The sequence below is a fragment of the Bubalus kerabau genome, chromosome 2 (assembly GCF_029407905.1).
Source record: "Bubalus kerabau isolate K-KA32 ecotype Philippines breed swamp buffalo chromosome 2, PCC_UOA_SB_1v2, whole genome shotgun sequence".
Classification (NCBI taxonomy): domain Eukaryota; kingdom Metazoa; phylum Chordata; class Mammalia; order Artiodactyla; family Bovidae; genus Bubalus; species Bubalus kerabau.
The window spans coordinates 49,464,428-49,605,696 of NC_073625.1; the positions used below are offsets into that span (position 1 = coordinate 49,464,428).

Below are 141,269 nucleotides of genomic sequence, written 5' to 3' on the forward strand. Positions count from 1 at the left end.
CCCTGTTAAATCACATCTTAGTCCTAATCTGATCTCTTTAAGAATTTTGACATCTTGCGAGAACATTAAAGAATTCTATTTATTTTTTTCTCCTTTCCTCATACTTTGTGTGCTCCCAGCAAAATGGAAGCCAGTTACCCCCTGCTCCCATTTCCCTCTCTGAAAATAAACCATCAGATACCTAAGCTCTGGGGTACTGACTGAGACCAGCTACAGAATTAACTGCTGTTGTTCAGTCGCTCAGTCGTGTCTGATTCTTTGCAACCCCATGGACCGCAGCACGCCAGGCTTCCCTGTCCTTCATCATCTCCCGGAGCTTGCTCAAACTCATGTCTATTGAGTCAGTGATGGCATCCAACCATCTCGTCCTCTGTCGTCCCGTTCTCCTCCCGCCTTCAATCTTTTGCAGCATCAGGGTCCTTTCCAAAAAGTCAGCTCTTCACATCAGGTGGCCAAAGTATTAGAGCTTCGGCTTCAGTAGCAAAATGGAAACGCGTGGCTCCTTGCTCAAAAATTATTACAAATTTCAAGGTAGTGATGGCAGGGCAGTAAACCCAGCATGGTCTCTTCGAACACAGGGCCCTGAGCGACTGCACAGGCCACGTGCCCATGAAGCTGGCCCAGGCACTACCAGTATGTCCTTGTCTCAGATACAGAAACCGACAACCCAACTCATGCAGATCAACTGCAGCAGGATCTGAAGTCCTCTTAAACTGCAAAGGCACAGGAATTAGGAGATGGATGCTAAGACGGAATAAAATAAAAGTGTTGCTTTCTATGGAATGGACCATTGGCCCTTCTTGCATACGAGCTTGAGAAGTGCTTCCGTACCTGGAATAATTGTTCTGTGTCTAAGATGCATCCTTGGTGGACATTGTAAATTACATACCTTAATTCCTGCCGTTTTAATTTTTTCCTTTTGAAGCCACCCTGTTCCTTCTTCACGGCTCTAAGCTTCCACCTTATTTTCCTCCTTCCTTGAGATCCTCCCCATGTAGCCAAATCTATTTTGGAGGATGTTTGTGTGCTAGGCACTTCAACTCCCAGCCCCGAGCAGGTCCTCTCTCTAAGCCATCAAGGTAAGGCTTTGGGGCTCTCAACAAAGATGGGCTGCAGCTGCTCTGAGAAGACATAAGCCACCATTTGTCAGCTGCAAAGAAACCAACCTTTCAGCTCAGGATACTGAGGCCTAATGTCATCCAGAGCTAAAAAGGCTTATTTTTAGAAAGCAACAAACGGTGGTTTGTTTATAGAGCTGGCACAAAAGAGCCACATCAATAGCAAACAGCATGCTTGCTGAGGACTGTGAAAGCTGGGGATGGAGCGGAGAGAGGCTGCGAGGGGAATGTTTGACCCAAAAGTCCTTGGAAGGAGGCCTTGAAGGATATGGGCTCAACACTGGGGTTGGTCCAAGGTCAAAGGCGTCAAGTGCAGTAGTCTGTACCTGGTCCCTGCCACCCACAGACAGCCACCCACAGAGGCATTGGACCTCCCTGTCTTTCATTTTTCAAGTTTCAAGAGGAAAATGCTGGACTCAAAATTCCACTTTGGCTCTAAAAGCCCACACTCTAAATTAGACGTAGGATTTCAGGAAACTGGGCTAAATCTCTACTGGTTCCTTGACATTCCTTAATGCTTTTGCTTGTGTGTGTGTGTGTGTGTGTGTGTGTGTGTGTGTGTGTGCTTAGTTGCTCTGTCCTGTCTGACTCTTTGTGACCCCATGGACTGTAGTCTGCCAGGCTCCTCTGTTTATGGAATGTCTCCAGGCAAGAATGCTGGAATGGGTAGCCCTTCCCTTCTGCAGGGGATCTTCCCGATCCAGGGATTGAACCTGAGTCTCCTGTACCACAGGCAGATTCTTTACCATTTGAGCCACCAGGGAAGCCCAATGTTTTCTTAAATACATATTTTAATTTCTTTCTTTTTTTTTTTTTGCATGTTGTTTCTATGTTGTTCATATTTTTCTCTTTGTAGATGAAGAATATAGTATGAACAAATGTTTTTCTGGGGGGCTGTTTGGTTCTTGGAGTATTGTGAATGATTAAATTCAGCCAAATCTGGACATCAGCTCGTCCAATCCTAAAAGGCCTCACACTATGTAATCTTGCTTTTTTAAAATTAGTTTTTACTGTGATAAAAATACGTATAACATAAAAGGTAGCATCGTCACCATTTAAAAAAATTCATTTATTTCTAATTGCAGTATTGTGTTGGTTTCTACCAAACATCTTCACCATTTTCAAATGAAGGTACAGTTCCTGCAACCCCACAAGGGAAAGTCTAGGAACTGACAAGGGCGCCCTCTGTAGGTGAGACTCTTAATTTATGTCTTAGGAATGAACCCTGACCTGTGAAATTCATAAATCATTTTTTTTTATTGTGGTAAAACACATCTAACCTAAAATTTACCATTTTAACCATTTTTAAGTGTACAATTTAATGGCATTTGGTACATTAACATTGTTGTGCAACTATTACTTCATCTGTCTCCCTAACATTCTTCATCTTCAAAAGCTAGAGCTCTTTCCCCATTAAACAAGACCTCTCCTTTCTCCGCTCTCCCCAGGCCCTGACAATCAACATTCTACCTCTGTCTCTATGGATCTAACTACTCTAGGTCCCTCATACAATTGTGATCATATAGCATTTGTCCTTTTGTGTCCGAATTCTTTCACTTAACATGAGGTCTTCAAGGTTCATCCACGTTGTAGTATGTATAGAATTTCCTTCCTTTTTAAGGCTGGATAGTATTCCAGTGTAGGTGTACACCACACTTTATTTATCTTTTTATCTTTTGATAGATACTTGGGTTGTATCTGCCTCTTGATATTGTGAACAACATGGCTATGGACATGGTATACAAAAAGAAAGGAAGAAAGAAAAATTGAATTTAAATGATCATTCCCCAAAAAGTAAAGTAGTACTAATCGCTCAGTTGTGTTGACTGGGGAAACTTAAAGCTACCAAAAAGAAAAAAAACTGAAGTCCATTGATGGGAATTCTGAATCCTCAAAAGTGAGTACCAATTAAGGGTATAGAGCAGAGAGTCCCAAACTTTCTCAACTCGTGGTGGCCTTAGGGTCTCAGAGACTTTTTCCCAGGGCCCTAGGCTAAAAAAAAAAAAAAAATCAAGTTACCAAATTGTTACAAATTTATGAAATAGTTAGACCCAAACAACTTAGCAAGTATTTATGTTCTAACAATTAAGTACCTATGTGAGGGGAAATGCACAGCATTTAAAAGAAAATATTTTTTCTTTTATTCTTAAATAACATCAATTATTTACTAAGGAGATGTGTGCACCTATTAGGCATACTGCTATCTTTCTAAACTTGAAATCACATTAGACACTTCTACCCTTATTTTCTGTTTCATGTAGATTTTTCTTGGCTCTTACTTCTTATTACAATAACCACTGAAATCCCAGCTTTGCAAAACTGCTGATATCTTTGACAGAAAAGTAACACAGAGAAAGAAAAAGAAAAAAGAAACAGAGCACAATCGAATGCTCAAACCATGAAATATCTTGAGTTCACACTTTGCAACGGCTGTCAGGAATTGATGCATTTCCCTCCACTTATAAAACTTGTCCAATCTGTGAGTTTCTTGTGGTGCTCTGGGAAGCTGGGTTCCCGATTTAAGAACTGCAAATCTAGACAATTTGAATACTCCAGAGACCTTACTTTGCCAACAAGAACTGCATAAACTGTGTCTGGATGACTCTCCAACAACCTCACTTATACGACTCTGGCCCTGCCTCCCTTGCAGACACACGGCCCCCTTTGCTACTTCCTGATCCCTCTGATTACGATGCTGTCTCAGCGCCTTTGCCATGGCTTCTACCTGGAACGGTCCCACCGCCTCCCCAAACTGCCACAGCGCTCCTCTCCAACTAGTTCAGAACTGGCCACCACTCCCAGTGTACACCATTCAACTTGACCTGCCTGGCATTCCATTGGTCTTCTTGCACTTTCAAGGCTGATCTTCCCCAAACAAACCTCTTTGGAAATATGATTACATGTGAAATTAGTGATCCAGGACTACTTCAATAGCAACAAAGTAAAATTGCAGTGTTGACGTAGTTAAAATGTTCAGATCAGATCAGATCAGTCGCTCAGTCATGTCCGACTCTTTGCGACCCCATGAATCGCAGCATGCCAGGCCTCCCTGTCCATCACCAACTCCTGGAGTTCACTGAGATTCACGTCCATCGAGTCAGTGATGCCATCCAGCCATCTCATCCTCTGTCGTCCCCTTCTCCTCTTGCTCCCAATCCCTCCCAGCATCAGAGTCTTTTCCAATGAGTCAACTCTTCGCACGAGGTGGCCAAAGTACTGGAGTTTCAGCTTTAGCATCATTCCTTCCAAAGAAATCCCAGGGCTGATCTCCTTCAGAATGGACTGGTTGGATCTCCTTGCAGTCCAAGGGACTCTCAAGAGTCTTCTCCAACACCACAGTTCAAAAGCATCAATTCTTCGGCACTCAGCCTTCTTCACAGTCCAACTCTCACATCCATACATGACCACTGGAAAAACCATAGCCTTGACTAGACGGACCGTTGTTGGCAAAGTAATGTCTCTGCTTTTGAATATGCTATCTAGGTTGGTCATAACTTTCCTTCCAAGGAGTAAGCGTCTTTTAATTTCATGGCTGCAGTCACCATCTGTAGTGACTTTGGAGCCCAGAAAAATAAAGTCAATAAAATAAAAATAAAAAAAATAAAATCAATACTCAGAGAGGAGACCTAAAGGAGGAGAAGACAACAGTGCCACTCAGCTGCTGAGACCTCTAATTCCAGATTGTTCCTGGATGGGTGAAGAAATCCTTCCCCGTCTGGAGGAAGGAACTGCAGTCTTACTGCCCAGGCTGAGAGGAATTTTTGTGCGCGCTTTGCAATGCACCACACCATCATTTTCCCATTCATCTTTAGGGCCATCTTTTTTTTTTCCCCCCTTTTTGCTCATTAAACTTTGTTTTCAAGGGTCTCAAAATTATGTGCCAAAGTTTTGGTCGAGTTGTTTCCATTAAAAAGTGTTTATTTTAAAAGCTAATAATTTAAAATTGCCCCCCTCCTGGCTAAGTGGTAAAGAATCTGCCTGCCAATGCAGGAGACGTGAGTTCAGTCCTGGGATTGGGAAGAACCCCTGGAAGAGGACATGGCAACTCACCCCAGTAGTCTTGCCTGGAAAATCCCAGGGACAGAGGAGACTGCAGGCTATAGTCCATGGGATGGCAAAAAGAGTCGGATACAACTTAGCGACTAAACAACAACAGTAACAACCTCTACCTCCCCACCCCCAGCTCACCAAACCTCTTTCCCTTCTGAAGGTTTTTAATGAAACATTGTTATCATTAACCAGTCTTTTACTATTACACTTATATGGCCAATTGAGGCAAACAGTTTCAAGATCATTCTTTTACCATCCACTAAAATGGGGGTGCAGGCATTCGGGATAATATTACTTTAGCCTCCTGAACTTTCTAGGCGGACTCGGTGACCTTGCCAACTCCAACAGCCTGCTGCTTTGATGACACCCACAGCAACTGGCTGGCCCATGTCACGAACAGTAAAACGACCCTAAGGAGGATCAGAGAATCTCTCAACACACATATTAGTCTTGCAGGATTTCCAGAATATGGACCCACCTTCTAGCTTCTTCTCAGAACAGCAGTCAAAACTCCACTGTTCCACAAATCTGCAAGCAATGTGAGCTGTGCGAGAACTGCACACAGATGCATGGTGTCACTGGTTTGTCCTGAACCGTTCAGGATGGTCAGGAAGTCAGCTACTTCCACTGGTAGGTCATATTTACTGCCACCATAAGAATGCTTGGAGAAGGAAATGGCAACCCACTCCAGAATTCTTGCTGGAGAATCCCAGGGATGGAGGAGCCTGGTGGGCTGCCGTCTATGGGGGCACACAGAGTCAGACACGACTGAAGTGACTTAGCAGTAGCAGTAGCATAAGAATGGCGCCATGGCAAACATCTTTGATAGTCACCTTCTCAACACTGAAGCCCACGGACTCCCCAGGAAGAGCTTCCCTCATGGTACATTCCAAGGGACTGGATTTCATTTGTATCACTGCCTGGAGCCAAGTAACCACCATGCTAGGGGTTGAGAACAGCAGTCTCCACGGGGATAGTACCAGTTCCATCAATTTTATAGATGTCCTGGAAGGGCAGACAGAAGGGCTTGTCAGTCGGATAAGTTGGTAGCTGGATACAATCCAGAGCTTCAGGTGGTATGGTTCTGCTGGCACGGCCATCTTTATGGATGACTTTCCATGGCTCCAGAATGTCACCATTCCAACCAGAGCTGGCACAAATGCTACTGTGTCAGGCTTATAGCCAGTTTTCCTAATGTAGGTGCTGACTTCCTTAACAGTGTCTTCATATCTCTTTCTGGCTGTAGGAACCCTTTTGTTAACACCAACAGTTACTTGTTTCACACCCAGTGTGTAAGCCAGAAGGACACGCTCATAGGTCTGAAGACACTAGCTTCAAATTCACCATCAGCAACAATCAGGACAGCATGGTCTGGCTGAGATGTGCCTGCAGTCATCTTTTTGATAAAGTCTCTGTGTCCTAGGATATCAGTGATGGTCACGTCATACTTGCTGATCTTGCATTGCCCCAGGGAGATGTTGATGGTGGTCACATTCATCTTTCACTTTATCCAAGACACAGGCACCCTTGAAGGAGCCCTTTTCCATCTCAGCAGACTCTTTCTCAAATGTTTATGGTTCCTTTGTCAGCCCCCCACATTTGTAGATCAGATGGGCATGAATGTCAGACTTACCTGAGCTACATGTCCAATGATGACAGAGTTGATATGAGTCTTTTCCTTTGCCACTTGGCTTAGATTCAGTGGTGGGTTTCACGACACCTGTGTTCTGGTGGAAAACCTATTGTTAGCGAGGAGTGCCATCTTTACCATTTATCAAGCTCCTATATATGCATAGGTCTTGGTTTTCTTTTGAATACATTTTTAATCTTGGACTAATTCTAGATTTGCAGAAAATATGAAGAGAGGAATTTGGTACAGCCTCACCCAGTTTCATTTAGTGGCCATATTTTTCATCCATATTTTGGTACTCGTGTTCAAACTAAGAGACCAACTGTGGTACACTGCTATTAACTAAACTCCAGACTTCATTCGTTATTTCACTAACTTCTCCGCTAGTGTCCCTTTTTCTGTCCCAGAATCCAGTCCAGGCCATCAAAGTGTGTTTAGTTGCCATGTCTCTGCAATTGCATCTGATCTTTGACAGTTTCCTAGTCTTTCCTTGTTTTTCAAGATCTTGACAGTTTTAAAGAGTATGGGTGATGTATATTTTTAGACTGTCCCTCCACTTAGATTTGTATGACATCTTTAATATGATTGGGGTCATGGATTTGGGGAAGGATCCTCTAAATGTAAAATACCCTTCCCATCACATCAGGGTGCATGGTAGCAACATCACTTACTGCCAGTGATGTTAATCTCGATCACTTAATTAAGGTAGTGGTTGTCATGTTTCTCCACTATGAAGCAACCATTTTTCCTTTGCCATACTCTAATCTTTGGAAGCTGGTCACCAAGCCTACACTGGAGGATGGGGGAGGAGTGTGTGAACTAAGTTCCACTTCTTGGATCAAGGAATATCTACATATATTATTGGGATTACTTTTGTAGGAAGTATTTGTAAGGAAGCTTACCTTATAAGGAAGATCTTCTCTCCCATTTAAATCATTTTTTTATCAGTATAGACTTATAAATATTAATTTATACCTGAGATTATAATCCAATTGTTTGGATTATTTTTTCACTCATATTGTTAATTATTTTGTCACAAATTGTTCCAGTGGGAACTATCTCAGGTTGGTTCCTAGGTCCCTTTGACATATAATTGCCCCCCTACTCCCTCACCCCCCACTTAAAGCATTTCTTACTTTATGGTACTACAAGATGCTCTGGGCTCATTTTATATGTGCCCTGTCACAGCCATTTCTCCAAGGAGTCCTGGTTCCTTTTATTTGAAAATGGTATTAGAAATCAAGATGTAGGTATTGGGTGTGCTCAATGCTATTGGGGTATCATTGCTTATAAGTTCTGTCAGTGAAAAGAGCTGGGAAATATATGCATGTGTACAAATCCAGGTACAACAAATATCTATACTTATTTCTGTATCAATGTATCTCTTTATATTAGATTAAATACGAGGCCGCCAATGTCTCCAGCCTTTATCCAGTCCGACAGGTTCATTCTGGCCTTGCTGTGCTGTGTTTAGTCATTCAGTCGTGTAGAACTCTTTGTGAGCCCATGGACTGTAGCCTGCCAGGCTCCTCTGTCCATAGGATCCTCCAGGCAAGAAGACTGGAGTGGGTTGCCATGCCCTTCTCCAGTCTTCCCAACCCCAGGAGTTGAACCCAGGTCCCCTGCATTGCAGGTGGCTTCTTTACCATCTGATCCACCAGAGAAGACCATGAATACTAGAGTGGGTAGCCTATCCCTTCTCCAGGGGATCTTCTTGACCCAGGAACTGAACCTGGGTCTCCGGCACTGCAGGAAGATTCTTTACCAGCTGGGCTACCAGGGAAGCCCTAATTTTAGCCTTACCTTTTTGCTTATAAGTATCTACCCTCTTTAGCAGTGAGAAACCTGATCCCCATTATCTCCCATCCATTTGCTTATTGATTCAACTCCAGGATACATGAAAAGCAGTTTCAGAGTTGTTAACCTATATTTCCATGATACAGGTCTTATTTGAGTTTGTATTCTGTTCCCTAAGGTTATTTGATTCCAGCTTGTGCTTCTTCCAGCCCAGCATTTCTCATGATGTACTCTGCATATAAGTTAAATAAGCAGGGTGACAATATACAGCCTTGACATACTCCTTTTCCTGTTTGGAACCAGTCTGTTGTTCCATGTCCAGTTCTAACTGTTGCTTCCTGACCTGCATATAGGTTTCTCAAGAGGCAGGTCAGGTGGTCTGGGATTCCCATCTCGTTCAGAATTTTCCACAGTTTATTGTGATCCACACAGTCAAAGGCTTTGGCATAGTCAATAAAGCAGAAATAGATGTTTTTCTGGAACTCGCTTGCTTTTTCCATGGTCCAGCGGATGTTGGCAATTTGATCTCTGGTTCCTCTGCCTTTTCTAAAACCAGCTTGAACATCTGCAAGATTGCCAGCAGAAATATCAATAACCTCAGATATGCAGATGACACCACCCTTATGGCAGAAGGTGAAGAGGAACTAAAAAGCCTCTTGATGAAAATGAAAGAGGAGAGTGAAAAAGTTGGCTTAAAGCTCAACATTCTGAAAACTAAGATCATGGCATCTGGTCCCATCACTTCATGGGAAATCGATGGGGAAACAGTGGAAACAGTGTCAGACTATTTTTTTTGGCTCCAAAATCACTGCAGATGGTGACTGCAGCCATGAAATTAAAAGAAGCTTACTGCTTGGAAGGAAAGTTATGGCCAACCTAGATAGTGTATTAAAAAGCAGAGACATTACATTGCCAACAAAGGTCCATCTAGTCAAGGCTATGGTTTTTCCAGTGGTCACGTATGGATGTGAGAGTTGGACTGTGAAGAAAGCTGAACTTTCTTCAAAGAATTGATGCTTTTGAACTGTGGTGTTGGAGAAGACTCTTGCGAGTCCCTTGGACTGCAAGGAGATCCAATCAGTCCATCCTAAAGGAGATCAGTCCTGGGTGTTCATTGGAAGAACTGATGCTGAAGCTGAAACTCCAATATTTTGGCCACCTCATGAGAAGAGTTGACTCATTGGAAAAGACTCTGATGCTGGGAGGGGTTGGGGGCAGGAGGAGAAGGGGACGACAGCGGATGAGATGGCTGGATGGCATCATCGACTCGATGGACATGAGTTTGGGTCAACTCCGGGAGTTGGTGATGGACAGGGAGGCCTGATGTGCTGCGATTCACAGGGTCGCAAAGAGTCGGACACGACTGAGCGACTGAACTGAACTGAAGGTTATTTGACTTTTTTTTTTTCACCATTACCATTCTAATTTGATTATTATAACTTTAAGATATGTCTTTATCCAAAAAAGAAGTCTTTTTGAGTTAGCTACTCACAGACATTTATTTTTCTATACAAATTTATTGTGGATTTTTTTAGTTTCTTGATTTTGACTGGAATGGCAATAGTTTCTTTTATAGCTTCATTTAGAAAGACTTAACAAATATGCACCATGAAGACATTCTTCCATGAATATTTTACTGTCTAGTTAGTAAGATCTTCTTTTACAATTTTCTCCTTAAAGATGTTGTGCAGTCACTTTAACTCTGAGATTACTTTTAGTTTTGAAAGTGTTTCGAATAGTTGTTTCTCAATATGTTTGTAATTATATTTAAATATTTACTATTTAAAATTTATGTTTGTATAATGTTTTATTCCTGTGTTTTGTTGTTTTGCATCCTTTATTTTTCCATCCTCACTGATCTTGCCACAGGTATGTTTACTTAATCTAAAAACCAAAGCAATCAGCTTTTGGTTTGTGAATATTCTCTATTGTTTTTCTCATTCTACTTGTAATTGATTTGGCTCCTTATCTTTGCTTCCTTTTCCTTCTAACTTCTTTTGGTTATTCTATTGCACTTTTTCCAATTTCTTGATTTGAATATGTATTATCAGTTCATTTGTTTTCAGTCTTTCTTGCTTTCTGATACATATGCTTCAAGCTATGAATTTTCCTCTAAGACTTGTGTCCCACAGATGTAAAGTGCCCATTTTTATTGTATTCCAAGTCTTTCATAAATTCCCTAGTGCTTCCCAAGGATTATTTAGAATTTTTTTCCCTCTCATAGACTTATGAGATTTTAAAAAGCCTATCTTTTTATTATCAAGGTCAAATTTTACTGCCTGATGGTCAGAGAACATGGTCTGTATGATATTAATTTGGAGGGAATGAATTTGCACCTTCTTTGTGGCCTAGGAGATTGCCCATTTTTATGACAATTCCATTATATTTAAGAAGAAAATGTATTCTGTTTATGTGTATAAAGTTCTCATACCATCCATCAATTTGAATACATTGACATTCAGATTTTTTATATTTTTTCATATTTCTGTCCAGTAACTAAGAGCTTAAACTAGTTTTCACAATAGCTTTGAAATTTATCATTAACATGTTAATCTCTAAACTGGGTATGGATTTTGCTCCATTTTGCTGTTCAAAGAACAGGGCCATCGACTCAATAACCTAGTATTTTTGAAGAGTCTGGTCTGAGATCTGGTCATCAACACAATATATGTTAATTGAGGATATGACTCTTGTGGGACTTGTCCTAGCAGAATCGGTGCAGGGGCTTCCCTCGAGGCTCAGATGGTAAAGCGTCTACCTACAATGTGGGAGACCTAGGTTTGATCCCTGGATCAGGAAGATCCCCTGGAGAAGGAAATGGAAACCCACTCCAGTACTTTTGCCTTTAAAATTCTATGGATGGAGGAGCCTGGTAGGCTACAGTCAGTGGGGTTGCAGAGAATCAGATACAACTGAGCGACTTCACTTTTTTTCACCCTCAAATGGATTGGAAGTATATTTTTAAACATGAGGGCATCCCCCCTGCCTCAAATATAAAATACAATATATGGCACAATGGCTGGAATTCACAAGCAGATTCACGCAGAATGTTCAGAATACCCCCACCCCAGCCCCCACTCAATGCCACAGTGACTAAAACACACCTACAAGAAATTCATCTGGGGAGTTGTGATCTCCAAATGTCCTCTTTTAATGTATAAACCATTTGTGGATTGGCTGCAAGTTGATATTATTCTCTAACACCTTATGGTTGTTGTCGTTTAGTCTGTCATCTGTGTCCGACTCTTTGAGACCCCATGGACTGTAGCCCACCAGGCTCCTCTGTCCATGGGATTCTCCAGGCAAGAATACTGGAGTGGGTTGACATTTCCTTCTCTCGGGGATCTTCCCAACCCAGGGATGAAACTCACATCTCCTGCATTGGCTGGTGTATTCTTTACCACTGAGCTAGCCACCTGGGAAGCCCATGTTATGGTGAATTTACCAAATTCACCTCTTCCGATGACCAGCTAGAAACAGCTTTTGTAAGGAAACAGGTTAAGGAGAAAGGGTAGGGAAGAAGGGGGACTTAGCATACAGAGTGAGGCACAAAAATAAGTACTTCCAGGGATATAAATTCTGGAAAGTTGTGGCTGTTGGGGCTTTGGGAAGATGGGAGCAGCAAGAAGCTGCCGTGTGCATCTGTGAGGAGGTGGCTGAGCAGAGAGTGGACCTGGGGAAATTTAAGAAGACAAATGTCATCTATGTCATGATTTTTATCACTGGACCTCACACTTATGGCTAGTTTATTCCATATTGGACAAGAGGGGAACATTTTCTGCTCTTCTTCAATTTAGTCTCAGAGAAGAAAAAAGGACAAATTTGATGCTTATGTTTTCTTATCTTTCTTCAGTAAGAAATTCACAATGACTTAACCTGGATCATACTAGTGTGATGTATCTACTGCTCAAATATTAATAATTTGTTTAATAATTATATGGTCTTGCAACATCTAATAGCATCTTCGGTTCTTCATTAAATTCTGTTGTGATTGAACTTATCAGGTGAGTCACGTTCTCAGTGACACTGTAAATCTCTTAAGGGTAAGGCTGCTGTGTAATACTTTTCTGAATCTATTATGGCTGGCTGTCTAGTGCAATGTACATAGCAAATATTATGTAGGTTTACTTGCCTCTTCTAGCCTATGGACACTGCGTCTTTCACTGGAGTTCAAGTAACTGTCTTTGAAAGAATGCTTCATTATTCTCACTGAAAAACAGATAATGCAATATTCTTGATCTCAGGTAACTGCCATACTAAAGAGACTAAAATTTGTATCAGGAAAGAAAGGAATTCCATACCTCTCTGTGTAATGTGATTGCATTCACAAGCTATTAACCGATGAAATGATGCAGGGTAAACTGTTAAGACAACTTCATCTTATGAATACAAGGTATCCTTCTGACATCCTGAGAGTTTGTGATAAACGTGCTTTCATACGAATTTGACAGGGTCTTTGATAGAGCATCTCCCTTTACCCCTTTCTAGAACTTGAGTTTCATTCTGTAATATTGAAATAGCAGTAAATAAACACACTCATTAACCAGATGTGAATAAGAAATACGGCCAGAGGAGATGAACTGGTGGGCGAGTAGAGGCTGGACTCTGGCTAATTCAGCACAGTCCAGGTGCCAGTTCATAAGCTTGTGGACTGGAAAACCTGCCTGCTGAGGCTTCTTGACAGCATACCTAGTCAACCTATCTTTTCAAATAGATTGACATCAAACCCAGGTCTCTATTCATTTATATAGACATTTAACTAATTGACAAATATTTATTGAGCCCTATGAGCTGCCAAGCCCTGTTCTCGGCAGTGAAAATGAAGCACTGAATTTTCTTTTGTGTCATTATAGAACGCACATTTTAGTAAAGGAGCCTGACAAACAAATAAGTATCTAATATTACTAGTAGGTGGGGAGAAGGGGGTGACAGAGGCTGAGATGGTTGGATGGCATTATTGACTCAATGGACGTGAGTAAACTCCAGGAGATAGTGAAGGACAGGGAAGCCTGGCGTGCTGCAGTCCATGGGGTCGCCAAGACTTGGACATGCCTGAGCGACTGAACAACAACAGCAGGTGATAAAGGTGACAAAGGAAAACAGAGGAGGGTACGATGCTAGGGAGTGAGAGGTGGAGAGGAGGAGCCCACAGGCAGTCAGAAGATGGGCCACATGAGGCCTGGGCAGAGTTTCAGAGGCGGGAACAGCAAGCACAAGGGCGCTGAAGTGGGTGCCCGCTGAGAATGTCCTAGGAACAGTGGTGCTTATTTTCAGTAGACTGGAGGGTTCTTGGGGGCAAATAAAGTCCTTTCTCTCCATGCAGGCTTGTTACATAGAAAGGATGTCACCATCCAGAGGCTCATTGGTGAGCCTCATATCTGAACAAGTTGGGTTAGTGACCAGTGATTCACTGCACCAGGCTGACTTTGTCTGATGCATCCACCTGTTCTTCTGAGCCATACCCCATCTGGTATGTCTCTGGCTAAGGCTGGGATGGGCAACAACAACTTCTCTTTCTTGGTTTTTAAACTGAGGTTAGGAAACACTGGGTGAATGGTCCAGGACCCGTCAGCTGGGTAGTACTGGCAAGTTCTCCCACTCGCTCCCTTTTTGTAGACAGTTGATGCAGGTCAGGAAGCAACAGTTAGAACTGGACATAGAACAACAGACTGGTTCCAAATAGGAAAAGGAGTACGTCAAGGCTGTATATTGTCACCCTGCTTATTTACCTTATATGCAGAGTACATCATGAGAAACGCTGGGCTGGAAGAAACACAAGCTGGAATCAAGATTGCCAGGAGAAATATCAATAACCTCAGATACGCAGATGACACCACCCTTACGGCAGAAAGTGAAGAGGAACTCAAAAGCCTCTTGATGAAAGTGAAAGAGGAGAGTGAAAAAGTTGGCTTAAAGCTCAACATTCAGAAAACTAACATCATGGCATCTGGTCCCATCACTCCATAGATGGGGAAACAGTGGAAACAGTGTCAGACTTTATTTTGGGGGGGGCTCCAAAACCACTGCAAATGGTGATTGCAGTCATGAAATTAAAAGACGCCTTACTCCTTGGAAGGAAAGTTATGACCAACCTAGATAGCATATTGAAAAGCAGAGATATTACTTTGCCAACAAAGGTCCATCTAGTCAAGGCTATGGTTTTTCCAGTGGTCATGTATGGATGTGAGAGTTGGACTGTGAAGAAAGCTGAGAATGATGTTTTTGAACTGTGGTGTTGGAGAAGACTCTTGAGAGTCCCTTGGACTGCAAAGAGATCCAACCAGTCCATCCTAAAGGAGATGAGTCCTGGGTGTTCGTTGGAAGGACTGATGCTGAAGCTGAAACTCCAATACTTTGGCCACCTCATGCAAAGAGTTGACTCATTGGAAAAGACCCTGATGCTGGGAGGGATTGGGGGCAGGAAGAGAAGGGGACGACAGAGGATGAGATGGCTGGATGGCATCACCGACTTGATGGACATGAGTTTGAGTGAACTCCGGGAGTTGGTGATGGACAGGGAGGCCTGGTGTGCTGTGATTCATGGGGTGCAAAGAGTCGGACACAACTGAGCAACTGAACTGAACTGATAACATGCCCAAGGCCACACAGGCAGAAACTGAATAGTTTTTGACTGTTTCCTACATCTCTCTCCTGCTCCCTCCTCTCTCCCTCCTGTCTCTTTGGTCAGGTCCACTCTGGTTGAAAACAAATTTGGTGGCTGGCAATACACCACAGAAAAGAACCCGTGTTGACGATTAGTCAAAATTAAGTCTGTCTTAGAGAACAAACTCATGGTTCCTGGCTGGGGTGGGTGGAGGGAAAGTTGGGGGAAAAGGATGGTTAGGGAGCTTGGGATGGACATGTACACACTGCTATATTTAAAATGGATAACCAACAAGGAACCACTGTATAGCACAGGGAACTCTGCTCAGTGTTATGTGGCAGCCCAAATGGGAGCCCAGATGGGAGCGGAGTTTGAGGGAAATGGATACATGTATATGCATGGCTGAATCCCTTTACTGTCCACCTGAAACTATCACAACATTGTTATCTATTATACTCCAATATTAAATAAAAAGTTTTTTAAAAAATAATTAAGTCTGTCTTTACTAACAAGAGTATTACCCTTTACAGCCGGAATTTTGGGCATATCCCTGTCTCTTAATATTGCTGCAAGAACTCATAACTGGTCAGGCCACTTGCTCTGACCTGCCTACAAGGTAAGCATTTCCACAAGCACAATAGTCTTGCTTGTGCTTGACTCACATTCAATCCCATAGACGTTTCCTATTAGAGATTCTGGAACTTCAACAGGTCACAAAAAACCCCACATCCTTAGACATTCAATACAGATCTGCTTACAGAACACAGGAGAGTATTTCCTCAAATTAGAGGGCGAGCTAACTGATGATTCCAGGAATCACCAAATTACTCATCTCATGACCTGGCTCATGATTTATTTGAACACAGAACCACGTATTGATGAAGGGGTATTAGGAACGCACCGGCCTGTTTTTACTTATTGATGCCTCCATTTTATTTCAGAATATTTCATGTGGCTCTCAAGTCAACGAGTAACATCTTACAAAGACACACAGTCCTTTTCCCCCCGTCAAAGCAGTTTTGCACACGGCATCATTTTCTCCGCTCGGCAACAGCTGACCTCGCTGTTTCCATTTTAATGACCCGGGGCTTAGATGTGGCGGCCGCTGCGCTGTCCACTAGGGGTTTTCACAGACATGACTTCATTTGATCCTCTCCTCCCACCCTGCAGGGCCGAAAGGTGACATTCCACCAGGCAAGCCTGTCTTTGTCCGAGAGGTGAGATAAACTAAGGGTCGGGGTTAGGGGCATCCTCAAGACTTCGGACCGGCTGCCTGACCAAGGACCTCCCCGCAATAAGCCCGCCTGGCAGTTAAGTTTAGTCGCTCAGTCTTATCCGACTCCTTTGGACCCCATGGACTGCAGCACGTCAGGCTTCCCTGTCTTTCACCATCTCCTGGAGCTTGCTTAAACTCATGTCCACTGAGTCGGTGATGCCATCCAACCATCTCTTCCTCTGTCGTCCCCTTCTCCTCCCGCCTTCAATCTATTAGCCAGGGGCATCCACCCTCCCGACCCACCAGGAAGACTTCAACTTAAGCAAAGCATCGAATCCCGCCGCGTGTTAATCAAGTACCAGAGGCCACAGCAGAGCGTCCTCAGGGCAAGAACGATCTCACTGTGCTGCGACCACGGGTCTGGGCTCGCGCCCTTCGGGAAAGGAGGATCTGGGGGTTCTTCCTGCTAAGAACCCTCGAGAAGGGCCGCCGAAGGCCCTCTCCTCGCCGCGGCCGAGCGGGGGAGGGGGAGCGTGTTGCGGAGAGTGTCACCTCGCTCCCGAGCCGCCAGCGACCCAGCTGCGACCGTAGCACCATACGGGAACCCAAGACTCGGAAACCGTTTACCTCTACTACCGGATTTCCGCCGGACCGCGCTGCTCACAAGCCCCGCCCCTTCCGTCGGCTTTTCCCTCGAGGCCCCGCCCCTTCCGCAGCCCCGCCCCTGTTCCCCCCACGTGTGAGCCCTGAGAGGCTGGCTGGGTCACTGCGCGTTTGCTTCCTCCAGGTCTCCGGGTGCGTGGATCCCGGCGCGCCGCCCGCTTGGTCATGGGGGTCCCCAAGAGGAAGGCCTCGGGCGGCCAGGACGGCGCGGCTGCCCGGGCGAGCACAGCCAAGCGGGCCCGCACTGAAGAGCTCACGGGCGTGCGCTTCAAGGCTCAGCTGAGGGACCCGCAGGGCGCGGGGCCGGGTGAGTGCAGGGGGGAAGAGAGCGTGAGCTTGAGAGGCGATCTCCCAGCTTCTTCTGTCTGCGTGGGGCCTCCGTGTGCAGACGCAGCAGCTCCTTTCTGCAGCGAGGGTCAGAGCTCAGCCTCCCGATTTGCAGTCGGGAAACCGAGACCTGGGTGCCGGGGAGTCCAGGGCCACGATTTGCTTGGTGGTGACAGTTTCCCTGCGAGTACATGCTTCCCCTGCCCGGGCAGCATCTGTCAGCAAGCTCTAAAATTCTTTTTATTGCAATTGTTAGGAAAGTGGATAAATGTACTCCTCATTAATCACAGCAGATTTTTTTTTTTTTCACAGCAGATATTTATAAAGTCCTGACCGTGAGTCGGAGGCTTCCCTCATAGCTCAATCGGTAAAGAATCTGCCTGCAATGCAGGAGACCCAGGTTCGATTTCTGGGTCTGGAAGATCCGCTGGAGAAGGGCATGGCAACCCACTCCAGTATTCTCCATGGAGAATACCATGGACAGAGGGCTATGGTCCATGGGATTGCAAGAGTCGGTTCGGGGCTGTTCAGTGAGCCTGTTTGCAGTTACTGCCATAGCTGTCAGCTCTGTTTTGCGTAGCTTTGATTCTCCACCACTCACACTGACCCGAGAACACGTAATAAGCTATCACATGAAGCCACTGCAGGGCCTGTCAGTTGACCAAGATTAGTGACTGACAGGAGGTAGATTCTATAATTTCACTTTTTGAAAAGTGTGATCACCCTGCACAACTTCTTGTAATCCATTAGAAAGTATTTAGATTATGAGGACAAAGCACAATCGAATTAGGCTAATATGTGGAAACACTGGCATTGTGTCAAAATGAAACAGTGACAGTGTTTCTCTCAAGTGAAAAATTATTAAGTTCATGGCCAGTATATCCTCAGTTTCTAGTTTGTCTTCCACAGATTTTTTTTATAAAGGTTTGATATCTGCAACTGCTAGCTAGTACTAGGAAGATGATACCTGCTTTAGCATAGAATTACACATTTCATTCATTCATTTGTTCATTAGTTTTTGGGGAAGGAAATGGCAACCCACTCCAGTATTCTTGCCTGAAAACTCCCATGGACAGAGGAGCCTGGTGGGCTACAGTCCAAAGGGTCGCAGAGTTGGACATGACTGAGTGACTAAGCACATACATTTCATTCATTCATTTGTTCATTATTTACAAGGGGCTGTTATTTGCTGGGGTAGAGATCAAATGGTAAGAATCAGATGGGCCCTGCCATTTTTAGATTGAATGTGTAAGTGAGAACATACAGTATTTGTCTTTCCCTAACTTGTTTCATTTACTACCTTCAGGGTTCATATAGAATGTTGCAAAAGGTGAAGTTTCCTACTTTCTTTTTTAAATTTTTTAAATTTTGGCTGCACTGAGTGGCATGTGGGATCTTAGGATTGAACCTGTACCTCTTGCAGTGGAAGCTTGGAGTCTTAACCACTGGACCACCAGAAAAGTCCCCAGTGTCCTTCTTTTTTAAAGGCTGAATAATATTCCATTGTGTGTATTTCTTTCCTTTGTTTTTTTTTTTTTTTTGATGTGGACCAGTTTAAAACATATTTATTTTGCTTTAGTTATCTATTTGTTCGCTCATTTACTTATGTATGGCTGCACCGTACAGCATGTGCCACCTGAGTTCCCCAGCCAAGGATCGAACCCATGCCCCCTGCAGTGGAAGCACAGAGTCTTAACCGGTAGACCACCAGGGTAGTCCCTGATGTGGACCCTTTTTAAAGTCTTTATTGAATTTGTTGCAATATTGTTTCTGTTTTCTGTTTTGTGTTTTTTTGGCCAGGAGGCCTCTGGGATCTTTGCTCCTTGGGGTTGAGACCTGCCCCCCTGCATTGGAAGGCGAAGTTTTAATCACTGGAAGTCCCTTTTATGTGTATTTCTGTGTATAGATATACCACATTTTCTTTATCCATTATTCCCCCTTCAGTTGATGGGTGGTGGGGATGGAGAGCAGGGTTACATTGATAAAAGATGCCCAGGAGCATCGAATAGTAACCCATCAGGAGGATTCCTGCATCAGGAAGGGTTCTGCTCTCAGCCAGTGCCTTTGAAAGATGCTCCCCATGACTTAAGGACATGTCCTCTCGATCTTCCTGTCTCCACCCTGCTCCTCTGTTCCATCTTGTCATGGGCCGCTTCCAGTCACCTGGCTATTTCCTGCCAGCAATCTGCCTCTGTCACCGTAGCACCGGGGATTGTTTCTAAAGAGACCGTCCTTATTAACATCTGACCCTGCCTCTCGTTTCAGCCCTGGAGGCATTTGTTTCCGCTGCTAAGAAGCTCCCCCGAGAAGACGTGTACGATGTTGTGGAGGGGTACATCAAGATTTCTGTGGAGTGTGCCGAGATGTTCCAGCTCCTGAGTGGGGAGAAGCGCCCTGAAAGTGAAGTATGCTCTTCCTTGCCTGGCCTGATGGGGGGAAGCAAAAGTCAGTGCTACTGTTGTGTTAGGGCTGCCCTGGTGGTTCAGTGGTAAAGAGCCCACCCACCAAGCAGGAGACCCAAGTTCGATCCCTGGGTGGGCAAGATCCCCTGGAGAAGGAAATGGCAACCCACTCCAGTATTCTAGCCTGGAAAATCCCATGGACAGAAGAGCCTGGTGGGCTACAGTGCATGCGGTTGCAAAAGAGTTGGACACAACCGAGCGACTAAATAACAACTATTACATTAAGCTTGATGAAACGAAATGTGATATAAATCTCCAAAATTACCAGTAGAAAGTTACCAGCTTTCTACTGAAAATGATGCTTTGTGCCTGGGCTATAGAGATACATTCATTTTTGCATTGTAACCTTTGAAAGCCTTTAGAGGAAAGTGCTAACTTGTTACTGTTGAATAATAGCAGAAGGAAGGCTCATAGATTCTTGTCTAAACACACTTGGTTTCTGAATGGTTTGCTTTAACGGAAGGGGAATAGGTAAAGACTCTGTGTCCCAGGTAGAGATGTATATTGAGTTGTCTGTTGTTTTCTGCTTCCAAAGAGGCTCAGAATTTGAGGCGTTTATGAACCTGTTGAAGTCTCAGGATTATTGCTGTAAGGCTGTAGACCTGAATATCCCCAAAGCAGTGAGGTGGAATCATTACTAGAAATTTCTCTTTTAATTTCATTTGGTTTAATTGTAAGCAAGCTGTTCTCTATTTAGCTAGACTCTTGGAGCAAGGCTAATTCCAGACTCAGGGCCTGGCAGATCTCTGTGTCTGATTCGGGATCTGGCAGATTGAAAGATTTAAACCTGCAGGTGACTGTGGCTAAGACAAATGTCTGTAGAGGCGGAAAAGAAAAGGAGATGATTTGTAAGCACCTCGATTCTGTCTTTGCAGATGCTTTTAGTATTTCAAGTTTTCGAGGCCATATTATTGCGGACAGCCAGTGACCTTTCCCATTTTCACGTGGTGGGGACCAACATCGTGAAGAAGCTAATGAATAACCACATGAAGCTCATCTGTGAGTCCCTGTATGCCTCGGGTTACAGGTAAGTTGGCCACCTGTACGTGGCAGGACTAGCCTTGGACTTGGTCAGCGTTCAGCTCTCCACAAGGGCACTTGGCCTTTCCTCTACCCGCCGGCAGAGCTGAGCTATTTCCGAGGCTATGGCAGTGCCCCTCCTCCTCCTGTTGACTGTCCCCTCGCTGTCACCAACTCCTCTGCTGCTTCGGGTCCCTCTGCTCCCACCCTGCCACTCCCCCTGTGGTCTAGGGAACACCCCAGACCTCCTTAATGCTGCCTGTCCTTTTAACCGTCATCTCCTAGGTCCTCGCAAACTCCTTCCCTCTCCACCTTCATAGCCTTGCGGAGGTGTCATCTCAGGGAGGCCCTATCTGACCATCCCATTATGGCACAGCTGAATGTGTGCCATAATATCCATAGCCATCTCCTGACCCACTGTCTCCCTCCACTGGGATGCAGGGTGCATGAGGGTGGGGCCTTGACGGTCTCTTAAATTGCTGTTTTCCCAGCACTTAAATAGGGTGTGGTAGGTGCTCAGTCACTGCGGATTCTGGGTGACCTACCACAGGGTAGAAAGGCCGCCAGGCACTTGCATCTAGAGATGTCCCCTGTGCAGAAGTCTTCCCCTGGCCTGCACTGGGTGGGAGTGGGGTCCAGCTCCATGATGATTTACTGGAGAGAGACATTTCCATCTTCTCTGTACCTTCATCTTGAGTTCTTGGATTGTCCTCAGACTCAGTTTTTTAGCTTACTTTGAAGATTTTGTTAGGGTATTTTTTTTCTTAAAGAAAGGGCATGTCTCCGTGTTTCCTTCCTCCTGGTTTCTGGTGTGGGGCCAGCAGACCGCACAGAGAGGTTGCAGCTGGCTCAAGGTGAGGGGGCCTTTGTGGTCCTGCCGTCACGACACCAGGTCCCGCTTGTCCTGAACAGGATGGCTCGAGCCTGCCTGAACCTGATGGCCGCCATGGTGACCCAGGGTCCCGAGGCTGCCAGGGACGTCTGCAGCCATTTCGATTTGAATAAGAAGACCTTGTACATCCTGGTGACCAAGAGGGATCCAAAGGTGAGGAGTGTCTCATGTGTTTCCCCCTGCCCCAAGTGTTTCCTTTCCTTCTGGGGGGCTGCGGTGGTTCCTGGGTCTTCCTCTCTCTGGCCTCGGTCCTCACGTAGATGGAGCGGGAGGCTTCCATGTGGAAGGTGTGTGCCTCGGCAGCCACTTTGAGCCCGTGAGGAAGGGCGGCCTCGCCCCAGCCAGTGGTGGGGGCCTGGCCGCCTGAGCGACAGGGACGTCTGAGGCCAGCTCCTCTGGGGCTCAGTGGGGCCTCTCTGGCCTGTGAGGATGGTGCAGCTGGTGGGCGTCTCCCGGAGCGGTGGCGGTGGTCTCCGCAGGCCTCATGGGCTGGTGCTTGTGGTGGGCCTCCCATGCTTGTTCCGTCCACTGTATGGAAAAGCCCTTGAGAAGCCATGCCAGTGAGGTCATCAGAAACGACATTTATAGCTTAAAAAAAAAAAATTATTATTTATTCTTTGCTTTATTTTGTGACTGTGCTGGGTCTTCGTTGCTCTGCGCGCTTTTCTCTAGTTGTGGCACGCAGGGGCTGCTCTCCAGCTGCGGTGTGAGGGCTTCCCCTCCCGTGGCCTCTCCTCCTGTGGAGCACAGGCCCTAGGCACACGGATTTCAGTCGCTGTGGCTCTCTGGGTGCAGCTCCTGGGCTCTAGAGCACAGGTTCAATAGTTAGTGGCACAGGCTCAGTTGCTCTGTGACTTGTGGGAATCTTCCTGGATCAAGGATTGAACCTGTGTCTCCTGCGTTTGGCAGGCGGATTCTTTACCACAGAGCCACCAGGGAAGCCTGACATATGTGGCTTTTTAATATATTCCTTGTGCCTCCCAGTTAGAAGTCTTAACAATGGGTAGGGGCTGGATTGTGCCAAAGAGAATCGAAGTGTGAATGGTTGATTGTGAGAGTTGTCTAAAGAAGAAAGGTTTTCTAGGAGTTCCAGAAGTTTCCCTTGGGTTCAAAAGGATCTTGAGGGAAAAGCACGAGTTTCAGAACACGTGAGCCAGAGCATGGGCACCCTTCCAACCCCTGTGCCAGCTGTGGGTGGTCGAGGTGCCCCTTCCCCTTTGCAGGGTCTGCCCTCCCCACTGAGCTTCCCATGTGGCGCTAGTGGTAAAGGATCCGCCTGCCAAGGCAGGAGACGTGGGTTCAATCCCTGGGTTGGGAAGATCCAATGGAGAAGGGCATGGTAGCCCACTCCAGTGTTCTTGCCTGGAGAATCCCCATGGACAGAGGAGCCTGGCAGGTTACAGTCCATGGAGTCTCAAAGAGTCGGACACGACTGAAGTGACTTAACACACACCCTCACTGCTGGCTCCGTCCCCCACGCCCCATTCCTTGGCATTGGCATCAGGTGACAGAAGCCCACCTCTGTCTGCCCGGGTGGAGGAGCCACGCTAGAACAAGTGACTTGTGCAGCCAGGCGTGACCTCCTTCTCCGGCTCTTCCTAGGAAATAAAGAGTTTATATGCTGCCAGGTAATAACTAGACTGAAGGTGAATCACAGTAACAATAGCGTTGAAGGTTTTTCTGGTATAATGAATCAGGTTTTCTCTGAGGAAAAACTTCCAGGTCTTCGTGTTTCATGGATATACTATAATTGGTGTATCCGAAGTTCCACTTAATGAGTGACGGCTCCTGGCATCTGAACGTGTGTCTGACAAAAAGAAGGTGTGTGCTGTCTGCCCCCGAGGGCAGACCTGGCTCTCTGGTCTTCCCTGGCCGTCAGCCTGGCAGTAATTACCTGTCAGAATCCCTTCCCTTTCCCTCCCTCAGCCTTGGCCTCAACCCACCCTTCCATCTTAAGTAAAGTGCACGTCAGTGGACTGGCCCTCCGGACCGCACAGTGTGGGAAAGCCCAGTCCTTGTCCGGGTCCGGCTGCTTCAGCTCAGGGCCTCCACAAGTCATTTTACCTCTTGATCTGGAAAACGGGAGTTAACTGTAGAAATGAAAGTATTTTTGCTTTGCTTAATCATCCGTATCAAGTGTCTTACATACTTTGTGCGTGCGGTGCTAAGTCACTTCTGTCCTGTCCAACTCTTTGCGACCCCACAGACTCTAGCCCACCAGGCTCCTCTGTCCGTGGGGTTCTCTAGGCAAGAACACTGGAGTGGGTTGCCATGCCCGCCTGCAGGGGATCTTCCCAACCCAGGGATCGAACACACGTCTCTCATGTCTTGCAGGTGGGGTTCTTTACCACTAACGCCACCCACGCCACCCTCTGCATTGGAAGTGTGGAGTCTTAGTCACTGGACTACCAGGGAAGTCCGAAACTTTGTATATTGTAGGAAATAGTTTCTAGACAGTAAAAAAATTTTTTTCATATGGGAAATGTCAGGAACATTCAAAAATAGACATCAGCACAGTGACTTCCTATGTCCCTGTCATCCAACTTCAGATGCTGTCATCCTTTCCTGCCTTTAAGTTTTGGGGCAGACAGTCAATTACAGCATGTGTGTGTATGTGTGTGTGTGTGTGTGTGTGTGTGTATGCTAAGTCGCTTCAATCAGACAAAGAGTCATGTCCAACTCTTTGCAGCCCTGTTGACTATAACCCGCCAGGTTCACTGTCGTGAGATTCGGTTGCCATGTCCTCCTCCAGGGGATCTTCCTGACCCGGGATCGAACCAGCTCTCTTGCTTCTCCTGCATTGGCAGGCGGGTCCTTTACCACTAGCGCCACCTGGGACGCCCCTGTTACAGCACATCGCACATATATTTCGACTATAAATATTCAGTATCTCGAACAGAAAGCAGCATTTTAGAAAACAAAACTGTGGTGCCATCATCACACTTAACACTGTTAATAACCATCGTCTAATGCCCAGTTCAGTCTCAGCTTTTCCCGCACTGTCTCAGAAACATCTGTACCCTCTGTGGTTCAAATCAGGATCCACACAGGGCTACAGGGGGTGTTCTGCTGATACTTTTCTTAAATCTCTGCAGATCTTTGAATTTTCTGCTTTTCTCCCACTTTTTTTTTTTTTTTAAGCCATTTAGTTGTTGAAGAAGCTAAGGGAGATATTTCTTTTCAATGTTTTTAACATTTTGGAGGGAGTTATTCAAGCCTCGTGAAGAAAGAGGATTATGAATATTTTTTCTCATCCAAAGAAAGCATTGTTAAAAGTCCTGTGCCAAAGAGCTGTTTTACCAAATATGTTTTGGTCTATTTCAGACAGTGTTTTGCAGAACACGCCGTCGAGTTCAGGATGTTTTCTCCCTGGGATAACAGCCCCGTGAAGTCAGAGTGTAGGAATGAGGGCAGGCGTGTGTGGCCTTCTTGCCTTTGATGGAGTTTGCTGGAGACGCAGGGTGGCGGCTGGGGGCAGCGAGGGGCTGTGGTCAGGGGGATGAGGCCTGGCAGCTGCTGCTGGAGAATGAATAGCCAAGGCTGTGTCTCAGGGGTCTTGTTTTCCACCGTGTTAGGAATCTGAACTTTGGGGTTCTCTGGGACATAAAAGATGGATGCCAGCGGGTGAGAACTAACTTCCGTTTCAGTTCAAAATCCATCGCTGGCAGCACCCATGAGAGGGTCTCTGCTGTGCTCACACGGGATAGAAAGACCTAGAATGGCAGTTCGGGACCCGCACTCCAGAGCCCTGATTCCCAGGACTTTAGTGGACAGAGAACCCCAAACATTGGGAGCCTTTCCAACTCATGGGGGAAGGATGAAACCTAATTTCATTTTACCAGGCAAGTTTTAGCATTTTGCCAGGATTCTTTTGAAGTTTAAGGCGTGTGTAGACCAGGATAAGTGAACTGTGCTTGAATCAGGTGGCACGTAGGTTTGAACGGTGAGGCGTCCAGATGGCTTAGAAGCCGTGGTCGCCTGAAGCAGGTACTGAGGACAGGGGTAGTATCCGGGTCACCTCTGCGTCCTCCCAGCCTGAGGCTTTGACACCTTGAGTGTCACTGGTGTTGTGTTAACGTCGAGTTGGTGAATGAAGGCCCCACTGCTGACGCTGATGGAGTCAGAGTGTAGCTTATTTTCAGGACTTGAAGGGATCATTGTACCCAAACCACGTACTGTGAAGAGGCCCACAGGTTGGTCCCCAGAACGAGAGGGTAGTTTGGGGCTCTCAGTGTATTTGGAATAAAGCAGCCCAGGTCTAAAGTATGTGCTGTGCTGTGGACGGAGATAAGCTCAGTAAATGCGAGGACCTTGCAAGGCCTCCACTCGGATGTTACAGAGCAGGGTTGAATGCACATTCTTTTCTCCAGAAGAAATAGCCAATAAAACAAGACAGTTAATTTCATACTCACAGAGGCCTAAACAGTGCCGCGTATGGGGCTTGCACCTTGAGAAAAAGTGGCATGGAGCTGCCAGGGGAGCGCTGAGAGGGAGGAGCCTTTCTGTAGGCAGACGCGAGGTCGAGCAGGAAGCGGTGTGTGTGTGCAGGTATTTCTTACCATCCCAGTCCTAGTACTTTCTCACTTAGTAGTGGTGTAACCTCAAGGGAGGGGCTCCCCTGGTGGCTCAGCTGCTGAAGAGTCTGCCCGCCATGCGGGAGACCTGGGTGTCATCCCCGGGTCGGGAAGATCCCTGGAGAAGGGAGGGGCAACCCGCTTCAGTGTTCTTCCTGGAGAGTCCCAGGGACAGAGGAGCCTGGCGGGCTGCAGTCCATGGGGCCACAGAGAGTCAGACCCGACTAAGCAACACACACGGAAGCTTAAGTGAGGTTTTTAAAACCCCAGTTTCCCCATCTATAAGATAGGTGTACTGGGTGTCTCTACCTCAGATTCTTATTGTAACTGAGAAAACCGATATGCACCTGGCAGGGAGCCTGGCAGTCATGAGCGCTGAGGAAACGTTACTGATACCATGCTCCTCACCGTCACCATCGCCATTCCTCATCCACATCCTCATCCGGGCCGTCACCACCCGCACGCTCCTCACCCCCCTCACCTCCTCACCGCCTCACCCTGCTCACGTTCCTCACCTCCTCACGCTCCTCACCCTCCTCACCTCCTCACCCTCCTCACCTCCTCACCTCCTCACTCTGCTCACGCTCCTCACCTCACCCTGCTCACGCTCCTTACCGCCCTCACCCCCCTCACCTCCTCACCCTCTTCACGCTCCTCACCCCCCTCACCTCCTCACCACCCTCGGGCTCCTCACCCCCCTCACCTCCTCACCCTGCTCACGTTCCTCACCCCCCTAACCTCACCTCCCTCACCTCCTCACCACCTCACAATCTTCACCCTCCTCACGCTCCTCTCCTTCTTCACTCTCTTCACTGCCCTCACCTTCCTCACCCTCCTCACCCCCCTTACCCCTCTCACCCTCTTCACCCTCCTCACACCCTCACCACCCTCACCCTCCTCACCCCCATCACCCTCCTCCCCTCCTCACCCTCCTCATCCGCCTCACCATCCTCACCCTCTTCACACCCTCCCCCTCCTCCCCACCCTCCCCCTCCTCAACCCCATCACCCTCCCCCCCTCCTCATCCCCCTCACCCTCCTCACCACCCTCCCCCTCCTCACCACCCTCACCCCCCTCCCCCTCCTCACCCTCCTCACCCCCCTCACCCCCCAACCCCCCTCACCCTCCTCACCCCCCTCACCCCCTCACCCCCTCACCCTCCTCACACCCTTATCACCCTCACCACCCTCACCCTCCTCACCCCCTCACCTCCCTCACCCCCCTCACCCCCTCACCCCCTCACCCCCCTCACCACCCTCACCCCCCTCACCCCCCCACCCCCCTCACCCTCCTCACCCCCCTCACCCCCTCACCCTCCTCACACCCTCATCACCCTCACCACCCTCCTCACCCCCATCACCCTCCTCCTCCTCCTCACCCCCCTCACCTCCCTCACCCCCCTCACCACCCTCACCCTGCTCACCCCCTCACCCTCCTCACCCCCCTCACCCCCCTCACCCTCCTCACCCTCCTCACCCTCTCACCCCGCTCACCCCCTCACCTGCTCACCCCCTCACCCCCCTCACCCTGCTCAGCCCCCTCACCCTGCTCACCCCCCTCACCCCCTCACCCCCTCATCCCCCTCACCCCCTCATCCCCCTCACCCCCTCACCCCCTCACCCTGCTCACCCCCCTCACCCTGCTCACCCCCCTCACCCCCTCACCCCCCCCTCACCCTGCTCACCCCCCTCACCCCCTCACCCCCTCACCCCCCTCACCCTGCTCACTCCCCTCACCCCCTCACCCCCTCACCCCCTCACCCCCTCACCCCCTCACCCCCCTCACCCTTCTCACCCTCCTCACCCCCTTACCCCCTCACCCCCCTCACCCCCTCACCCCCCTCACCCCCTCACCCCGCTCACCCCCTCACCCCCTCACCCCCCCACCCCCCCACTCCCCCACCATCACTACTGCCACCACTAAGTGAATGGGACTCCCTGGAAGGTGGAGACTCCTCGGTCTCTTCAGGCATTGAAGGTAGTAGTTCTCCATGATGTTAACTTACCTCTTATCTTCAAATTAAAGTTAGTTTGTAATAACTGAACTCGGGAAATGCTGTCGGGGTGAGCAGTGGAGGCTCTGGGCCCCTGTGCTCGTGCAGGTCCAGCTGACACGTGCTGTATGTGGCCATATGCCCTGGATTCTTTGGGTGTAAAACAGGAATGTGAGATACAGGCTTGTCTTAAAGCTACTGAGAGGAGAGACTGGTGAAGTGCCCCTCGTGGCCGCTCCTGAGGGGCTGGCCGTCGGTCATGGCCTTTGGGCCCTCGTTGAGGATGCTGTCCTGGGTCCAGCTGACGCCCCCGGGGGACAGTGCAGACTGCAGTCCTGGGAAGGCCATGCTGCGTGTGTAATGTGGCCTCATCTGTGTGTCTGCTGTGAATGTCTAACATCTAATAAAAACCAGACATCACCTCATGGGTGTCTCATCAAAAGCAGCACCAGCCTTTCCATCATCTATGGATTTTCGAAAACAGAGACCTATTATCTCACGACGTGAGAGCGGATGGTGTGTAGACAGGCCAAACATCTTCTGCTGTATACCAGAGCTGTCTCTAAACTAAAAATGTGTGTGTCTTACAGGCGGGGAAGGGGAGACCTATGCTTTGGTATTTAGAGAGGGCTTGAAAGAAGAGTAGGAGCTTGAGAGGGAAAGAGCAAAAGAAAAACCCTTGGTTTCCATAAAGAGATGACCAGTGGTTCCAGATGTCGACCCTCTGACAGTACCAGCCTGAAGGACCCTGTGATAGGGGGATGAGCGGGACATGGGGGGGCAGCCTCGTGTTCCTGTTTCCTTTGGGGTGTGTGTGTGAGTCTGTCGTGCGTGTGAACACCTGTGTGACACGATCTCCTTCGCCCCCAGGGAGTACATGACGTCCGGCTGGCCTACATTCAGTTCGCGCTTTCCTTTCTGATCGCCGGCGATGACAGCACGATCACGCAAGTGCTGGACTTGAAAGGTAGGAGGGCCTCATTGTCTTGGGGCCCAGCCTCCCTGTGATTGTTCTGAGCGTTTAGCAGGTTAACAAAAGTCAGCCGCCTCTGTGGCTGCTTTGCACACAGGAGTGAGGGGTGTGTGCGGAGAGACTTTGGTTACCGTGGCTTGAAAGCCGCTGGTCAGTGCAGACAGAGGGGTCTCTGTTGCACTAGCTGGGTGCTGAGTGAGCCTAATGGAGGAGAAATGCAAACTTCAGTTCAGTTCAGTCGCTCAGTGGTGTCTGACTCTTTGCGACCCCATGGACTGCAGCATGCGAACAAGGGAGGCTTTACAGCTCCAGAAAGGACGCAGATTCATAGCCCTGGCTACCAAGCTTCTCTTAGTAGTTGTGTATTTTTTTAATGCCTGGTGTGAGCAGGATATCAGAAATCGAGCTTCAGAGAATTCCGGCAGGTGCCGGTCTCCCTAGAGTGAGGCTTGGCATGGTTTCATCCATTAGGGCCACCAGCTTTTTTCTCAAGACCGTGGATGGCAGCACAGAGAGGGTCGTCATCCAGTGAGACCCCCGGGGTCAAGCCCTGTCTGTGGGTGAGGAGTGCCTGCCATCTCAGATGGGGCCCTGAGACTCGTGGGAGGAGAACAGCATGGGGCCTGCAACCGTTTCCCCCCCTCCCCCAGGCATGGGAGACCTGGGTCCCCTCCAGGGCAGGCTGCCGAGACCACTCACGAGCAGGTGTGGGTGCGGGTCCCTGGAGGTGGTCAGCCTGGGGCCGGGTGGCCGCCCAGACTGCAGCCCCATGGAGGACACACCTCCTTCCCGTGGTGTCGTGCCCAGGTCCTGCTTGTGGCCAGCCTGCGTGGGATGCCCTCTGCCTCCAGGGTCGGGCATTTCTTCAGAATCTTCCCCCGCGTCTTCTCAGTGTCTGGCTTTTATTAAGCGGAGGACACTGATTTTGGTGTCATCCGTCTACACTGCTAAAGGGGCAAGGATGCACTTCTGTTAAAGTTTCCGCAGGGCGGCTGGGCTGGGCCAGCCATTCCACGTCCAGCCGTTTATCCTAAGGGAATAATTAAGGAGTTGAGTAGAGGTTTTGTTAGGAGACATCTTTTTCTATTAGCTGAAAATCGGACTCCTTACTACCCACCAGCAAGGGACTGAGCAAATTGAGCACTGGTCATAAGGAGGAATGCAGCTATCAAAAAGGATATAGAAATATACTTACTGATACCAGATTTTTTAAGGGTATAGGATTGGGTGTAACTCCGTTATAAAACTGGTAAAATATGATCCCATTTTACTAAAAGTTTAACAGAATATGGACATACCAGAAGGTTAACAGTCAACTGGGAACCCAGACATTACTCAATATGAACTTTTGGGTAGTGGTGTTATGGTTGATTTTAAGTTTCTATCTGGTATTTTCTGGTTGTTTTTTTTTTTAAGAATAATGAATTTGCCTTTGAAGAAACTATATGTGCTCATGAAGAACGTATAGAGCAAGAGAAACTGTAATGGGCTTGTTGCTTTTTGCTGGTGTCACCGTATGTCAGTAATGCCAGAGCATCAAGCTACGGAAGGCCGAGTCCTTGGGGAGAGAAAGCAAATAAATCCGTCCAGTTCTACGCCAGTCAGTAAAGTGACACCTGTCATTTTATTTTTTTTAATAAATTTATTTATTTTAATTGGAGGTTAATTACTTTACAATATTGTATTGGTTTTGCCATACATCACCATGAATCCGCCACAGGAATACACGTGTTCCCCATCCTGAACCCCCCTCCCTCCACCCTCCCCGTACCATCCCTCTGGGTCGTCCCAGTGCACCAGCTCCAAGCAACCAGTATCCTGCATCAAACTTGGACTGGCGATTTGTTTCATATATGATATTACACATGTTTCAATGCCATTCTCCCAAATCATCCCACCCTCTCCCTCTCCCACAGAGTCCAAAAGACTGTTCTATACATCTGTGTCTCTTGAAACTGTCATTTTAAATACATCTCTGAACTGGTCTAAGCGAAGAGTGAGACTTTGGAAAACTAATCATACTATACATGCTCTTTCAAACCGTTAGTATTAACTTTACTGAAGTCAATGTGAAAAAAGAAAGGGAAGATAGAACCAAAGAACTGTTGAACTTGAATGGCTCACTCATTGTATTGCTTTTAGCTATTTCTTTCCTATGTCACAAAAATAGTTTTTCCTGCTGTGAACTTGTGTAATTAAAAAAGACAAAACCTGAAAAAAAACAGGGGGAGGGGGCAAGTCAATGGCATTGTTTGCTGTACCATTTTAAGTACAATTTTAAGAGGTAATGCTCTCTCATCTGTTCCCATTCAAAGTATTTTTGAATCTAACGCTTTGCAACTTTTTACTTTCAGAATTTATTCCTTGCATTTTTAGCTCAGGCATCAAGGAAGATAGGATCTCCACCATCAGTATTCTGTTGTCCACACTGAAGACAAAGGTACGTGTTTGGTGATCACATTCTTGTCACGTGCTTGTTCCGGTGTTTTTTTTGGCAGGACTTCAGAGCCACGACCTCGTAGGTGATGCGGGTTGTTGAGTGGGTTGGATGGGAAACTGTTTCTTAAGCAAGAACTTGGTGGTGGTGAGTAATCCTGAAGCTTACAGCTGCCGTTCCTTACAAGAGGAGAAAACCTGCTACCCGCTTTCCCCACCCCCCACCCCATTCCACAGGCAGCCACTGGGGTGACTGCGAGCTGAAAATGACAGCCCTTTTTCACATACACACCTAGCATGCTGTGTTGTGTTATATAATAACACAAAATGTTATTTTGTGTCATCTTCCATATTCTGCCTTATATAAGCATCTTGCAGAAATCTGAAAACTTGCTGAAAGGATCGCTGTCTTTGACACAGAAGCCCCTTCCGTGATCCATGAGAAAAACTCTGTGACCCTCCCCAAATAAAAAAAAGCTGTCCAAAGGCTGTGAGCTGGGAGCCCATGTGAAAAGGGGCTCGTGAGCACATAGCATCTAGTGCTTCTCAACTTGGGCACAGTTCTGTCCCCCGCGGGCCATCTGGCAAGTTTTGGGTGTCATAACCGGAGAAATGTGACTGGCATCTGGTGAGCAGAGACCAAGGTCGAGCAACCACTGTAGGCTGCTCAGCGTCCTGTAGTACAGAAGGCAGCCTCTCACAACAGTTATTTGTCCCCAGATGTCAGTAGTACTGAGGTTGAAAAAGTTCCTGGATTCAAAGCAGAGCAAGTCATGAGATTACAGGTTTTTTCACCTACCAAGTTGGCCTTGACTTTTCAGACCTGATACTCAGCGCCAGCAAAGAATCAGGTGCTCCCTTGGAGGAAGTGTTATGGCCCCTCTGGAAGACAGCAGGTCTGGCAGTGTGTATGTCAGAGGTCTTGAAAATGTGTATCAACCTGGAGGTGGGGGTTTGGGGAGTCGCTTCAGGATCACCCAGGGAATGGATTTGAAATAACTCATAAGCCCTCAGAGATCCGGGCTGGGGGCTAGGTTGGGAGGAGCTGAGAACTTGTACACCATTCCAAGTGCATAGGTAGGGACGCAGTGCAGGCTGCTGCTCATGGAAACAGCCTGATTGTACCCACCTGGGGAATGGGTACATGACTTACGGTCACTCCTAGGATAGAATGATGATCAGCCCTCCAAAATGATGTTCTAAAGGATTTTTAATGATGTGGAGACAGTTCATGCTACATAAATAAAGCAGGTACAAAGCTATATATAATTTCAAAGAAGTTAAAAAAACCCAAACCCCAATAAAAACCCAATACACTTAATATATACACATGTATATATTTTGTGTGTGTTGTGGGGAGGGGCAGAGGCTGAAAGGAAATATACCAAATTGTAAGCTATTGGTGTCCAGGAAGGTGACAATATTGATGAATTTTGTTTTCCTCTTTACATTTTTTTCTTTTTCTGACTAAGTGTTCTACCACAAGTCTATATTATTTTTATAATGATGAAATCCAACATGTTTTAAAAATCAGTTTCCCTGAAAGCCATTTGTTCTATTGTTTTCAGGTAGTTCACAATAAAAATATCACAAAGACCCAGAAGGTGCGTTTCTTCACTGGACAAGTGCTGAACCACATAGCATCTCTCTACAGCTGGAAGGGGATTGTCGACGTGAGCCTGGACAGCGTTGAGGTACAACCTCTGGGGTTCGCTTGGTGTCACTGTTAGCGTGAGATACCCTGAGCTGGGAGACTGAAGCATCTATACATAGTATCTTGATGGCTCAGGTGGTGTAGAATCTGCCTGTAATCCAGGAGACTCAGGAGACGTGGGTTCGATCCCTGGGTTGGGAAGATCTGGAGGAGGAAATGGCTGTCCACTCCAGTATACTTGCCTGGGAAATCCCATGGACAGAGGAGCCTGACAGGCCACAGTCCCTGGGATCACAAAAGAATATGACACGGCTGAGCATGCGTGCGCACACAAAACCATGATCTATGCATACACCTGCCTTAAAAAATAAGTCCCCCTGTCTGATCTGTTTCTTTTGGCCTGTGGTTATATTAATTATCTACCTAGACACAATATGACTCTTTTAATTAGAGTAAAATCTTTTCTAATCTCCGAGGTATCATATTAAGCTTTTTTTTGTCTTTTTCTTTAATAAGCAAACTGTTATTCCATTTAGCTGCAGGGCATGTTCATTTTCCCTGCAGTGTTTGCGTGGTAGCCTTAGATAGAGGGTGGATTCCCACTCTCTCCCTCCTTGCTTACCTCTCCTCTCCCATCTGTTCTTTTCACATCTTTCCAGTCATCAGAGTTTCAAGGCCTGTTGCTTCTGCTTTAGGAGCCTGGAATCTAGGGAGCGTCAGCTTCCTCACCCGCTGACGAGGATAGTTTGCTCTGTGTGCGTGCTCAGTCGCTCAGTCGTGTCCGCTTCTTCGCGGCCCCATGGACTGTAGCCCGTCAGGCTCCTCTCCCCGTTGGATTTCCCAGGCAACAATACTGGAGTCGGTTGCTATTTCCTACTCCAGGGGGTCTTCCGGACCCAGGAATCGAACCCCCATCTCTTGCCTCTCCTGCGTTGGCAGGGGGGTTCTTTACCACTAGTGCCACCTGGGAAGCACCAAGTACTAGGTAAGAAGAGTCACTCTCATGAGGATCTAAGGCCTCCGTACCTTTGAATTTTCCTTATTTTGATTTTTCTCAGGGCGTTTCTGAACATGAACTTGGCCAGAATAGTGAAGGCTCAGACTTCCTGTTAACTCTGTAATAGTTAACCTCTCAAGAGCCCACTGTTGTACCCCTTTTTATCTCCACAACCTGCCTGTGTCCTTGTTCTGCACATGTTTTGTACGTTCCATAACCAAGAAGCCCCGGGGGCTTCATAAGAACGCTCCCAATTGTGGAATTTTATTCAAAAGAGCAAGAGAAACTAAGTCATTCATAAGCTTGTTTGAAAATACAGGTTTAAACTTGCCCCTCTCAAGAGTTTTGTTTTTGCTTTCTGGCTGCACTGTGTGGCTTATGAGGTCTTAATTCCCTGACCAGGGATTGAACCTGCACCCCGGCAGTGAAAGCGCAGAGTCCTAACCACAGGACCACCAGGGCAGTCCCTAACGGTTCTATCGCATAGGTGAGGACACGGAGAATCGGGGCATTAAGTGATGCTCTCGTTACTGGTAGTCTGGTGTCCAGACTCCATCCTGAACCTCTCCTGGGGCCTGTTAAGATTTGCCTCGTTAGAATGAAAGATGTTCCTGTCACCTAGGAAATTCTGAGGGATTCAGGATTTCCATGTGAGATGTTCCACTCGCCCCCATCACTCAGAAAACTGCAAGGGTTTTAGGAGCTCTGTGCCAGGAACGGGGCAACAACCAAACGTTTCCGTCTTCTGCTGCAGTATCACAATGCAAAAGCAAGAGCAAGCTTAGAAAAAATAAAGCATGTGCTGTAAACAGAATCTTTGCTACTGGGGTCCCAAGACTGACCTGCTATGTACCTCCTGTCTCGGTGCTGACCTCAGCGTCTCATCCACAGTTTGCTCCTTCGTCGAAAGAATGCAATCCTGTCTGCCCGGCCAGGCTCACAGGGCTGCACTAAGAAGTACTGTACAGTGCTCAGAGATAATCAGAGACGACAGAAAATCTCAAAAGTTATCTGTAGTTTCTTGTGGTGCCAGCAGCCCCCTGTTTGTTCAACTTTAAAAAGGAAAATTTTAATTCAGTTTATTTAAACTGAAAAACAAACTAACAAACAAAAAAACCCACAGTTGACCCATTCTCCCCAGTCTCTTGACCCCCATATCTAACAGTTACCAATCTGCTCTCTGTGAGGAAAAAATTATTATTGTTTTATTTGTTTATCTTGTTCAAATTCCACATATCAGAGCACTTTTAAGTTTTAATTGGTATTTCTCCTTTTTGTGCAGTTTTGTTTTTGAATTATCATTGCTGTTGTTCAGTCGCTAACTCATGTCCGACTCTTTGTGACCCCATGGACCGCAGCACTCCAGGTTCCTCTGTCCTCCATGCTCTCCCGGAGTTTGCTCACATTCATGTCCATTGAGTCGGTGATGCCATCCAACCATCTCATCCTCTGTTGTCCCCTTCTTTTGCCTTCAGTCTTTCCCAGTATCAGGGTCTTTTCCAGTGAGTCGGCTCTTCGCATCAGGTGGCTAAAGTATTGGAGCTTAAACTTCAGTCCTTCCAATGAATATTCAGGGTTGATTTCCTTTAGGATTGACTGGTTTGATCTCCTTGCTGTACAAGGGACTCTCAAGAGTCTTCTCTAGCACCACAGTTCTACCAAGTGTTTAATTTAAAATGTTTTCTGATTTGCTTTTAATCTGAGTCATGTGCTATTGTCCAGCATTTACCCTGTAGTTGTTAGTAAGGCTTATGAAGCTTGGATGGTCATTGAGTGTCTTTGAAACTTTCATAGACTTCTGCTAAAGACGCAGGGAAGACCATGGTGCGAGAGCTTGTTCATAACTTCCTGATGGATCTATGCTGTTCGCTCAAGCATGGGATTAATTTTTACGACGCATCTCTCGGTACCTTGGGCAGGTAAGGCTGGAGCCTGTGTGCATCCTGAGTGTGAGTTCTCAGAGGCCATCACATCCATGACTTCCTGTGGGGATCTGTCAAGTGATAGAAGTATAAGGGGTTAGAACTAGCATTTTAGACGATACCTGACTCATTTTGGGGGTGAACTTGGAATAGGACTCAGACGGTTCCTGTTCGTTGTGGGCACTCAGGGCAGAGTCTCAGGGGAGTTGACTTAGACACACAGCGTGAGGCGTCTCACCCAGGAGGGTGCTGTGTCCACTTGGGGACAGTGCACCAGATGAATCTGAGAATAAATCCAGAGACAAGGGGCCCTCCCGGGGGCCTCCCTGCAGTGCTTGGTGGCTGCCGTTGTTACGCCAGTTTTGCAGATGAGGGAAAGGGGCCCGCAGAGGTCAGGTCACTCACCCTGTAAGTGGCGGAGCTCAGGTTGGAACCTGGAAGGCCTTGGTTCCCAGCCCACACTCCTGACAGCCACACAGTCCCCCTCTCCCCAGAGCCGGCTGCTAGCGAGCAGGCTTTCAGAGTTTTCTTCTTGCCTTTTATTTCATATTGCAGCATTACGATAGCATTTCATTGGTAAGGAAGCATGAAGTCCACAGCTAATGGTTTCGATTATGTTCTTTTGGACATTCTCTGTAAACCTATAATACATATCTGTGTTAATTTTTAAACCAAAATACCCTACTATTAGATATATCGTTCGTCAATCTGCTTTTTTCCCATTTGACAGTAAAAATATCGGACATATTTTCTAGTCATCATGAGTGACCCTCAGTTTTATCTCCTTGACATTTTTTTATAAGAATAGAGTTGGTTTGCTTTGGTTTCCACCAGTCAGGCAATGACTGATTCCCTCATAATGGGATTAACCTAGTGAGAATTTTTCTCCCTGTTTGTGGCTTTGTACTTGTTTAGATTCTGTAGTTATTATGCATTAACTTGCCATGTCATTTCTAAATCTTTCAACTTTGTTTTGGTGATATTGTAGCTTTTCTGTCATCAGTGAGAGAAAACTTGTTTTCTTGCTGAGATGTAAGAACAGACTTTTATAGTCTAATATAAACATGCTGAAAAATGCCTTTTTCCTATGAAGGAAACCCATAAAGTAGATGATCATTTCATGGGCATATTGAATCAATGTGTGGTCATGGGTCTGTTTAAATAAGCGGTGGTTGATGTAAAATTTTTCAGCCATGGGCCAAAGGCAAATATTTGTGCTTAGGAGAGATGAAGGGGTTTTGCTTGTGGGGTGTTAATGGAAAGCTTTGAGAAAATTGAAATGCCTGGCTTCCCAGTGGCCGTCAGCTCCCTTGTGTGCTGCTGGTCTCCGTGCAGATGTCGCCACGTCAGAGAGGCCTTCCCTGGCAACTCTTCCCGAAGACAGACCTTCCACTCTCACCGTCCTTGCTGGCTCTTGCTTCTGATGGCGACTTATCACCACTTTGCATATTTGTTTGCTTGTTCATTATCTGATAGGCAAGAATCGGTGAGAACAGAGGCTAGTCTGTTTTTGTTTTTGTTTTTATTTCATTTTTGGCTGTGCTGGGTCTTTGTTGCTGTGTGACGGCTTTCTCTAGTTGTGGTGCGTGGGCTTCTCATTGCAGGGTCCTGTTGTGGAGCTTGGGCTCTTAAGTACAAGAGCTTCAGTAGTCGTGGTGTGTGGACTCAGTTGCTCTGCAGCATGTGGGACCTTCCGGGACCAGAGATCAAACCCACGTCCCCTACGTTGACAGGTCGATTCTTAACCACTGGACCACCAAAGAGGTCCTGGCTAGTCTGTTTTGAATCCCCAGAGTCTAGGACAGTGCACATAGGGAGGCATTTTAGCATAGGCCAGGGTTGGCCAACTTTTTCTCTAAAGGTCCAGGTAGTTAAGTATGTCAGACTCGGTGTGCTATGCTGTCCCTACTGTGGCCACTCAGTAGACCATTGTGGTACCCAAGCAGCCACAACATGAATAAACGAGTGGGTGTAACCATGTTCCAATAAAGCTTTATTGACAAAGGCAGGCGGCGGGCCAGAGCTTGCTGAGCCCTGCCGTGGAGGTTCAGAGAACAGTTTCTGGAGTGCCTCAGAGACCTCAGCAGGTTATTCCTCTTCTTTGCCAGTATTGCCTCATCTGTTTAAAAAATAAAAGAGAGAGAGATACAATTAGCACGCACCTCAGAGAGTGTGTGGTAACTGCTTAGAGCAGTATCTGGCACACGCTGGAAATTCTGTAAATGTTGTTCATTTTATTACATCGTTGATTAAAATTGTGTGTGTGTGTGCCATATTTTTGGCATGCTTTGCAGATTTAACGTTCTGTGCATTTGAAAGCACAAAGTGTGTTTTGCTCATGAAATTTTCCTGTTAAGAATGTTAAGCTTTTTAAAGGATAGCTTTCTGATCAAAATTACTCTCTAATTCAAACTTCGAAAAATCTTTATTATCTGTAAAGTATCATATTGCATCTTAGTTTTGGTGAGTTTTTAAGGGGCTCCAAAACCGATGGTCCCACAAGCCATCAACATGACACACCAGTGAGGCCGATTTTGAGTTTTTTCCTGGATATTATGACTTCCAGGGACAAGCTTGATACAAAAATGTTTCTGGGGATAAAACCCACTTAACTGCATAGATCCTGGGCTAGGTGCCCAGATTTGTGCAGGTTTTAAGTCTGTAAGTTTTCCTGTTTTTACCATCTTACATCTTTGAAAACTGCCCACTTTGAGACAAGTTTCAAGTGTTTTCATACAGTAGATTGCCACCACCCCACACTAGCTTCTTTTGGCTGCTAAGTGAAGGTGTAGGAATTTGAAATAAGCTAGAAACGGGAAACAGAAGACCTGTAGAAGGACTCTGTGCCACTTGGCTAAGTTCTAGAAATAATTTTATGGCACTCTGGACTGTGGCATTTCATGAGCACTTCATGGGGGAAAAGTGTAATCTTCTTATTTTTGTCTATGATCTTATTTATTTATGTATTATATTTTTGGCTGGGCTGAGTCTCTGTTGCTGCACACAGGCTTTCTCTAGTTGCAGTGCAAGGGCTTGGCGTCGCAGTGGCTTCTCTTCTGTGGAGCATGGGCTCCAGGGCGCACAGGCTCAGCAGTTGACGTACACAGGCTTAGTTGCTCCATGGCATGTGGGAACTTCCCAGACCAGGGATCGAACCCACGTCCCCTGCATTGGCAGACGGATTCTTTACCACTGAACCACCAGGGAGACCCAGCGTAATCTTTTTAAAGGAAAATGCATGCCTCTGTATTTTTTACTTAATGTGCACATACGTCTTCATATATGTGCTTTTTCATGTGTAGTTGGAGGAAGTGAAAGAGAAAGTCGCTCAGTGGTGGCCAACTCTTTGTGACCCCATGGACTATCCAGTCCGTGGAATTCTCCAGGCCAGAATACTGGAGTGGGTAGCCTTTCCCTTCTCCAGGGGATCTTCTGGACCCAGGAATTGAACCAGGGTCTCCTGCATTGCAGGTGGATTCTTTACCATCTGAGCTATCAGGGAAGCCCGTAGTTGGAGGAAAGAGGTCAGTAAAATCTCAAAAGGAAATTTTAAAATTGCTTTTATGCTGTGGGTTCAGAGAGAAAGGGTTTCTTCCTTTTCTCTGAAAGTCAGTTGAACTTGAGGGAGGGAAGGAGAGGTCGGAAACAGGACAAAGGAGAGACTTTTTTTAGCTATTCAAAAGTAGGGGAGTGAGACGTCCCTGGTGGTCCAGTGGTTAAGACTCTGTGCTTCCAACAAAGGGGTCATGGATTGATCCCTGGTGGGGGAAGTCCTGCAAGCTGAAGAAGTACAGGAGTGAAGTTCAGGCCCTTTGGTGGAGAGCAGGACCCCCACAGACCATGAGAACATCTCACTCTATACTGTGAGGGAAACTGACCAGAAGTGAAATTTGCCCATCACCGCGTCACAACATAAAACGCTGTGTTTACTCGCGGGTTCCGAGGACCTGCCCCCATCATCCTGAGTGCTCGGTGTGTTGTGAAAACCCCCCGCTCACCCCTCTCTCTTCTGTCTTTCTGTGACAGAGGAGGAAACCTGACTCTCCTGCACTTCCTGCTGGGTTTGAAAACCGCAGCAGATGACGAGCTGGTTGCTGAACTGGTGGTGAACATTCTGAAAGTGTGCCCGGACCTACTGAACAAGTACTTCAAGGAAGTGACGTTCTCCTTTCTCCCAAGGCTGAAGTCCACCTGGTCAAATAACATCAGACTGCTGAACAAGGTGACGACCCCTGCATTTCGAAGTCTGCCTCATGGGGCCGTGGGTGAAGTGTGAGAAGTTGGGGTGGCAAGGATGGGAGGTTGGGTGACATCCTGATAAACTGCAGGATCAGAAACTTCTTTCAGCCGTCCTTCCGGCATATTTTTGTTGTTTTTCAGTCGCTCGGTTGTGTCTGACTCTGCGACCCCGTGGACTGCAGCGTGCCAGGCTTCCCTGTCCTTCACTATCTCCCTGAGTTTGCTCAAACTCATGTCCATTGAGTCCGTGATGATATCCAACCATCTCATCCTCTGTCGCCCCGTTCTCCTCTTGCCCTCAATCTTTCCCAGTGTCAGGGTCTTTTCCATTGAGTTGGCTCTTCGCATCAGGTGGCCAAAGTATTGGAGCTTTAAGCTTCAGCATCAGTCCTAGATGATGTTAATTCAGTGGTCTTTTTCTTCTAGGGACATTTTCTTTTCACTGAGCTGCATTCTGAGGTTTATGCTGCTGAATCTGTTAAGCCAATTTCATTTTCTTCATCCAGATTTCACTTCGAGTGTGATCTTGATGAGTTTAGCCACAGTTGGACTAGAATTAGCAAATGCCTGACTGTGAAATGCAAGCCAAGGAGCATGGCTATTTAAAGATTGCCATTTCAAGTTCTTAGAACAACTTGAAATAAGCTGTGTCTTGGTGGTCTGTCTTGTGGATATGAGTAAATTTCCATCTGATCATGGGTGTCAGCCTCCCCTCGTTTATCAGTGGAAATACCTGCCACAAGTCCTTCCATTCACCATCGCCCCTTCTCTCAGCCTTATGGTCTGGCTCATGATAACATGGGGCCTCCTAGGTGGCTCAGTAGGTAAAGAACCCACCTGCCAATGCAGGAGACCCAGGAAACTCAGGTTTGATCCCTGGGTTGGGAAGATCCCCTGGAGAAGGAAATGGCAACCCACTCCAGTATTCTTGCCTGGAGAATCCCATGGAAAGAGGAGCCTGGCAGGCTATAGTTTATGGGGTTGCAGAGTCGGACACAACTGAGTGACTGAGCACGCAGTGATAACACACCTGGAATTATTTTTTTTTGTGCCTGGACTTGGGCAGCGGGTTATCTGCAAAACAAACTTAGTCCATCATTTTCCTTGAACACCTGTGTGTGCGGTCCGCCTGTGTACTGGGGACAAGACGGGGGCACTCTGCCCCCAACTTTGGTGATGGTATCTCCGTGGCCCTGCCCCTGTCGAGCTGCCCCGGCCGCACTCTGGAGTGGGACGGGGAGGGGCAGGTGTATGGCCGCTGCAGATTGGATGGTAGTCTTGCCGTCTCTAGGACTCCCTAGTCTCAAGGCTAGAGTCTGCCTTCTAGCCTTGCAGTCCGAGGGAAGCTCCCCTCATTGAGGTCCAGTGTGGTCATCTGTAAATATGTTTTACCTTGATATAAAATATCCCTACGCAAAGGGTTGTCATGAAGTGCTAAAAAGCCGACATAATTTGCCAGGTGCCATAACTGGGGAGTAAGTCATCCCGTTGTGACTTGTTTGCCATCAGAGGTTTTAACAGGCTCCCCAGACCACCAGTCAAACTCTGCTTTGATGGTCACTGCCCCCAGGAATAGTCTTATGGTCTCTAACCAGTGGAATCGGGGGTCGACATTCCAGACCCTGTTCCTTGTGGCGAGCCTTGGGCCTTTGTTACTGTCATTGTTTCCCCGGAGCGGCTTCACTCTTGGGAGCCTCCCGTTAGACTCAGGTTTGGAAGTTAACTTCTCTGTCGTCCCTTTCCCAGATCTACGCTGCCCAGCCGGACATCTCCCGGGCGTTTCAGACCCGAGAGTTCATCCCGCTGCCTCGGCTCCTGGCCATGGTGATGGTGACCACCGCGCCTCTGGTGTGCAACAAGATCATGTTCACGCAGGCGCTGAATGTGAGTGGGGACCCTGCCTCCAGACCCTCCCGCTCACCCCCCGGCCATGCCGGCCACTGTGCTGAGAATACTGGCCTATGTGTATTGGGTTGTCTTTTGTCAGTGCTTCTGGGGTTTCCCATGTGTCCCCTCGCCTGGGGACGGGGCCCTGGGGCCCAAGGCACATGCCTGCCTTTCTGCAGCACTGAGCGGGCTGCAGGATCCTGTGTGGCTCTGGGCCTTTGTCGATAGGGGGCGGGGGGGAGCAGGGGGTGGAATCAGAGGAGAGGACGTGTGCTCATCTGCAGCCCAGTGTCACGCGTTGAAGTCTCATTACTTGAGGATCTTTGGACAGAGTGGGCCTGACATTTGCCTGGCAAATCCTTTCTTCTGAGCTTTAAACAAATAGTGCTAACTTTCCTGGGGAACATTGACTTTGAGGCCCAGCTGTTTCAGGAGTTTGGGGAGGACGTGTTCATGGAAAAACTTGATCCTTAGATTCTGTGTCTTCGTTTATCATAAAGCTCCAAGTCCCAGCAGAAGCCATGTTGTGAGGAGCCCATGCCTTGTTCACCGTAGCATCATGGCCTTAGCCAAACCTGCCATGAGTTGTTAGCACATGGATCCTGGGCTTCCCAGGTGGCGCTGGTGGTAAAGAACCCGCCTGCTAATGCAGGAGACCATGAGTAGATGCGGGTTCAGTCCCTGGGTTGAGAAGGTCCTCTGGAGGAGGGCATGGAAACCCACTCCAGTATCATGCCTGAAGAATCCCCAAGGACAGAGGAGCCTTGCTGTGTATGGTCCATAGTGTCGGACAGAGTCAGGCACGACTGAAGCAAATTAACACGCACGCATGCACGCATGGGTTCTGGCTCCTGCCAACCCCTCATAAACCTGGGTTGCCTCAAGACCCACCTGGCAGAGGCCAGGTGTTCAGAGCGGTGCAGGACTTGGGGCTTCCTCGGGGCGGGTGGAGTCCCCGTGTTTCAGGTAGGCTGATTGGGGTGTGAACACAGAAGACCAGGGTCCGCCGCTGTGGGTCACAAAGCGTTGGTTGGACCCGGTGTCCACGGGGCATTTGCCGTAAAGTGGCCCCAACTCCTCGGATTGTACTGTGGGATGAGAGTTTTTTTGCTCCCGTCCAGGGATGGTGCTGAGAGAGAGCGGTGGGGTGTGCGGAGTGGACAGAAGAAGCCTGGATGGGACCTGGCAGGATGGCTTGTTTGCTCTGGTGGCCAAATCCCAGAACCAGAGTTAGGACCCAGCTAGCTTGCCCATCTGTTTTATGAGACACAAAATAGTTTATCCCAAGAGACTTGCAAAAAAGTTGAGTTGAGAGGGGGATGTCTGACGCTGCCTCTTGTGGGTGGGAGGTGATGGCTGGCTGCATTTCCTCTCCGCTTTGAGCTGACCCCGGTCTGTCCCTGGCGGCCTGGGATGTCAAAGGCTGTCTCACTTCCAGGACAGAGGAGTTGTGCCCCTGGGGTGTTCATGGCCCACATGGGGCGGCCTTGGGCTAGGCTAGAGGACACGTCCTCCTCTCTTCCCGAGGCCAAGGCCACTGTCCTGTGCAGGCCCAGGGCCAGCGAAGGGGAAGCTGAGGCTCTGTCTCCCCGTCCGTGGCCCTTTCCCAGCTGTACCTGTGTTCACGTGCGTGACACAGCAACAGGTGTGTCTTGGGGGTGGAGTTAGGAGTGTGTGTGTACGGGTTGTCGAATGACATTTGCCTTCTATTCATTACAGTTTTATCTATAAAATTTTAATAGCATAGATTTTAGAACCAGAAAGAAAAGAGTGAGCTCGTTTTACAAACGGGAAATTAGAGGGCTGTTCAGAAATAAGGCCTCAGGCTGTTGTCCAAGCTTTGTGCTCCAAGCCGTTGGATATACATGTTGAGCACTCATTTCGGTCCTGCCTTTGAAATGATGACGGGGTGGGAGTGGTTATTGGTTCAGGGCATTTAATGTAGCCCTTCTTGAGTGTACAACGCCCATATAAAATGAGACACCAGCTGATTGGAATGCTAGGGGCCTGGGGTGTTATTAGACTGAAGGTCAATGGCACCCCACTCCAGTACTCCTGCCTGGAAAATCCCATGGATGGAGGAGCCTGGTGGGCTGCAGTCCATGGGGTTGGGAAGAGCTGGACATGCTCAGCGACTTCACTTTCACTTTCATGCATTGGAGAAGGAAATGGCAACCCACTCCAGTGTTCTTGCCTGGATAATCCCGGGGACAGGGGAGCCTGGTGGGCTGCTGTCTATGGGGTTGCACAGAGTCGAACATGACTGAAGTAACTTAGCAGCGGCCATCAGAAAACCTTGTTAATTCTACTTGACTCTTAAGCTACAGTATCCTACCCGGTGCTCCCTGGGCTTCTGTGTCCTTGGGGGTCCGCTGGGGCTGACGGCAGTGTGGTGGGCTGGCCTGGGCCTGCGATGGAACGTGTCTCCCCGGTGCCCAGGAGATGTCCTCGCTCCTGCTGGCCCAGGGCACACCGCCGTCACCAGGGGCCTCGCCTTCCCCCTTGGTGGTGATAGCACAAGCTCTTGAGCCTTACTCAGTCTCTGCAGCTAGTGAGGTCTCCTGGCTGTCATCTGAATACAAGTAGAGAGTCCGGGTGTGGGCGGCCTGGGGTGGGGGCTGAGGCAAGCTTGGAGGTGGCTGTTCAGACCCAGGTGCCCGGTACATTTGCTTATCATCTCTGCAGCTGACGAGAAGTGCTTCTTCAGGGGCTGCTCGGGTCCTGGTGGGGTGTCGGCTGCACTGACAGATTATCCGTGTGAGCCCGGCGGTTGTCAGAGAAGACTTATCAAAAGCAGACAGTGGAGTAAAAATCAGGAGTAACCATCAGACTCCTCTCCTTTAGTAACCAGCCTCCCGGCATCTGCTGCTGTCAGGTCTGCAGGAGGTCAAGCGGGCAGAGGCCAGCAGGCCCCCAGGAAAGGCCAGTGTGCCCTGGGTCCACGAGGGCCATCCAAAGATGTTTGTGGACTCAACTCTGTTTTCTTCCCAGTTGGACAGCGTATCCGTGAAACACACAGCTTTATCCCTTGTTGCCGTCATTTTGAAGAGAGCCTTAAAGACCATCGAGCACTGCCTGAATAAAGAGGCCTGGCAGGAGTCGGGTGTCTACACGGCCACCATGATGGAAGACTTCGTGCAGCTCTTCAGAGAAGCTCTGAGCAAGGTAGGCCCGGAGCCAGGCATGGCCTCTCCTTACAGGTGGCACAGCAGCTGGGAGAGACGAGCTCGGGGGTGCAGAGGGTGGGGGTGAAGTGAAGGGAAGTGGGGGTTGCTCCTGGGACCTCTGGTCTCCTTAGGAACCATTGCACCGCTTCGCTCCCCTCCCTGCTGCTGCACGCTGGCCGCGCTGGGGCCGCAGCGACGGGCAGCCTGCTCCCTCTTCCCCGGGCTTGGTCTGATGAGCAAGAAGCCTGAGCATCCATGGCCCGGCTGACCGTCCAGAAGGGCCATCCACAGGCTTGCTGGGCAGGGTGCCCGCAGCCAGTTCTGAGGGTGAATTGCTTAGTTCCCAACATCTGGCTCTGGTGAGCGAGTCTTTAGGGGTGTCTTTTAATGATCAGTACTTGTGTTTTCATCCAACGGATGGAGGAGCCTGGTGGGCAACAGTCCATGGGGTCACAAAGAGTCAGAGACAAAGTGAGCGACTGAGCATGCCCTTGTGTGTTCACCAGATCCTTACCGGGCTCAGTTCGGGGACTTATACCCCAAAACAAAGCTCCCAGAGGCCAGGGTCTCTCCCTTAGGCACTCGTGTGTGCTGGCCCCTCTTCCCTGCTCTTTTCTTCTCATCATCAGTGGGATCAGTTTGTTTCTCTTCCTCTCAATGTGACTGATTTTTTGTTTTGTTTGTTTCCTTTCAGATTTTACCAGACCTGAATGCCATCATCTGGGTCTGGCAGTCTCTCAGGAAGCAGGATTCAGAACAGGATGACGAGAAAGGAAAGAAAAAGGCCAGCAAGACCGCTGCTCCCTGCGTGGCTCCCGAGAGCGGTGAGGGCTGTTTGCAGACACCGCTGGCCCAGGCAGCCTGGGAGCCTCCTCTCCCGGGGAGCTTGTGAAGGCCTCTCTGACTCTGAAAGAATCCTGTGTCCTTTTTGGCTTAGTGAGAAGGAGGAGCCTAGCATTATACTTTGGGTTTCAACATCTGTTAGAAATGTACTCAAGCTTTATGCAAGCACCACGCACATCTCTCTCAACCCTTGCATGATAGATGCCATGTGCTCGGCCTTCCGGTGGGTGGAGGGTGGCGTCAGGCGTAGGACACTGTTCTGTTCTGCGAGTAGAACATTACCCCCGGGTAGTAAGACGCGTTGCCTCAGACCTTGGCATTGGCAAGGCGTGGTGCTTTGTGTCTTGTGTCTCTGTCCTGTCTAATCCTTCTCTCGGCTTTGTGGGGGGTAGGCCCTGCTGCGTGTCCCCCTTGTTCAGACAAGGACCCTGAAGCACAGAGAGCCCGAGTAGCTTTACCCTGCCTAGGGTCACAGCAGTGAAGTGGGGATTTAGACCCAGCCTGTTTGAGCATCTTGACTTCTTTACCACATTGACTCCCTAAATCTCGCTCCATGGGCATCTGTCTGCAGCCTCGGTGTTCCGCATGCAGTTGACTGTAATGGGATTGCTTACTGATTGAGGACAGAGAACGAGGGGGTTTCCTATTCACACTGTTCAATTCTGATTCAGATGATGCAGAAACCATTCTTCTGAAAGCCGTGCTGCTCCAGGTCATCTGCCTCTACCAGAAGGTGGTCCCGCACGTGGTCATGCAGTACAACTTTGACTTCAGCAAGCTCCTGAAAGGTGCGTCCTGAGCGACGGCAGGTGCCCCTCCGCTGGGCCTCCCCGTGGGGGTGAAGGGGCCGCAGATAAACCAGGTCCCCAGGGCAGAGGACCGGGAAGGCTGGTGGGCGGTTTGGCCGGCTTGTGTGATCCACTGGCCTGGTTGTTTTCTTCTGGATCAGTGCCGGTCTTCTTTATAGAAATATCAGATGAACACTTAACAGCACCAGGAGAGAAAAGGGAGAAGCCAGCCAGGCTGAGTTGTCTGCCAGGGGTGATCCATAGATGAGATTGCTTGCCAAGTCGCTTCAGTCGTGTCCGACTCTTTGCAACCCCATGGGCTGTAGCCTGCCAGGCTCCTCAGTGCATGGGACTCTCCAGGCATTACACTGGAATGGGTTACCATGGCCTCTTCCAGGGGATCTTCCCAACCCAGGGATCGAACCTATGTCTCTTACGTCTCCTGCATTGGAAAGCGGGTTCTTTACCACTAGTACCATATAGATGAGATTCTTCTTTACCATTGGGAAGCCACATAGATGAGATTATGTGGTGTTGATTATAAATCTTCTTTTCAAAGGAAAAGGGGTGCAGAAATGAGAGCCCCTGAGAAGGAGGTCCCTGTGCACACGTGCTTTTGACATAGTTACTCAGATTTGACTCAGGTTCCAACCACATCTTATAGAAGTAACATTGTCCGGCCACGTTTCCTTGATGGAAGAATTTGTCTACTAAAACTGACTTCATAACTGGGCCGACGGAGAAAGACTTGCAGAAATAATCAGTCTTGGAATTTATCTAAGTTGTTGAAATAGTCCTATTCAAAAAGCTACAGTTAAGTTTTTGATGGTTCGAAGGCAGAAAGTTCTCTTGCCCTGAGAAGATGAGATTTGCTAGAATGTGGCCACTGAGTGTTTACTCACCGTGTCCTTCCCAAGTAAATGGTTAACCCAGAAATGAGGCCAGGGGCTGAGGACCCCGCCTCGGGTACTGGTGGCCACAGGCTGTGCATAAGATGCTGGCTGTCCAGGGAGCAAGGCCCGTGTCCCCCACCAGGGGTCGCACTGGCAGGAGACTGTATGGAGGAACATGTGCAGAGGGGCTTCCAGCTGTCGGGGTGGTCATTGTGGCCGAGCGCAGGGAAGGGCTTCCTGGGCCCCAGAGGCGTCCCAGCTCTTGAGTGAAAGGTTTGGGGTGACCGCAGGTCAGGGGGGTCTGAGGCGCGTGGACAGGAGAGTGGGCGCAGGGTGGGCTGAGCCCCACGCCTTTCCACCTGTTTCCACCAACAGTTCCTCGTCGGATCCTCGTGGCCGGGGCCTCAGCAGCCAGGCCTCCCCCGCCCCTGACTTCTCGTCTGTTTTCCTCTTGTCCGCCCGCAGGGGTCATCTCAGAGGAGGGCCTGCGGGAGGAGGTGCCCCCGCTTCTGCAGTACCACATTCTCAAGGTGGCCCTGGAACTGCCCGCCAGCAAGTTTCTGTGGTTAAAGGCCCAGGTAAGAGGCCAAGAGCCCGCCCTGCAGCCTTAGTTCCCCTGCAGGCTGGGCGGTTGTCTGGGAATTTCTAGCTGGATCAGAACCCGGACCGCGAGTTTCAGAGGAGGACATCCACGGTTCTCCTCTTAGAGCAAAACCTCCACGCAGAGGCCAGGTCTGGATTTGTGAGCCAGGAATATCTTGACTCTGCAAATGAACGTGCTTAGCTGTCCTTACTGAAAAGACATCATTGCCGCATACTGCGAGTTTTTGTGTTTTTCTAACAGGACTTTTATATTTTTCTGGCCCTTTTAAAACCTTTTTGGAAAGAAACAAAATACATTTCTTCTCTTTCGTCCTCATCCTGGAACGACTCAAGACGGAGCTGGAGATAGACACCGAGGCAGGAGAGGGTTGAGGCTGGTGGAGAAAAGGCTGCTGGTGCTGCTGTCCGTGTCTGTGATAGCGTCTCCTAGCCCTTTCTGGAGAACGTAATGTTGACTGATAAAGGGGACTCAGGATGCAAGAGATGTTCATCCATGTGTTTAAATACAGGATGCTATGTCGCCCTGTCCAGGGAGGGAAAATGACGAGGTCAAATTAAGCTCTGTCGATAAGGGTGTATCTCAGTAGCTCAGATGACTTGTTTTAATGACTCAGGTCTTCCATGAGCTCTTGCAAGGAACCGTCGGTGTGGAAATGTACGTTGGCACTGTTAGAGGTGGAACTCGCAGAGAGGTGCAGGAAGGCTGTGCACGGGGCTCTGTGCTTCCCCTAAGTCCTCTCTCCAGCTCACCTGTGTCACATCTAGAATAGTGCTTATCCAGGACTTAGCGCCAGTCTTGGCACGCGTGTTCTACGTGTCGTCTCGTTGACCGCCACTCCCAGACAAAGGCAGCTGGAGCGCAGAGTGGTTAGGAGATTTCTGGGGTCCTGGGGGGCCCAGGAGGGACCCGGGGAGTGTGGCCCAGAACCTGCTCTCAACCCGGTGAAGTCACTGCCTGGACTGCAGGACTACGGCATTAAGTGGAGTCAGGTAGCCCCGGGTGGTGTGGTTCCCCACCAGCCTCTGGCCATCTGGGGTGTTTGGTTTATCATCCCAGCTGACCCGGACCATTGAGATCTCACTGATTTAGTTGGAAAGTGAGCAGAGAGCCCTCTTGTCTCGAAAGAGCTGGTATTAACATAGTAGTTCATAGCCTGTGCTTCAGTTTTTGCTTTTAATAAGGGTCTGCTGGGCTTTGTGAATGCCAGCTCCTCAGGGGCTCAGATCGGGGCTGTAGGGACTCCCCAGGAAAACACAGAGTCTGGGCAGCATCTGGAGCTCCATGTGCTCAAAGCCCAGAAGCCTCTGAGAGTCTGAATCGTGTATAAAGGGACCAGTTACATCACACCGGTGTCTTGCTGAGATGCAGCATGTACAGCATTAGGTGGAGTCAGGTAGCCCCGGGTGGTGTGGTTCCCCACCAGCCTCTGGCCGGAGCTGCATCTGTGCCAGGGCTCCCGGGCTTGAGTCCCACCTCAGTCATTAAAACAGCCTGTTAACCTCCTTGTGTCTCCGTGTCCGCACGTGTGAAAAGGGAGTGACAGTCATCCCCAGCTCAGGCTTGTCGGGAGGATAAAGCGAGTCTGCGTCTGTGAAGCACCCGAAGGGCCCCTGCTTCCTGCTGTGACTCTATTGTTGCCGCCGCTGCTGTCGGGGACTAGGAGGCCGAGCCTGCTCACTCCCGAGGTTCCTCGTGTCTGACGTCCCGGCAGGCTTGCCAAGGGCTGGTTGAGATGAGGCGAGAGGCTGGAGAGAAGCCTGCGCCTGTAGTATCTGTTCACTCAGCAGCAGTGACCCCTGTTATAACTTTGTCATTCAAACTCCAGGAAGGCCCAGATGCAGAAATCATTGGAGGCAAACGATCGGTGTTTTACTTACTGATGAAAATGTTTGTGACCAGTGGCCATTCACAGCTCAAGTCATCAACCAAACTTCTGATTGTGAAGGTGAGCCTTTTCTATACCAGTTCCTAGTTCTGGAAGCATTTCGCATAATCTTTCTTCGCTGAATTAAGAATGTATTAGGACTGACATAATTTAAGGAGAGAGGGTTTTATGGCAGCTGTAATTTATTCTGTCTTCACCTGGTTGTGTTCCCGAGAGGCGGCCTGGTGAAGTGGGGAAAGCCAGCACTTTGATCCCTGGTTCCGCTCCTTCAGGGGGCGTCGGACTTCCTGCTTAACCTCTCCGAACTTAGTTTTCTCGAGGCAAATGGGGATAACAAAGCTAGAACTACAGAAGAAATGACATGTGATCTGGGCTCAGTAAGCATTAGATTTCCCACCCTCTGGGGACCAGTTTAGTAGGCAGTGCCTCGGTCTTCATCTCTAGGGCCTCAGCCTTTTGACCTAGGCCTTCACCACAGCCCTGCTGCTGCTGCTGCTGCTAAGTCGCTTCAGTCGTGGCCGACTCTGTGCGACCCCATAGACAGCAGCCCATCAGGCTCCCCCGTCCCTGGGACTCTCCAGGCAAGAACACTGGAGTGGGTTGCCATTTCCTTCTCCAGTGCATGAAAGTGAAAAGTGAAAGTGAAGTCGCTCAGTCATGTCCGACTCTAGCGACCCCATGAACTGCAGCCTACCAGGCCCCTCCATCCATGGGATTTTCCAGGCAAGAGTACTGGAGTGGGGTGCCATTGCCTTCTCCATCACCACAGCCCAGGTGTCACCTAAGTTAGAGGAAGGAGATGAGTTTGTTGGTGTCTCTCCTTTCTTACACTTGACCTTGTTTTCCAGAGCTATTTTAGGTCTTAACTGCAGTGCTGGGAAATCCAATTCCTTGGTTCTGCTTTGTCAGGGGGGTGGGCGACGGGGGAATTGCTACAAAAATCACATTCATTGTGTTTGGTAGTTTAGTCGCTCAGTCGTGTCCGACTCTTTGCGACCCCAAGGACTTGGGGCCTCCAGGCTCCTCTGTCCAAGGGATTCTCCAGGCAAGAATACTGGAGTGGGTTGCCATTCCCAACCCAGGGATCAAACCCAGGTCTCCTGCATTGCAGGCAGATTCATTAACTGGTTCATTATCAGAACCACTAGAGAAAAGTTTAGGGTACAAAGACTTCACCTTTCGTAGAAGTGCCAGTTGTCTCTCTGGCACTTGACCCTCACATGAGCTGCCCGGAGGACGAGAACGTCTGGGTCTTGACCTCTGGCCTCTGCACGCCTGTGCGGATGTGTGATCTCACGACCACTCCCTGCATGTGGGTGGAGCGGCCTGCCAGGCTCTCCCTCGGTGTGGGGCTCGCACTCCTGAGACCCCAAGTCCTGTCATCTGACCACGTGGGGCTGTGACTTCACCAAGTCTTGCCTCGAAACACATTCTCCCCTTGTTAGAAACAGCAGTACTTCCGGCCCAGGCCTGGGTTTAGAGGGGCCACGCTGAGATGGTGCAGCTGGTTGGCTCCCTGTCTTGAGGAATCTCACACAGGCTGAGGATCAAGTCCAACTTGAAAGTCAGACTTGCAAGTGGCAGCTGGGTGTTTTAGAAGTCGAAGGGAAGGAATAAATAGCAAGGCGAGGGGCTGCGTTCTCCGTGATGGAGCCCAGAGCCACCTCTTGTCGCTGGCAGAGGGGAGTGCTGTTCCGAGCTGTAGCTTACGGAGGAGAGCCAGATGGAACTTCGGCCCCATGTGCACTTCCCGGGGGTCAAAAGGAGACCAAGACCTCAGCGGGGTTCCACCCTGACTTACCCCCACTGTCTGCCTCCCAACAGATCCTGCGGGACACAGGCGTGTTTGAGCACACCTGGCCGGAGCTGGAGCTGTGGCTGGAGCACTTGGATGACACGGCGGAGGAGAGCAAGGAGGCCGTGATCCGGTTTTTGGAACGAGTGAGCGCCTGTCTCCTGTGTAGAGGAGCGCTCAGGGAGATACATTCAGTGACCCCCAGTGTATTTAAGGTGTTTCTTAGGCGGTTAGGAGGCCTCTCTTCCTGGCTCACTGCCTAACTCTTGCTGAGACATGAGAAACTACTTAGTCTTACCATCTGTAAAATGGGAATATATCACTGAGTGCTATTTAACTTCCCTTGGGGCATTCGTTTTCACAGGAGGGATTAGTGGTACACTAAAGTGAAAGTGAAGTCGCTCAGTCGTGTCCGACTGTTTGCGACCTCATGAACTGTAGCCTGCTGGGCTCCTCCATCCATGGGATTTTCCAGGCAAGGATACTGCAGTCGGTTGCCATTTCCTTCTCCAGGGTATCTTCCCAATTCAGGGCTTGAACCCCGGTCTCCTGTACTGCAGGCAGACTCTTTACCATTTGAGCCACCAGGGAAGCCCACAGTGGTATACTAAAATTAGTATTAAAAGCAATAGTCTAGTGTGAAAAGGAGATAATTTTTTTAAGTTCTACAACAGAAAGTTTTTTTTAAAACTTGGCAGCAAAAGTATTGTTCTTACTAAGGCCTGTTAAGATTCTTGCTCTTCCCTTTATTTTACCTGTGACTTCTAGGGGCACTTCATCCCACCTGTGACTGTCTAAACACTTCCCACTTGACTCTTCAATGCTCAGGTCCTCCTGACGTTGGTGGCGAATCCGTATTCATACACGGACAAGGCGTCTGACTTCGTCCAGGAAGCCAGCGCCCTGCAGGCCCCCGGGACGCGGCAGGACGCCGATGACGCCAGCATTCCCATCTCCCACATCGACGGTAGGTGCCATTCCTCAGTGCTCCTTGGGCTTCTGAAGAGTCAGCCATGGTGGCGTGTTAGAGACAGACAGCAGAACAGCTCTCTGAAGCCTCGTGCAGAGGGCAGATGTCCCCCACTTTCTTTGTGTCAGAGATCAGCCCCCTCTGGAATTGGGAATCCCCTTGTTTGTTCCTGTAGCAGGAAATGCATCCAGGGGCTTACTTGCTGCCTTATTTTCGTCTGCACAGTGTTTACACTGTGCCAGGTGCTGCTCCGAGCTCCTTACAGACCCTAACTTGTGTAACCTCACAGACAACCCCAGAGTGGGCAGGCTGTCCTCGTTGCAGGTCTGGACGAGGCAGTTCAGGCACAGAGAGGCTAAGCGGTCTGCTCGGCCTCACCCAGTGAGCACGCAGCAAGGTCAGGGTTCGACTCCCGACCCTGCGGCCGTAGTCTGTGCGTTAACCTCTGTACACTCTTGTCGCTTCTCAGATGTTGGCTTGTTTGCCTGACTATCTGGGTTAAAGTTTGTGGGCTTTTCTCAGTGTCACTCGAGGAAATGTCAACCCATTATCACCTGAGTGGATAATCCTGCATTTTATCCGGCAGAGACAATGAAGATTTTTACAGACAATACCGTATCTGTTTAGAATCAAATATTACATTAAGCATTTTCCTCCCAAGAGAAGTTTAGCTTTTCTTTGTTCCCCTCTGTGCAAGTGTTCTCTTTCGTGCCCTCCCTGGGGGCTTCCTGCCGTAGAAACCGCCAGTGCCTCTTTACCTGAGCCTGACTCCCCCCGTTTCCGTCTCCAGATGTCCTCGACATGGTGGATGTGCTGGTGGAGGGCAGCGAAGGCTTGGATGAGGAGGTTGGCTTCGTCCTGAATGAAGACATGATCCTCCTCACGTTCCCGTTCAGCGCCGTGGTCCCCGCCGCCCTGGAGGCCAGGAATAAGTTGCTCCTTGGAACAGAAAGCGAAGCAGGTACCCGTGCGTGGTCAGGGTGTTCTGGGTGCATCAGGCCAGCTGGGTCTCTGGAGGGTGGGAGGTGGGCTTCCAGGGGCTCTGGAAATAATGGCTGCAAAGCCAAGGCAGCAGGGTGCAGGCCCAGCAGAGCGACAGCTGCACGGCTGCTAGAGCTCAGTGTGTAGGGCTAGCGGTCTGGAGGCTGGCTCGGCTGTCGGGGAAATGCGTCTCCTGACAGATGAGCCTGAAATTGCGTGTTTGCAAGGCTGCAGACAGCTGCGGTCACACCAGTGTTTCCTCTTTTGTCTTTATTCATGATTGTCTTGATGCTGAGCGCTTCCCTGGTGGCCCAGATGGTAAAGAACCCGCCTGCCAGTGCTGGAGACCTGGGTTCAATCACTGGGTCGGGAAAATCCCCTGGAGAAGGGTATGGACACCCACTCCAGTGTTCTTGCCTGGAGAATGGACAGAGGATCCTGGAGGCCTACAGTCCGTGGGGTCACAAAGAGTCAGACACGACTGAGCAACTAACAGACATCTTGATGCTAAGGGACAAGTCCTTCATCTCTCCTGGGTATCCAGGAAACGTAGACCAAAGGAAGCACTCACTGATCACAGAGGTGTCATTTAGTCAGGATCGTTTGGGATTTGCTGCAGTAACAGCTACGTCCCAATGCATCAGTGGTTTAGGGACTAAGGTTCTCTTGCTTGACCTTGTCCAGGAAAGGTCAGGTGCTCTCCTGGGTGGTTGTCGTCCAGGAGATCACGGCTGCTCCCATCTTATTATCTGTGCCGTCTCAACATACAGCACCCAGAGTGCCTGTGGAAGGGGAGGAGAGAGTGGACAGTCCCGCAGGGTGCTCTGGCCAGGCCCGGAAGTGGCTAAGCCGGTTGTGGGGTCCCTGCCTGACTGCAGGGAGGCCGTGTGCCGAGGAAAGAGGAAGTGGCTTGGTTTGCATCAAGCAGATCCTGGAGGCCTTGGCCTCACCTCTTCTGGGCCTGGGTCTCCCACTTCTGGGCCTCTGCACCTGCAGTCTACTGTGTGCTGTATGTTTAAGTAAAAGTCTGGTGTGGTCTGCAGTGGTAGCCTCTGCCTTCCATTGCGGTCGTGTGATCCCTTAGAGTCATGATGAATCTTTCCGGGTCTCGAATTCGTTCGGGAGTTAGAGTAACTGATGGTCCCAGCAAGCTCCTTCCTCCCATGCAGGAGAGAGCGTCGTGGCGTATCTGACCGGTGTTCTCACGGACCTGCTCCACACCCAGAGAGACCCACTGGCCCTGTGTCTTCTGCTTCAGTCTTACGACCAGTTGGAGCCTCCGAGCCTGCCTTGCCGCCGCCGGCTGTCCCAGTTCAACAGATACTACAGCCTCTGGATCCCGGAAGCAGCCCGCGAGGCCCTGGTGAGCCATGGCGACCCTGCGGAAACCAGGCCTTCCTTTCCCTGGGAGACCCTGGAGGCCTCTGCCTGTGGGCTGCGGCAGCCTGTACGCCAGCTGTGTAGCTTTTCTCAGCTCCTGGGGTGATCTTTCTTTACCTTCTCATTTTCCTTGGTTAGAAGAGGAAGCGCAGTGGTGTTCAGCTGACGTGTCGAGATTCAAAGAGACTCAGTGATGGGGCAGAATTGAAATCCCCGCTGGCTGCGTAACTGGGGGGAGGAGATCCTTTCTTTTCCCTTTTTGCATATTCTGTACACGCTGGCCTTGTGGCCGTTGTTCAAGCACCCCAGCACCCCCTAGACCAGGCGTGTCCAGCAGTCAGACCTGGCCCCTGAAGGCCGCCAGCCAGCTATGTTCTGCTAAAACTGGAAAAGCAAAAAAGGAAAGAAGGAAATCATTTTCTCTTGGTGAGGACTGCATTTTTAGCACATTATTGACCAGGAGCTTTTTGCAGAAATTAACAGGTGTGGCTGGCCGTTTGTTACGTAAGTGAATATTGAAATAACTCCACTCAACGTTCGGGCAATGAAAGAAGAATTAATATGTCAGTGGTCAATAAGTTGTTAAAAGGGGTGCTGCAGGTCTGGCTGTAACGCAGAGGACTGAGGATTGCTGAGTGGGGCAGGAAGGTCACTTGGCATGTGCATTTTTGTGTTTTCATTCGGTTGTGGCTGCGCTTAAAAAAGCAGGCAGCCCAGGACTCCTTGGTAGCAGTAGCTCAGGTTGATTGCGTGTTCGCTGTTTGTCAGGGCCTCCCCCTAAGGGCGGTGTGTGTCTTTTCCGCCACTTAACTCTCATAACTCAGAGAAGATCAGGACTTCCTGTCCTCATCGTACACATGGGGAAATGGAGGTGTGGAGCAACTCCACCACCAGTCAGCGGTGGACTCAGGGTTTTGCCAGGCAGCCGGGCACCAGAGCGAGGGCCCATCACGGCCGTCCCCACCCTCCCGCCTGCCGGGCTGTGGTCAGGAGCTGGTCAGAACCACACAGGAGCTCCCATGGGTCAGCAGTCAGGCGGTGTCACGGTGCTCCCAGGGTCAGCGTCCACCCTGTGGAGCTGGGCACAGGCCATTCCCACCCACGAGGGCACATCTGGATCCTCAGATGCTCAGTCACTGGGCAAGTCTGTTCAGTAGGTCTGTGCGGGCCTGGGAGTCTGCTTCTCTAGCATGTTCCTGGTTGATGCTGCTGCTGGCCCAGGGACCCCACCTCCAGCCCCACTGACTTTCAGGGCTCACGTAGCCTAGTTGTGTTGGCCTTAGGAAGTGGAGTGTTTGGAGGTATAACAGTACAGGCCACGTGGGGTGAATAAAGATGGTAGTTGGGAATGAAGTTAGAAGAAATGAACCCCTTTGAGACAGGCTGGTTGCAGGAATCTGTCTTCCATGCAGCCCCTGTCATCCCATCCTTCCGGCGGGGAGGCCTTCAAAAGGTCTGCAGCTTGCTGAGCTGGCCCCTTCCTATAGGAGGCAGGACTTCCCAGTCTGCAGGGATCGATCACAGTGACTCCTGTTTGAGTGAAGTCCTGTCTTTGTCCCGGGCAGCTGCGGTTCTCCGGGGCATGTAAATAACCTCCCCGACCCAGCGCCCTCACGTGAACACACACTAGGATAAAACACGTGTGACCGAGCGCGTTGGACTTGACGGGGTCACGTGATTTTCAGCAACAGTGGGTGACTCTGTGAAGCACCTCAGTGTCGTGTGTGTTGCCCGTCCCTGTCGCCACGCTCTGTGCCCTTGGCCCCCTGGGCTGATCCGTCTGCCCTTCTCGCCTCTGCTGTCCCCCAGCCGCTGCAGACTTCGGGCAGCCCTGCCCCTCCGGGCCCTGCGGCCCCATCCTTCTCCTCCCTGCTGCAAATGGCCTACGCCAGTCAGGACCAAGGCCAGGGCCCGGGCGGGCTCCCGCTCCTGGACGAGGGGGTTCAGGCACAGCTACGGGCCACCCTCCTGCGCCTGCCGATGCACCAGGCCCTGCGTGCCGCCAAACACCTGCTGCTGTACATCAGGAGCGCCGTGGAGAACTTCGCCCAGGTCAGCACTGCCCCCGCATCACCGCCCACGGCGAGTGTGGCTTCTGCCAACCGGGTCTGAACTGAGCGGTAGTGTGGATTGGAGCGCCCGGGCCTGCTGTCGCCCTGCTCGTTCTGCACGTGGGGAGGCTGGTGGCCAGTGCACAGGGCCCTGGGCAGGCCTGTGGTCCGGGTGGCTGGTCTCGGGTGGCCCTTCTCCCTGGAGCAAAGGTCTAGATCCCAGATGGGGAGCCCAGCACAGCTGAACTTGGTCACCCAGGCAGCGATCAGTCAGGACGGGGCCCTGCCAGTGGCTGCCCAGGTCAGCATCGCAGCCAGGCCTCCCATCTTCCTTCATGAGTTTAAATTTAGTGGCTCAGTGTTGAGCGTCCTGTCCCTGAGGTGCTTTACCAGAGTTTTAGCTTAGATTTTGGGTAGCGCCTTTCCTTTTCATCTTGGTCAAAACAAACCTCAGTGTTTCATGAAGATTTAGGAGAACATGCCTTAATTAAGACGGCTTCCCAGGTGGCGCTAGTGGTCAAGAACCGCCTGCCAATGCAGGAGACACAGGTTCGATTCCTGGGTGGGGAAGATGCCCTGGAGGAGGAAATGGCAACCCACTCCAGTATTCTTGCCTGGAGAATCCCATGGACAGAGGAGCCTGGCAGGCCACAGTCCAGAGGGTCACAAAAAGTCAGGCACAACTGAAGCGACTTAGCACGCACGTCTTACTGAGACATGACTTCGATGTTGATGTTGCCATTTGAGCCCCGTCTCCCTCTTTGATCCTGGTTTCTGGCAGCATCGCCCGATCTGCTCTGGGGGACCTGGCGGTGAGTGTCGGCCCTTCCAGGCCTGAGGGTCATGTGTCTTGCCTCACAGCTGGGCCGGAGTGCGGGGCCACCCCTGCTGCAGCTCCTCCTGGATCTCCTCCGGCGCCTGGTCATCCACTGCCAGCAGCTGGACGCCCAGAACCAGCAGAAGTGCCAGGCCGCCCAGGCCGAGTCCGACCTCTTTGTGGACATGGAGTCCGTGGCCTCTCTGGAACTGGCCAGCGACAAGGTTCGGCCACCCTTCTTTCCCCTTCTTGTTGGCCTTTCTCCTGGGAGGTTATAGATGCTGGTTTTCCCTCCATTCTGGTTGGAAGCTAGCCCCTGTTCACTGCAGGGAAGCAGGGAAAAGCAGAGGCCACTAGAGATACTAAACACCACCCGCGCCCCCACCCCCATCCCGAGGGAGGCACGTTCACTTTGGGTGCTCACACCCCCTTCTGCGAACACTTTTCCCTCCCACTGTGCACCCCGAGCATCCTCAGATCCCAGCCTGCATCTTTTCCTTGTAAAGGGTTGCAACCTGTATTGAGTAAAGGCTGGGCAGGGGGTGCGGCCCTCCATCGTGAATACTTCTGGTGACCACTCTGCCCGAGAAAAGTGAGCCTCCTTCTCTTGTTGGTGGCTCGGCAGTCAGCTGCTTACCTAAGGCCCGACCAAGTCTTTCTCACCCCTTTGCCATTTGAGATGTTATATGGGGTTCAGGAAGCAGGCATGTTCCTCATTTCATAATCAAATGCCGGGCTCCCTTGCTTTGGTCTCCGAGGGGGCTTTTGGGGCGGGGCAGGGGCGGGGTTGGTGCAGGACCACCTGTTAGCCAGTCGTCAGGCACAGCACTCCTAATCTGCACTTTGCTGTTTTTACTTGGGAAAGCTCAGTTGGCAAATTCCTAGGCTCCTCTTCCCTTCCCTGAAGAGTAAATAAGGAGAAAAATAGATTTCTGCCCCCAGGGGCTGGGTGGCCTCCTTGGCTAGGAACCGTGTGCAGCAAGACTGAATCAGATCCCTCTCTGATACAGCAAAGCGTGCTCGGCTGCTCTCTGCTCAGTGGTTTAAACTAGTCTTGGGGTCAGAGTTCGTTCCCTGAGGGCCTAGTCTCCTTCTGAGAGTGAACGCAGGCTCACCTTCAGTTCTGGCTCGTGTAAGCCCTGCCCACCTCCCTCAGCCACAGAGTCTCTTCTCAGCGGAGGCCACCCTGCCCCTGTGGTCAGGTGGTACTCACGTCCCTTGCCCAGATTTACTTAGGAGGGCAGGGCTGCTAGGGAGAGACCAGAAGACGACGAATCATAATCGCATGTTGGCATCTCTGTGTGGACCCGGCCTGCCTGAGTGACTGTGGAGAGCAGTTTCTCTGCACATTTAGTTCATTCAGCCTCCATTCATCAGATTCCTGCTGGTCTCAGGCAGAGGGGCACCAACTGAGTTACAATCCAGACCCCTTGGTCTCATCCGGGAGGAGGTGCATCCCAGTGGGGTCACAGTTCTGAGTGGGTCTGGGTTGGGGTGCTGTGGGCACCCCCCAAGAAGGGCAGGGGAGATTGAGCTTGAGGCCGGGGGTGGCTGAGGAAAGCTGCCCTCCGCCGTCCATCCGGCTCGAGGGCAGCCCCTGGTGGGGCAGCAGCTGAGGCCTCTGCCCTGTGGCTCTGTTCCAGACGCTGGAGGAGGTGCTGGTGGCCATCCTCAGACACCCCACGCTGGAGGGCTGGTTCCTGGCCCTGGAGCGGCAGGCCCTCCCTCCACATGCCCTCAGCCCGGTGCTCGTGAAGCTCCTGGCGGCCAGCCTCAGCTCGGGGATCCTTCCGCTGCTGGTGGCCAGTGCCCCGGCCCTGCGGAGCCTCGGTCAGCTGGGCCTGCTGGCCAGGTACTCGGAGGCCGTCACCCAGAGTGTCCTCCGCGAGCTGCGCAGCCAGAGGGCCGGCTCGGCCACGTCGACACCGAAGACCCTCCTCCCTCCGCTTGAGGCCCTGCGGGGGCTGCACCCCTACATGGAGGACGCCCCGCTCCGGGAGGTCACCCTGGCCCTGCTGGGCCTGCCCGAGGCCCGCCTGGTGGCCCAACGACCCACCCAGCCCCTCCAGAAGGAGAGACCGCTGACCGCCCTCGGGAGGACCCTGGTCCAGCTGCTGAGCGGCCGCGGCCAGGAGCAGTCACAGAGCGGGGAGCCCCTCTGGGCCTCCGAGTATGTGCGGGGCCTGGCAGCTCTGCTGCCTGCGCTGGCCGTGGCTGAGCTGGACGCCGTGCTGCTCGGAGCTCTGCAAAGAGAGCCGGCGCTGGTCCCCGCGGTTGGGCTGGCCCTGCTTGATGACTGCCTGGCGCGGCGGACGCCGGCGGCCCTGGCCACGGCGGCCCTGCTCCTGCGGCACAGCTGGCCGCACCGGCTGCGCTTTGAGCGCTGGTGCCAGCGGGCCGGCTCCAGACTCTGCCTGCGGGAGGCCCCGGATGACTTCCTCCCCATCGCCCACGTGTACCTGCAGGGCAGGACGCAGGGGTGCTTCACACGCCCCACAGAAGGTACGGGAAGGGGTGGCTGGGGGCAGCTGGGAGGACCCTGTCCCTTCCTCCCTGTGTGTCCACCCTTAAGCCCTGGAGCCTCACATTCCAGGGTTTGATTTAGCTCTGTTTCCCTGCTGGTGTCTGCCCCAGCTCCGGAGTCAACTCCAAGTTACCCAGAGGAAGCTGGGGCAGTAGCTGTGGCCATGGGGGGCCAAGGAAGGAGCAACTCCTTCTGGGTCTCGCTAGGGGAAGAGGGGCTCCCTCGGGTGAGGGTCCTTTGCCCCTTTCCCCACCGTCCAGCACATTGGTTGAGCTTGCTGAGCGGAGCCATTCAGCTGCACCCAGCTCTCTCTTCCCCCATTGGGTCTCAGATTCGAGGCACTTTATGATCACCCCAGTTTAATTCCTTTTGACCAGTATGTATGAGTGGCGTTTCGCTCACTGCTTTGCCTCTGTGCCTCACGGCTTGATATCATCGATGACAAAAAAATGTTCTTACAAAGTAAGAACCCCTCCACTTGTATGGCCTGTGGTTCTCCCTGCTCCTCTCCTGTTCGCCAGTGAGTTCAGGACTTGAGTGCTCATCATTTCATCATGACCTTTGAGCTGGGGCCCACAGGGCTGAACAGTCCCTGCGAGGATTGAGTGTTGACAGGTGGCCAGTGGCGTGCTGCTGAATGTTTTAACATCCGGTTCTCAGGGGAGACTGATGTGTAGCATCTGTCAATTTCCATGGCATCAAAACTTGCCAGGGTCCCACCTCGAGCCACCAGTGCGACCTCAGCCAGGTCACAAGGTTCCAAAAGCACCGAGCTGGCTCTGGTGCTCCGTGGCGTCCGACCCCCTGTCCCGTTCGTCTCCGCCCCAGCTTCCTCCGCTGTCATTCCTGTCTTGAGGAAGGCTCTGTGGATGCCGCTGCAGACCAGGCTTCTCAGTGCCGACGGGCCCCCAGAGTCCGGCCTGCCACAGCAGATCCTGGCCCAGCTGGTCCCGTTTGCCAGAGCCAAGGACCTGCGTGCCCTCATGGACCGCTTGCCCAGCTTGCTGCAGACTCCAGCCAGTCACACGAGGTATGGAAGCTCAGCCCTGTCTGATGGCCCTTCCCGTCCCAGCTTCCCCTTCCCTGTTGTGCTTAAGAAACTGAAAGTTGCTGCCCTGCGGTTGTGTCAGCAGTGAGGAGGCAGTTCCTCTGAGAACCCATCTAAACAGCATCCTGGCTGGAGCGAGTCCATGTCCATAAGTGGGTGGTTCTGAGTCCCTTAGAGTTGTGGTCCTCAATCAGGGGTGATTTTGCCCACTCCAGGGGACAGTTGGCATTGTCTCACATTTTTTTGTTGTCACGATATGGGACTGGAGAGTCTAGCTTCTGGCTCCCAGAGGACAGAGGCCAAGGGTACGGCTAAATATCCTGTAATGCATAGGACAGGCCCTTCCCCCAGAGAAAGAATTATCCGGCCCCAGATGTCAATAGTGCTGAGGTTGAGATAGCTTGATTAGACAGAGTCTGGACAATACATCCTTTTTCTGGTGTGTTAATAGTGTTTCTCCTCGTCATAAAGTTCTGGTACATCTTTGAAATTTGAGTAAGGGGCAGGCGAAGCCTCTGATTTCTGAGCCTGGGGAGTTAGTTGTAGGGACTGGGACTCAGGGCGTTTGTCTGCTGGGGCCCGTTGTGATGTTGGATTATATCAAAAGCCTCGAACCCTGGACTTGTGTCTCCTGCTGCAGCTGGGTCGTGGCTGACGCCGTCTCAGCTGTCCTGGAAGGGTCAGCAGAAGAGCTGCAAGCCTGGAAAAAGACTCTACTGAAGGCCTGTGTGCAGTGGCTAGTTGCGTCCTTCAGTGGCGGCCAGCAGGAGGATGGTACCCAGGATCAGGAGAAGCAAATGCTGCGGAGGTTTAACGAACTGTTGGTAGGTATCTCTTATTAGGGACCCTGGTTAGATTCATAAGGGAACAAGGGAGATAGACAAACCGAGGTTTACAGATACATTTAAGCTGGGGGCATGAGTTCAACCTCGAAAGGCAGGTGGAGGGCAAACTCTGAAATGATGAGCCATCTTGTGTCAGAAATGAATGTTGAGATTTGTCAAAATGCTTTTTTGTTGCACCTCCTGAGATGGTTATCTGGTTTTGTGTTAGACTGTTAATAAGCTGAATAATATTAATTGATTTTTGAACATTAAACCAACCTTGCATTCCTAGGTTGAACCTACTCAGTCATGACATATTACCATTTTTATGTACTCTTGGATTTGATTTGCTGATATTTTATTAAGAATTTTTGTATATCTGTCCATGAAGGGTATAAGCTTAAAATTTTATTTTCTTGTAACATCCTTGTCTGGCTTTGAGACCAGGTAATAGCGGCCTGCAATGTGGGAGACCTGGGTTCAATCCCTAGGTTGGGAAGAGCCCCTGGAGGAGGGCATGGCACCCCACCCCAGTACCCTTGCCTGGAGAATCCCATGGACAGAGGAGCCTGGCAGGCTACAGTCCATGGGATCGCAAAGAGTTGGACACGACTGAGCAACCCAGCGCAACAGTGGCCTCAGAATGAGTTAGGAAGAGTCTCCCTGGGTACAAGGTTCCAGGTTAACCGTTTTTCATTTCCGTCAGGCATTTTAGAGGCGTTGCTTTACTGTCTTCTGGTGTGCTTTATTTCTGACGAGAAGCCTCTCATTTAAAAAAAGTAATTATTTATTGGCCGCACTGCATCTGTGTTGCTGCGCACAGGTTTTTTTCTGTAGTGGCAGTGAGTGGGGGCCGCTCTCCAGTCGCGGGTCACAGGCTTCTTGCTGCGGTGGCTTCTCTTGTTGCAGAGCGTGGGCTTGAGGGCACGAGGGCTCAGAAGTCTCGACTTGCAGACTCAGTTGCTGCGGTGCACAGGCCTTGCAGCACATGTATCTCCCCAGACCAGGGATCGAACCTGTGATCCCTGCGGTGGCAGGCGGATTCTTACCCACTGCGCTATCAGGGAAGTCCAGAGATCTCTCCTTATTGTCTCTGTTTCGCTGTACATGACAACTTCCCCCCACCCCCCAGCTTCTTCAAGGATTTTTTTTCTCTTACATGGCTTAAACAATTTGATGATGATACGCCTTAGTGTCAGTTTTGTCAGGTTTTCAGTGCTTGGGGTTCAGTGAGCTTCCTGGTTTTGTGAGTTTAGAGCTTTCATAAAATTTAGAACTATTTAGCTGTTTCGGGCCTTCACTCTCTGTCATTTTTAGTGTTACATTTTTGCACAGAAATAATTAACATCCCAAAGGCTAGTGTGTGAGTTTTTCCTCAACCCATGGTGTAAACAAAGGTCCATCTAGTCAAGGCTATGGTTTTTCCAGTGGTCATGCATGGATGCAAGAGTTGGACTATAAAGAAAGCTGAGTGCCAAAGAATTGATGCTTTTGAACTGTGGTGTTGCAGAAGACTCTTGAGAGTCCCTTGGACTGCAAGGAGATCCAAACAGTCCATCCTAAGGGAAATCAGTCCTGAATATTCATTGGAAGGACTGAGGCTGAAGTGAAACTCCAATACTTTTGGCCACTTGATGTGAAGAACTGACTCATGGGAAAAGACCCTGATGCTGGGAAAGATTGAAGGCAGGAGGATAAGGGGACGACAGGGGATAAGGTGGTTGGATGGCATCACCAACTCAACGGACATGAGTTCGAGCAAGCTCCGGGAGTTGGTGGTAGACAGGGAGGCCTGGCATGTTGCAGTCCATGGGGTCACAGAGAATCGGACATGACTGAGCAACTGAATTGAATGGTGTAAAGTTGTGTTAAAAGTAGAGCCTTTGACTGGTGTGTCACCGCTGAACCCAAGACTTAAAAGGGAATCCTCAGGAGAAGAGCCCCAGCTGGAAGGTTTTAAGTGTGATAAATATATTCATAGATTGTAGATCAAGCTGCAGTGCCTGAGCAGTTCTGTTAAAGGACTTTCAGTTCAGTTCAGTTCAGTCGTGTCCAACTCTGCGACCTCATGGACTGCAGCACGCCAGGCCTCCTTGTCCATCCCCAACTCCCGGAATTGACTCAAACTCATCTCCACTGAGTCGGTGATGCCGTCCAGCCATCTCATCCTCTGTCGTCCCCTTCTCCTCCCGCCCTCAATCTTTCCCAGCATCAGGGTCTTTTCCAATGAGTCAGCTCTTCGCATCAGGTGGCCAAAGTATTGGAGTTTGTAACCTGCATTTCAGACTTACTGGGTTGTGTTACAGGACTGTGAACTTACGACACACAGGAACCCAACACAGCATAACTAGGGGCGAGGAGGAGCAGCCCCGAGACCTGGAAGGAGCCGAGCTGGGGAGGCAGGGGTGCGGGGCTGTGCCGTTGTAGAGATTTGTGTTCTCGGGGCACACCTCCCTCCCTCCCCCACTTTGCCGTTTTCTTCTCTCTCTCCTTTTTAACAGACTCAAAGTTTTTAGAGCAGATTTAGGCTCACAGCACCATTGGGCAGGAAGTACAGAGCTCCTGGGTGCCCCATCCCCACACGTGCACAGCCACCCCGCTATCAACAGCATCCCCATAGACCCTTGCTTGTAATCAAGGTGTGCCTTCATCTCGTGCGATGTAAGATTGTAAGTGTGTAGTGTACCATTGGCAAGTACACACCCCTACGCCCCAGAGTCCTACCCAGGGTTTTCATCATTCCAGAAAGCTCTCTCGTGCTTCCTGGTCTGTCCCCTCCCCGCCAGAGCAGCCACTCTCGTGGCGTGACATAACGGAGCGTGTTTGGAGACTGTCTCCACGGCAGGGGCTGTGGGCCTCTGCCGGGCCTGTTAGGGCGCAGCGGTCTTGCCCTGGGTGGATGGTCACTCTCGTGTTTAAGCAGTCACATGTGGCTACACCCGTGTGCGTGTTGCGAATCGGTCAGTGCTGTTTGGCGTGGTGGACGAAGGGGAAGTTACAGAACTGTTTGGGAATTTCCTTTCGGTCACTGGTGACCATAGGTATCTAATACAATGACAGAAGTACTGGTGGAAATAACAATTTAAAAAAATCAAAGGAAGAAGGAACTGCTTGCTTTTGTGAATTGCTTCGGTAACTGTATTCTATATTTACTGAAGGGCTGTATTTTAAATCCCATGTCCTCTATTTTAAGTTAATTCAGATATTCTACATGTATTTCTCACTTACTTTATTCCTAGAATTCACTTAATGAAGTTGACCCTGGTGATTGGCAGAAATTTGTGAAGACCGGACTCAAGTAAGTCAAATTTGTTTTGTTGGTGCGGCTCAGTTAAGGCAGTGAGTGTCTTTGCTCGGGGTGGGGTCGGAGCTGTTATTGCAGAAAGGAGGTGGTGGAGGTGGTGCTGCTCTCGTTTGGGACGGAGGAGACATCAGTGCTGGGGAGGGAAACGCCCTGCCCTGTGCTACGCGTGTGCTTCTAACGAGGGTGAGACAGGCGGCCTTTAAACAACCAAGTATTTTTAGAAGCCAGAGGTGTGCAGAGGGTCCTATAGTGGCACCCAGCTGTAGTAAAGAGCGGCAGTCTCCTCTGTCCTCACGGGCTCTCTTCCCTCCCTCGTCCACGTGTCGTCGTGCTGAGGTTGGCTCTGTCGTGGCCCTGTGTGTGTTTTTAACACTTCGGTTGCATGTCAGTATATCTCGAGACAACAAACCACAGTGTGTTTTGTGTTTGACATTGTACACGGATGTATCAATTTACCATTCCTTTGGTGCACTCAGACGTTTTCGGGTGACCCTTGTTGAGACCCTCGTTGGTACGTGAGATGATCTCGGTCATTCCTTCCCGCTGCCCGGGGGCATTCTGTCTTCTGACTGCCCCATTCATTTGGCTGGTCCCCTGCTGATGGATGGAGCCTCCCCTCTCTCCTTCCCGCCTCTCTCCCGTCCTGACAGTGAATGTCTCATGTCTCCTTGTGCCCGCGTGCCAGATTTTTCTGGGCGAGGGGGCACTCACTGGCTCTTACTGTGGGCACAGCTTCAGTTCTACTAGATTTTTCTGTTTGTTCCCCAAGGTTTTCTTGTCATAACACAGAGTGGAAGCTCATTTTGTCCTCACATGCTCACCAGCAGCAGTTCATGCAGTCAGACTTTCTTTTTGGCACTCAGGTAGTCATGAAACAGTGTCTCATTGTGGCTCTAATTTTCATTTCCCTAATTATACCCATCGATCTGAAACGGAGAAACACTAAGAAGAAAATAAGTGAAGGCAGGTCGGAGGTTAATGGTAACCGAGGCTTGCCTTTGTGACCTGGCCACATTTCTTTAAGTTTTTGGTTACTTTGTGTTTCTAGAATGCTCACAGAGTGCCCAGTGCTTCTTAACAATATTCACATATGACTGAAACCTTCTTTTCCAGAGCGTGATGTTATCATTTCCTTCATTGGTTCTGACGGGATTTAAGATGAGAACTTCTGAGCCGTTAGAGGGGTGTTTTGAGGAGCTGAAAGGAAGGAAGGAGGCTGCCCTGGCAGGGGGGCTGAGGGTCATCTTTATTCAGGCTGCCCCCTGGCATTTCAGCTAAGCAGGAAGTTCGCTGGGCATCTGCACTGTCAGGAAGGGAAGCGAGCTCCGTCCTGCCCTGGTTTCAGAAGCGCTCCGTGTGACGCGGGCCGGCTTGGTGCGCGACAGGTTGTCGGGGTGATGGTGAATGACTGTGCGCTCTAGGATTCTCACCTTTGGCCTCAAAGGTGATCTCCTTAATAAAATGCTGAGGGAAAAAAAGGTTTTCTTATTGTTTCTGGTGCCGTTTCCCCTTTGGTTCTTGCCTCCTAGGTTTCGGTATCAGGACCGCGCATTTTTGGAAGCCCTCCATGCTGCCACGCAGCTGTTGTATCTCCCGGAAAGCCCCGCGTGCTCGCAGCTCACCCAGCTCCCAATGGTCCACATGATGCTCACCCAGCACTCCCTGTTCCTGCCCACCCTGCTGAGGTCCACAGAGGAGGAGCCCGCAGACAGCCCCGTGAGAGGTACCTCCTCACCCCACACCCCACTCCAGACACACAGTTTCTTTTCCGATTCCATCAAGCTAGCTGTGCACTGGAGCTAAGTGCCCACATGTTCTCAGAGCTGAGGAAGCGTTGCCCAAGCAGTATCCGAACATTTCATGTGGGCTTCCCGGGTCGCTCAGTGATAAAAGATCCACCTGCCAACGCAGGAGACGCGGGTTTGATCCCTGGACTGGGAAGATCCCATGAACGTCTTCCCCAGGTGCTCAGTGGTAACGAATCTGCCTGCCAATGCAGGAGGAAGATGCCCTGGAGAAGGGACTGGCAGCCCACTCCAGTATTCTTGCCTGGAAAATCCCATGGACAGAGGAGCCTGGCAGGCTACAGGCCACGAGGTCACAAAGAGTCAGACACGACTGAGCAACTAAACGACAACAATAATCTGAACATTTCGTTTCTGTCAGGTTCAAGCTCTAGAAGGGTTTCCTCTGACTTCAGGTTCACATAGCAAACACAGACCTCTTTTTAGAGCCTATTCTGGCTTACAGGAGTCAGGTTTAAGGTCTTCTGGTCTTCTGCCATGTCATGAGCGAGTGTTAAAACTTGAGGCTTATGGAAAGTTAGGAGGAGGTGTCTGCCCTGGGAGAAATTGTTCATCTGTGTGAGATGTCTTAATGTGGTGACTGAAACGCTGATCAAGGGCAATGAGTCCCTGCTGGGGCCTCTTACAGCCCCGGCTTCGGCTCCTTCCTTTCCAGTTCACCGAGCGCCTACTTTGCATGGTGAAGGCTGTGGGAGATGGCAGAGGTCTGACGGGTCCTGCCCACCTGAAGTCACACCCTGTTGTTTAGAGACAAGTTGACATCTCCTAAGTGTGAGAGATCGCTGCAGAGCCAACTGTAATAAACTGCTGAATTGGAGAGGACCATTTCCAAGTTACTAGTGTTTAGTTCAGTTCAGTTCAGTCGCTCAGTCGTGTCCAGCTCTTTGCGACCCCATGAATCTCAGCTCGCCAGGCCTCCCTGTCCATCACCAATTCCCGGAGTTCATTCAAACTCATGTCCATCGAGTTGGTAATGCCATCCAGCCATCTCGTCCTCTGTCGTCCCCTTCTCCTCCTGCCCCCAATCCCTCCCAGCATCAGAGTCTTTTCCAATGAGTCAACTCTTCACATGAGGTGGCCAAAGTATTGGAGTTTCAGCTTTAGCATCATTCCTTCCAAAGAACACCCAGGACTGATCTTTAGAATGGACTGGTTGGATCTCCTTGCAGTCCAAGGGACTCTCAAGAGTCTTCTCCAACACCACAGTTCAAAAGCATCAATCCTTCCGCGCTCAGCTTTCTTCACAGTCCAACTCTCACATCCATACATGACCACTGGAAAAACCATAGCCTTGACTAGACGGACCTTTGTTGGCAAAGTAATGTCTCTGGTTTTGAATATGCTATCTAGGTTGGTCATAACTTTCCTTCCAAGGAGTAAGCGTCTTTTAATTTCATGGCTGCAGTCACCATCTGCAGTGATTTTGGAGCCCAGAAAAATAAAGTCTGACACTGTTTCCACTGTTTCCCCATCTATTTCCCATGAAGTGATGGGACCAGATGCCATGATCTTCGTTTTCTGAATGTTGAGCTTTAAGCCACTTTTTCACTCTCCTCTTTCACTTTCATCAAGAGGCTTTTGAGTTCCTCTTCACTTTCTGCCATAAGGGTGGTGTCATCTGCATATCTGAGGTTATTGATATTTCTCCCGGCAATCTTGAGTCCAGCTTGTGCTTCCTCCAGCCCAGCGTTTCTCATGATGTACTCTGCATAGAAGTTAAATAAGCAGGGTGAGAATATACAGCCTTGATGTACTCCTTTTCCCATTTGGAACCAGTCTGTTGTTCCATGTCCAATTCTAACTGTTGCTTCCTGATCTGCATACAGGTTTCTCAAGAGGCAGATCAGGTGGTCCGGTATTCCCATCTCTTTCAGAATTTTCCACAGTTTATTGTGATCCACACAGTCAAAGGCTTTGGCATAGTCAATAAGCAGAAATAGATGTTTTTCTGGAACTCTTTTGCTTTTTTGATGATCCAGTGGATGTTGGCAATTTGATCTCTGGTTCCTCTGCCTTTTCTAAAACCAGCTTGAACAATAGGAAGTTCATGGTTCACATGTGGCTGAAGCCTGGCTTGGAGAATTTTGAGCATTACTTTACTAGCGTGTGAGATGAGTGCAATTGTGTGGTAGTTTGAGCATTCTTTGGCATTGCCTTTCTTTGGGATTGGAATGAAAACTGACCTTTTCCAGTCCTGTGGCCACTGCTGAGTTTTCCAAATTTGCTGACATATTGAGTGCAGCACTTTCACAGCATCGTCTTTCAGGATTTGAAACAGCTCAACTGGAATTCCATCACCTCCACTAGCTTTGTTCGTAGTGACGCTTTCTAAGGCCCACTTGACTTCACATTCCAGGATGTCTGGCTCTAGGTCAGTGATCACACCATTGTGATTATCTGGGTCATGAAGATCTTCTTTGTATAGTTCTTCTGTGTGTTCTTGCCACCTCTTCTTAATATCTTCTGCTTCTGTTAAGTCCATACCATTTCTGTCCTTTATCAAACCCATCTTTGCATGAAATGTTCCTTTGGTATCTCTAATTTTCTTGAAGAGATCTCTAGATCTTTAGTCTTTCCCATTCTGTTGTTTTCCTCTATTTCTTTGCATTGATCGCTGAAAAAGGCTTTCTTATCTCTTCTTGCTATTCTTTGGAACTCTGCATTCAGATGCTTATATCTTTCCTTTTCTCCTTTGCTTTTTGCTTCTCTTCTTTTCACAGCTATTTGTAAGGCCTCCCCAGACAGCCATTTTGCTTTTTTGCATTTCTTTTTCTTGGGGATGGTCTTGATCCCTGTCTCCTGTACAGTGTCACGAACCTCCATCCATAGATCATCAGGCACTCGGTCTATCAGATCTAGTCCCTTAAATCTATTTCTCACTTCCACTGTATAATCATAAGGGATTTGATTTAGGTCATACCTGAATGGTCTAGTGGTTTTCCCTACTTTCTTCAATTTAAGTCTGAATTTGGCGATAAGGAGTTCCTGATCTGAGCCACAGTCAGCTCCCGATCTTGTTTTTGCTGACTGTATAGAGCTTCTCCATCTTTGGCTGCAAAGAATATAATCAATCTGATTTCTGTGTTGACCATCTGGTGATGTCCATGTGTAGAGTCTTCTCTTGTGTTGTTGGAAGAGGGTGTTTGCTATGACCAGTGCATTTTCTTGGCAAAACTGTATTAGCCTTTGCCCTGCTTCATTCCATTTTCCGAGGCCAAATTTGCCTGTTATTGCAGGTGTTTCTTGACTTCCTAGTTTTGCATTCCAGTCCCCTATAATGAAAAGGACATCTTTTTTGGGTGTTAGTTCTAAAACGTCTTATAGGTCTTCATAGAACTGTTCAACTTTGGCTTCTTCAGCATTACTGGTTGGGGCATAGACTTGGATTACTGTGATATTGAATGGTTTGCCTTGCAAATGAAGAGAGATCATTCTGTCGTTTTTGAGATTGCATCCAAGTACTGCATTTCGAACTCTTTTGTTGACCATGATGGCTACTCCATTTCTGCTGAGGGATTCCCGCCTGCAGTAGTAGATATAATGGTCATCTGAGTTAAATTCACCCATTCCAGTCCATTTTAGTTCGCTGATTCCTAGAATGTTGACGTTCACTCTTGCCATCTCCTGTTTGACCACTTCCAATTTGCCTTGATTCATGGACCTGACATTCCAGGTTCCTATGCAACATTGCTCTTTACAGCATCGGACCTTGCTTGTATCACCAGTCGCACCCACAGCCGGGTGTTGTTTTTGCTTTGGCTGCACCCCTTCGTTGTCTCTGGAGTCATTTGTGCACTGCCCTGCAGGAGCGTGTTGGCCCTGCTGGCCTGGGGGCTGCCCTCAGCGCCCTGTCACTGTGCCCTCACACCGTCCTAGTGCAGTCGGTAGAGGAGTCAAGGGCTCTCCCCCTCTCCCAGCAAGAGTACAAATACTAGAGCCTTTGGTAACACAATCATGGAGAAAAAGGTTTAGGCTTTTAAATCTGTTGGCTCAAAGTTTGGGGGGAGACTGAGGACAGGCTGGTACCAAAGGGAGGGAGATGGTTGTCAACGTGTTTTTATTTTTTTAAAAAAAGAAAATGTAGGGAAGGACTAGGTGCGGTTCTCAGCCCAGTGTTGTCCAGAGAAGGGTATCTCAAGCATTTATGTTCCCAGAAGCACTTCCTCTTCTGCTGGGACTCTGCGCCTGTGCAGCCCTGCACTGCTGGGCAGCTCCGAGGTGTTTTCTTCCAGAAGCGCTGGTGGACCTGATGGCGGTGGTGGTGCGGCTGTGCCCCTCTGTCTGTGCGAGCAGCCACTTCGCAGTGCTCCTCGGGGCCTATGGTGCCTCACTCAGCATCCTGGGTGAGTGTGGGGATGGGGGGTGGGACCCAGGAGGGTGTGGGGACCGGGGGTGGGACCCAGGAAGGTGTGGGGACTGGGGGTGGGACCCAGGAGAGTGTGGGGACCAGGGGTGGGACCCAGGAGGGAGTGGGGACCAGGGGGTGGGACCTGGGGCTGTGGGACAGGGCGCTGTGACTCAGGAGAGTGTCAGGATCGAGGGGTGGGACCCAGGAATGTGGGGACCAAGTGCTGTGACCTGGGGCTGCAGGGACCAGGGGGTGTGGCTTCGGGGTATGGGCACAGGCTGCTGTTGCCACAAGTATATGGGAGGCCTCGAGGAGAGCCACCAGGAGGCTTTGTAAACTGACCCTCAACTGATTTCAGACCAGAAGATCTTACTTCTCCTCCGGGCCTACGAACAGAACAAGCACAGCCTCGTCAGCTTCAGGTGGGTGCCGGGCTGGCGATTTCAAGCAGCAGATCCTGAAGGCCCTGCACAGGGCGCTGCACACCTGGGCCAGCCTCGGGGGGTAAACGCAGGCGGGGCACCCCTCTGCTCGCTCTGCAGTGCCGGCGGGCCTGCTCTGCCCTCTGCCCGTGAGGACGGCCACCGACAGCCGGGCCTGTGTGCGCCAGGCGCCCCGCTGGCCGACCGTGTGTGTCTCCCTCCCGACTCAGGGGTCGTTTAGCTGATTTTTCTGAACGCTTTTCGCTTCGTGCTGGCCTTTAGGTCGGAAGGACTTGGGTATGGGTGTGGGGAGGAGTGGGGCGTGCTGGCTGGGTGTTTATTCCACTCTCCTGCCCATCTGTATGTGCGCACGTGTGTGGTGTCTGTCTCTTTTCTGTCAGTCTTTCTCTCTGTCTGTCTGTGTCTGTCTGTCTCTCCCGGGTTCCCAGGGGCTGCTTGCTCCTTGGCCAGCGCAGCTTTGAGCCCAGCTCCCCAGGGCCCGGGGCTCAGCTGTTCGTAGGCAGCGTCTTAGGTCCTCTTTCGCTGCCCTGGTCTCTTGTCTCCTTAGTTTGAGACCAGCACCCCAGCCTCTGCCCAGTACAAAGGAAGAGCTCTGTGTACTGAGACAGGAAGTTAGCTGACTGGGCCAAGAAAAATAGTTCAGGAGAACTCTGCAGGGAAGGGGAAAAAATATTTCCCTTCTAGAATACTTTTTTTTTAAGATTAAAGATGTATTAACCACCCCCACTGCCCATCCCCCCCCCCAAAAAAGGACAACAAACAGTTAAAAAAAACAAACAAACCCTTTTCTGCATCTTCAGAGCACCCAGGTCGTGAATAAACATTCTCCTTCCCCCCACCCCACAGCCTCACCCTCTTGCTAGCCTTGCAGTTGGTGCTATATCAGTTGTATTCTTTCTGGACTAAAACTAAAACTTTTTGGGTACATGAGGGAGAGGAGAGAAAACAGGAGTGGTTTCACTCACGGTGATGAGCGAGCCGTCCACCCATCCACCCCTCGGCATCAGAAAACCCCTCTCAGGTCACAAAGTCCACAAGGGTGCCCCCGGGTGCAAATGGGTTCGGTCACTTTCCAAGAGGAAGGCAAGGTGACCTCACTGGGCAGTTTCCATCACAACCGGTGGTGTGAAAAGTAGAGATGGGGGACCCTAGAGGTGGGGATGGCTCACAGGCTGTGTGAGTGCACCTGGTCTGCTCACGGCTGTGTGGGAACGGGGAAGGGTTTATATAAGTAGAGCATCATCGAACTGCCAGGATTCTGCCACTATGTTCAGCCCAGACTCTCCAGAATTGAATTCCTGCTCTGCCACTTACCAGCTGGGCAGGGGACCAGCTGACCAACTTTCCAGATCTTCTCTGTGTCTCTTTTCCCACAATACGGATGATAATAGTACCTACCTCGTGGGATTCCTGGGCCCTCCACATAGCTCAGTTGGTAAAGAATCCGCCTGCAAGGCAGGAGACCCTGGTTTGATTCCTGGGTAGGGAAGATCTGCTGGAGAAGGGATAGGCTACCCCCTCCAGTATTCTTGGGCTTCCCTGGTGGTTCAGCTAGAAAAGAATCTGCCTGCAATGCAGGAGACTTGGTTCGATCCCTGGGTTGGGAAGATCCCCTGGAGAAGGGAATGGCGACCCACTTCAGTATTCTGACCTAGAGGATTCCATGGACTGTATAAGAATGGGGTTGTACAGAGTCGGACACGACTGAGCAACTTTGACTTATAGGATTCTTGTGCAGATTAAGTGGATTAATACACAGACTTAGACGAGGGCCTGGCACATCATAGCCCCTCCACAAGCGTTGGCCTCCCATCATCCCCAACAGTGTCACCCCCACCCTTATTGTCATCAGCCTCTCCATCACTCCCACCTCCCCCTACATTATGATGGGGATAGAACATCTTACACCTGGCATGTCAGCTGCCCAACAAAGCTGCCCACAGTGGTCTCCACCACCATCACCATCATCACCTCTGTGACCGCCGGCCCTAGGGTACTGCTGTGGGGCCCAGCGGCCGTGGAGCATCAGAAGACGTGCCGGAGCCTGGGCAAGTCGCTATGGCAGCAGCCGAGCGTCGGGGACATCCTCCGCCTGCTGGATCGCGACCGCATGATGAAGACCATCCTCCACTTCCCCCAGAACCGGAGGCTGCTGCCCCCCGAGGTGCGGGGGGCCCCAGGGCGGAGCCATCTGGCTTTAGCCTCTGTGAAATATGAGTGCTGTTTTGCTTGTGATTGTTGACTTTTTATAAGTAAGACTGGAACCATTTACAAAGGTATAGAGACAGAACCCATATACCCATAAGCCAGCTTCATCAGTTGTCGGCACTGGCCACACTTAACTTCATTTATAACTTCTTTCCACAAAGCAAATATCAAAGGTATCATTTCACGTACAAGCCCTGTTTGTTGTTTTGTATAGAAACATTTTTTTTAGTGCACTTGAATATTCAAAATAATTTGAACTCTAAGTGATAGTGGGCAGATATCCACGTGGTGTCACATTTACGAGGCTGACCTGCAGGTTTCTGTCTGTCTCGGGCTGTTTCAGGACGCACAGGAGCCGATATTTAGAGACCGGAGCACGGTGGATCTCGGGGACCTTTATGACCCCTGTTTCCTCCTTCATCTCTTCAGTGAACTGACCAGGCCAGGTAACTGCAGTCTTCCAGAGTGGGTGGAGGGGGCATGATTTTTACACTAAGTACCAGCGCGTGTGTGCCTAGTCACTCAGTCGTGTCTGATTCTTGGCAACCCCGTCGACTGTAACCCACCAGGCTCCTCTGTCCATGGGATTCCCCAGGCAAGAAGACTAGAGTGGGTTGCCATTTCCTCCTCCAGGGGATCTTCCTGATCAGGGATTGAACCTGTGTCTCCTGTGTCTGTCTCATTGGCCGGCAAATTCTTTACTGTTGTGCCACCTGGGAATCCCGCATAATTACCAGATTAGGACCTGAATCTTGAAAATAATTCTTGAAGGATCTTCAACTGCCTTCTCACCTTTTTCCTTCCAGTGATTTTCAGCAAAGTAACAGTTAATGTTTTGAATACACTGTTGTTGTTTTTAATTATAATTTAAAAATCTGGGTGTGTCTTTCATGTTTTCCTAATTGTAATGGCAAGAGCCTTTGCTGAGTTCTCACTGAAATGAGAGATTTTGTCTTTGACAATGAGTGAGAGCCTGCTAAGGTTGGCTTTCTCTTGGTTTAAGTGTATCTGTGAAATGCCTTTTGTATCTGCTACCCTGAGGGTGGGAATCTTCGTAGGTAAATGGGTCGGGGAGAGAGAAAGAACAGAAGCATGTCCAGGTGCACACTGGTGAACACGGGGGTCTGATTCCCAGGCTGGTCGGGTCTGCTCGTGTGGGGCATTTTGTCAACAATTGGTGTGTAATGCTATCTCAGTATGGTGTGTATTTGCATTTTCCTAATAGCTAATGATGTTGAACATCTTATGACTTACTTGCCATCTATAATCTTTTTTGGTGAAATGTCAATTCATGTCTTTTGCCCATTTATCCTGATGGGTTTTATTTGTTTTTACTGTTGGGTCTTGAGGGTTCTTTATATATTGTAGGTATGAGTCCTTTGTTTGATATGTGGTTTGCAAATATTTTCTCCCAGTGTGTAAGCTTATCTTTTCACCTTCTTAACACCCTTCTTCAAAGAGCAGAAGTCTTCAGTTTTGATGAGGTCTAGTTTATCTGTTTTCCCTTTTATGGGTCAAGCTTTTGGTGTCAAGTCTTAAGAACTCTTTGCCCATCCCTCCATCCCAAAGAATTTCTCCCATGTTTATTTCTGAAAGTTTCATCGTTGTAGCCTTTATATTTGAGTCTGTGGCCTCTTTTGAGTTAATTTTTGTATAAGGTGTGGAGTGTAGGTTCAGCCACATTGATTTGCCTGCAGATGTTCTGATCCAGCCCCCCATTTGTCAATCCACCATCTCTCCTCCCCATCCCTTCTCCCAGTGGCCACCAGCCAGGGGAGTCCCGGCTCCCTTGCACTGACACTTCCTGGCTGGGAGGGCACGCGTGGTCGTTACCCTCTTCACGTGGCCCCAAGCGGGAGCCTCATCCATCTGCTGTGATAGGCTCCCTCTGATGCATCGTGGGGACCAGTCATTGTGCTGCCTGAGAGGGTCCCTGACATCTACCTCCTGGTTGCCATGGCCGCATAGATTAGGTGCCCTGAGAGACCGTGCCTCACTGATCACTCTTATGTTCTCCTTTTTTAAATTTGATATCTTCCCGCGCCCCACCCCCCTCCCCGGCCATGCAGCTTGTGGGATCTTAGTTCCCCACCTAGGGTTTGAACCCTGGGCCCACGCAGTGAAAGCTCTGAGTCTATAACCACTGGACCACTGGGGAATTTCCTAAACTTGACATCTTTTTATACTCAAATGTTGCTCCTTGTGACCAGATTTGCTGATCCTCCACCACTGCCCTTCAGTTCCTCACAGAAGAATGAGAGGGCTGTGTTCTCAGAGCAAACCCCTGCCTTGGACACCAGGTTCTGTGGCTGAGCTGAATCTTCTTTGCAAGAGAGCAAGTGTGCGTGTCAAGTGATGATGATGGCCAGTGGTGACTATTACCAGTGACTGGGGGAGCCACGTCTACTACGCTCTTTGATTCCCCCATGCTTTGGCTGTGCCGGCTAAGTCTGTTTCTCATCAAATATGAAAATAGATTTTCCACAGTCTAAAAATATGATGCAACTTCAGTGAATTACTGCAAGTCATTTAGTTTGTTGCCCTGCCTTTCAATAGAGCATTTAGGAGGCAGAAGGTAGAGGCTTGGAAAACACTTTAATAGAGAAATAGTAAAATCAGGACTGTTGTTCTCAGGATCTTGAATATTGCCCTTTTGGGGCAAAGGAGGGTAGGGGAAGGACAGGATCTGAAAGGCCTTTTGTGAAGAGAGGTAACTAGTAAATGCTCTTTCAAGTTAGGGAAATACAGCCCCTTTTACATTTTATTGTTATAACATTTGCAAACATTTGCAGATCATGTCTACCAGAAAGGATTTGCGCTAGCTTAAAATACCGGTTACACTACGATCATTCACATTAAAGTAGAATTTTTAAAAAAGTGTAGAAATAGATAGGCAAATAGAAATGCAAACCAAGCACACCAAGAAAAACTAGATCGTTACATTTTGCTCTGGGCTACTTGCTTATAATCCAGAACAACAACAACAACAAAATGGAAGCAGAATATTTTAAACAAATTTTTATCATCTGATACAGGGAAGCATACGAATTCATCAGGAGGGGAAACTAGCGGTAAAGGGACAAGTTGGATAAAATGGAAGTCTGTGAGCAGCATTTATAATGGCCAAAGGCTTATTGTGGTTGAATTAAGTCATCAATCTTTTTTTCATATTGTTATTTTTGTTAAGTTATTATTGCATTTACTTTTGCCCTGGTGGATAAGTGACCATGAACAATGTTTTAAATAAACTTTTATTGAAGTGTGATATATAGAAACCCATACAGGTCATATTATGTATGTATGAGTTGGGGGAAAAAAAACCCAGTCAGATCAAGGAACAGAACATAGTCCACAGCCCCCCAGGCCCCTTGCTGGCCAGGACCCCTTCCCCCTCAGTAGGGGCCAGTGTCCTACATTTGAAGTTTATTTAAATGACATTAAACACCCTCTTTTGTAGAAGCTCCATTTACCTACATTGCATTTGTGAGCTTCATCCATGCCATGTGTGGCAGGAGTTTTTCACGCATGTTTTTGTTTCCCGAGGTGGCACTGGGGTCCAAGTGTTGCCGAACATTTTGTAATCCTAAATTGCGTGTGTGGTTGGTTTTTGGTGTGGTGGCCAGGCTTGAGAGAACCAGTCTCAGCATTGCGTGTCAACCCTTTGCTGAAAACGGGAACCTGTTTCCTTAACCTTGCCGCGTCTCTCCTTTGAGTCCTTGGCTGAGAAGTAGGGCCAGCCTTTTGGCAGTGACAAACGTCACACAGCAAATGCTTGTCCCCAGGAGAACCAGGCCGAGCCCTTCAGTCACTGTTTCACAGAACAGGGAGGCCCCTGTGTGGTTCTCTCTAGGGCCGTGGACAGGGCCTCGGTGGACCCTCCCTGGGACGCGCCTTCCTGGCCAGGCCGCCTCCAGGAGGTGCTGTGAGGGGAGGTGTGAGGAAAGCTCCTGAGGCTCTGCCCGCACCGCTGCGCTGCCACTGAACCCCTTAGACGTGGACTGCTTTGCATTTTAATCCTTGATAATTGTCCTGATTAAGCCAGGACAAATTTGTTGTCATCAGGGGAAATTGCTATTTTTGAGGTTCTTAAACAAACAACTGGTATTTCTAACTGTTTTTTGATCACCTTTTATATTTTCAACTCTCAAGGGGCAGCTCTTTTCCATACGTTTTACAAAGCCAAGACTTCCAGAGAATAGCAGATCCCACAGAACATGAAACTGACTTTTCCTCATGGACATATGGAAAATCCTTTTGTCTTTAAAGTGTCCGTGATTACTGCTAAATACTAGCTATTTTTAGTGAGTTTACTATTAAATGTTTAGAATGTTCTCTTCCTCAAACTTATTCTATTTATGTGTTTTTATCATCAATCATCATATCAATAGGTATGTAGGTGTATCTTAAATATATCTCATCTTCCCCAAAATAGTATAATTTTATCCCTCAGTTTGATGCTTTGTAAAGCTTTTGGAAATTTTCCCCCCTCCCATCAGAAGTAGTCACTTGTTAGAAATGAGAAAAGTTAGTCTGGAAGCTGTTAGAGCAGAAGAGTCTTCTAATTATTCTTTTTCCTTTTATTTTTTTTTCCTTCCAGTTTTACTGAGATATAATTGACATCAGCACTGTATAAATGTAAGATATTCAACATAATGATTTGACTTAACACACATCATGAAATGATTACGACAGTCAGTTGAGTGAGCATCCAACACCTCATATACAATAAAATTAAAGAAATATTTAAAAATGTTTTCCTTGTGCTGAGAATTCAGCATTTACTCTCTTACCAACTTTCATATATGGCATACAATAGTGTTAATTATGGAGAAGGCAATGGCACCCCACTCCAGTACTCTTGCCTGGAAAATCCCATGGACGGAGGAGCCTGGAAGGCTGCAGTCCATGGGGTCACTGAGGGCTGGACACGACTGAGCGACTTCACTTTCACTTTTCACTTTCATGCATTGGAGAAGGAAATGGCAACCCACTCCAGTGTTCTTGCCTGGAGAATCCCAGGGACAGGGAGCCTGGTGGGCTGCCATCTATGGGGTCGCACAGAGTCGGACACGACTGAAGCGACTTAGCAGCAGTGTTAATTAAATTTATTGTATTGTGCGTTATATCCCTAGTACTTATTTATTATAGTTGGGAGTTTGTATGTTTTGACTCCCTTCATCACTTTTCCCTCCTGTCCCTTGGCGTCTGGTAGCCACAAATCTGATCTCTTGCTCTGGGTTTGTTTGTTTGTTGTTTTTCAACTGTAGTTGACCTACAGCATTATTAGTTCCTGGTGCATAACGTAATGATTTGATGTTTCTATACGTTTCAAAATGATCGCTGCTCCATCCTGTTACATAAAATCTGCATCTTGAGATTAAAAGTGGTTTCTTGTAGACAGCAGACACTGGGTTTTGTTTTTTCATCTAGTCTGACCATGTTACTGTTACTCAGTCTCGGTCATGTCTTTTAATTTTATGGCTGCAGTCACCATCCACAGTGATTTTGGGGCCCAAAAAAATAAAGTCTGTCGCTGTTTCCTTTTTTTTTCCCCATCTATTTGCCATGAAGCAATGCTTTTTAATTGGAATGTAAATACCATTTAATGTTGATTATTGATCTGATTCCACTTCATTTATTGACTTTTAGCAGTAATTAGTTTGTGTGCTTGTGAGTGTGTGTACGTGTGTGTGTGTGTTGGTTGCTTGGGTTTATTATATACACATTCAGTGTATTGTGGTTTACCTTCAAGTGCCATTATAGCCTTCGTGGGCGGCAGAAGCGCCTTAGAATAGTCTCTCTTCCCTCCTGCTCTCATGCTGTAAGTGTCATACGTTTCCGTCCATACGTTAAAGATCTCACAATATGTGGTTATTTTTGCTTCAAACTGTCAATCACCTTTTAAAGGGATTTAAATGTTTTTGTTTATCCCATAGTCATCATTTCGTGTTCTCTTCATTCTTTAATTTCCATATTCTCTCATTTTCCTTCTTCCCAAAACACTTCTTTTAAGAATTCTTGACGTTCATGGCTGTCGGTGATCCATTCTTTCAGCTTTTAAAACATCTTAACTTCTGAAAGATTTTCATGGGGTATAAAGTTCTAGGTTGACAAGTTTTTTTCTTATTGTGTGTTAAAGATGTTGACGCCTTGATTCTAGATTGCATTGTTTCTAACAGGAAATCTGCTGCCGTTCTTATCTCTGCTCCTCTTTGTGTTTTGAGACCACTTTTAAGATTTTTTTTAATCATTGTTTTCAAGCAATTTGATTATGATAAACTTGGGTATAATTTTATTTATTTATTTTTTTATTGTCTTGGTCCTGTAGGTTTGTAGTTTTTCAAGTTTGGAAGAGTTTTGGCCATTATTTCTTCATTTTCAGGGACTCCACTTCCACATGGATTAGCCTGCTTGAAATCGTCCCACAAATGCTCATGTTTTTAGAATTCTGTTTTCTCTCTGTGTTTCTCTATGTTTCAGTCTGGTTAAATTCTTTTGTGTCTTCAAGTTCACAGATCTTTTTTTCTGCAGTGTCTAATCTTCTGATCAGCTTATCTAGTACATTTTTCTTTTTTGTTTGTTTTGTTGAAGTATAGTTAATTTACAGTGTTGTTAGCTTCAGGTATACAACAAAATGATTCAGTTATATAAGAATATATCTATTATTTTCCCTTATAGGTTATTACAAAATATTGAGTATAGTTCTTTGGGCTATAAGGTAGGCCTTTTTTTCCCTCATGTAGTAGTGCATGTATGTTAATTCCATACTCCTAATTTATTTCTCCTCCCTGGTCCTTTGGTAACCATAAAGAAGTTTATTTTTTTTTTAAAGATTCCACATATAGGCAATGCTATGCTAAGTCACTTTAGTCATGTCCGACTCTGTGTGACCCCATAGATGGCAGCCACCAGGCTCCCCCGTCCCTGGATTCTCCAGGCAAGGAACACTGGACTGGGTTGCCATTTCCTTCTCCAATGCATGAAAGTGAAAAGTGAAAGCGAAGCCACCCAGTCGTGTCCAACCCTCAGGGACCCCATGGACTGCAGCCTACCAGGCTCCTCCATCCATGGGATTTTCCAGGCAAGAGGACTGGAGCGGGGTGCCATTGCCTTCTCCGCATATGGGCAATATCATGTGTTATTTCTCTCTCTCGGGCTTACTTCGGTTAGTGTGATAACCTCTAAGTTCATCTGCATGTTGCTGCAAGTGGCACTTTGTTCTTTTTATGGCTGAGTAATATCGTCGTACAAATGCACCGCATCTTCTTTATGCACCCTCCGTGGATGGGCGTTCAGGTTGCTTCCGCGTCTTAGTTATCGTGAGTGCTGCTGCAGTGGACGTCAGGGTGCATTATCTCTTCCAGTTACGCTTGTCTGCAGATACACGCCCAGGAGTGGGGTTGCTGAATCATATGTTAGCTCTATTTTTAATTTTTTAAAGAAACCCCCATTCTGTTCTTCTTAGTGCCTGCACCAGTTTACGCTGTCAACAGTTCATCCAGTGCATTTTTCATTTCAGAAATTTAAAATTTTTATCTCGAGAAGCCTGACTAGGATTTTCTTACCTTCCATGTCTCTACTTAACACACCCAGTCTTTCCTCTAGCTTCTTTGCATTTATTTGTATATTTTTAGCTGTGCTGGGTCTTCATGGCTGCACGGCCTTTTCTCTTGTTGTGGCGTGCAGGCTCAGTTGTTGTAGTTCCCGGGCTCTAGAGCACAGGCTCAATAGTTGTGGCCCACGGACTTAGTTGCTCCAAGGCAAGTGGGATTTTCCCAGACCAGGGATTGAACCCGCGTCTCCTGCATCAACAGGCAGATTCTTTACCACTGAACCACCAGGGAAGTCCATCCTCTAGTTTCCTGAGCATGTAGAATTCAGTGCTGCTAACTTTATAAATGTCTTTGTCTACTAATTCTGTTATCTGTGTCATTTACAAGTCATTTCCAAATAGTAAGTTTTTCTCTTCACAATGGGCCATGTTCCTGCTTGTTTGACTGTCTGGCAGTTTTTACTGGAAGCCAGACATTGTGAGTTTTACCTCCTTTGGGGCAGGGTATTTTTGGTATTCTTGTAACATGTTGTTTAGCTTTGTTCTAGTACACATTCAAGTTTCTTAGAAATGGTTTGATCCTTTCCAGTGTTGCTTACAAGCTCTGTTAGTTGGGACCAGAGCAACATTTAGTCTGGAAGGACCTTTGCCACACAAGTGAGGTGACATGCCCTGAGCCCACTACCTTGTCCCTGGGTGCTGCGGGGACTTGGCCCTGGCTGGTGGGAGCCTGGGGTTGTCTCTGCTCAGCCCTCTGGGTGGTTCTTTCCCAGCCTGGGGTGGCTTGCTCACACGTGCTTGCCGACGGGCGTCCTCTCAGTGGAGCACTCTTCTCTCAGGCTTGGCCTTGTGAACTCCAGCCCCTTGACCTCCCAGGCCCCCTTCCCCCAGCTCTGTGTCCTCAACTCAGAGCTGCCTGGGCTCTGCCTCAGTTTGCCCTGCTGTGCACGGCTTGGGAACTCTCCAGGTGTGAGCTGGAACGATCGAAGGGTCACCTGGTTTCCCGTCTTCAGGGATCACCGTCCTCTGTTGCTCCATGTGCAGTGTCTTGAAAATCCTTAGTTCATGCCTTCAGTTTTTTCAGTTGGACAGATAAGTCTCTTTCCTGTCTCTCTCCTGGCTGGAAGTGGAAATGCTGGTCCTTCTGCGACACGGTGAGAGAGCTGAGAAAGGGGAGGGGACCTGTGCGTAAGTGGCTTCCAGGAGCTCTTGCTGCTTCTGAGGAGGAAGAGAGCTCGCATGATGCGTGGGTTCCCGTCCCTGGCGTGACTCAGCCCCTCTCAGCCCTGTCACCCCAAGGCAGGGACTGCAGGCACACCCACAGGTCCTCCACCTTGTGGTTCCTACACTTTTGGACAGCCACCCGTTTGAGGACCGTTATGTGTCTATATAGCTGTTTGGACTAGGAAGAAGTAGCTATTATCATTCTTTTTCTTGATTTATTTTTAGCTTTTCTTTTTGTTTAAACTGTGGACATTATCTTTTTAAGTCTTAAACTTTGGGGAGAGATGAGAAAAGAAAAAAGAGTTTGACTTGTAGAAAATATTATCAGTGGTATATATATTGGTTTATCTTTTATTGAGGGTACATTCCAAGTTCACTCATCCGACTGACTACGCTGGCTTTTCCTGCTGAGTCCCTTCCCCCTAACCTCAGGCTTCTTCATGCTGGGACCTCAGTGGTGGGTCCTGATGTCACCTCTGACACCTCTGAACATCTCTGATGTTCTCCGACTCCTTGGGTATTTGTGCGAAGTAATGAAGGAGTCCTCGTTGGGATTTATAAGTGTCTCAGAGACTGAAGGCATGTGATTGCTGCCGTGGGAGGGGACAGTCTTTTAGACAGCCACAGCAGAACCTAAGGGAGCAGGAGAGGGGCTTGCATGTCTGTGTCCGGCACGCACACACGTTGCTGATGATCATAAACTGCAAAAGGAAATGGAACTCTGTGCTGCACGCGTGTCATGGAGTCATTGTGTGTGTGTGTGTGTAGTTAACGCTCTGTTTTATCTCCCTCAGAATTTGTGGTGGATTGTAGAAAATTCGTGGATTCAAATGCTCTGGGCCTGACTGTCGCGGCCCTCAGTAGCTACGACCCACAGATGCGCGCCGCGGCCTACGCGGTGCTGGCGGCCTACTACTCGCAGCTGGAGGGGGCGCGCTTCCGGGAGCAGCCCCAGGTGAGCGGGACTGAGGGGGCCTGGAGGGAAGATTTCCTGAAGAACTCAGAGGCGTTGCCCAGAGACTCGGATACAGAACCGAAGTCTTGTCTCCTCCTGGCGGGGTGGGGGGTGGTGCCGGAGGTCATCTTGGGTCCTCAGCCCTGGGTGGTAGAGAGAGGTCTCCCCTTACAAGAACCCTTCCTGTGTCATGGAGGGCAGAGCAGGTCTCATTTCTGCCGACTGCTTCCTTGATCTGAACTCAGGTCACAGCAGCTGTCAGCCAGGACGCACAGAGCCTCAGAAGCCACGCCCTGAGGTGCTGGTGGGGGCTGTGAGCCCCTGGATGTGAGGAGTGGGCCACCCTGCAAAGCCATGGATTAGGCTGCCCGAGACAAGGCTGGTCACAGCTGCTCTGCAAATTCCCCCCCCGACCCCGCCCTTTTTCCTGCTTTTAAGGTACTGTACCTGTTGGACGTGGTCAGGAATGGCATCCGAACCAAGAACATGAGACTCACCTTCACCCTGACTCTCTTCATTGCCAAGGCAGCCTTGCAGATTTTGAAACCAGGTACCACTGCTAGAACTGGGTCGGGGTGAGGTGGAAATTCTGAGGCTGAGTGAGCCCATTTGGTTACGTTAATCCCACTGGCATAACCGGTCCACAGCACGTGTGTGACGGTCACAAGTGCAAGGTGCAGGAGAATGTGTGTGAACGTGAAGGGGGACGAGCGTGTGTTCCTATCTGCCTGCAGGCATGTAAAGCTGCGGTAAAGGCAGATCACAGCTCCACCAGGGGGCCTGTTGAGGGAGTCACAGATGTGCATGCGTGCTTGCAGGGGCCTGACGCAGAGGCCCCACCGGTGCTGGCAGCCGCGCTCCACGCTTGGGGGTCAGCGTCGGCACAGCTCACCGGCGGGACGACAAGCGGCTTGTGGGTCCCTGTGCCCGTGTCACCAGGGCGCAGGACATGGCTCCGCTTGGTCCTCACAGCCGCCCAGTGTCGGGGTGGTCTGAGCACGAGTCAATCATGGGACCTTTTCTTTTTGTCACTAGTGAAAAGTTACAGAATGTTGATGCCGTTAGGGACCACAGGGCTCTGCAGGTAATGTGGTTGTTTTCAGACAAGGAGACAGCCCTCCAGCCGAAGGTTAACCCCAAGGTTAAGTCGCTTCAGTCACGTCTGTCCCTTTGTGACCCTATGGACTGTAGTCCGCCAGGCTCCTCTGTCCATGGGATTCTCCAGGCAAGAATATTAGAGTCGGTTGCCATTTCCTCCTCCAGGGCATCTTTCTGACTCAGGGATTGAACCCGCATCTCTTAGGTCTCCTGCATCGGCAGGTGGATTCTTTACCACTAGCGCCACCTGGGATTCCAAATAGTTTGTCGGAGGCCCGGCAATTAGTCTGCAGTCAAGTTGCTGTTGGAATTCAGATCAGATTTTCATCTGCTCCTGTATCATTTTTATTACATGTTTTTTTTTTTAGCCTTAGAAATTATGGGAGGGAAGAAGGTAATTAGCCATTTAGACTCTAAAGAAACAGGATCTTCAGAGAAAATGTCCTAGCCGAGGTCATGAGGGATAGTCTTGGCCTCCCATCCAGTCTGTGCCCCGCAGTCAGCTGTCCCGCGTCAGACCTCATGTCAGTGCGGGGGCTCAGGGCAGCAGTCTTGGATGGGCTGTGAGGCTGCAGGTGCTTTGGATAAATGGGAGATGACGGTCCAAGGGTGAGACCAGGGGAGGAGGTGTCGGCCCTGTCGCATCCCAGAGCCCAGTGACCCAGGGCAGGCCTGAGCCCCCTTTGCTGCGGAAGCTCCCTCAGCGGGAGGCCGATGAGCCGGTATTCGTTCGCCCCGGAAGCTCCCTCAGCGGGAGGCCGATGAGCTGGTATTCGCCCTGTGCTGTCTTTGGTGTCGCAGCCCGCGCTCTGCCCACCAGCTGATTGGAGCTTAGGCTGATGCCTCGGAGGGAGTGGTATCAGCAAAGAACTGGACATCTCCTGAGCCGTGAGAGAAGCCCTTATGCCGTGTAGACCTAATGTGTCTTACTGCATTTTAATTCTTGAGAACTGATCGCCTGGATGAGAATTAGAAAGCCCCGTGGGGGCAGGGATTTCTGTCTGACCCTCCCCCCGGGACCCCGCTCCCCAACTCCACCGGGTCATGGGGTGTCCTTTTGGCGCCATCCTGAGTGCCAGTCAGGCTTCCCTGGTGGCTCAGACGGTAAAGCGTCTGTCTGCAATGCAGGAGACCTGGGTTTGATCCCTGGGTCGGAAAGATCCCCTGGAGAAGGAAATGGCGACCCACTCCAGTACTCTTGCCTGGAAGACCCCATGGATGGAGGACCTGGTAGGCTACAGTCCATGGGGTCGCAAAGAGTAGGACATGACCGAGCAACTTCACTTTCCCTTTGAGTGACAGTCTGCTTGTGTTCACAGAGGAGCATATGTACATGAAGATCAACAAGTTCCTGCTGTCCCACGAGTACCTGAACATGAGCAAAGTTCCAGGCTTCTACCAGTTCTTCTACAGCTCGGACTTCGAGGTAGCGCCCTGCCCTGAGGTCCACAGGGCCCCCAGTCTCCTAAGTGGGATGCTCAGCCACCGCGCCAACTCGTCCCTGCAAAGACTTGTCGGCTGCAGAGCACAGGCTGGGGTGGAGTGTGGGGGTCGGGTCGGGGGCAGGCGGGCCTGCCTGTGAAAACGCTTTCCAGTCCACACCGTGATTCTCGGGTGACTTCTCAGACCTCACAGACTGCAGAGGACTTGAGTCACAGCCTCCTCACGGTTATTTTCTGGGTGAATCACGGGGTTAACTATTGATGTGCTTTTATGGAACATATGAGCACAGTTGAGGTCTTCCCTGTAGCTCAATGGTAAAGAGTTCTCCTGCAATGCAGGAGACCAGGGTTCGATCCCTGGGTCAGGAATATCCCCTGGAGAAGGGAATGGCAATCCACTCCAGTATTCTTGCCTCGAAAATCCCATGGACAGAGGAGACTGGCGGGCTACAGTCTGTGGGGTCGCAAAGAGTCGGACACGACTGAGGACCTGGTCCTTTATTCCTGACCCAGAGAAATGGAAGCAGAGAGGAGAGAGGGAGGGTTTTTAATGACAGACCCAGAAACGGAGGGTCGGGGGCTGCCATGCTGCAGTCTTCACCACCCCTTGAAAATAGTGGTGCTGGAAGAGTTTTCAGGAAAAAAAAAAGAGCCTTCACATGTTTAACGACGGTCTCTTGTTTGCGGGGCTTTACAGCAGAAGACGGAGCGGGAGTGGGTCTTGGGGCTCCTCCGCCAGGGAATGCGGGACAAGCACTGCTTCGAGCTGTGCGCCAGGCGGGGCGTCCTCCACATCGTCCTGTCCTTCTTCAGCAGCCCACTGTGCGATGAGGCGGCCCAGGTAGGCGCCCCCAGCGGCTGAGGGCTGGGGGGGCCTTCGCTCGGGGTTCCACCACCTGCAAGTCCTGCCCCGTGGACCCTCACCTGACCGCCTGCTTCAACATTAGCTTCCCGGCCCTCACCTGGGCCCAGGGCCATCCTGGAGGGAGGCGGGTGTAAGGAACCAGGAGGTTCTGGGCAGCCGAGAGCTCTGGAAACATGACTGAGGCACTTCCAGACACGCGCAAGCCACCAGCGTGTCACGTAATACAGAAACTGCAGGTCATCAGACCTTGGCTGGAAAAGGAGTCGGGCTTTGAAACCGCCTGCCTCACAGCTGACAGGGAGTCTGCACAAGTTCTGTCCCTGGAGCAAGAAATCTTGTGGAGTGAGACGTTAACTAGGAAAGGCATATGGGGTTTTGATGAGTTTCTAGCCTGATCAGTGTCTGTCTCTGGCATCACCTAAAATATGGGTAAAGAGGAATGAGTCTGCATAACTGGAATTTGAGTACGGTAGATTTCTACTTTTTATGGCATGCAAGAACTCTAATGCACCCAGTTAGGGACTTCCGTGGTGCTCCAGTGGTTAGGACTCCGTGCTTCCACTGCAGGAGGCACGGGTTCAATCCCTGGTCGAGGAACTAAGATTCCCATATGCTGTGTGGTTTGCCAAAAAAAAGTATGTGCAGGGAGGTGGGGGGAGCACCCTGTTAACAGTTCCAGCGGCAGTCGCATCTCTCTGTCCTCTCCACATGGTAAAATGGAGGCGATGAAATGGGCCGCCAGCAGTTCATGGCTGGACTGGCAAAGAGTCTTCACTGTCCCACTCAGGCTGCCAGGATGCGGGGCCGTGTGGTTTGCATGCCATGTCTCCCCTTGTGATGGATTAGTGGGTGGGTGTCCCTGGGCTGGCACTCTCCCTGTGGCCATCTGTGTCCTCTGGCTATTGAGGTGGGGCGGGTGGTCCCGCACGGCCACCATTCCCGCAGACCTGGCAGATGTCACGTGCAGCGACCGCCTGTGGAGTGGGGACACATTGTTCTGTTTTTAAGGCCTTCCCTGGTTCGGGTAACTCAGGTTATTCCCATGGAAGACCAATGACTTTTTGCTTGGGGTTGACAGAACTGGATTCTGGAGATTCTGCAGAATGCTGCCCGGAATGCCAGGTCTGCCTATGAGATGCTGCGGGACTACAGCCTCCTGACGTGGGTCCTAAACATCCTGGAAAGCAAGTAAGCACCTTATGTCCTGGGAAGAGGGGTTGGGCAGGGGTAGGGGAGGGGAGCGCATGCGCACTGGGCATGGGGCGGGGTGGGGGGGGAAGGGCGCACATGCGTGCTGGGCGTTGGGGAGAGTACGCATGCATGCTGGGTGTGGGGGTGGGGAAGCGCATGCGCACTGGGCATCCGGGCGAGGGGGAGCACGTGCATGCATGGTGGGCATGGGGTGGGGTGGCGTGGGGCATGGGACTGCATGTTATCTGGGCATGGGGCGGGTATAGGCAGAACGCATGCAAGCATGCTGGGCATCAGGCAGAGGGGCGTGGGATGAGACCATGAGATCATGGCAGCTCCTGCAGCTCCAGTGTCCGCTGGGAGATTCCAGGAGAGTCCGTTCCCCAAAACAGCGTCCTCTACACCACCTTTCTGTTTCTCCTGCACGGCCCAGGCTGCTCTCTGGGAGTGGGGTTCTCTCCGAAGTTTCGAGGCCGCTGCCCTCCCTGAGGCAGAAACAGGGAGCCTCGGGTTTCGGGAGCGATGGCTCATGCGGTGATGTGGGTTCGGCACTCCACTTCCGCCCAGGGTCGAGGTGCCCTGCTAAGAGTCCGTACCGGAGCCGCATCAAGGGCTGGCGTGGCTATCTTGTCTTGTGACGGGGGCTGCTGTCACTAGGTACCTCAAATGACACGGATTCGTTTTCTCACCTCCCGAGGGCCGGCGTGGTCGGCCTTGGTGAGAGCCCTCTTCCCGGTGTCCGCACTGCCAACTGTGTCGTGTCCCGGCAGGGAGAGAGAACGAGAGCGCTCTGGTCTTTTTTGCTTCTTGACAGACAGTGACAGTGAAAGTCGCTCAGTCGTGTCCGACTCTTTGCGACCCCATGGACTATACAATCGATGGAATTCTCCAGGCCAGAATACTGGAGTGGGTAGCCTTTTCCTTTTCCAGAGGGTCTTCCCAACCCAGGGATTGAACTCAGGTCTCCTGCATCGCAGGCGAATTCTTTACCAGCTGAGCCACAAGCTTCTTACAGGGTGCTAATCCGGTCATGGGGCTCCATCCTCACGACCTCATCTAAACCTAATGACCTCCCAAAGGCCCCACCTCCAAATACAGTCACAGCGGTGGTTGGGGCTTCTACCTGTGAATGGTGGGGCTTCTACCTGTGAATGGTGGGGCGGGGAGGAAGGGCACACAGTTCAATCCATAACATGATCTGTTTTGATTCCTAACAGTCTCCTGCCTCTGAGGCTGTGTGAAAAGATGAAGACTCTTGTCTCAGCAGACAGCCCCTCAGTGGCAGGAATCTTTCCTTCAGACAGCTGTCTGTGATAATAATTCTGGGAATATCCAGACTCTTTGCACCCCCCCCCCCTTTTATTTTCTTTCTTTCTTCTTTTGTGCATTTTTTTTAAAGAATTTAAAATTTTTTCTCCTAAAGAAAGTAGTATCTTCTTTCCAAAGGCTGCACTGGCTGAATGTCTGCTCCTGGCTGTTACCTCTGTGCTTCAGAGTGGGTTGTTCTCATGGGCAGGGAGGCTCTCCATTCCGTGCCACAGAGGCTCTGGAGTATCTCTTAGATGGGACTGGGGAGAAAGGAGGGTTGGTGAGAAAGTTTCTTTCACCAGAAAGTTTCTGGTGAGAAAGGAGGGTTGCGCCCTGGGATGGAGCTGCGTTTTGTAGCAGACACCCTGTCTTGCCTTAGGTGCTATGCCTGTCCGGGGCTGCAGTGGCTGAGTGAGCGCATAAAAGGGTTGGAGGCTGGGGAAGAAGCCAGCCCCTTGGGGTGGCCACCACCATCACCGTCTCCTCCCTGGTTCCCGCGCACCCCTCCAGGAGATGGGAGGAGAGGGTGTGACAGAGAGCTGACTCTCCCCATATTTGGCTTCAGGTTTCTGGAGACCGAGCTGCTTTCCAACCTCATCTCCTTGCTGCACACACTGTGGGTGACCACGCTGGGCAACAGAGAAGTGGAGGCCGGGGCACAGCCTCCCTGCAAGCCTGGGTCCCAGGATCCCCCGAAGCTGCTGGCCCTGCACCTGGTGGACGAGTTCCTCTACATTCTCCTTGTGCTCACGAAGCACCTGAGGTGAGCCCCTCCCCTCGGTCCCGGCTCCACAGGTGGGCTCTGGGCCAGGCCTGTGGTCCTTGTGGCGACCTCAGGACACCATTTCCGCTGCTCCTCTTTAACAGTTAGACTTTTGAGGTTCCTTTCCAGGCCAGGAGAACTTAACACACTCAGAAAACCTGCAGCCTGTCATGCCAGATCATTTTTAGCAGGCAAACCATCTATTTGGATATTTGGATTCAAACACTCAAAATGATGTTTTGTAGAAAGAACATGTTTTCCGTGATTTTAAACCTAAGAAACTTAAGCTGTTCCCAAACTCACCTCCACCTGTATTAGCCTGCACAGGCTCCCTTTCAGCCATGAATTTCCTGGAAAATTTCAGTGTTTTCCCCTTGGAATTACACACTTGGTTTCCCCAGGAGAACTCAGCGCTTGTCAGATTCTACTGTGTTAGAGAAAATACACCATGTCCTCATACTTCTGATGTGGGAACAGAGGTGTGCTGATTGGAACTAGACGATGGATAGCGAATGGATTGCATCTCAGAGTGAAAACCTTGATAAAGAATAGGGCATTTCATTTTCTGTTGTTCTGAAATCAGCTATTGAATCCACGCTGGGTAGCCATGTTTCTTATTTTCAGTTCAGTTCAGTCCCTCAGTCGTGTCCGACTCTTTGTGACCGCATGGACTGCAGCACGCCAGGCTTCCCTGTCCATCCCCAACTCCCAGAGTTTACTCAAACTCATATCTGTTGAGTCAGTGATGCCATCCAGCCATCTTAGCCTCTGTCGTCCCCCTCTCCTGCCTTCAGTTTTTCACAGCATCAGGGTCTTTATTTTACAGTTGTCCAAATACGCATGGCAGCCCACTCCAGCATTCTTGCCTGGGAAATTCCATGGACACAGGAGCCTGGCAGGCTACAGTCCATGGGGGTCACAAAGAATCGGACACGACCTTGCAACCAAACCACCACCAAAGACACATTGGTCTCTGAAAACTGGTTGTAATTCAGAATAACAACTGTATCAATAAATGTGAAAACGGTTAGAGCAGACAGTTTGGAATTTTAAATTCCTTAGAACTAGGAGGAATATATGTCCTTCTGCTGCCCTCCGTTAGGTTTGGCCATGAGTGTTGCTATCCCAGAGCTTTTCTTGGCCTTTAGTTCCTGAGTTGGAGAGGATCCAGTGGTCCTGGAGTTGTTAGCGGGGCAGCTGGCACCCTGACCCTCGCCCGGTTTCCAGAGAACTTTCTGTGCCTCCAGGGTGGAGGTTGGACCCTGGTCCCCTGTCCTCCTCCCCTGCGGAGGTGCTGGGCTCCATCCCCTGGTCTGTTGGAAAGGGCTGCCCGAGCTGTGGGTGGACCGTCGGCACCTCAAGTCTGTGGCTTGTCTGCTGCCCGGCCACCCAGGTCCTGGGGCTGCAGGCGATGAGGCGGCCTCGCCCAGCCTGGGATCGTGGACTCCCCCCCACAGGCCCACCTTGGCCTCCGCCCAGCTGACCGGCTTCTTCGGGGCGCTCGACTCGGTCCTGAGGTACCGGGCCACCGTGCTGCAGGCCTTCAAGGACATGAACCGTCTGACCGTGAACGCCACGGTGCTGTCCACCCGGGACGTCCTTGTGCTCCTGCACAAGTGGAGCCTCATCGAGAGAGACGTCCGGCTCCAGGAGGACCTGAGGGCCGCCACGGAAAAGTGCCAAGTCCGGGAGCTGCTGAGTGAGTGTCCGCTGCGTGGTTCTGTCTCATCTCTCACTCCCCAGGCATGCTGGCTGCCCTCCCCACCCCCCAGAGCAGCTGGCGTCTCCCCCCCACCTCTGAGCAGCATGTCCACAGCTGCCAAGGCTTAGAGACAGGGTCTGTGTGTCTTCATAGCACTCGAGGGAGATGGGGCCCCGGCTCCCGCTCCCCTGTGCTCAGCTGTTACAATAGCGGTGATGACGGTCACAGGGAAACACTGACCCTGCCCGAGCTCCAGGCTGGGTGCGTCCTATGGGAACCCAGCTCTGAGCTGTGCCCTCCCCTGCGTGGATGCCCCACCCTCTGCATCTCTGTGGGGACGGAGAAGCGGGGAACGGCAGTCTGATGCCTTTTCTCTTTTCCTCTGTGTGTGCGGGTAACAGAGATGCTCAAGGAGAAGAACAAGCCCAGTGCACCAGCCCGAGCCAAAGGCATGCGGGCCCGGAAGCGGAGACCTGGCGAGGCGGAGGAGGCGGCCGACCCCGAGCTGTCGGCGTCCACCCTGGAGGCGTGCAGCGGCCTCCTGAGGTCCATCCTGACCCACTGGGCGCCCGAGTTCCCCAGTGCCGACCCAGAGCGTGAAGACCCGGGCCCCGTGGGTGCCGTCGCCTCCCTGGTAGCCAGCTGGGTGCTGCGCTCCGCGGCCGGGAGTACCCTTGGCCGGGCGGATGCGGCGGGCCTCCTGGGCTGGCTCAAGAGCCACGTCCTGCCACAGCCGGCGGTGGTGGCTGAGCTTCTCCGCGATGGCGCCGTGACGAGCAGCCTGTTCCGCCTGTACAGCCGGTTCTGCAGTGCTGCGGAGCCGGCGGGACCGGAGGACCGCTTGGCCGGCCTCTTTAACGCCGTCCTGCTACACCTGGTGGCAGCCCGGGGCACCGCGGGGATCCCCCTCCAGCCGGTGCTCGAGACCGTCCACCTCTCCTCCCTGGACTCCGAGGAGGATGCGGACACACGAGGTAACGTGGGGGGCAGGGCCCGGAGACTGCAGACCGCGCAGGATGGGCCTGGGGCCAAGAGCGCTTCCCGTTCTCACAGCCTGCGGGTGCTGTCAGTGAAGCCTTGTGGGGAGGACGGCCCTCAGCACGGGTCTGTAGAGCACGGAGAGTCAGCCCCTGGGTCCTGAGTGTGTGTGGGGGGAGGGGAGGGGGTAGGCCCCGCCTCTGCCTTCAGGTGAGACCTTGATGGAAGGGGAAACAGTGGAGAGGAACGCCCTCCGGATGGCCTTGTGTACCCCTGGGGACGCTGCGTGGCTTTCTAACTTCTTACTGTTATCTCACGCAGAGAATTAGATTGCACCCCGTGGTCACAAGCACACACACTTGCACATACAGGCACCCGAGTCACAGTTCATATGCGTGGCGTTTAGTGGGGGCTTGATAAAGGTGTGGGGGCTTCCCCAGTGGTGTTAGCAGTGAAGAACCTGCCTGCCAGTGCAGGAGATGTGAGAGATGCAGGTTCGATCCCTGAGTGGGGAACATCCCCCGGAGGTGGGCAGGGCAGCCCACCCCAGCATTCTCGCCTGGGGAATCCCCACAGACAGGAGCCCAGGGGGTGACAGTCCATGGGGTTGCAGAGTCAGACACGACTGAGCAACCTAGCACACGATACAGGCGTGCCTGCATGGATGAGGCACCGGCAAAGACCGTAGGAGGATAGCAGGGAGTTTGTGGGCATGTGCAGGGGGCTCCTCCGCTGTCGGGAGGGTTGGCCCTTCAGGGAGGGCTGGAGGGGGCTGGAGACTGGGCAGGGCCACAGCCCGGCAGGTGAGCTCACCTGGTCGCAGGGGGCCCTGCTGTCTCCCCTGGCCTGCAAACCTCACCTGTGCCTGTGGCCCAAGGGTCACCCCTCCCAAACTTCAGTTGTGGTTCTTGGCCTGGGTGGGTCAGCACCAAGGAAGAGGCTTACATTCAACACACAGTCATCATGTGAGAAAAGAGAGGTTTTAAAACTAACAGGAAAGATGAACCCAGCAGTTAAGTACAGGCAGGACTAACGTATCCACATGCTCACCGCAGGTTGCCACCTGGGGCCGAGTGAGCCCCAGGTCACCGTGCGTGGGGTGGGTGGCTCGTTCCCAGCTGACTGGCTTGCGTCCTAACATCCTCGTTGTCCCTTCCTCAGCCGCCGCTGCGTTCCTGGTATCTCTGTACGTTAAGGACATCTGGCTGGGGGCCCAGCGGCCAGACACCCTCCTGAGCCACGTCCGGATGGTCCTTGACACCGCAGAGGACTCGGGAAGGGGCAACGAGGAGGCTGTCGTCCGGCTCTGCAGGGACATTGCGGCCACAGTCCCTGACACCTGACTCCTGCGGCTGGCACCTCCGGCTCCAGGTTTCAGGAGTCGGGTTGAGTCGGGGATTTCCATGGAAGGCCTGTGAGACGCAGGCTGTGCATGTCGACCTGCTGTTCTGACGGGAAACGTTGGCTTCCTTTAGGTGACTGATACATAAGAAGCTCGAGGGACTGTGTATGCAGAGAGGTCAGGGTTACAGTGGGCCTGGGCGGCCCTGGGCCCACGAGCCCTGGTCAGGGAAGACCCTTCCTCTGAGGTGCTTGTTGTTTCTCAGAGAAATACCTCAAACTGAGGTAACGCTAAAGTTGAAATGTCTAAAAGTATACGAGACACAGGAGCATGAAGAAAGATGTTTCAAGTTTCCTCTTCATAAGAAGTCACAGCAAAGCTTTGTGTAACTTTTTGAATCAATAAACCTTTCCAGTATTGTGTTAAAGGTATTTTACTAAATAAAAGGATGTTGTACTAAATTCTTAAAGTATAAAACTATTTTGTCTTCTGCTTGGAAAAGACAGCTTTATATTTTTAAAGATTCCATTTGAAAGCAAGGACTTTGAATTTTATAACTTGTTAATAAATGTCTATTTTTGTTAGATTTGGTGTTTCGTTTTTATTGACTGAATCACAGACTATTTTTGTTCTACAGAAACCTGTATTTTAGAAGTCAGGATTTGACTTTTAAGATTCCTGTATAAATCGATATTGTATCTGACAAACATTGAATATGAAATTTCATGAATTTCATGCCAGGTAAAATTCGGTCCTGTTCATTTGAAGCTCTGCACGTACCCTCGTGCCACGTCGGCACACAACATTCCTGGTCCGTCACTGCGGAGGTGGCTGTTTATTTACCCTTACGGCATTTATCACCTGGAGGAGGTCATGGCAACCCACTCCAGTATTCTTGCCTGGAGAATCACCACGGACAGAGGAGCCCGGTGGGCTACAGTTTATGGGGTGCAGAGTTGGATACAACTGAGCAAACAACCATATGACGTTTATAGCACTGGGAATGGCTTGGTTCCAGCTTAAGCATTCATACCTTTGTTTCCCTCCAGTGTTGTTTAGACTCTTTGGTGTTTTTTTTTTTATATAATGACTTAAGGTTCTTACCTAACAGAAGCATTAGATATTAAGAAGAGGTGGCAAGAATACACAGAAGAACTGTACAAAAAAGATCTTCACAACCCAGATAATCATGATGGTGTGATCACTCACCTAGAGCCAGACATCCTGGAATGTGAAGTCAAGTGGGCCTTAGGTAGCATCACTACAAACAAAGCTAATGGAGGTGATGGAATCCCAGTTGAGCTATTTTAAATCCTGAAAGATGATGCTGTGAAAGTGCTGCACTCAATATGCCAGCAAATTTTGAAAACTCAGCAATGGCCACAGGACTGGAAAAGGTCAATTTTCATTCCAATCCCAAAGAAAGGCAATGCCAAAGAATGCTCAAACTACCGCACAATTGCACTCATCTCACATGCTAGTAAAGTAATTCTCAAAACTCTCCAAGCCAAGCTTCAGCAGTACATGAACCATGAACTTCCAGATGTTCAAGCTGGTTTTAGAAAAGGCAGAGGAACCAGAGATAAAATTGCCAACATCCGCTGGATCATGGAAAAAGCAAGAGAGTTCCAGAAAAACATCTATTTCTGCTTTATTGACTATGCCAAAGCCTTTGACTGTGTGGATCACAATAAACTGTGGAAAATTTTGAAAGATGGGAACACCAGACCACCTGACCTGCCTCTTGAGAAACCTGTATGCAGGTCAGGAAGCAACAGTTAGAACTGGACATGGAATAATAGACTGGTTCCAAATAGGAAAAGGAGTATGTCAAGGCTGTATATTGTCACCCTGCTTATTTAACTTCTATGCAGAGTACATCATGAGAAATGCTGGGCTGGAGGAGGCACAAGCTGGAATCAAGATTGCCAGGAGAAATATCAATAACCTCAGATATGCAGATGACACCACCCTTAAGGCAGAAGGTGAAGAAGAAATAAAGAGACTCTTGATGAAAGTGAAAGAGGAGAGTGAAAAAGTTGGCTTAAAACTCAACATTCAGAAAAACTAAGATCATGGCATCCGGTCCCATCACTTCATGGGAAATAGATGGGGAAACAGTGGAAACAGTGGCTGACTTTATTTTTCTTGCCTCCAAAATCACTGCAGATGGTGACTGCAGCCATGAAACTAAAAGACGCTTACTCCTTGGAAGGAAAGTTATGACCAACCTAGACAGCATATTGAAAAGCAGAGAGACATTACTTTGTCAAAGGTCTGTCTAGTCAAGGCTATGGTTTTTTGAGTGGTCATGTATGATGTGAGATTTGGACTATAAAGAAAAAGCTGAGCGCCGAAGAATTGATACTTTTGAACTGTGGTATTGGAGAAGACTCTTGACAGTCCCTTGAACAGCAAGGAGATCCAACCAGTCCATCCTAAAGGAAGTCAGTCCTGGGTGTTCATTGGAAGGACTAATGTTGAAGCTGAAACTGCAATACTTTGGCCACCTGATGGGAAGAGCTGACTCATTGGGAAAGACCCTGATGCTGGGAGGGATTGAGGGCAGGAGGAGAAGGGGACGACAGAGGATGAGATGGTTGGATGGCATCACCGACTCAATGGACATGGGTTTGGGTGGACTCCAGGAGTTGGTGATGGACAGGGAGGCCTGGTGTGCTTCCGTTCATGAGGTCACAAAGAGTCAGACACGACTGAGTGACTGAACTGACTGACTGACTGAAGGTTCTTACCGAGACAGGAGTAATGCTCTGTGTATTTATCCCCTTCCTACAAGTTGGGCTGATCATCTAGAAGGCAAGGAGTGTTCACTTCTCCTATTCCTTCCCCTGCAAAATACCCACAATGGTGTTCTTAGGATATTCTGAAGCCGGAACGCTATGTTTAGATTCAAGTTGGAAAGACCATGTGGTCCTTTCTCCCTTTGTGCATCTCTGGAGCCCATCATTGTCCCTTCCCCCATCTTCCCTTCTAACCCACTGACCCTGGGTCTGGCTGGCCAAGCCTGGCCCTCACCTGGCAGAAATATTTTTTAGTCACATGAGGTGGGGTGGGGTGAGGTTTGTGGGCTTCATGGTGTGATGCTGGCTCCGGACAATTTGCCCGGAGGAAGCTCAGGCCCTAGAGAACTAGGTCCTTCGGGGGTCTCAGGTCACATGAAGTTACACCCAGCACGGGACCCTCCTGCCAGTTGGGCTCAGGCCCTGCCTGCCGGACCCGGCTGCATGGAAGGTTGTGGCTTGGGTCCCTTGACCACAGTCAGTGAGCCTGGCCGGGCAGGCGCTGTGGAGGGGTGGAGGGGAACTTGGCAGGCCCTTCACAGGTGCCCTAAAAAAGGTGCAGATTCAGCCATGTGAACTGAGAGTCAGTTATAAAAAGAATATTGCAGAAGTAGTAGCTGAAACTAAAAGGTGACATAGTAAAGATTAGTAAATATATTTTCATCTTCATTCATTTGTATTTTATTTTTCTGTCTTCAACGCAAGCATAAGCAGTGAGTGCACTAAATAAAAAGGAGCAGTATTTGTGCCTATTTCCCTCGGTTGGCTGGGCCTGGCTGCCAGCCCAGGATAAATGCATACACGTGCCCCCTGGTGGAGTCATTCTTGACCCACTTGCCCGTCCTGCTGCGTAAACAGGCTTTCAGAGGGCACCTGGGTTTGGGGTGTTGGTTCTCCCATTGAGAGGTTCTGTCTGCAGGGGAGGCTCACTGGGGGTGTTGCTGACGTCAGCTGGCGCCCTGTGGGTCCCCACCAAGGGCTAGTTCCCAGAGGAGAGCAGGATGGTCCCTGGGGTGCTGAGATTGAGGGGCTCTCTCGTTGTAGCCGCTGGACAGGCCGGGATGCTCCGGCGTCTGGTTCCTCGACCGAGCTCGGTGGGGCCCTGGGGTGCTGGGTTGCCTCCAGATGCAGAGCGGGAGGTTGAGGCCAAGACTCCAGGGACATGTTGGGGGCTGCTGAGTGGCGTTCCTGTGGACAGAGCAGATGGGAGAAGACATCCAAGCTGCCAAAGGAAGAGTCCTTCCTGGGGACTTCCTGCCTGGCCAAAGCCTAAGGAGGAGGTTCTCCCCAGGCCAGAGCCCCTCTGTCAGGGGAGCAGGCCCAGGGGTGGGGTGGGGGTCAGCTTGGCTCACCGGGGTTACCTTGGTGGAGAAATAGAAGAGACGAGGAAGTGCTTAATGGTAACCTTGACCTTGGGGCTTTCCCTCCGACCCGGTGTGTCCATTCATAGCTGGGGGGCGGGGGGACGGAGGGGGATCTGGTCGATCTTCCGTCCACCCGTGTGGTTGAGTGCAGCTCGTCTCATGTCCGTGTCTCAGCCAGAGACACGTTCTCCCTGGGTGGACCCTCCTGCCCTCGAGGTGCCGTGGCAGTGGGCAGTCTGCCTGCCTTCGGTTCCATCAGTGAAATGGGATGACGGTAACAACTGCCTCGTGGCATCAGGGTGAGAGGAGACCATGAATTGATAGGTGTCTGAGCTAGAGAACTAGGCCACATGTGGTTACAACTGTAACGTGAGTGAAGAGGGTCAGGAAGGGATGCGCAGGGAAGCAGGGCCACCTTCCAGAGGGCCTCAGACGACGCTAGCATGATCTTTTTTGTTAAATAGTTTTTGTTTTGTTTCAGCGTGGGAAGAATGCCTCTTTGGGAAGCAACTCACTATTCTCTTTCTCAAATCTAACTTAGGACCCATTGGCCCTCCCTGAGGTGAGGGAGGAAACAGACAGAACAGGCTCTATCTCGAAAGCAGGACTCCCTTCGTGGGCCTGACTGTGGACTTTGAGCTATATGCTCAGTGTCTATGGGAAACCAGGCCCCCCAGAAGGAAGAGCCCCAGGGCTCTCCATCGCCTAAAAGAATACCCTAAGTATCTGTGTAACTGAATAGAATCATACATTCTATTATGCTTATTGGGGTATGACCACAGGCCTATTGATAATTGTCCACTGTTAACTACCTAGGCTTAAGTCATATTAATCACAGGTTAACTTTGATAGTATCTTTCTTTTCCTTTGTTCAGTCTAGTTTCAGGGAATTTGGGGAAGTGGGTTTGGGCAGGTACACTTAAGGTATATAAGGTTTTCACAAAAACTGATCCGGGTCCTTGACTAAGAAGAGACTCTGCCTTGGGCCCGCGGGTATAATAAACTGCATTCCACTATCTGCATTGTCCTTCTGAGTGAGTTTTTTTCTGGGAATGCGTGGCTACAACAGGGAGCATTCCTAGTCTGTCACGAAGTCCCTGGACAGTGTTTTGTTTAGCAAGCCACGTGGCCAGTTGGGGGTGGGGGGCGGGGAACAGCACCCTCGTTTTGCCTGCTATCAAATCCTAGCTCAGGAGATGGGAGAGACCCCCACGTGCCCACTGGACCTTGGAACCTTCTGCTGGGACAGGAGCTGGTGGTCCTTAGCACAGGGCTGGCTCCAGGTCACCTCAGAAGAGGAGAAGACAGAGGCGATTTCTTCGGCTGGTCTGTCAGGATGTCTCTTGAGGGTGAGAACCTGCTCAGCTTCAGTGTAAGCTCTGAAAGCTGAAGGACTAGGTCTCCTCGCTAGTCCAGACCTGGTCCCCGCCTCCCACGCCTCCCACCTGCGACCGAGGGGCCCTGAAAGACCTGGTGGGTGAGACACTGTGGCTGGGCGGGTGGGGGAGGGGCTAGAAGAAATAGAGGCCCCCCCCCAACCTCCGAGGCAAGCCTATGCATCTTCAGAGCCTCAGGGGCCCAGCCATGAGCCCCCACCCCACCCCCAGGCACAGGGGCTGCCCTCTGGTTCCCTCAGAGGCTTGGAGACTCCTCTTCCCTTCCTCTCAGAACAGCTCTGCTCACCTGTCCCTGCGGACTCCTGGTTCCCACTCCCCACGACTTGGTCCAGAATAGGGGCCCAGCCCTCTGCCCCCACCTCCGCCCCCCAGGTCTTCCTCTGGACGCGCCAGTGTCTCCTGAGCCCAGCTATTATCCTGCCAGGCCACACATTTCCAAGGGCAATGGCTAGCCCTCAGTCACCCTCTCTGGGTTAGTTGCCCATCCCTGGTCCCATCAGCTATGGCAGGGAGACCGGTGGTATAGAGCCCCTTGGAAGCCTCATTCTTAGGACAGCGGTGGCTGTCTTGGGTGGATTAAGCCAGAGGAAAATTGAGTGTGGGAGGCCAACTGCATGAACACAGGAGAGTGAACGTCTAATGAGCTCAGCTCTAATTACTGCTTGGAATGCGTGGATTGCCTCCAGTTGAACCACAGAGGTACACAGTAGGCATCTGACAACAGAAGGTGGCCGTAGATGAGGGTCTTCGCTTTCCTGGTGAACTGGTGACCTGATTGGCACAGGGTCACCTTGGCTTCATTATCTGCAGCAGCTTAATGGAGGTATGTTCTATACATAACGAAGCTAAAATGTAAAATCCAGCCATCTTTAGTATGTTCCCTGAGCAGTGAGACCATTACCACGATCGTTGAAAGAAACCGCCTACCCCTGAGTAGTCACCTTCCTTTGCTTCTCCCCAGCCCTAGGCAACCACTAAATCTTCTATCTATGAGTTTGTCTCTTCTGCCACATTTCACATCCACGGGGTCACAATGTGTGGCCTTTTGTGTCTGGCTTCCTTCATGTAGCACAGTGTTTCTGAGGTTCATCCAGGTAGCATGAATCAAAAGGCTTTATTCCTTTTCATGGCCAAAGAGTATGCTACCTTGGACATAGTGGCCCCCTGTTTAGCCACACACCCCCGTCCTTACCTTGTCTGTGGAGAGCCTGACCAGGACATGTAGAGAAGGATGAGGAAGAGAAAAACCACGAAAGCTGCCAGGCTCACCCAGAAGGCGATGACGATCGAATCTGTGGGTGGGGACATACACGTCAAAGTCAGTGTGATCTCACAAGCCCCACGGTCCCCATGTGCTGCGGAACTGGGACTCTGGGAGAGACCCTTCTCAGTAAGTGGCCAGTGAGAAGATTTTCCCGTCAATAATCACCTTGAGGGACTTCCCTGGTGGTCCAGTGGTTAAGAATGTGCCTTCCAGTGCACCGTGTGCATGCCTGTGTGCTGAGTCGCTTCAGTCGTGTCCGACTCTGTGTGACCCCATGGACTGTGGCCCTTCTGGCTCCTCTGTTTGTGGGGATTCTCCAGACAAGGATGCTGGAGTGGGGTGCCATGCCCTCCTCCAGGGGATCTTCCCAACCCAGAGATCGAACCTGTGTTTCATATGTCTCCTGCCTTGGCGGGCAGTTCTTTACCACTACCAACACCCAATGCAGGGTACATGGGTACAATCCCTGGGCAGGGAACTAAGGTCCCATGTGCCACAGGGCAGCCAAGCCTGCTCCAGAAGTAGAGAGCGTTGCACCGCAACGAAGACCCAGCACAGCCAAAATAATAATAACAATTAAATAATACTGATAACCTTGGGAAAGAAATAGGCAGCAGGGACTTGGCTTTTTCCCAGAGAGACTAGTCACTGGGTCAGTTTTGGGTGATGACTGAGGGGAAAACAGTAAATGAAACTGGGTTCCCACGCCGCCACCACCACCCCCTACCCCGGACTTGATTTTTTGGCTGCTTCTGTTGCTCAGAGTGGGTTTTCCCTTCTTCCTTCCTCCTAGGAAGGAGAAAGAAAGTGCTGTGAGCAATTTCATGTGGCATGACAGCCTCCTCTCTCCTGTGAGGACTGCAGCCCCTACCAAGAGCCTTCTGCTATCAGCCCAGTTGGGGACCACTTCAAAGACCCCAAGATCAGAGACTTAGAAAAATGATATGCACCAGACAATGCTGCTAACCTGCTCCGGGGAGGGCCAGGCTGTGGAGATGTTACCCAAGGCTGCCCGGCCAGGCTGCGGGAGGTGAAAAGAGACGGTCCCTCTCTTTTTGGGGCACAGGGCCGGCTGGGGAGCTGTGGCGGGAGGAAAAAGCACCATTGCAGCCACCACTCTGGCTGTATCAGTGGCTGGAGGTGAAAACACGCAGGAAAATCAGGAAAGATGCTCAGCCTCTTCTGGGCCCTGGTAGAACCTGGTGGAACCTGGCCGTTTGGAGGTACCTTTATCCAGGGCTCTGGGTCAAAACATTCAGCAAGTTGCTAGGGAACTGTAGCAATGTGTTTGTTTCTCTTGTTTGTTTCTATGGCTCTGGGCACAGAGTTATTGTTTTAGTAGCTAAGTCGCGTCCAACTCTGTGTGACCCCATGGACTGTAACCCACCAGGACCCTCTGTCCATGGGATTCTCCAGGCAAGAATACTGGAGTGGGTTGCCGTTTCCTTCTCCAGGGGATCTTCCTGATCCAGGGATCAAGCCCACATCTCCTGCATTGTGGGCAGTTTCTTTACCACTGAGCCACCAGGGAAGCATACTGGGTTCATAATTAGTGTCTGCAAGTATCTTATCCCAGACACACTCTTGCCCCCAGGACAAGATGCCCCAGACTGAGATATGCTAGGCACCTACGTGTATGACCCAAGAAAGCCACTGAAGGATGGTAATCAACAGGCATGTAGTAAGCGCCTATGCAAGTCAGGCTTTGCTGGGGGCTGTTAAGGATCCCGAGGAGGCCAACCTCACCCACCAGAAATCGCTGACCCCCTTTAGGGTTCTGCATCTGTCCACCAGCATCCTCCTCGACACTCCTGCTCCACCACCAGCACTAGTCCTGCCCTGCCTTCTGTTCAAACAAAAGAGATTTCTGTGATGTATTCAGGTTAAAAAGTGCTAATAAATGGATAAATAAATGAACAAATAACTAACTGAATGGATGAATGATTAGAGACGTGTGGGGTAAAGAGTAGTTATTGAGTAAAATTGTTGCCTCTGCCTCTATGACCCAAGACAGCTAGAGGGAGAAACTAAAATCTTATGAGTTGATTTTAAATCCTAAAAGTGTCAAAAACAGGGAATAAGGAAAAGATGCAGTATTGGCAAAAGGCCTCATGGACTCCACCACCTTGAAATGTATCAGCAAGTTGGCACTCACACTGCAGAGAGGCAAGGACAGCAGAGCCCCTCAGGCTGACTCACTCCCTCTCTGCTTTCTGTCCCTGATCTGAGAAATGGCTGGCCTGCCCTGCAGCATCACACTGTTAAAGGGGATGTACGGGCTCCTGGGAAACAGGAAATAAGGTTGCTGCTGTCTGTACTAAGCTTCTTTTTTTTTTTTTAATTTTTTAAAATCCACGATCTGGGATAAGAAATCTACAAAATGAGCCTGGAACATCTTGTCTTCCAGAAAGCAAAAAAGCTATAAAAACCCAAACAAAGCAAGCTCCTAACATAGCCAAATGTGTTAGTTTCAGGTGTACAGCAAAGCGAGTCATCTCTTCTCTCTCTATATATATACATATATATGTATATGTATATATACTTATATACATACATACATATACACAGGGCTTCCCTGGTGGCTCAGCTGGTAAAGAATCCGCCTGCAATGCTGGACACCTGGGTTCGATCCCTGGGTTGGGAAGATCTCCTGGAAAAGGGAATGGCTATACACTCCAGTATTCTTGTCTGGAGAATTCCAAGGACAGAGGAGCCTGGCGGGCTACAGTCCATGGCATCGCAAAGAGTCAGACACGATATACACTCTTTCTTAAATTCTTTTCCTATATAGGCCATTACAGAGTATTGAGTAGATTTCCCTGTGCTGTATACAGTAGGTCTTTATTAGTTTTCCATTTTATGTATAGTAGTGTGTATATGTCAATTAAAAGAAGCCTCTAACTTTCGAAGTGTTCCTTGCCTATTCACTGTGTATTATTCCCCAGAACCTGCTTTAATTCAACTCTGTCCTAAAGAGTCACAATTTATTGTCTAACCCTCAAAGTATGCTAAGTCACTTCAGTCGTGTCCAACTCTGTGAGACCCCATAGACGGCAGCCCACCAGGCTCCCCCGTCCCTGGGATTCTCCAGGCAGAAACACTGGAGTGGGCTGCCATTTCCTTCTCCAATGCATGAAAGTGAAAAGTGAAAGTGAAGTTGCTCAGTCGTGTCCAACTCTGTGCGACCCCATGGATTGCAGCCTAACAGGCTCCTCCGTCCATGGGATTTTCCAAGCAAGAGTACTGGAGTGGGGTGCCATTGCCTTCTCCATAAGAGTATATATGTTCTCAGAAAATTTGGTTTGGGAGTTCTAATGTTTAAGGAAGTTTCAGATTTCTGCAGACACAAGTGAAGTTGCTCAGTCGTGTCCAACTCTGTGCGACCCCATGGATTGCAGCCTAACAGGCTCCTCCGTCCATGGGATTTTCCAAGCAAGAGTACTGGAGTGGGGTGCCATTGCCTTCTCCATAAGAGTATATATGTTCTCAGAAAATTTGGTTTGGGAGTTCTAATGTTTAAGGAAGTTTCAGATTTCTGCAGACACTAACGCTCTTTTTCTTCCATTATTAAAAAAAAAAACAAAAAACAAAAAAAAAAAACAAAAAACAAAAAAAAAAAAAAAACAGTGCAGGATTTGAGATCTTTGGTACCTAGATAAGTTCCATCAGAGCCTCGAAGAAAACATCATCAGAAATTGAGCACTTGAGACGCCCTTTCCCCTCTCCCAGGCTCACTCTGTCTGTCCTAGCCCTTGGTCATTATCTCCAGATGCTGAGCAGGAAATGAGATGATACCTCTTCCAGAACACAGAGTCTTCCGAGAAGTGAAATTTTAATTTTGTCAGACCAAAAGAGCGAACAGCAGACACCAGCCGTTTCCTGCACCGCGTTCTCTTTCATCATGTGCTTTTGAAAAAGGCAGCCAAGAAAATAGGGTTTTTTCCTCTTCCTCCTGAAGGGTCAGCCTAAGTGCTTGGAAAGAACATTTTGTTACAAGGGCAAGAGCTGTCATTCTCCAGGGTTGGAAAAGTTTAAACAACCGTTGAGCTTGTCTTTACAACAAGGAGCACCAGACTGGCTTGACAATGAAACTGGTTCAGTCATGGAAAACTCCTCTTCCCTTCCCTCTTCTCTAGAGTCCCAGGAGAAAGTTAACAGCAAGATTTTTCCCTTCCTGGGGGATAAAAATGGGGTTAAGAGCCTAGACCCTGGAGGAGGTCAATTTTGAGTTCAAATTCTGACTTGACTATTTCCAAGCTTTGTGATCTCAAGCCATCTGAGATTTTTACATCTCTAAATCTGTTTCCTCATCAGTTAAATGGGGATAATAATGTGTGTTATATAGGCTGTTATGCAAATTAAATAAAATAACATGCATATGCAATGCCCATGGCAGGATTTCCTCATTTAATGGTTATGAAATGATCTGTACACAGAATTAAAATCATTATTTCTGTTAAGAGTGTTTTGTGGCAAGTGATGTCGCTGCTTCCTTCAAGCTCCCTAAAACGTAAGCTATGAGTAAAGGTAATTGTTCTTGTCAATCCTTCACCTGCTTCCATAGTAATAGAACTCCTCCTGTACCTAGGCACATGGCTGCCTGAGATAAAGACTATATTTCCCAGCCTCCCTTTCAGTTAGTATGGTCATGTGACAAGGTTCTGGCCAATGAGATGTGAATGGAGCATTTGCAGGCCAGCTTCTAGGAGTCCTGCGGAGATGGCTAGATTTCTAACACATGCGTCCCTTCGTATTCCCTTACTCCATTTAGCTGCCCAGAACATGGATGTGATGGCTGTAGCCAGGATTGGAACATGATGGTGAGGACACATCCCAGGGATGGCAGAGGTGTGAGCTGAAACAAAGCCAGTCCTTGAAGACTTCATGGAGCTGACCTACCTCCCTGCCCTGCAAACTTTTACAGGAGAGAGAAATCAAAGTCTGTTTTATCTGGTACTCCATTAATGTAACCAGTTTTCTCCATTGAATCTGGACAAAAATCAATAAATGACTTCTTAAATGAACATACCAAAACTGACAATTCCAAATAAATGCTGACTTTCAAAATAATCATCCTCTCTCTACTGTGGTGGTGGTGGTGGTTTGGTTGCTAAGTCGTGTCCGGTCGGGGTTTCGTACGTAGCAGAGCAGCTCCCTCGCTGCGAGGGAGACACTGCGGAGGGAGACACTCTTGAGACACTGCGGACTAGAGCCTTCCGGGCTCCTCTGTCCATGGAATTCTCCAGGCAATAATACTGGAGTGGGTTGCCAGTTCCTTCTCCAGGGTATCTTCTTGACCCAGGAATTGAACTCAGGTCTCCTGCATGGCAGGCAGATTCTTTACTGACTGAGCTCCAAGGGAAGCCCTCTCTACTGTAGAGTCATGTAAATTTTCTAAAATACCTATATTGATCAAACATTTATAAATTATTCTTTTGGAATTACCTTCAAGGATACACACACACACATACACCAATCTTGCCACTTTATGAGATCATATCTTTTTTTTTTTTGAGATCATATCTTATTTTCAATACCCAAATGGTACCAATCACTTAATTTCATTCACCTGATTGGTTTATGGGTGATTCTAAACTGTTTCCCAGAAGCAAATCCACCTTTCAAAGAAATACATAATGTATCACTGTGGACATTTCATAGAATGCGTCAGGGCCACCAAAGTCAGTTCCAAAGGGCGAGTACCAAGCAGGTTTTGAGGAATGACGGACTCGCTCAAGCATGACAGCTCCACACGAGGCTAGCTTGATGGGAAATTTGTTCCAAGATCACATTCTCAATCTTTGTTTAAAACTCGCTTTCACTGCTTACATCACACCCATGGAACTGACCATCTGCAGAAGGCTTAGACATCATAATAAAAGTTGTGGGACTTCCCTGGTGGTCCAGTGGTTAAGGATCCACCTTTCAATGCAAGGGATGTGCATTGGATCCCTGGTTGGGGAACTGAGATCCCACATACTTGCAGGGCTACTAAGCCCACTGAAACTAGAGAGCCTGGGTGCTCTAGAGCCCGTGATCCTCAACAAGAGAAGCCCAGTTGCATGCTGCAACTAAGTGCCACAACGAAGACCCAGCACAACCAGAAAAAAAGAAAAAGTTGTAACCTGACTGAAAGAGATGAATAGCATCATCGACTCAGTGGACGTGAGTTTGAGCAAACTCTGGGAAATAGTGAAGGACAGAGAAACCTGGCATGCTGAAGTCCATGGGGTTGCAAAGTGTTGAACATGACTGAGTGACTGAACAGCCACAACAACCTGAACTTGATCGCTCTGACCAGAAGAGAAGATTTATAGAGATCAGTCTTTACCCTAAAGTCTATTCACTGTGTTCAGAAGAAATTGGTTAGTGATGTGTTTTTGTTCTTCTTCTCCCAGCTGTTGGAGAAGCAGATGAACAGACTGCCTTATTATTGAAGCTGCCAGAGGCAGTGCCTCAGCAGAAGTCAGTGTGGGCTATGACAAATTCTTTCTAACTGGTAATTAAAGGAAGAAGACATACTGACCTAAGAGGTAAATATACCAGGTAAGGCCAGGCAGTACCCAAGGGAAATCAATCCGCCTCCATACTCCCTGCAAGGGAGCATTCAACCAGTATTTGGAGACTCATTGTATTAACATTATATGTATTGCCACTGTAAGATGGGAATATGAGATTGCCTTTTTTTTCTCCAGAGCTTAGCCTCTGAAAAAGGAACAGAATCAAATGTGGAATCCGTTTGTTCAGGCAAGGTCTCAGGAGACAGATTTCTGTTTTCCAACTTTTTGACAGTATTAGGGAGATTCTTAACATTTCCATGAAACAGAAGCCATGTCTGAAAATCACAGGGGTGACAGTCTTTGTGAAGTCCCGGTAACAGAATCACACACCAGATTTCAAGCCTTCCCTGAGGAAGGGCAACCCACAGCCTTCAACTCAGTGTTGAAGGCTCATAAAAATGTGTCTGCATCCCGAGATCTTTCCAATTATCCGTCCAACCATGATGGAATAAATTCCACCATCTGGGCATGAACACAAAAATCTTAAAATCCTTCCTGCTTGTTAGGTTAACACATGAACTTGGGTAATTTTTTTTTTCTATTTTTGTCTTTTTCTCAACTTGACATAAGTCAAACCCAATCTGGCCTTCACCATGTCAACCCGCTGCCCCAGGTGACCTTCTAGTGAGGTGGTCTGAGGGAGAGCTTTGCCTCTCTGTCTCCCCCTAAAGCATTCCCGGCATCTTTCTGTCTTTCATGTGCACAGACCTGGGGTGTGATGGTTTGTGATTTGTTTGACTGGGATGGAGATCCAACCCAGAGAAATTGGCAAGGAGAGAAAGTTGCATTTGTCAGCAACGGAGGTCACCTGCTTTTTGTGGCTGACCTCTGTCCATGCTCACCTGGACTCGCACCTACCTTCCTCTACCTTCAAACCCAAGTAACAGAGTGAGAGGGTAACAGGCAGGAAGGCCAGGGGTCTCCAAAGGGAGGAAATAGCCTGCAAGTGTCAGACATTTTCATCTCTCTTAAGAGGCAGGAGGAAACAAACTAGCGATGTTTTTTCCTTCTCTATACAAATTTAAAAGGAGGTTTCTCTAAAATACTGTGTTGCCATAATGACACCTGGTTTCGCCTGAAGTTAACTATTCTCAAACCTAGAGTTAACCAATGCCTTTTTCTTATGGAAATGTTTGTCTTGAGCTATGCTAATGTACTATGCATTTACCGCAAACTCTGTCTTCAAGTCGGTTCCACCTCTTGGCTCAGAACATACTTGACAAACCAGTATGTTATACTCAGATATTGTTCCCCTAATCTATGTAAGTGAAACTATTTGTATGGTGGCCTGCCCTTCTTCAAGATTCAAGTTAATCATTTTATGGCCCAGGTTGAACCATTTGGTGCCAAGATTATCCCAAAATGAATCTTGTGGGTGAGGGGCCTGGTGCCATTCTGAGTTTTAAGACATTCCTTTCATTAACAGACTGCTAGTGACTATATACAGTCCATGGTGTCACTAAGAGTCGGACACAACTGAGCAACTTCACTTTCACTTTTCACTTTCAGGCACTGGAGATGGAAATGGCAACCCGCTCCAGTGTTCTTGCCTGGAGAATCCCAGGGACGATGGAGCCTGATGGGCTGTCATCTATGGGGTCGCACAGAGTCGGACACGACTGAAATGACTTAGCAGCAGCAGCAGCAGTGACTATATAACATCCAGCAGAAGACTAGCAGGGGGGTATTCTTTCTGCCCCCTTCTGATGCCCATATCAGAAGTTTTCTCTATCTCCTTTATACTTTAATAAAACTTTATTACACAAAAGCTCTGAGCGATCAAGCCTTGTCTCTGGCCCCGGATTGAATTCTTCTCCTCCGGGGACCAAGAATCCCGGCGTCTTTGCGTGATTCAACAACAATCTTTCAAGAGCATCCCTAAAACAGCGTGATGCTGCTTCCTGCTGATCATCACAAGAAACAAAAGCGATACAGTGATATGGGAGCACAGAGTTTGGATGAGGAAGATTTCTGGTTTTGCACTTTTAGGCTCTTTTAAATTTATTTATGTCTGTGCTGGGTCTTTGCTTCTGAGTGTGAGATTTCTCTAGTTGCGGCAAGCAAGGGGCTACTCTAGTTGGGATACTCAGGCCTCTCATTGCGGTGGCTTCTCTTGTTGCAGAGCACAGGCTCAGTAGTTGTGGCACATGGGCTTAGTTGCCCCAGGGATGTGGGATCTTCCTGGACTGGGGATTGAACCTGTGTCCTCTGCATTGGCAGGAGGAGTCTCAACCCCTGGACCACAGGGAAGTTCCTGGCTTTTCCTTTTTTTAAATAAATTTATTTGAATTCAAGTACTGAGGACAAAAGTAGGCAAGACATCTTCGCTTAACAGACAGCAGTGGAAGAAGTCCTCTCCCTGGGGCCACTGCTTATAAGACCAAAATCCTGGAAGCGTTCTATATGTGAACACCAATTTCTAGAACAACAGGCAGCTACTTACAAAGTTCTTGTGAAAGAATATTTCACAACATGGGGAAACAAAAGGTAGTGAGGTCAATAAGAGCAGGGTACAAAATAGCATTTACAACCAGATCTTATCTGAAATATATCTAGGAAACAGAATGTGTATGGTGAATTGTCTCTATCTGCTTCAGCTGATGGCCAAGACAAAGGTACCACTATAGACTGAATGGTCGTGTCCCTACCACCCCCGACATGTGGAAGCCCTAATCCCCAGGGTGCTGGTACTTGCAGGTGGGGCCTTGAGAGCTAATTAGGTTTAGAAGAGGTCATGAGGGTGGGGCCCTCATTATGAGATTAGTGCCTTTATAAGAAGAGAAAGAGACCACATACCCTCTTTCTCCATTTATACCAAGGAAGAGCCCTGCGAGCATATGACAAGAAGGTGGCCATGTACAAGCCAAGAAGAAACCCTCACCAGGTATGTGTGCCTGCTGGGTGCTCGGCACTATTCTGAACTGTGGGGAGAGAGACAGACAGGTGGACAAAGTTTTCTGCTCTGCTGGATCCCACATCCTGGTGAGAACCTGCACCCTAATCATGACAAGTGTCCTGGGAAGAGTCCTGAGGCATGGGAGCTGGAATTGAGGTTCAGGATCTGTGACTATCCAGCTGGGTGACATTAAGTTATCAGCTTCTATGAGTCCCACATACGTCTATTTCCATATGGTATTCTATAATACCAGGGCACTCTTATTCATGTATGCAACTGCTCCTGCCTAGACTGTCAATGCCTAAGCGTAGAGATCTTATCTTTTAAAAAATATCTATTTACTAAAAAAAATATGTACTTATTTGGGTGCACCAGGTCTTAATTGTGGCATACAGGACCTAGTTCCCTGACCAGGGATCAAACTCAGAGCATGGAGTCTTAGTCACTGGACCGCCAGGGAAGTCCCAAGGACCTTTTCAACTTCATGCCTCCAGCCTCAGCGCATGGCCGTTTCCTGCCCACATGTGACCAGTACTCTACCGACCCTCACATGTATATATCCACCACAGCCATATTTTTAGCAAGCAAATTGGACTTTGTCTCTTCCCTGCTTACTGTTTTACATGATTTCCCACAGCTTATGGGGATCCTCCGAAGCTGGCCTGCAAGAACTTGGCCCCTGGGGTGTCTGGAGCTCCTCCTCTATTCCTCTTTCCAAAACATCTCCGGGAAGCACCTCTTGTATATACAGGAATGTAATTGTTCTCTATCCTATGCCAGTTCTGTTTCCCCTCAGCAGCTCCAGGCAGGAATTACTTCAAACAGCATGCAGAATAGGAGTCCAATTGCATGTGGCTGTATAGGTGTGTTTGTGTATGTGCTTGAACGCATGTGCGTGCATGCCTGTGTGCCTATGAAGATACAGACACAGAACCACCCTAGTGGGCTAGGCACCAAAATGTTAGCACCGATATTCTTCTGAGTAGTTGCTGTTGTTGAGTTGATCAGTCGCCTCTGACTCTGCGACCCCATGGACTGCAGCCTGCCAGCCTCCTCTGTCCTCCACTGAGAGGTAGCGTGAAGTCATCTACTGAGGGGCATATCCAACTTTAGAAAAGACATTTTAACATCTTGCAAGGTATTCCAATGGTTGGGACTCCAAGCTTCCACTGCAGGGGGCCCGGGTTCAATCCCCACTTGGGGAACTAAGATCCTGCATGTTGTGTGGAGAGGCCAAAAAAAAAGTAAAAGAAATAAGACGAATAAAAAGCTGGAAACAAAGAAATAAAAATATATTTTATATATATTTTTAAACGTGGTTGTAATAACACATTCAGGTAAAGAATCTGCCTGCGAATTGACCTTGCTGATTGAAATATTGGGATGAATGAATCATGCATGTAAACATTACATTTCCTTTCTTGTGTAATAAAATGTCCCCATAAAGTGACTCTCTAAGCTATTAAGTATAAAATAAATTATTCAAAAGATTAAATAGAGAGCAATGAAAAGAACGTCTCCTGCAGGAGACACAGGAGACTCAGGTTTGATCCCTTGGTTGGGAAGATCCCCTGGAGGAGGAAATGGCAACCCACTCCAGTATGCTTGCCTGAAAAATCCCGTGGGCAGAGGAACCTGGTGGGCTATAGTACACAGGGTCACAGGAGTCGGACATGACTGAGTGACTAAGCGTGCCTGTAGTAACACAACCGTCATTCATTTATCCCGTCTCCTGTTGATGGATATTAGGCCACTTCCAGTTTCTGTCAGTGCTGCAGTGAGCACTGAAATACATGCATCCTGGTGGACACGTGTAAGCACTTCCCTGGGTGGACACCAGGAAGGGGATTCTGCGTGATACCTTGTGAACATCTGTAACTCTTTTTGGCTCTTGCCAAGCTGCTCTCCCAAATGGTGAACTCAAGTTTCACCCTATCAGCTGCATTTAACGGTACTAACTTCTGTCCTTCCTACCCCAGCACTTCAAATACCAGCCTTTTAACTCTCACTGCTGAGTGGTTGTGAAATGGTACCTACTTGTTCTTTCCCAGTGCATTTCCCTGATGACATTGAGCATTTTCTCCTGTTCCTTGGCCCTTTGAGCTTCTTCTGTTACTGTCTTTTCATATCAATTGCTCGTATTTCTCGGAGAAGGAAATGGCACCCCACTCCAGTACTCTTGCCTGGAAAATCCCATGGACGGAGGAGCCTGGTGGGCTGCAGTCTGTGGGGTTGCTAGGAGTCGAACACGACTGAGCGACCTCACTTTCATTTTTCACTTTCATGGTTTGAAGAAGGAATGGCAACCCACTCCCGTGTTCTTGCCTGGAGAATCCCAGGGACGGGGGTGGGGGCTCCTGGTGGGCTGCCATCTATGGGGTCGCACAGAGTCGGACACGACTGAAGCAACGTAGCAGCAGCTTGTATTTCTATTTTTTTTTCCTGTTGATGGATGGGTTGTGTGGACTTATGAAATAATAAGGCGGTTTCCATTTTAAGAGAAAAAGATAGTTTTCAAAAGTAGCTCCCCAAAATATAAGGAATAGTGCCTGCAGTCTCTTTGTCATTCCTGGAATATACCAGGCACTCCTCTGCTTCAGAGCCTTGGCCCTTGGTGTTCCTAAAAGGTTCCTTCCCAAGACAGAGTCAAGACTTAATCTCTCATCTCTTCACAGGCCACAGGTGAGGCCTTCACCAGCCTTCTTCCACCCTTGAGTCCCCGTTCTCCTAGCCACCTTTCCCATTTGACTTTTCTTTGGAGCATATCTTGCCATCTGCCATATTTTTCTTGTTTACGGTGAACTGAAAAGACTGCCTCCAGTTTGTTGTTTTGCTTATTTTTGGCTGTGCCACACGGCATGCAGGATCTGAGTTCCCCAGGGAGTGAACCCCTGCCGCCTGCCCTGGAAGCACAAGGTCTGAACCACTGGACCTCCAGGGAAGTCCTCTGCCTCCCATTTTTAACCCTTCTTGCACTAGAACCCATCTAATTCCCTCCTCCTGAATCTCGCCTGGCCTCACTAGCTTACTTACCCAAGACACAGAGCTAGTAAGTGGCAGAGTTAAGATGTGAATTACAGACAACAGACTTAGAGTCCATGTACCTAGACTCGACAGAGTCACTGGTCCATGGCTGGTCACCCAGAAAACAACAACAACAAAAACAAGACAATTAACCTATTCAAGGTGCAAACACCCCAGCGGGGGAGGGAGTTTTGCCTAGGGCCAAATTTCTTTCCCAGAGACAATAGAAATAAAAATCAGGATATTAAGCCTGGGATATGTGAGACACAAACAGGAATAAAGGGCCCCAGAAAAAGCACCTCTCTCTGGATATCAAAGATTCCTGATACCTAGGACTTGGGTATAAAATGGTATTTGGCAGCCTTTGTGATAAATTTAGAATTAACTTTCTAAGACACTTTTGTGATACACTGTATCTTTCTAAGATACTTTTGAGACAAAATATTCTTTTAAGATGGATTTCCTTTTTTCTCAATAAATGAGACTTAAACTTAATTTATTTGTTTGTTTGTTTATTTTTGGCCATACCACATGGCTTGTGGGATCTTATTATATCCCTGACCAGGAATTGAACCCTGGACCCTGGGCAGTGAAAGCACCCAGTTCCAACCACTAGACCACCAGGGAATTCCCTTAAAATGTATTTCTTAATAGAGTTTAATGTATTTGTTTGGAGTTCCAGTAAGCTGGGTAGGTTTCTTCAAATTGTAGATATCATGTTTTCTATACTCTGTATGCAGATATGGAAGAGTTATTTAGCCAGTCCCCTAAGATGTATAACTTGAATACTTTCTATAAAAATACCAATCGATACTTACTTTTCATAGGAGGGACACAGAGCCTGGCCTCTCCCTGTGAGCATCAAAAGTCCTCAATATCTAGGTTGTCCAGGGTGGGGACAGTGACTGGTCTCTCTGGCAAGATTCCTTACTGAAATAATTGTTATTGGGTTTGGGAATTTGAGGAAGAACTTATTTGACCTCATATCTAGCTCCCCAGGTTGTAAGTGTCCAACTCTAGATCAAAGTGCAAAAAAAAAAAAAAAAAAAAAAATCTCAAACCTCACACACAATTTAGAGAACACCAGCCATTTTCCCCAGAAATGTAAGTTACCTGTGGGTAACGGATGGGGGCGGAGATTGAGATCATGTGTTCTAAGCTCCTAAAGTTGCAAACAGCCCCCCAACACAAAGCAGCGGGGATCAACTTTGGAGCCCAGGTGATGAGTGAGATGTCAGAAGCCGAGCTAGAATTTTATTTAATTTGTGCTCATTTTAAAAAGTCCTTCCTGAATGCACATCTATATGTTGTCCAGGTCAGCATGGATCTTGAAGTTCTGAACTTTTGATAATATCTGTGAGTTGGCTTTTATTTCAAATCTGCCATTTTCTCCCTATTACTCTATGTCTTCCATATTGTGAGTTACATGTGAAGAAACTCTGCATTTTCATTTCATGGGTATATAGCTTGTATCAGAAAACACACCAAATCTATTGTCCCCCCAAAAGTTTTGCTACAGTGTCAGGAATACAGGAAGTCCTCAGCAAACATGAAACAGAAGTCCTTCACTTCTGGAAGGTGGATATGACACAGGAAACAGAACACTTCCTGACCAGACATTCTATAGGACTTTCCCCAAGGACCCTGCCAGGGCTCTGCCTCCTTTTATTAAATAATACCAGTGATGTGAATTTCAGTTTTGAGCTGGTTTGTAACAGACTGTTTCTTTTCATATGGGAAGCATTGTGTTCTTTCTAAGGACACATTTATTTTTGACAGACATTATGTGTGATTGTAGTGAAGTCCCTGAAACCCGAGGGACTTCAGGATAGGCAGAAAGGATGGGTTCCCGGAACTTTGTTTTCATTTTGTTTTTTATGCTCATTTCCTCATCTGACTTGTTATCTGGTCTGAGTAACTGGAATAATCAGAGAAGATTATTGAGAAACTACCGAGTTACTTCAGAGATAAAGACTGGGCAGGTTAAGATGAAGAAAAGGCTGTTAACTTGTCTGGTGGTCCTTTCTGAGACCATGAAGATGAAGCATCGCTGGGTATTTTTAATAAGAATTAGTCACACCTCTTAGAAGTGAACACAGTAGCTCTCTCCCACATCTACATGGAGACAACAGAAAACTCGAAATCTACAATTTGAGGAAACTCATCTAGTTATTGGAGCCCTAGACAAACATAACTCTATCGAGAAATCTGTCTTACCAGTGTAGTCTGCCCCCAAAGTGGCTTGGTTTCTCAAGAGGCTAGTTTCCAACTTATTACAGAAGATAATAGATACACCCTCCATTCCCTTCTGTCTATGAGTTCAGAGTCCCATTCTGGCTTTTCCGTGATATCCCAGGATTCATAAGTGAATGGAGAAAAGCCATTTGCGCCAACCCCCAGCCTCCGATCGGCCGGCTTCCCCAGTTCAGGACTCACGTTTATTGGCTCTCAGCTTCTTCTCATCCACGGGCATGAGGTCCAAGTAGTCCAGGTAGTATTCGTAGCTGTAGTACGGGGCAGAGATGTTGGTTCTGTTGGCCATGCCTGCGTCGCTGCCCGGTGGCCCTTCCGGAGCTGCTCCGAGCTCGCCCAGGAGATGGCCCCGCTGATTTGTGTAAAATCATCCAAGTATGTCTGTGGGTCTCTGAACTCAAGGCCTACTCACTTATCAGAGCTGTGGGGCTGGGAGGAAGGTCGGGGGGTGTGCCTGACATCTTTAGAGTTCAAGTAGAGCGATCCATCCTGCCTGGCTTGATGCAGCTCCAAAACAAACAGAGTGCGAGGCGGGAGCCTGAGGTCCCTGTGCAAGTGCTGGTTGGCCCTCAGCATCCGGACAAGAAAACAGATTCCCCCCAGGACCCTCGAAAGATAAGATGTGGACTAGAACTAGAAAGGGCAACCACTTTGGGCCCTAAATAATTAATTGAACCAAATCAAGAGCCTGGCATTGCCAGGCTTGACTTGCATTAAGGCAGCTCTTGGTGCCGTTAAGCAACCAGCAAATCACTGGCCTAGATTTCTTATCTGAGGGTGGAACCTGAGTGATGTCAGCCTTGAACTTGCAACCTCTCTCATGGACACATCACCACTTCATTATACCCAAAGAACACCCTGCTCCAAGGGGGTGCACGTCCCAGCTTTCATGTGCACTTCCAAGAACCAAGAAGTCAGCTGCCTCTGTTCAGACTGGGGAGGCTGTTTTCCAGGTCAAGAACCCACACGGATTGTGTTCTTGGGAAACAGGGCCCCAGGGTTCACCAGTCCTTGGCTGATGACAGACGCGACAAGGATTCATCTGGTCAGGGCCTGACTCCAAGTTGTACACTCACTTTTCTAAGAGCAGAGATACAAGCAAGAGAAGCATTCCAAGTACTGGAAATGAGCAGGACTAAATGTGATAAGCTCCCTAAAATTTAGCTTTTGAGAATTAGTGATGAAGTCAAAACATACATTGTCACGGGGACTTTCCCTCCAAGATCCTGACTTTCTAGTCTTCTTGACTCAGGTCTACAGTGCCAGAGGAAAGCTGGGCATTGATGGTGTAGGCAGTGAACCCAGATAAATTCAGGCCACCTACAAAGGTCCATCTGGTCAAAGCTATGGTTTTTCCAGTGGTCATGTATGGATGTGAGAGTTGGACTATAAAGAATGCTGAGCACCGAAGAATTGATGCTTTTGAACTGTGGTGTTGGAGAAGAGTCTTGAGAGTCTCTTGGACTGCAAGGAGATCCAACCAGTCTATCCTAAGGAAATCAGTCCTGAATATTCATTGGAAGGACTGATGCTGAAGCTGAAACTCCAACACGTTGGCTACCTGATGGGAAGAACTTACTCATTTGAAAAGACCCTGATGCTGGGAAAGATTGAGAGCAGTAGGAGAAGGGGACGACAGAGGATGAGATGGTTGGATGGCATCACTGACTCAATGGACATGAGTTTGAGTAAGCTCTGGGAGTTGGTGATGGACAGGGAGGCCTGGCGTGCAACAGTCCATGGGGTCGCAGAGTCGGACACAACTGAGCGACTGAGCTGAACTGAACTGAATTAAAGGATAACTGCTTTACAATATTGTGATGGATTTTGCCATACATCAACGTGAAAAACTCTCACAGACACACCCAGAGACGCTGTTTAATGAGATATCTGGGCTTCTGGTGACGCAGTCATGTTGACGCAGAGGAGCATCAGCCTTCCCTCCTTCCCTGCCCTCTCCCCTCTCCCCCTTCCCCCTCTTTCTCCTTCCTCCTTCCCTCCCTCCCTCCCTTCCTTGATACATTTTCCAATTGAACACACTTTAATTTCATCAGCTTGAAATTTTCACTTCAGACAAAACACCGATTGTTCAAATGAATTCATTGATTGCTCTGGTAATAATCTTGACTTTTAAAAACCCCATGGAATTTCCCTGCTAGGAAAACAGATTTAAAGCGTGTTTTCTCTTTTGACATAAGTAAGAACTAATACTCCCATCAAGGTCAGCTCTCTGAGATAACAATGACATGTTCATATTAACAAAGACCTCCAAGACCTTGACAGTTGGCCTTGCTTTTCCTCTCACTTTAATTTATAAACCCAAACTCGAAGGTAAAGTTGTCTTTCCTTCCGTGTTTTCTTTTACAGAAGATGTGCACACTTGTTAGCTAGCCTTGTGGCCGCAGACCGAGTACAGGGCAGAAGGTGAAGAGAAGAAAGGGGAGAGCAAACACTGGCTGAGCAGTGCCTGAGCTGGCTGCTCTGCTCTGTGTTTCCTGCGATTCTCACAATACTCTGCTCGGGAGTTGGAAGCCTCTTTTAGGGGGATAACAGCCAGGTAGAACAGCCTCCATGCTCTGCCCAGGACACCTTGAACTTGCAGACTGGTATGCAGTCATGTTATGTGGTTGCCATGACAAATTACCACAGACTTAGTGGCTTAAAATAACATAGATTTACTATCTTACAGTCCTGGAAGTCAGAAATTCAAAATGAGTTCTGGGGCTGAACTGTGGAGTTGGAGAAGACTCTTGAGAGTCCCTTGGACTGCAAGGAGATCCAACCAGTCCATCCTAAAGGAAATCAGTCGTGAGTGTTCGTTGGAAGGACTGATGCTGAAGCTGAAACTCCAATACTTTGGCCACCTGATGTGAAGAGTTGACTCATTGGAAAAGACCCTGATGCTGGGAGAGATTGAAGGCGGGAGGAGAAGGGGCAACAGAGGATGAGATGGTTGGATGGCATCTCGATGGACATGAGTTTGAGGAAATTCCAGGAGATAGTGAAGGACAGGGGAGCCTGGCATGCTGCAGTCCATGTGGTCCCAGAGTCAGGCATGACTTAGTGACTGAAAAATAATAACAATTATCTTACACTCCTGGAAGTCAGAAATTCATGATGAGTTCTGGGGCTAAAATCAAGATGTAGCCAAGACTGTTTCCTTCTGGTAACCCTGTGGAGAAATCTGTGTCCTTGTCTTTTCCAGCTTCTGGAGACTGTCCTCTTTCCTAGATGCCCATCAGCAGATGAATGGATAAGAAAGCTGTGGTACATATACACAATGGAGTATTACTCAGCCATCAAAAAGAATACATTTGAATCAGTTCTAATGAGGTGGATGAAACTGGAGCCTATTATACAGAGTGAAGTAAGCCAGAAAGAAAAACACCAATACAGTACACTAACGCATATATATGGAATTTAGAAAGATGGTAACAATAACCCTGTGCACAAGACAGCAAAAGAGACACTGATGTATAGATCAGTCTTATGGACTCTGCAGGAGAGGGAGAGGGTGGGGAGATTTGGGAGAATGGCATTGAAACATGTATAATATCATGTATGAAACGAGTTGCCAGTCCAGGTTCGATGCACGATACTGGATGCTTGGGGCTGGTGCACTGGGATGACCCAGAGGGAGGGTGTGGGGAGCGGGGAGGGAGAGAGGTTCAGGATGGGGGGCACGGGTGTACCTGTGGCAGATTCATTTCGAGGTTTGGCGGAGCTAATACAATATTGTAAAGTTTAAAAATAAAATAAAAATTAAAAAAAAAAATATATATATATAATATCTATTTATTTGGCTGCGCCAGGTCTTAGCCGCAGCACTCTGTGGCATGCCTAACTGTTAGGTGTGGTGTGTGGGGTCGGACCTGGCCCCCAGCATTGGGAGTGTGGAAACTTAGCCTCTGGACCACCCGAGAAGTCCCTGTCTTCATTACTTGACATGTGTTTCCCTTAGACCTTTCTCCTTGTGATTCCATTGTCACGTCACCTTCTTTTTCTGCATCAACTCTCTCTCTTCCTACCTATGAAGGTATCCATGCCATTTTGACCACCCAGACAATCCAGGAAATCTCTCCATCCAGAATCCGGAGTTCAGTTATATATGCAAAGTCTCTTTTTGCCATATGAAGTTATATTCACGGGTTCCAGGGGTTAGATGTAGATATTTGGAGGCGGGCGACTATTATTCAGCCTGCAACATGGGGCAAACAGTGTTGTGGGTATACAAATCCTTAAACACAGTGCCTCTCTCTGGGGTATCCGTTGTTGTCAAAGATTTTTGGTAAAAAGTTACTTTTTAATATTTAAGAAGCATGGGTATATAACAGAGAAAATTCAAATTTTTCATGACTTAAATTTTTTTTTTATCATAGGCAATTTTAAACTTTTGCAAAAGCAGCAAGAATAGTATTTTAAAACTCCATGGAATCATCACAACTTCAACAACCATCAAGTCCTAAGTAACTTTGCATCTGTAGCTCCATTCACTCCCCTCATTCTGGACTATTGTGTAGCAAATTCTAATACATCATTTCATCTGTAAATATTTCAGTGTGTATCTGTAAAGGAAAAAAATTTTTTAAAGTAAAACCGTGGTACTGTTATCCCACCTAAAAATAGTTAATTCCATCAAACATCCAGTCAATACTATAATTTTTCCAGTTTGCCTCATAATTTCTTTTACAGTTATTTGTTCAAATCAGGAGGAAATGAGTTGCATGTGTTGCCGTTGGTTGAAATGACTCTCAAGTCTTGTTAAATTTGTAGGCTCCGTCTTCCTCCTACTTTTTTTAAAATTTGGAATTTCTTTGTTGGGGAAAAGAGTTATCGACCCTGAAGAGTCTGCCAGTTAGAGCCCATGTTGTGTTAGTCATGTTCCCCATTCCCTGCATTTCCTGGAAAGTGAAGTTAGACCTAGAGGCTGGATCAGATTTAGGTTCAATTTTTTATTGACAAGAATACCTCATTAGTGTTGTGGTGTCCTACCCTCAGGAGACACATAATGTCTGGTTGTGTCTTTTCTGTGCAATATTATCAACCAGTGATATTCATTGTTGAGATCCATTGAAAAGTGAAAGTGCTCAGTCGTGTCCAACTCTTTGCAACCCCACGGATTGTAGCCTACCAGGTTCCTCCTTCCATGGGATTTTCCAGGCCAGAATACTGGAGTGGGTTGCATTTCCTTCTCCAGGAGATCTTCCCAACCCAGTGATTGAACCCAGGTCTCCCGCATTGTAGGCAGACGCTTTACCGTCTGAGCCACCAGGGAAGATCCATTAAATATAGTAAAAATGATGATTTCTCTTTTTTGTGCGTGCCCACAAGGCTTACAGGATTTTAGTTCTCCAACCAGGGATCGAACCTATGTCCTCTGAAAAATAAAAATCGTGATTTCCTTATTCCATCATTTCTTTTTCACTTATTAGCTACCATCCTTCTAAATAAACAAACCAAAAAAGGAAAAATATCTTTGTTTATGAACTATCTGGTTACCTCAAATACAGTTCATATCAAGGTGGGATAAATGTTGATTTACTTCTTTTTGCCAGTTTTCAAAAGAATAGTTGGGCTTTCTAGCATCGTTCGGCAGTGAACAGTGAGAGGCTTTGTTTGCTTTGAGCTTGTGCAGTGAAGCCCTCTCGTGTGTCCCGTCCGTTACAGCTATTGTCTCTACCAAGGCACAGTTCACCTCATATTTGGAGAGTGAGAGCCTCCTCATGTTGGTTATATTGGAAGTTTGCTTTGTTTGGGTTCTATAGCTTTTTTGCTTTCTGGAAGACAAGATGTTCCAGGCTCATTTTGTAGATTTCTTATCCCAGATCGAGGATTCAGCCATTTCTCCAAGGACTACTGGTTTTTTAGTGAGAAATATTCAGCTATCATAATCTGGATGTTAAAGGTGTTAATTGCTACTGAGTTGGTTAGTGTTAAGGCCTATTCAACCTAGAGAGCTAGGAATTGTTTATTCTTTAAAGCAAAAAAAAAAAAAAAAAAAAAATCATGAGTTCATACTGATACATTTTTTTTTTTCTATTTTAATTTTTTCCCCTTTTTCTCATATGTGCTAAGTCGCTTTAGTTGTGTCCGACTCTTTGTGACCATATGGACCATAGCCTGCCGGGTTCCTCTGTCCATGGCCTTCTCCAGGAAAGAATACTGAAGTGAGTTGCCATTCCCTCTTCCAGGGGATCTTCCTAACCCAAGGATCAAACCTGCCTTTCTTGTGGCTCCTGCATTGGCAGGTGGGTTCTTTACCACTAGCGCCACCTGGGAAGCCCTTTTCTCATACTGATACTTTTAAATTCAAAATCATCACCACAGAGGCTTTCCTTAAGCTTAACTTCCGTAGCTGCATCTCTTTTTCCCAAAACTTAAAATCCTATTCTCCCCAAGTAATACTTAGTCAATACACAATGCATACACAGTCTCAGAATAATGTGTGCTTAGTCGCTCAGTTGTGTCCGACTCTTGCGACCCCACGGACTGTAGCCCGCCAGGCTCCTCTGTCCATGTGATTCTCCAGGCAAGAATACTGGAGTGGGTTGCCATTTCCTTCAATCCAGGAATCGAACCGGGATCTCCTGCATTGCAGGCAGACTCTTTACCAACTGAACTATGAGGGAAGCCCTCAGAATAATAATATCAATATCAATAAGAACATGATTACTGAAAACAATTTACGATCTTTTGTGAGGAGGCAGGGATTTTTTGTTTGTTTGTTTGTTTTTATTTGTTTTTGCTTCTTGTTTTTTTTGTCCTTAGAGTATCTCCAACAAAATATATATAGTCAAATTTATTTATTTATTTATTTTGGTCATACTGAGTGGCTTTCAGGATTTCAATTTCCCAAACAGAGATCAAGCCAGGGGCCCCAGCATGAAAGTGCCAAGTCCTGACCACCGGGTCATCAGGGAATTCCCTCAACTTCATGTTTTAAAGTCATTTAAAATAGTTCTACCTATGAAGTTATGCCACCGTTAAATATATTAGATATTTCAATATGTAGAGATCACTTTTTAAATATTTATTTTGTTTTATGGTTATGTAATATTTATTATTGTAGTTACATGATTCCAAAATAAAGTATTACAAACTAAGGTATATTTGTAGACAAATTCCTTTCTACAGAGCTTATAAAGTCTGTATTCTTACTGGGTAGGAAACTGCCTGCTTTCCTGCACAATAGTCTGGGCAACAAATTATGGTGTTGAACTTTTGAATTTTATCAATCTCATAGCTGAGGTATTTGTATTCAGGGCAGTCAAAAAATGAGTGTGGTAGAGAATATATTAAAAATATTAAATATTTGCTTTTCTTTAACTGTGACTATGCATGCCACATTCCTTGTTGCAGCACATATTTGAATAAGAAAGAATATGTTCAAGATACATTTTAAAAGTTCAGTTGGACTTCCCTGGTGGCGCAGTGGATAAGAATCCACCTGCCAATGCCGGGGACTCAGGTTCCATTCCTGGCCCAGGAAGATCCCACATGCCATGGAGCAAATAAACCCCTGCGCCGCTGCTCCTGCGTCCACGCTCTAGAGCCTGCGAACTGCAGCTACTGAAGCCCGCTTACTCTAGAGCTTCTGCTCCACAATAAGAGAACCCAGTGCAGTGAGATGATCACACATTGCAAGGAAGAGTAGTTCACACTCGTAGAAACTAGAGAAAGCCCACGCAAAGTAACGAAGACCCAGTGTAGCCCAAAATAGACAATAAGTAAATAAAAATGATTAAAAGATAATAAAAGTTCAGTTATGTCTAAAAATGTCCACTATACATGGATCAAGATTACAGTGGATAAGTGATTCCAACCTGAAAATTACTTGCCCTCTAAATTTTGAACTTTTCCAGCTTCTGAAATTGAGCTGTTGACGAGGAGTCTAAAGCCACTCTGATTCTTGCACCTTTTTCCTTTTCTTTGAAACTTTGGAATCTTTTCTGAAGGTTGAAGTTTGGATATTTTACAATGCTAAGTCATAGTGTGAGAGTATTTCGTCCTTTGGCTGGGCAGTTGGTATTATATCCTTTCCATCTAAAGAATCATATGTTTAGCTGAGAAATTGTATTATTGTGTGTGAGTGTGTGTTAAGTTGTTTCAGTCGCATCCAACTGTTTGTGACCCTATGGACTGTATGTAGCCCACCAGGCTCCTCTGTCAATGGGATTCTCCTGGCAAGAATACTGGAGTGGGTTGCTATTCTTTTCATTATTTGTTCTCCTTCATTTTGTCTCTCCTGTGTGTTTGGACCGCCTGTTAGTCAGATATTGGGTCTCTTGCATTGATTGCTTATGCCTCTTATTTTTTCCTCACCTTTTATATTTCTTAGTTATTTTACTATATTTTCTTCAATGTGAATTTTCTTTAATGTTACCTTCCAGTCCTTCTACCATAGATGCAACATTGCCTCAAATCTCTTGAAAGATACATAAGCCATACTGTGATACTGTAGGTCTCTGCCATATTATTCCAGATCCAGGAGTCACAATCTTCACTTTTGGATCAGTCTCTGTTGTGTTTAGATGTTTGGTAGGTTTGATGCAGTTTATAATAAAAACTATTTCCCAAGACCTTCCTCTGGTTATATACCAAAAAAAAAGAAAAAAAAGAAAAGAACTGGGGGAAACAAAGGAGTGCTTGGAAAGAAAGCAAGAGACTGACTTTAGAATTGTATACTGGAAATATATTCTTCCCTTATATTGTCATTCTCCAGAGTTAGCCCCCTTGAGAGATTATAGCTTGAATGCCTCAAGGCATTATCAAATGTGAAAAGTGAAAAGAAAGTGAAAGTCACTCAGTCATGTCCGACTCTTTACAGCCCATGGAATTCTCCAGGCCAGAATACTGGAGTGAGTAGACTGTCTATGGGGTCGCACAGAGTCAGACATGATTGAAGTGACTTAGCAGCAGCAGCAGCAGCAGACTTTATCAAATGTATGGTGTTATATTTCAACAATTTGGTATAGTGGTATGACCACTGTATTTAGGAGCAAGAAACTGAGGTTCTAGATTGGAATCTGTGTTTTAGGACCCTTGGGAGTTAGTGACAGACACCTGATTCTAACTAGCTTAAACACCAGCGGGGTTTACTGGGAGCACGTTCAGAGGGTGCCCACAGAACTGGGAACAGGGGTAACTGAGGTATTGCTGTTACTCTCGATCTCTGCCTCACATTTTGCTTCTCCCTGAGGATCAGAGTCATGCAGGCTATTCCACAGAGCTGGATACCTGACTGATGACAGTTCTGGGCTCCTGATTCAAGAGGAAGGGGTGGACAGATTCTCTCCCAAGCTTTGACCTGAAACATTCCAGGGATGGACTTGGACAGGCTCTCCTTCTGACACCTGGCTCACCTCAAACCAGTCTGTGTGGCCAGGAAGGTGGTGGCTAAGACTGATGTGAGCCCACCTCTGGGATAGGTCAAGAGTGGGGTGAGACCTTCAAGATGGGGAGCCCCTCTGCAGCCACACTGTTGGAGTGGGGGAGGGGAAACAGCTTTCCCAAGAAAAGGGGAACAACGCTGGACCTGTCATAGCCCGGATGTCCACCAGTCTCTTCCAGTAACCTGAGCCATGACTTCTGATCCAAACTGAATCTCAGCTCATCTATTTGCAGAGTAAGACGTGCAGATGAAGCATCTCTGTGGTTCTTTTCCAGCTCAAACACATGCTTTTGCTGAAAAATCACAAGTCTGTCTCCTTATTCTTTTTTAACTTGCGTGAGAATTAAACATCTCTGTTAAAGACTGGAAAATCGTGATTCCACACATTAACTAGGAGAGGGAAACAGAACTATTTAAAGAACGTCTTGCCTCTGACGACTTTTTAGAAGGTGCAGCATATCCCTGCAGTTACTGTTTCACCCCCGGAACACAGATATAAATATCTACCTACCCTTTTCCCATGGCGTATTTTATCTCCCTAAAGAGGCTCTGATTGTGGCAGAAGGTCCCTGGGGGCTGAGTGTGGAGCATGGCTTTCTCTCAGTGACAGCTGGTTGGGGAGGGCAATGCAAGTGACATTTGGCTCCCAGACATCTCTCTACCGGTAGCAGTTGGACCAAACACCCTTGAAATGCAGCTGCAACCAGCTCTGTATATACTAAAGGGGCCAGCTAGCTGACTCCAAGGACCTGTAATCACTCCTTATTGTCACTCTATATGTAAGGAAGTGCATGCAATTAACATCTAGTCCCTGATTGTAAGTGGACGCCATTAATTTCTGATTTTCCCAATTGCTAGAGTCATAAATTTTTTCCATCAAAACTATCAGGGTCTAGGTAGGAAGAGGAGGAGGAAAAAAGGGGGAAAAAAACCCACAAAAAACTATCAGGATTTCATGCATTTCTTCTCCCATTTTTCCTGTCCCTTCTTTCCCTGACATGCTTTGTCTCTCTTTCCCTAGTGTGAGCCATAGATATTCAACTAGACTAGTATTTTTTCTGTTAATTACACCAAGACTTTTGCACTCAGCCAGAAATGAGGGTTGAATCAGATAGTCCCAAGTAACTGGTTTGTGGAGAAAGGTGGATTTAAGGATAGAATCAAGAGAAAACCTTATTGGAGCTTCCCTGATGGTCCAATGGTTAAGACTCCGTGCTCCCAATACAGGGGGCATGGGTTTGATCCCTGGCCAGGGAACTGGGAAACTAAGCTGCCCTCCTTCTGACCACACACACACAAGAATAGAACCTTATTCTGAATTTTGCTTCCTACCATGCCCTTGGAACATATTTGGTGAGGATGGCCCTCCCAAGCCCCCTAGGCAGGGACAAAGGTGGTCTGTGGGTGGGCTTCTTTCCCTTTGTCCCTCCAGATCCACTCTCCACCCTGATGTGGTCATGTATGGATGTGAGAGTTGGACTGTGAAGAAAGCTGAGCGCCGAAGAATTGATGCTTTGAACTGTGGTGTTGGAGAAGACTCTTGAGAGTCCCTTGGACTGCAAGGAGATCCAACCAGTCCATACTAAAGGAGATCAGTCCTGGGTGTTCATTGGAAGGACTGATACTGAAGCTGAAACTCTAATACTTTGGCCACCTGATGGGAAGAACTGATTCACTGGAAAAGACCCTGATGCTGGGAAAGATTGAAGGCAGGAGGAGAAGGTGATGACAGAGGATGAGATGGTTGGATGGCATCACCGACTCGATGGACATGAGTCTGAGTAAACTCTGGGAGTTCGTGATGGACATGGAAGCCTGGTATGCTGCAGTCCATGGGGTCTCAAAGAGTCAGACACGGCTGAGTGATTGAACTGAACTGAACTGAATAGGAACTTAAAGTCTGAATCAAAGAGATTATCCTTTGAATTCCAAGGTTACTACCCACTTACTTGTACCAGAGATACCGAGCTTGAAAACAGTAGTCCTGGGAAACCAGGCCTGCCTCCACAAAAGAAGCAGAGGAGGGAAGGCAATTCATTCTATGGGTGAAATAAAAACCTAAAATATTCAAAGCATTTTCTTCTACTTGGAGGCTAATGAACATGGGCACAGTCTGCTAACATATTTTCATGCATATTATATCATGATCCCCATTACAACCCAATTCACTTAATCCACGAAGAATTAGACTCAGGGAAGGCAAGTATAACCTTCCAGTTTCCTACACAATTATACCTCCAGGAAGGGCAGTTCAGCTCAAGGCTTTTGACTCCAAAGCTTTTGCCTTAATGCTAGTGCCCAGAAGTAATAAAATTGGAAGTAAATTTTTTTTGGTAAATAGTTTATCTGACCATGCAAAGTGGGCAGTGACCTAAGTCACACCCAAAGAGTTCTAAGAGCAGACCAGGGCCTTGGGGGTAACTTTCTTCCCAGACGTGCTGCAAGGCTGTCCATAATGCAGGTCCATTCCCCACCAGGCTTTCCCGTCCTAATCTGTGGTGCTTTAAGGTCAGAGGCTGGCTTCGGGGCAGCTGAGGAAGACTAACCACCCACAAGGGAGGCTCCCAGATCCAGACAGCAGAGGCACTTCCACGCTTTTCAGCATCACTGCTGCTGCCCACACCGCCTCTCCAGCCTGTCCTTGCAGTGCTGGTCTGAGTGATCTGGGGCCCTCTCCAGGGTATTGGTTAGAGCAATAACAATCCACAAAAGAAAAACGCAACCCCGGCTTTCTCTACTTCCAGGAAATTAGGCAGACAAACTAAACCCCAGCAAAAGGGGAAGTGCCTTTACTGACAGCATCTGCATCACCCAGGAGCTTGTTAATCAAATTCTCAGGCCCATCCTCACCTATTGATTGAGAATCTGTGAAGGTGGTGTGAACAAAGAATGTTGCCTGTCAGTATCAGGAAACAAAGGATGTTTTGACCATCAAGCCATCAATGGCCTCCCTGATTTCAATGAGACCACTGAGAAAGCACTAAATTCATTAACTTGAGATGTCTGCGCGTGAGCTAAATCGCTTCGGATGTGTCAGACTCCTTGCCATCCTATGGGCTGTAGGCGGCTAGGCTCGTCTGTCCATGGGATTCTCTAGGCAAGAATACTGGAGTGTGTTGCCATGCCCTCCTCCAGGGGATCTCCCCCACCCAGGGATTGAATCCGTGTCTGTTACATCTACTGCACTGGCAGGCAGGTTCTTTACCACTACAGCCACCTGAGAAGCCATGGTTTTCTTTACTTAACGCTAAATGCAAAGGGCTGTGGCCTCTCGGGAGGGAAGGAGGCCTTCGAAAGGAGGGCTATGCCCCAGCTCCCCCATCTCTGGGTGGGGTATGGGTGGCACAGTCTTTAGAAATTCAGTTCAGTTGCTCAGTCGTGTCTGACTCTTTGCGACCCCATGGACTGTAGCCCACCAGGCTCCTCTCTCCAGGGAATTCTCCAGGCCTGTCAGGCCTCCCTGTCCACCACCAACTCTTGAAGTTTACTCAAACTCATGTCTACTGAGTCGGTGATGCCATCCAACCAACTCATCCTCTGTCCTCCCCTTCTCGAAGGGGAAGCGCCAAAGAATTGATACTTTTGAACTGTAGTGTTGGAGAAGACTCTTGAGAGTCCCTCGGACTGCAAGAAGATCCAGCCAGTCCATCCTAAAACAACTGTGTCCCGAATATTCATTGGAAGGACTGATGTTGAAGCTGAAACTCCAATCCTTTGGCCACCTAATGCAAAGAGCTGACTCATTTGAAAAGACCCTGATGCTGGGAAAGATTGAAGGCGGGAGGAGAAGGTCGCTCTAAGGGGTTTGTAATTTAGTTTGGTGGGCATAACTTTCTCAAACACGCCCCTACCCTCCTTTGTAAGAGGCTGAAGTCGCCTCCCCAGGTAGTCCAGCGAGCAAATCTTCTACAGCCTTTCAATTTCTTGAAGGTGGAAACCCAACCCAGGTGCCTGGACACTGCAGCTGGTCCCTGCCTCCACTGCGAGCATGCGCGCTATCAGGCTGCCCTGCGACCCCGCCTCCCTCAGGCCCCGCCCTCTTGCCACGCCCCCATCAGGCCCCGCCCTCTCGCCCCCGCCTCCCTCAGGCCCCGCCCTTCTGGTCCTCCACCTCCTCCCCCCCGCCCCGCGCACGCGCAGGGGCGGGTTTTTTTCCTCCCGTGATGCTCCGCGGCGCGGGCGATTTGTAGCTAATGGCGGGCGCTTGGTCCTCGGATTGTTGTGAAGGATGTTCCTCTACTAGCTGTACGTGTGGCCACAAGAGCAAGTGGGGTGACTCCTCCCCGTTAGGCAGGCGGCTCTCGGAAGACTCGAGCCGCCACCAGCTGCTGCAGAAGTGGGCGAGCATGTGGAGCTCCGTGAGCGGAGACGCATCGGCGGCCTGCCCTGAAAGGAAGCGGCGCGAGGAGGCTGCGGAGCCGGCGGAGGAGGACAGGCCGCTGGTGTTTTTGTGCTCGAGCTGCCGGCGGCCGCTGGGAGACTCGCTGAGCTGGGTGGCGAGCCAGGAAGACACCAACTGCATCTTGCTGCGCTGTCAGTTCGGGCTGGGTCGCGTGGGGTGGGACTTAGGACTAAGGGTTGCCTTCATCCCTGGTGTGCGGCACCTGGGCGGCCTCGGAAGAGGCCGGGGTGTTTTGGAGCAACTCAGGGTCTTTAAAATTAGCAGAAAAATCTGAGAGGCTGAGCTGTTCCAGAAAAGGGGCAGGAGGAGAGTCATCCCTGCATCTTGGGCTTACGCGAGGAAGTCCTTTTCTGGGGTCCCTCATCCCAGAAGAGCAATGGATGAATCAACAACGTCGTGAGCATGACTTAGGGGAAAAAAAAGTCAACCAACCAGGTTGTAAGCATTTAGGTGTAGCTACTCTGTGTTATTCCTCATAGAAATTAGTGGGCTCTGTTGGTAATATTGTTAATTATTTAGGAAATTAAGCTTTTCAGCGGCCTGCTTCCTGCAGGGGATGTCAGGATTGATTTTTCAGATCCTAATAGTTGTATCAGCGGACGCCTTTAGTTTGAAGTGTTACAACTTCAGAGTTGACGAATCATAATGCTATTATAAAAATTGAAGGAGACTTGCAATAAAAGCACTAACAGCCCTCACAAAATTGGAGAGGAAGGAGAATGGGGTAAAAGGGTGAAGAAGGTCAGAGTTCTAACTTTTAATACTGATTCTACCAGTTACCTGTATGTTTCCCCAGAGTTTCTTTGTTTTGTTGTTTTCATAGTACTTATTTAGGGAAGTTGTTCACTGAGTTACCACTGAGTAAGTTTTCTGAATTAGTACGTTTTCTGAGTTACCACTGAGTGGTTTTCTGAGTTAATGTAAAAATGACTGTTCTTTTTGGACTTGTGGTTTTCAAGATTAAATTTCTGCTATGTTTGAATTCTGTAAATATTTTTAATGGCAGAAATTCACCACTGATTTATGGACATTTGTGAAAAGTTTTCCTTTCTGGGATGTATTGGGAAGAAAGAAGGAGAGCAGTGTCCACCTGTTACCTGAAACTTTTTGAAGTCTGTTTTCCTTAAGGATGCACTTAACAATAATTGCTGAATCCTTTTCGATTGTTAAACATAAGCCTAAGAACATACATTTCCCATAGTAATTCATTGAGATTAATCCTTCACACCTATTAAAATCAAACAATGCAAAAGAGTGTAAAAGTAAAAAGCACTTGTCCCCAGATCTTATCCCCTGATCCTGACACTTTCAAGGCCCCAGAGTTCAACATGCTTTATTTTCATTCATACTTCCAGATACTCTCCATGCATATATGAGCTTGTTTAAACGTACATTTTTTGGAATTCCCTAAACATATAAAATTTCAAAAACACCCTTGGGATAATGTTAATACTGTTAAACATCCTTACCTTTTTATTCTACATCTATATTCTGAGTATTTTTCCATATTAGTGCATATAGGCATAATTCACAGTTTTAGCAGCTGCCTCTTGTACCTCACCAGTGTAGGTGATGGCCCTCAACTGCATGGGTGTGAATCCTGGTCTTCCACTTACTAGCTTTGTCTTGGGGCAAGCTACATAGCCTCTCTGCTTCAGTTTTCTCCTCTATAGACTTGAGGATAATACTTACATGCGGTAATTAGGAGGACTAAGTGAGTTAGTGTGTGTCCTGTGCTAAGAAGAAATAGGAAGTGCCACTTAAGTGACATCCTTAATGGAGATGCTGTTCATCCTCCCAGTCTGCCCCTGTTGATAGAAGTCTAGGTTTTTTCCCAGGGTTGCTGCTTTAGAACCACATGTATGTATTTGGGTTGAGATTTTGCTACAGTACGAGGGCCTTTGTAGGCTGTTATAATTGAGAACCTTAATCTTTATTCTAAAAGTGAAAACGAGAGTCTATTCTAGTGAAGGCGGTGTTTAAGCTGGAGAGTGGTAGGACTCAGGTTTTCCTTTGGAGGATGCACTGAGGAGGAGAATAAGCGTGGAAGTGGGGAGGTCGGTCAGAGGCCAGCACAGCTCTCAGGGAGAGGAGGTGGCGGCGGTGTGGGGCTGCAGTGAGGGTCATGAGGTAGAGCGGACAGGACTTCTCAGGAGTGTCTGAAGGGGAGCAGGGAAAGGAGATGATGAATGTAGGGTGACACCAATTTCTGATCTGAGCGAGGGGCAGACGGGAGTGGAGTTTACTGAGTTAAGCTAGACTGTAGAGGAGGTGAACTCAAGAGTCTGTTCTGATGTCCTTTCTTCATGTCCCTCCACCTTTGGTGTGTCCTGAATATGGGTGTTCTGGGAATGTTTCCTGTTGCTTCTAGGGTTCAGCTGTGACCCCTGTTCAAGTTGTGGTCTAAAAGATTTGGGGCTGGGTTCCTGTGGACCCTCTGCTACTTAAAGGAAAATGAGCTCTGTGTTTGAGACTTGGAGATGTATGCACAGACTTTTACCCTCTTCTTTGGGTTAATCCCTGTTTACTGTGTTTGGCAGGTATACTTGATAGTCTGTGATTTGGGGTTCTGATTGTTCCAAGTTTCACCGTCAGTTGAATTTTTTCTTCTCTGATCTAAGTTTTACCATCAATTGAATTTTTTCTTCCTAATTTTATTCATTTGGTTAACTTCAGTGTTTTCTGGGAAAGGAAGGAAATAACTCTTATTCTGCTATGTTTTTCCAGAAGACCCTGTACACTTAGTTTTAAACCAGTGTGTGTGTGTGTGTGTGTGTGTGTGTGTGAGTGAGTGAGTGACTTTTGGGCCTTTGTTTTTTTTCTGGCTTTTTGAGTTCTAAAATTAAAGTTGAATTAGAAGTTCTCTAAATACCTGCATATCAAACCACATTAATACATTGTTGTTACTTCTTTCCAGGTGTTACCTGTAATGTTTCTGTGAATGAGGAACAGATATTATCCAAACGTAAAAATGAAAATGGTTGGTGAGTAAAGCTATATCTATATGAGTATGTATGTTTTCATTTTTTAAATAAAAATCTTTAAAAAGATCATCAGCACTAAAATTTGGGATAAAACTTTTTTCATGGTGTGTGTGTGCTTAGTTGCTCAGTCGTGTCTGACTCTTTGCAACCTCAAGGTCTATAGCCCTCCAGGCTTCTCTGGGGGAGGATTCCATGAGGATTCTCCAGGCAACACGACTGGAGTGGATTGCCTTGCCCTTCTTCAGAGGATCTTCCCAAGCCAGGAATCGAACCCAGGTTTCCTGCATTTCAGGTGGATTGTTTATAGTCAGAGCCACCAGGGAAGCCCTTTTTCATGGTAATATCAAATCAGTCATTGTGCATGCTTAGTCACTTCAGTCATATCTGACTCTTTGCAGTCCTGTGGTCTGTAGCCTGCCAGGCTCCTCTGTCCATGGGATTCTCCAGGCAAGAATACTGCTGTGGGTTACTGTGTCCTCCTCCAGGGGATCTTCCTGACCCAGGGATCGAGCCCAGGTCTCTTACATCTCCTGCATTGGCAGGTGGTTTCCTGAGTGACAGTGGGTGCCTTTAGATTTAAGATGGAAGAGTTTCTAAACGTCTCAAGGCCTGTTCCAACACTTCCATTTTGGGTGTTTGGCTTGGACCTGAAGGACATTGAAAATAAAAACAGAAAAAGAAAGTATCTTTATCATGGAATCTCTGAGCCAAAGAATGCTTTAGATAAATGCTCCCTACTTTTCATGCTGTAGCACCCATAGATAATGCTAACGTGGCACGTACAGACATGTGTGACCCATTGAGGTAAACAGACAAGGCTGCATGCACGGCAGCACAGGGCTCCAGCTGTCCCAGGCCCTGTTTTATCTCTCCAGGTGTTGAAGGGGTCAGTATCCTGCTCTACCTGCCACCATCTATTGCAAGCAGCATCCTCAGCAAACTGAATGGGAAGCTCTGCTTTGTAGAATCGTTGTCCAAAAGTTGTCTTACTGATGCATATGAATAAGTGGTACATAAGCAATTCAACAGAAATTACTAATCATATATTAAAATTTTATTATTTTTTGTTTATTTTAATATTTATCTATTTGGCTACACAGGGTCTTCATGGCGGCACTTGGGATCTTTGATCTTTGGTTGTGGACTCTTAAGTGTGCAAACTTTTAGTTGTGGCACATGGGATCTAGTTCCCTGATCCCCAAGGATCAAACCTGGGCCCCCTGCATTGGGGAGCTCAGTCTCAGCTGCTGGACCACCAGGGAAGTCCCTATTTTTTTTTTCATTTTAAAACATTGGTTTTTCATTGTTGGTAATGTTTGAGTGTCCTATTCAAATAAAGTATATTTTCATTTAAAAAATTACTCTCTTTAAGGAAAATTTAAAGTCATAATATGACAGGTGGCATGCAAATGTAACAGAAATTGTACTGCTGGCATGCTCATGGTAACAATTTGGAAAACCCAGCCTTGGATCATTTCTCACTTTATTGATAAAGAGAAAGAGGCCTGGGGAGGTTTACAGCCTCACCAGGGACATAGGCCGTTAGCAGGAGCTAATGATGGTGCTTTGCTGTCCCTTTGCTTCCTGCAGAGTGTCCTCTACTTCCCATTTCCAGTCATTCTGATGTCAGCTTACAGCTTTGCTGTCGCATACTTGATATTTTTCATTACATTGACTCTGAGTTTTTAAGTTTATTTTAAAAGGAATCTGTATGACTGTATGTGAATGTATCAGTTGCTGTTACTTGAAAGTAACTGTGACGATAATTACAGTGGAAACATGTTATTAAATTCTAGCTGAGATACCTACTGGCTGGCTGGTTCTGAGCCTGAGGTCTGTCCTCTTACAGTTAAAAGATTTGCAGCTGTGAGATGCACATTAAAGACCTTCTAGCACCAGGCTGGCTGTTAAGGTCCTTTAATGGACTGGAACTTGGTGGTCTGGAGTTGACGATAAGAAAGTGAAGGAGAGAAAGAGGCTGATATTCCTTGGTTTACACAGAAAGCCAATAAATCCCCTGCACGGGGCTTGCTCTGTTCACGAAGGCCTCAGGCACCCTCTCGATGGGGTGAAGGCCAGAGCGCCTTCTTGAGAGGGTCTTAGAAACCCGGGCAGGAAAGTGAACTCAGAGAGCCTCTGCACTCCAGGGGATCAGCCTGAAAAAGAGAGAAAAAGAAAGACAGACATGGGGACCAGAGCTCTGATGGAGCAAAGGTGTTTTAATCAACTTGGTGTGGGCATATATACTGTCTTACAAAGTAGTTATTCTCAGCAAAGATAAAGATTAAAATTCCAGACTTACAAAACATAGGCAATCCATATTAAAGAGAGAGATTTGTAAACAGTCACTTTTACCGTGTGGTTCACAAGAAGGAAGAGGGTACTTATCACCATATAGAAACGCTAATGAAGGAAATGCCTGGATTCCTCAGTCCCGGAGAGGCGTGCCTCTCCTCTTAATTCCTGAATATTCAGGAATTAATAAGGAGCAGAGAATTCCTGACAGATCCAAAACAGCACACAGGAAGCCTCCTGTTAAATGCTTCCTGACAGCTGGCTATTTCAAATCCTGAAAGATGATGCTGTGATTGCACTCATCTCACACGCTAGTAAAGTAATGCTCAAAATTCTCCAAGCCAGGCTTCAGCAGTACATGAACTGTGAACTTCCAGATGTTCAAGCTGGATTTAGAAAAGGCAGAGCAACCAGAGATCAAATTGCCAACATCCGCTGGATCATGGAAAAAGCAAGAGAGTTCCAGAAAAACATCTATTTCTGCTTATTGACTATGCCAAAGCCTTTGACTGCGTGGATCACAATAAACTGTGGAAAATTCTGAAAGAGATGGGAATCCCAGACCACCTGACCTGCCTCTTGAGAAACCTGTATGCAGGTCAGGAAGCAACAGTTAGAACTGGACATGGAAAACAGATTGGTTCCAAATAGGAAAAGGAGTACGTCAAGGCTGTATATTGTCACCCTGCTTATTTAACTTCTATGCAGAGTACATCATGAGAAATGCTGGACTGGAAGAAACATAAGCTGGAATCAAGATTGCCGGGAGAAATATCAATAACCTCAGATATGCAGATGACACCACCCTCATGGCAAAAAGTGAAGAGGAACTAAAAAGCCTCTTGATGAAGGTGAAAGAGGAGAGTGAAAAAGTTGGCTTAAAACTCAACATTCAGAAAACGAAGATCGTGGCATCTGGTCCCATCACTTCATGGGAAATCAATGGGGAAACAGTGGAAACAGTGTCAGACTTTATTTTCTTGGGCTCCAAAATCACTGCAGATGGTGACTGCAGCCATGAAATTAAAAGACGCTTACTCCTTGGAAGGAAAGTTATGACCAACCTAGATAGCATATTCAAAAGCAGAGACATTACTTTGCCAACAAAGGTCCGTCTAGTCAAGGCTATGGTTTTTCCAGTGGTCATGTATGGATGTGAGAGTTGGACTGTGAAGAAAGCTGAATGCCGAAGAATTGATGCCTTTGAAGTGTGGTGTTGGAGAAGACTCTTGAGAGTCCCTTGGACTGCAAGGAGATCCAACCAGTGCATTCTGAAGGAGATCAACCCTGGGATTTCTTTGGAAGGAATGATGCTAAAACTGAAACTCCAGTACTTTGGCCACCTCATGCGAAGAGTTGACTCATTGGAAAAGACTCTGACGCTGGGAGGATTGGGGGCAGGAGGAGAAGGGGACGACAGAGGATGAGATGGCTGGATGGCATCACTGACTGGATGGACGTGAGTCTGAGTGAATTCCGGGAGTTGGTGATGGACAGGGAGGCCTGGCGTGCTGTAATTCATGGGGTCACAAAGAGTTGGACACGACTCAGCAATTGGACTGAACTGAACTGAACTGAGCACCAGGCTGAGACTTTGCTGTTCTTCATAATCAAGATTTCTAGAGAACTGAAAAGGGAATCAGCTCTTGCTCTGAACCAGTGTTGCTGAGTTCTGCTCTCTTGTATTACCTGAACCCCAGCCTTTATGCCAAACTATAGCTCATGGGCCAAGCATCTGTTTTTGTAAATATGTTTTTATTGGAACACAGCTCATTCAGTTATATATTATCTGTGGTGGCTTCCATGCTACAGTGGTAGAGACAGGTAGTTGCAGTAGACTCCATGTGGCCTGCAAGCCTAAAATATTTGTTCTCTGACTCATCACAGAAAAAAATTTGCCTATCCCTGCCCCAGAGCATTAATGATCCTTGGTGGACAATGTGACATTTAAAGAGCATGTACAATCTTTTCCCCTTATTTCAGAATTTTAGTTAATTTTTAATACCAGATTGAGCGTTTACATTCTAGAAAAGCACCATCTTCTTAGTATATTCTCTTCTTTTTTGTTTTTCTAAATTTTTATTTATTTTCGTCTGTGCTCCGTCTTCATTGCTGTGCATGGGCTTTCTCTAGTTCCGGCTAGCAGGGAGTGCTCTCTAGTTCCGGCTAGCAGGGAGTGCTCTCTAGCTGGTGGTGTTTGAGCTCTCATTGCAGTGGCGTGTTGTGGAGCATGGGCCCTAGGAGCTTGGGCTTCAGTAGTTGTGCACAGGCTTAGTTGCTCCATGGCATGTGGAATCTTCCTGGGCTAGGGATCGAACCCTTGTCCCCTGCATTGGCAGGTGGATTCTTATCCATTGTACCACCAAGAAAATCCAGCATACTCTCTGCTTTGTCACTGGTGTCCATGCCGTCTGTCACTAGATACTGAAGGCAGTGTGACCTGGAGGTGACTTGGATACCTTTCAGATGTAAGCATCTTACTATCATTTTTTTTTTTTTTTCCTTTTTATACATAGGACCTAGTAGGGTCAGGATAACATACTTTAGCAACTTAAACGTTTAGGTGTTTATGGATCTCAACAATGGGATTTTTGTGGTAACCAGTTACTAAAGGGTGGCGTTTTTTGTTGCAGCATCCTGGAGACTTTGTACTGCACAGGATGTTCGCTCAACCTCGGCTACCTGTACAGGTGCACACCCAAGGATCTAGACTACAAGAGGGACTTGTTCTGCCTTAGTGTTGAAGCCATTGAAAGGTATGTGTGAGGCAAAAATGAATAGCTCATAACGGAATTCTCAGAAAGTTGTTTGCAGACAAATTGGTATGAAAACTTGGAGACTAAACATTGGTTAAAATATGTTTTTAAATAATAATTTCTGACCCTAAAGCAAGTGATTTTTGTTGTTCTTTGGACCTGATTTATTTGCTATTGGAAAAGTCAGTCATGCTAAATTGTAGAAGAAAGCACTGTGAGAACATTTTGCAGAGTAAAAATTTGCTATTTTTCTTAATTAAATTTAGTTTAATAGGATTTTTTTTAAAAGCAATTGTGTGTATCAATATATTTTGTCCATTTTATTTTTCCCTCTAGTTTTTAGTCTAGTAGGATAACTTGAAGAAATAGGAATTTCAGAAATGGTCGGGAAAGAAGTCCCTTTGATGTTCTGGAAAAGTAGAAATGCAAAGTCCAGTTATTTCCTAGAGGATTGTAAATAACTGTCTGCTGTTTTGAGAGATGCAAGGAAGTACCTTCATTTTTCAAGACTTCTAAAAGGTGTTTGGAGACAAGGTGAATTAGGGTCTGATGACATATATCTTAATGACCCTTTAGTTCATTAACCTTTTAAAATTGGAAACAAAATTAATTGACCCCAATGTCTTTTCACTTATCCTGGAAAATATGTAACTCTCAAGACTTTAGAGATCGTTGTTGTTTAGTAGCTCAGTTGTGTCCTACTGTTTGTTACCCCATAGACTGTAGCCTGCCGGGCTCTTTTGTCCATGGGATTCTCCAAGTAAGAATACTGGAGTGGGTTGCCATTTCCTTCTCCTGGGGATCTTCCTGACCCAGGGATTGAACTCGTATCTCCTGCATTGGTGGGTGGGTTCTTACTGCTGAGCCACCAGTTAGAGAGGTTTTCTTAGAGATGCCTAGGAAACCTTAAATATCAAGAAAGAAGAACAATTTAAGAAGAAAAGAAAGTGCCTACACTTTCATTACTTGAAATATATTGTCACTCTGTTGAATTTCTTAGATTTTCTCTTTAAAAAAATTTAGAATAGTATTTTTATTATAATTTTTCATTTAATTATTTTTTGATTACTGCAGTTTTACCACCATCTTTGAAACTAGACAAGTTTGGATCTAAATTGTGAACTCTGCAAACTTTTTACAGCCTTTAACACAAGAGAATAATGTAGCAAATACTGCTCATTGATGTAAAGCATGCAGGCCCACCTGGAGAGAGATCAGATCTGTTTTGGTTTTAATATGTAAACAGAAGATGCATGCCCAAATAACTACTCCCTTAATCTCCATGGGAATTTTACCAAGATTTGTGAAAATTATGTGGGGGAGAGTACAAGTATAAACTACATAAAATCTTAAACCAGTATGGTTGGTATGGAACTTTAAAAGTGATCCATATCTGTATAAAAGAAAATATGTGGAGGATTTCTGCATAGAGGATCCTAGTATCAAAGCTGTTCTTTCCCCAACAGTTGAATTTAAGGAAAAGTTACCTCATAGGGCAGAATTTAAATGACAGGGAACCAGGGGTATTTTAGAAATGGGTGTTCTCCGTAATGTTTATTTACAGCATTATAAATTAATCAGTGTCATTTAATTTTCCCCCATCTCATTTTTCTTTTCTAAATAAGATATTAACTGCCTTCTGTAATTTTTCCTTCGATGACATTTTTTAGAAATTTAATCAATTAATCTTGGGTTTCCAGCAGAAGGCTGTTTACATTTAACAGAAGTGACATACTGAAGTTGTTATATGTGGTGAAAGACTTCTAAAGAAATGCAAACGAATGAAGGTTTTTTTTTTTTTTTTGAGAAATAACAGCATCTTCTCTACTGTTTAGATTTATTTGGTTGCCAGATTTGTTTTCTTCCATTGCTAGGCCAGTTGTCGGAGAAGGCAATGGCACCCCACTCCAGTACTCTGACCTGGAAAATCCCATGGACGGAGAAGCCTGGTAGGCTGCAGTCCATGAGGTCGCTAAGAGTTGGACACGACTGAGTGACTTCACTTTCACTTTTCACTTTCATGCATTGGAGAAGGAAATGGCAACCCACTCCAGTGTTCTTGCCTAGAGAATCCCAGGGACAGAGGAGCCTGGTAGGAGGCCTTCTATGGGGTCGCCCAGAGTCGGACACGACTGAAGCGACTTAGCAGCAGCAGCAGGCCAGTTGTATTTTCAAATTGTAGCATGTCATCACCTCAGAGAGCGGAGCAAAACATGAGTTATAGAATAACTGTTGAAGTTGCCGAAATCTAGGTAATCAACAATTGACGCTACAGATTACATACTAAAAGTTAAAACTTGAAAATGCACATGTTCTTGAAAAGTTATATA

At 48.4% G+C, this 141,269-nt stretch overlaps 3 protein-coding genes and 1 long non-coding RNA gene across 6 annotated transcripts in view; 2 read left to right on the top strand and 2 right to left on the bottom strand.

Moving 5' to 3' along the window:
- Positions 1–2,205: 2,205 nt before the first annotated feature.
- LOC129644711 (uncharacterized) lies at positions 2,206–17,071 on the bottom strand. The gene is made up of 3 exons (XR_008710945.1): positions 16,775–17,071; positions 6,802–6,895; positions 2,206–3,110 (listed from the first exon to the last, which is right to left on the bottom strand). It is a non-coding gene; the product is annotated as an uncharacterized LOC129644711 (long non-coding RNA).
- Positions 17,072–17,138: 67 nt separating this feature from the next.
- Positions 17,139–96,136, top strand: URB1 (URB1 ribosome biogenesis homolog). Its single transcript, XM_055567690.1, has 39 exons — positions 17,139–17,385; positions 19,671–19,810; positions 20,743–20,894; positions 21,800–21,932; positions 29,217–29,313; positions 31,674–31,759; positions 33,324–33,449; positions 36,201–36,325; positions 40,355–40,550; positions 42,314–42,451; positions 45,446–45,619; positions 46,316–46,445; positions 47,136–47,252; positions 48,611–48,723; positions 50,575–50,694; positions 52,459–52,575; positions 53,258–53,396; positions 54,190–54,360; positions 55,550–55,743; positions 57,570–57,812; positions 58,673–58,852; positions 60,272–61,130; positions 61,981–62,182; positions 62,841–63,024; positions 66,264–66,322; positions 67,858–68,051; positions 72,366–72,476; positions 72,840–72,903; positions 74,917–75,088; positions 75,476–75,578; positions 84,703–84,863; positions 85,302–85,413; positions 87,281–87,387; positions 88,101–88,244; positions 89,347–89,456; positions 91,333–91,530; positions 92,988–93,229; positions 93,634–94,206; positions 95,372–96,136. Exons 1-39 carry the CDS (start codon positions 17,244–17,246, stop codon positions 95,551–95,553), a joined length of 6,810 nt encoding a protein of 2,269 aa, XP_055423665.1. The 5' UTR covers positions 17,139–17,243; the 3' UTR covers positions 95,554–96,136.
- Positions 96,137–99,300: 3,164 nt separating this feature from the next.
- MRAP (melanocortin 2 receptor accessory protein) lies at positions 99,301–117,400 on the bottom strand. The gene is made up of 3 exons (XM_055570061.1): positions 117,295–117,400; positions 102,307–102,406; positions 99,301–99,541 (listed from the first exon to the last, which is right to left on the bottom strand). Exons 1-3 carry the CDS (start codon positions 117,398–117,400, stop codon positions 99,301–99,303), a joined length of 447 nt encoding a protein of 148 aa, XP_055426036.1.
- Positions 117,401–130,618: 13,218 nt separating this feature from the next.
- Positions 130,619–141,269, top strand: part of MIS18A (MIS18 kinetochore protein A) — a 12,416-nt gene continuing 1,765 nt past the window's right edge. The window contains exons 1-4 of one of the 3 annotated variants that reach the window (XM_055567694.1): positions 130,619–131,035; positions 133,822–133,888; positions 134,044–134,225; positions 138,817–138,945. In XM_055567694.1, coding sequence (XP_055423669.1) covers positions 130,696–131,035; positions 133,822–133,888; positions 134,044–134,225; positions 138,817–138,893 — 666 coding nt within the window. In that variant the 5' untranslated portion in view covers positions 130,619–130,695 and the 3' untranslated portion in view covers positions 138,894–138,945. Of the gene's footprint in view, positions 131,036–133,821; positions 133,889–134,043; positions 134,226–138,816; positions 138,946–141,269 lie in introns of those variants that run through there. The other 2 variants (XM_055567693.1, XM_055567692.1) reach the window with 2 other exon arrangements.

Coding starts and splice junctions, on each gene's coding strand:
- URB1 (XM_055567690.1), top strand. CDS start 17,244: ATGGGGGTCCCCAAGAGGAAGGCCTCGGGCGGCCAGGACGGCGCGGCT. Junction 21,933..29,216: donor TGACCAAGAGGGATCCAAAG/GTGAGGAGTGTC, acceptor CTTCGCCCCCAG/GGAGTACATGACGTCCGGCT. Junction 75,089..75,475: donor GGAGGCTGCTGCCCCCCGAG/GTGCGGGGGGCC, acceptor GGGCTGTTTCAG/GACGCACAGGAGCCGATATT.
- MRAP (XM_055570061.1), bottom strand. CDS start 117,400: ATGGCCAACAGAACCAACATCTCTGCCCCGTACTACAGCTACGAATAC. Junction 102,407..117,294: donor GAAGCTGAGAGCCAATAAAC/GTGAGTCCTGAA, acceptor CCCCACCCACAG/ATTCGATCGTCATCGCCTTC. Junction 99,542..102,306: donor TCAGGCTCTCCACAGACAAG/GTAAGGACGGGG, acceptor CTCTGTCCACAG/GAACGCCACTCAGCAGCCCC.